Below are 144179 nucleotides of genomic sequence, written 5' to 3'. Positions count from 1 at the left end.
AACCCTTTAGGGGAGTCACAGAAATAAAAGCTAAGTGTATAAGAAGTTTTTAATTTCTGTGCAGAGATTTTATTGTAATCCAATATTTTTCATAATTATAAACCTATTACCAGAGAAATGCACCCCAATATTGATTGCTCCGTTTCTGCAGTTTATAGAAATACCCCATATGTGGCCCTATTGCGCTATTTGACGCAACCACAAGCCTCAGATATAAAGTAGTGCCTAGTGAATTTCAACGCCTCCGTTATATTTGGTCATTTTTTACCGTACCACTTCAGGTTGGCAGAGGCTCTGGGGTGCCAAAACCTAAAAAACACCCCTAAAGGGACACCATTTAGAAAACTACACCCCTCAAGGAATGTAACAAGGGGTGCGGTGAGCATCTGGATCCCACAGGTGCTTCACAGATTTTCTGAACAATATGGCGTGGAAAAAAAAAATAATAATTTTTTACACTAAAACGTTGTTCTAGCCTTAAATTTTTCATTTTCTTAAAGGGATAAGAGGAAAAAAAAGACAGAAAATGTGTAGCGCAGTTTCTCCCGAGTACGGAAATACGCGCAGGACGAGCCTCCAAAGGGAAGAAGCGCCAATTGGCTTTTGGAAGCTGAATTTCACTGGAAAGTATTTAAAGGGCCATGTCGCATTTACAGTGCCCTCGTGCTGCCAAGTCACTGGAAACCCCCCACAAGTGACCCCATTCTGGAAACTACACCCCTCAATGAATCTAACAAGTGGTTCAGTGAGCATATGGACCCCACTGGTGATGGGCACAAATGTGGAACAATGTGACGTGAAAGGGAATATTTTCATTTTTTCACTTTCATGGCACAAATGTGCCCGTCATCAAGGGGTCAATATCCTCACTGCACTCCTTGTTAGATTCCTTGAGTGGTGTAGTTTCCAGAATGGGGTCACTTGTGGGGGGTTTCGAGTGTTTTGGCCGCACGAGGGCTCTGTAAATGCGACATGGCCCTCATCATCCATACTAGCCAAATCCAACCTCCAAAATCCAAATGGCGCTCCTTCCCTTCGGAGGCTTGCCCTGCGCCCACGTGGCGCTTTATGTCCACATGTGGGGTATTTACGGACTCAGCGGGAATTGCTCTACACATTTTGTGTTTTTTTTCCTCTTTTAACCCCTTGTGAAAATGATAAATTCAAGGCTAAACCAACATTATAGTGTAAAAAATGTAATATTTCATTTTCACGCCACATTGTTCCACATTTGTGCCCGTCACCAGTGGGGTCCATATGCTTACTACACCCCTTGTTACATTCCATGAGGGGTGTAGTTTCCATAATGGTGTCACTTGTCGGGGGTTTCAACTGTCTTGGCAACACAGGGGCCTTTTGAATGCAACATGGCCCCTCGAAATCCATTCCATCCAAATCCAGCCTTCAAAAACCAAATTGCGCTCCTTCCCTTTGGAGGCTTACCCTGCACCCGCATGGCGCTTTTTGTCCACATGTGGGGTATTTCCGTACTCAGGGGAAATTGCGCTACACAATTAGTGTTTTTTTTTATCTTTTAAACCCTTTTAAAAATGAAAAAATCATGACAAGAATAATGATTTAGAGTAAAAATTTAAAAAAAATTACACTAAATGTTGTTGTAGCCTTGATTTTTTCCATTTCCACAAGGGGTTAAAAAAGAAAATGAACACAAAACGTGTAGGGTAGTTTCCCCTGAGTACGAAAATACCCCACATGTGGGCATATTGTGCCATTTGGGCACAGAACAAGCCACCAAAGGGACAGAGCGCCATTTAGAGGCTGGAATGGAGGATGGAGGCCATGTCGCAATTACAAAGCTCCTGTGCTGTCAGGACAGTAGAAACCCCCGACAAGTGACCCCATTCTGGAAACTACACCCCATAAGGAATCTAACAAGGGGTGCAGTGAGCATATGGAACCCACTGGTGACGGGCACTTACGTAGAACATGTGCCGAGAAAATAAAAAATAAATTTTTTTTTCATTTTCACGTCCCAAATGTGGCCGTCACCAGGGGGCCATATCCCCGCTGCCCCCCTTGTTAGATTCCTTATGGGGTGTAGTTTCCAGAATGGGGTCACTTGTGGGGGGTTTCTACTGTCCTGGCAGCACAGAGGCTTTGTAATTGCATCATGGTATCCTCTAATGGCAATGGCGGCCATACCTATTTAGCTGGAAAAAAGGGACAATTATTAATTTATTTGGGGGTATTAGGCCAATTATTGGTTTATAAGGTTGAAAATGACAGGTGTCCATCAAATTCAATCTGTGTTGATCCAGAGGAAGGCAAAAAATCCTCGTGAGGCAGACAACAGTAGCCTCATCACAGGGGAAAAATTCCTTCCCGACTCCATAATGGCGATCAGAATAATCCCTGGATCAACGTGACCCCTGAAATAGGAATAAGGGACAGAATTTAGAAAATGTAGAACTCCGATGACGTGTGGTGCGCCTTGAAGCGATCCAGTATGCAGAGGCCGGGGGGATCAGGACAGGTGTCACACTGGAAAATGGTGTCCTTCCTGATCCCCCTGTTATGCCACACTCTGCACTTCTTCTGGGGTCTCCCTTTCTCCAGTGTGGGGGACTTCACCTGGAAAATGTTGTCCTGGTGCGATACGGGGTCCTTTATATCCAGAAGCGCTGGGTCCGCTCCATGGCTGCTAAATATTAGGGCGCTATTACTACTTCTGATATGTTCGGATCGTGCCGCAAGCTACAGTAGCTCGGGCAGCGAGGGACCGGAAGAGGGGGTTCTGGTATAAAAGTTATCCCCGTACAGGTGGTAACCTTTATCCAGCAGTGGGAAGATCAGTTCCCGGACAATCTTCCCACTTGTTCCGAGGATGGGGGGGAGGGGGCATCTGGGGGCATCTGGGGCTGGATTCGGGTGTCCCTTCCTACATACACTCTAAGGGTACGTGCACACTGCGGAATCGCGACAGATAACCCTTGGTGCATTCCACAGCTGGCACCCACCGGCGGAGTGATGCAGGCGCATGTCTCCATCCGTGTCATAGACTCCATTCTATGCACGGGCGGATTCCGCTCTCCGTCCAACGTGTTCATTCTTTGGATGGACGATGGAATCCGGCATTAGTCCGCCGGCGGGTGCCAGCTGCGGAATGCACGAAGGGTTATCCTTCGCCATTCCGCAGTGTGCACGTACCCTAAATCTGTAAGTGTACCCTGAGGTACTCTCACAGAGTTTGGAGAATTTCATACCGTCATCTATTATTGGGACGGTACTGGCGGAAAAGACGTGTCTGGGGGCAGCGTACGCTACGCTACCCCCAGACACGTCACTGGATGATGAGGATGATGAAGATGAATGGAGGAAAGAAGGATCCCCCCATTCATCCTCACTGGCTGTTTCGGTGTCGGAGGCAATAATAACGTATGTGTCCGACGCCGAAAACACCCTGGGGGCCATCTTTATACGGGGATTGGTATATGGGGTATGTAGTGGTGTAGTGTCAAACTTTATTCAATGTAGTGTGGTGTAATGTTGTGTTTTTTACGTGTTTTTTTACAGTAAGTATAAAAAAAAAACCTACGCCAACAAAGGAGTTGCTGATAAATGCCACACTTATGCGCGGCACTTATCAGCAGACCGTGGCAGTAGAATATAGAAAAAAAACACCCTACGCCAAAAAGGAGGAGTTGCTGATTAGCTGATCAACACTCAGCGGCGATAGGGTGCGGAAAATAGAAAAAAAAAATTTGGAAAAAAAAAACTTTTTCTACATTCTGAACATCCCTGTAGCTGCTGATAAGTGTATTACACATATCAGCCGCTAGAGGGCAGCAGAGCGCAAAATCTGGAAAAAGACGAGGCTGGAGCCGAAAAAAGCCGATGGGGACCGCCGGGAATAGCCGAAGACCAGACTGAAAGACGGAGGACGCCACAAACCCGGAAGAAGTCGATCAGGACCCCGGGACAGGTGAGTAATGTACAAATACCTGCTCTGGACCCCTCAGCTACCTAGCTGAGGGGTCCAGAGCAGGTATTTACTATTTTTGTGGACTCTGATCGCCGTGCCACCGGCTCGATCGGCGTTCACGGCGATCGGGCCGGTGGCTCCGTGACCACCATTACTTTTTACAGTAATGGCGGTCGGTGCCGTCCTCGGACAGCACCGACCGCCATTTTTTCCGGGTCATCGGGTAACCGATGATCCAGAAAGGTTCCGATTGCTGCTATTGGCTGATCTGAATTGATCAGTCAATAGCGGCGATCGTAAGCACGGGGGGTGTTAACCACCCCCCGTGCCGAGAAGCTAAGATGGCCTGCTATGATTTATAGCAGGCCATCTTCCCCGATCGCTGTGTGCAAACACACAGCGATCGGGGAAACATCGGGCGTAAATTTACGCCCTGATGCGTTAAGTACCAGGGCGCGAGGGCGTAAATTTTTGCCCGATGTCGTTAAGGGGTTAAAGCGAGCATATCAATAGCGCGGGGAAGCCAGTGCCGCTGTCCTTTTATTTTGCTGTACCCACTAATGTTTTATCAAAAGAATGGAATGTGTAGACCACGCCAGTTGAAAGTTGTACCAAGATTTTTTCTTTTTTTAAAGGGAACCTGTCACCTCCCGTGCCGGGGTGACAGGCTCCCGACCCCCCGTTAGAGCCCCCTATACTCACTTAATCCCGCCAGGTCCCGCTTCTGGATCCGGTCAGGTGACGGAGATCTCAGCCGCTGCAGCCCGGCGCGCGCGCTGAGAGATGAGTCCAACACCCATAGAGAATGACAGGAGAGTCCAGCGCTCCGTCATTCTCTATGAGCGTTGGACTCATCTCTCAGTGCGCGCGGCTGAGATCTCTGTCACCCGACCGGATCCAGAAGCGGGACCCGGCGGGATTAGGTGAGTATAGGGGGCTCTAACGGGGGGTCGGGAGCCTGTCACCCCAGCACGGGGGGTGACAGGTTCCCTTTAAGATCTGGAGGTAGATCTTCACATTGTGTTTTATTTATTTATTTATTTATCATCATGTTCATGTTGTCCATATATTCAGGTACAGTTCTTATGTTTATTGTATAAAATTAACCCCATCATGACTATCTATGACTAATATGACCAATTAGAGGGCTGCATTGCTGGTTCATGCACTTATACAGTCCTTTAATTAACATCTTCAAAACGTTAAGTGTATGTTGTATGTACACTATTAATGAGATATATGTAAGATGTGAACATATGAGTTTGCTATTGATTTTTAAATGAAAAAAAAAAAAAGTTAAATTAAAGTACAGTGGTACCTTGGTTTTCAAACTGCTTGGAACTCAAACTGTATTTTCAAGGAAAGTTTGCTTTGGTTCTCCGACACTTTTCGGGCACCCATTCTCGAAGTACTCTGGACATTTTTGCGAGCGTGGATGGTGATTTATACCTGGTGAGTTTAGCACTGGGGAGGCTTCACATACAGTACAGTACTGGACAAGACTGCTGGAGTGCATATACAGTACAGTAGTAGTACAGTCAGTGCATCATCATCATCTCCCATCCTGTACTGTATAAGACTGGTGGAGTGTATATATAGTACAGTAGTAGAACAGTTTGTGCACCACCATCTCCCATACATTACAGTGCTGGGATGGGGGACTCTATACAGTAAAGGATAAGTGAGGATTTAGTGACTACTGTACTATAATTTCTGGTTTTGTTGTATCTTTCTTGTGTATAATGTCCTGTACTGTATATAGTGCTGTTCTGTAATGTACTGTACAGTATAGTGCTGTTCTGTACTGCACTGTAGAGATTACACTGGACACTTTTCAATGTAATAAATGAATATTTTAGGTTGTTATTGGTGGGTTCTGGAACCAATTAAACACATTTATATTATGTCCTATGATAAAACACTACTCGGTTCTCAGACTGCCTTCCGGAACCAATACAGTTTGAGAACCGAGGTACCACTGTAATTTAAGGGCTGTTATTCTATAATGACAGCTGTAAATAACGTTTATGATCATTATTAACTTGGCCATTATGAAAAAAAAAATCTTTTTTTACCTAAAAAAGACATTGTGGGAACATAGTGAGATTTTGCTCCGGTCATAAAAAAAAGGAAAAATATTGCAGTACCAGAGCAATGTATACAGGTTAAATGACTTTGGCCACTCTACCACCGTGAACAGTGTTCAAATTATTTAGAGTTTTCACTGAGAGGGGCACTGTATCTGAGTAATAAAATGTAACTTTTAATGCTACACATCTAAAATTGGGGTTTTCCTACATATAGAAAAGACAGAATAGGCTTAAAGGGAACTCCACATATGGAAAACTTGTTTTCTATTAAAAGTACATTAAAAGCTATAGCTATAGCTATAGCTATAGATGTGTCTATATAATGTATTACCACATCTGTGCAGTTCTGCCACACTGGTAGCTGATAGAAATCCAGGAAGTGAAGAAAAATGGCCTCTGTGCCAATCCACATTTTCTCCTGCTCCTACTGCTGTCCCACCTTAGGAGATTAAGATTCCATGCTTCTGTCTCACATTGTGTGTGTTTGCTGAGCACAGAATCATGCAAATAGGGGACAGGGTGTGCTTTCACCGGAGGCTTGGCTGGATCCCCCAATCCCCTGAGTGATTCACTATCTCTGACCAGCCAGAAGCAGGTGCTGCAACTTTACTGATTGTGCAAAACTCTGCAGTGAAATTAGGGCTATGTTCACACATGTCGGAGATTCATTGGAGTACTGCAGCATATTCACAAAAATTATGTAACACAATTTAACGATGCTAAATGGCAGAGAGGGTCAGAGTCGGCACTGCCAATTCCACCTGGAGAAAAAACAAGGCATAAACAGTATATCCCATGTAAGTGGGAACACAATGAAATAATAAAAGTACTGCAAATAATTCAGTAACACAGTAAAAACTGCAATGTGTAAACACAGCCTAGATGTTCTGCAACAGCTTTGGGAATGGGCAGGGTGGGGGACTGTGATAAACAGTAGAGGGAAAGCATTGCATTCTAGAACCTGTAGTACTATGTACAACTGCTCAACCAGGAAGTACAACCACACAATACAGAACAAACCCCCCCAAAGCAAATGGATTTTTGGTAGTTTCAAAACTGGGATAGATAGGTAAGTAATGCTATTTGCTTCTGGAGAAGGTTCATTCTTTTACCTCTACCTGGAGCTCCCCTTTAACCCCTAGATGACACTGGGCATACCTGTACGTCAAGGGCCGCCTACGGGGTTCAGAGCAGGGCCGCGCAGCGGCTGCGGTCCCGGGTGCCGCATGTAGCCCGGGACCGAGGCTATTAGCGGGCACAGTCCGATCGCTGTACCCACTAATTAAGTAATCAGATGCAGTTGTCAAAGTTGACAGCTGCAACTGATCACTTGTATGCAGCCATCAATGGTGTCTGCGCCGTAATGGCGTTGATCCTGGCTTGGCACTCGATTGCTTCCGGCTTCCGGAAGCAATCAAGTGCCTATCTCATTGATCTATGCTTATCTCATTGATCAGTCTGCTTATACTAGAAGTCCCCCAGGAGGGCTTCTAGTATAAGTGTAATTATTAATAAAAAAAAAAACCTCCCCTAATAAAAGTTTAAATCACCCCCCTTTTCCCATGTTATAACTAAAAATAAACAAATAAATAAACATGTTTGTTATCGCCGCATGCGTAATCACACGAACTATTAATTTATCACATTCCTGATCTTGCACAGTAAACGGTGTAGGCTCAAAAAAATGCCAAAGTGCAAAATTGCGCATTTTTGTTTGCATCAAATCCAGAAAAATTGTAATAAAGTGATCAAAAGTCGTATATGCGCAATCAAGGTACCGATAGAAAGAACACGTCATGGCGCAAAAAATTACACCTAACACAGCCCCATAAACTAAAGGATAACAGCACGATAAGCCTGGGAATGGAGCAATTTTAAGGAACATATATTTGTTAACAATGGTGTGAATTTTTTACAAGCCATCAAATAAAATAAAAGTTTTACATGTTAAATATTGTTGTTATCGTAACAACTTGAGGAACATATATAACAAGTCAGGTTAACCCCAGGGTGAGCGGCGTAAAAATTAAAAACCCCCAAATAAAAGAAATGCGTTTTTTTTCAATTTCACCACACATTGAATTTTTTTCTGGTTTTGCAGTGTACTTTATGCAAAAATTGCAAGTGCTATGGCCTTTAAAGCAGAAGGAGGAAAAAACGAAAATGCAAAAATTTAAATTGGCCAGATCCTCTAAGGGTTAAGAGGAAGGGGTAGTGCAATCTGTGCCCCCCCCTTGCTGTCCATGCCCAGCAAGGTGGTACCAACCACAAGGATGGCTCCTCCTCATTCGTAGGTAAAAGGTCGAAAATAATAAACAAATGGCATATTATAGGTAAAGGTCAATAAATATATTCAGGTAAAACACAGCAGAACTGATTTTTTGTGATGGCTATAATATATAGCCCAGAATCTAACAAAAGGGCAACATACAGGATATTTCTTAAAACATATTTAAAAAGATTGAGTTACACTTCATTGTTACCATTCACTGAATTACAGAAACAGCGGATTAACATATCAGCAAAAAAAAAAGTCAACGTTCTCCACTTTGCTTTGGTTTCTGTGAAACACCTAAAAGGTTAAAAAAAATTCCCAATTGGCATTTCAAATTCTTTGAGAGTTGTTGTTTTTAACATGGCATGATTTATAAAGGCTTTTAACATACAGGCCCCTCAAATCTATTTCAGAACTGAACTGTCCCATCGGTCTTCAGGTCATTGAACCAGGTCCTCCCATGTAGCTCTAGACTGATTTTTTATCCTTACCACATGAGGCAAGATCTTGCATGGAACCTCAGACCGAGAAAGATTAACAGTCATCATTTTCTAATAATTGCACCAGCAGTTGTTGCCCTTTCACCAAGCTCCTTGCTTATTGTCCTGTAGCACACCCCAGCCTTGTGCAGTTCTACAATTTTATCCCTTTGTCCTTAGACAGCTCTTTGATCTTGGCCATGGTGGAGAGGTTGGAGTGTGATTGATTGACTGTGTGGACAGGTATTTTTTTTTATACAGGTAACAAGTTCAAACAGGTACAGTTAATACAGGTAAGTAGGAGGAGCATCAAATATTTATTTCATGCAATAAAAACAAATTAATTATTTAAAAATCATATATAATTTTTAATAGATGTATTACAGTTGAGCTGAAGCTACGATAAAAAAATTACAAAAATGACCTGTCCATTCTTTGTAGGTGAGAAAACATGCACGTTTGCTACTGATAAAAACTACAGATTATGATACAAAAAATTTGCCCTCTAATAGCCACATGGACCAAAAAAATAAAAACATTATGAGGCTATGTTCACACAACGTCCAAAATAAAGAAAAGGGACGATTTTGATATTTAAAAAAAAAACGTCAGTTTTTGCCACGATTTAACTGACTGCAATGGCAATGCATTGAAGTCAATGGGAAGACGGACGTCCAATGCACACAATGCATTGAATAATAGACGTTTTTACTGCGGACGTCAAAATAATGAACATGATCATTATTATCGGACTTCTTTTGCAAACAGTGGACGTTTTTTACTTGTTGTTTACACACAGTTTTTCTATTTCCACCGTTCTTTCTCCGTTTTTACTATTGAATTCAGTGGACTTTTCAATTAAGCCGCACCCAAAGGGCAATTAATAACCCCAAACTAAAATAATGTACAAACACCAGTCACTGCAAGGGGAGGCAAGGCTGCTAAATCACGTCCGTTATTTTAGACTCAAAATAAAAGACGTCATTTTAAACTGAGCTGAAAAAACGTTGTGTGAACATAGCCTAAGGATCAGAATAGAGCAACTTTATACACATTTTTTTTCAATTGGTTTCATTTTCTTGTGTAGCTTTAAATGTTTGGTTATCAATGTATCAATGATCCTTTTTTTGTTATTTAACTGTTATTTGCAAGGGAAGGTCTGTTCTCTTTATTCACTCTCCAATTGTATTGGGCGGCAGACGGTCCACATAATCATTTACTACCATTGCCCCCATTCCGGCTAATCATGCACCTGAGACTTTAAGTGATAAAGGACAGAAATGACAAGTCTATTAAGTTGCTTCTTATAGGAGAGGTACTGTACTTAGATGCCACTTCTTATGTGGATGGCATTGCTGTAGTCTATGTAGTCTATGTTTTTGCCTGACTGGTATAACCATATTGTTCGTTATATGATGCCTGCTTGTATCAAATGCATATTATGTTGTGTTATTGTTTAATGATTTATATGTCCAAAATGCCAATAAAATCCATTGAAATATAAATGTTTTAATTTCTTAAAAGTTGTAAAATAAAATTAAAATGATATATATTGGGGGAGATTTATCAAACTGGTGTAAAGTAGAATTGTCCTAGTTGCCCCTAGCAACCAATCAGATTCCACCTTTCATTTAAAATAATCTGTGAGGAATGAAAGGTGGAATCTGATTGGTTGCTAGGGGCACTTAAGACAATTCTTCTTTACATTAGTTTGATAAATTTATATATATATTTTTCTTTGACCTCATAAATAAATTTTCTTCAGTTTCACAGTATATTTTATGGAAAAATTAAGTGTTTCATTACAATGTACAATTGGTATCACATAAAAAAAAACCTCAAGCTATAGCTTTTTAAACACGAGGAGGGAAAAAAGTGGAAAAAATGAAAATTGGCTTAGTCAATAAGGGGTTAATATTGGAACAAATGTGCTGACACCTTTCCCCATATTAGCATTTCCCTGTGTTATCACTGAGTAAACTCTAGTATATAATTCTAAGGTCACTTGACTTTGAACAGTAAGAATGTTAGCATTCTCCGCAGCCCTGGCAATCCTGCTATGTTCTCTCAAACAGCTGTAAGGTGAAATCATTGATGATTCCTGTGGTTATGGTAATTCAGTTTTGTAACTATTTGTAGCTAATGAAAAAGCCATTGTTCTTTGCTGTTGTGGAAATCCGGCCATGTGGTTTCTGGCAGCCAACAAAAAAAAACTACACATGTGAAAAAAATCATAAATATGATTTTTAATTCTTTTTAAACAGTTTTAATTAACCCATTCCCGACCATCTGAAATACGTTTTATGACCTATGTTTTCTTCCTCCTCGCTTTTTCAGACCCACAACATTTTTATTTTTCCCTGATGAAATTGTATGAGGTTTTATTTTTTGCAGGACAGGAACTTTTTTCTGGTACCCTTTATTTTCCCAATCCAAATTTTCACTGGACCCTTAGCTTTGTGCGACCACTGCAGTGTGCCCGCCATCAGACTGTCAGGGGGAAATCGCCATCAGGATGGGTAAGTTTTTTATCTACTAACCCATCCAAGCCGCCCCTATAGCGACCGACATCAGCTGGAAAGCAGCTTTTGGTTTACGACATTTGGTCCCTAAGGGGGTACAGAGAGAGGTCACACCATGACCCTGACCTGTACCACGCCATGACCTCTCACATCTTCCCCAACAGGTCCTCTTCCTCCCTCTTTCAGTGCAAGCAGTGTCAAAATCCTAGATCTCAGTGTGGTGTCCCTTCTAGCTGTGTTTGGATCTTAAAGATGTACAGATATCAGAAAGCTGTGCTTGCGTAGGCATCTAGGACATAAAGTTTAGATCTGTGGGTGGACCTCCATTCCTCTGTGTGTCCGATTGCTACGAAACATGGGAGTCATGGCCCTAAATGTCTACTAGGGGACCCGCCCCTGGTCATACTAGCCCAATTTCCTGTACAGGGACCACAAAAGAAGAAAAAATGCAATGAAGAACGAAAACAATAATAATCAAAAAAATACACAAATGATGATGGGCATCAACACACATGGAAAGCTTAATAAAGATGTAATGTGTATATTATATACCCCTTAGTGAACCAGTATATATACGAATTTACTGATACCTCTCAAGTAAAGTAACATGAATAAATTGTATAGTACCTTGATAGTAAACTTGATAGTAAAGTGCTTAGATACTGTAGAGAGAGTACGGCCCATATGAACATCTTCCTCTCTAGTGTCAGCAATATGTTCAGATATACTGTATGGCCTGTAATACACCCGGCATACTGCAGATGGCAGCCTGCCCATGAAATAGATCACATGGGTGGTATTAACATTTATATACCGTATAAGGTCACGTTTACACAACGTAAATGTTCTATTCATCGATTTGCAACAATGTCCATGATCGATAAAAAAGTTACGTTGCACTGCAGTCAGAGGGAATCCCGATCGGAGTGTATACACATAGTATACACTCCGTCCGGTATTCCTAGTGGCTGCAGGAAAAACAGACATGTCAGTCTTGTGCGGTTGCTATTCTTTGAATAGCAGCCGTACAACACTGACAGCTCACACTCTCCATTGTGTGCTGCGGTGAATTGGGATGCAGGCACACGCAGATGTGTCCGCATCCCAATTCAGCACAAATGAAGTTCCCCCCGGCTTGTTCTGAACCATGCAGCAATGCCTATCTGAAATATCGGCAGTTAGGTGTAGCCTTTTAAGCTTCTTTTCTAGGTTCAGTGGTGATTGCTAAACTTTCTTATCTATTGCAAAGCTGAAGAGAGCAAAGGGTTATTGTTCCGTATATATTATATATATTTTTTTTTTGTCTAATGGAGATACTCTTCTAAAGCTCAGTGAATATGCAAAAGAAGAGCCTGTGGAGCCTGATTGAAGAGTCTCGAAACACAGGACTAGCCAGATATCTTTCCAGGAAGGACCCAGCCAAGGGATAGCTCCTGGAAGTAAACCACTAAAACCACCATAAAAAGTGGCCCTATAAGTCAGTGTAATGACAAGGGAAAAACCAAGGCTAGGTATCCACCCAGAGGGATATCTGGCTAGTCCTGTGTTTCGAGACTCTTCAATGAGGCTCCATGGGTTCTTCTTTTGCATATTCATGTTTCTTAGGGGGCAATGCACATAGGATTTTACTGCATTGAGCGCTTTCACTCTTTCACTAGCAGCCAGCAGTGTTATAATTTGGCTGGTCTCCCTGAGATCAGCAATCTGTTTCTCTTATGGCTCTACTAGACATTGCTCCCACCTAGCCAGAATCCTGCTCCACACTGATGAGGGGAAACACCCCCGAAACAGCTGTATGTGGATGGATACCTGGTCTTTGTTTTTCCCTTGTCATTGCATTGGCTTATAGGGCCACTTAATATGGTGGTTTTGGTGGTTTCCTTACAGGAGCCACGCCTTAGCTGGGTGTTTCGAGACTCTTCAATGAGCCTCCACGCGCTCTTCATTTGCATATTCATGTTTTCCTAGGTTTGCATTGCATTGAGCGCTTTCACTAGCAGCCGACAGTGTTATCGTTTGGCTGGTCTCCCTGAGATCAGCGATCTGTTTCTCTTATGGCTCCGTTTGGTTAAAATTAAGCAAATTTAAAACATGACGAAGATCAAAAAAGTATGTATGCCACTGTGTGTTAAAGAGTCCTAAAATTTACATGATTTGTAAGTACATAGGCCAATTTTTTTCATAACATGACTTTTAATGGATAAATCTTTAGATAATTTTACAAAACTAGAATAAGAGAAAGTCGCGGAAACTTTTGTTTTAATAAGTAAAAAAAAAACAAACGTACAAGTTAATTACACCTGTTAGTAAGTCTTTGGATATTAACAAAGAGTAGAAAATAAACACAACCTAGGCAATAATAATAATGTCAAATATAAATCATCTAGAATTCCTAAATTAATACTGTGAGTTGAACCATTGAGAGACCATTTATTTAAGTGGTTAAACCTTTTTTTTTTTTTTTTTTTTTTTTACAATAAATCAGGTCAACTTGATTAAAGGGGTACTCCTAATATACTATATATATATATATATATATATATATATATATATATATATATATATATATATATATATATAATAAGTAATGTTTTACTAAAGTTATAATATTTTGAAATATAACTTTTTTCAATTTATACAAGATTTTACATTAAGTGGCACCAGTAAGGGGCTGATGCTGCAGGAATAGTAGGGCAGCCTAAGCCTGCCACCCCGCTGTCACCCAGAAAAGGGTCTCCCCTGTGTACTGTATATTCTTATTGGAATATACAATAAACAGGGCAAAGCTGCCTGTCACTATCGCTGTGTGCAGCAGCCACTGCGGAGCAAGTGGTGATAGTAACAGGTAGCCTCCCTCCTGTTAAAATATGCAGTACATGGTGGAAACCATGCTTTGTATCAATAGCGCTGTGATGCAGCACTGGATCAGAGCCGGGGAGTGGGAACTGCAGGGCTTAGACATTCCTGCAGTTCCCAACACAAATGTTGGTGACAGCAGGGGGACTGTTGAGTTAAAAAAAAAAAAACTAAATGTATTTATTTTTATTTTTTTAATAAATTTTATTTTTAATAACATATTACAATGTAACAAATACAGCACACCAAAGATAGAGATGATAAATAGATTTATGGCCACCCAATCTAGACCAAATTTTCCTTTGCCAGATGTTAAATTTACTTTTTTTGCGTGTGCTGGGCTTTTCTGTAAGAGGACCATCTTTCTAGAAGCCCATTTGAAATGTTCTTTCCCCATTGATGGATATGACATAGATCAGTTATTGTCATATATAAAACAAGTACAGGGTTGCACTCTAACCACTGCTTTATGAAAGAGAGTACATGTAGCCTTCGATTTGTAGACGTTAACCTTCTATAAGAAACAATTATTGGCAGAATTTAGACTAATCCTATATAATGCTGTCTAATAAGTTGTTAGTAGCATGTTGATCCTTTTATCAAGTTACAGAGGAGACTCAATCTCACTGTATAGTACATTTTGTCACTTTAAATATAAAATAAAAGGGTAGGAGCCTTTTTAGGTAAATTTAGACTGCTATAAAATCTCTGGTCTAATAAGTCCATTCAATGCTTTTCACATGTGAATGGATTTTAATCCCTTACACTTGTATGCTAAATTGGCCTAAATGTGCCGTGATAGCGACGTGAGTACCTTTGATGCGTCCTTGTAAAAAATATTTTAAACTGAAAGGTGCTAATTAAAACAAACTGACGGCCTGTTTCCAATATCTCGTGTGAAGTTTTATGTGAAACAGCTATTGTTTGGAGATCTGGTCTAACCGAAAGCTTTCTTTATGGAAGATTAAAGCATAGGAGAATCTATAGCAGTAAAATAGGACAATACCAGTGATTTGTTGAGCATAACAATTTACTGCATTTCCTCCTTTGAAATTGAACCATCAAAGTCAAGTTAGATAAATAAATCGGATTACTTCGATGTCTAAGGGCATCATTGTCTGAAAAATGTGATGACAATTTTAATAACCAGCATCTGTTCGTCCCCGAGCAAATCGTTTTCTGAATTAACTTCTTTCCTATTTATACGACATAACAAGGTGATAATAGGTCATGTATTATAACTCGGTTTTGGACATAATATTAAATGAGACAGATATTGGCATGGCTGATCACAACTAGAATTAGAGTCGGGATCTGCCAATTGAGCAGAGTGCTTCTTGTGTTTGCATCATGTAAACATTTGTTAACATTTAGTATGTGATAAACTGTAGTGTAAAGGCTTATACAATATTGAGTTCACACTGCATTTTTGCTGTCCGTTTAACGGATCCGTTTAATGGTAAAAATGGATGAAAAAACAGATGTATTTGTGTACATCCATTTTCCATTGACTCCCGATATAAAATATTGTATCAAACCAAATCCATTATTTTTGGCATGCGCAAAAATGTTGTTGACCACGTTTTTGTGTACGCTAAAAAAAGTCATAATGAAAAAAAGTTATAATAAAAAGTCAATGGAAAAATGAACCCAAATAGATGCACACAAATACATAGGGGGAGATTTATCAAAGGGTGTAAAATTTAGACTGGTGAACACCGCCCACAGCAACCAATCACAGCTCAGCTTTCAGCTCTGGTAACATGATAAGGAGCTGTGATTAGTTGCTGGGCCCAGTTTGCACCAGTTTAAATTTTACACCCTTTGATAAATCTCCCCCATAGTTTTCCCCCCAATTAAATGGGATCCATTAAACAAAGAGCAAAAATGCAGTGTGAACATTGACAGTCAATGTTATCAAAAAACGAAACAAATTGCTTTGTTTGATCTGCGCTCCATCCATCAGCGTTGTTCCGCTCCACGCCGGGTGCCTGGGAAAAGCTGGATGCAATCCTGGGAAACTGGGAGAAGTTTCCCAGGATTGGATCCAGCTTTTAACTGCATCCTGGGAGGAGTGGCAGGGAGTGGAACAACGCTGAAAGGCCAGCAGCTTGATGAGAAGAGCGCAGATCAAATGTAGCGCTTTACTTTGTTTAGATGAGCGATTTGCTCATCTCTATCATTAATGTTTCTATATATTTTTCGGTCTATAAGACACACTTTTTTTTTTTTTCAAAAAATATTGCTCTAAAAAGTCCTGGCCACCCTTATGGCTTCCCTATAACGTTTGGGCAAATTGCTTTTTCAGCCCTGTGTCTGACTCCTGAGTGATCTGTGCAGCTACTAATGGCTGCAGAGTCCTCTCCTTTCTCCCGCCGGGCACCAATCGGTGAGCTACTGTAGGAGCCAGGCAGGAAAGCAATCTGGAGGGGATGTGCATCACAGCCACATTTCCACATATGGAGACCCCATCTTAGAACATACTCAGAAGAGGAACTGAAGGACCTGCAGGACCTTCAGTGATGTCACAGTCATGTGATTAGTCACATGACTGGAAAGATTGCTCCCTGTAGATGCTCTAAGTAGGGACAGTCTATTTAAATTTGTGTGTATGTGTCTGTGTTTGTATGTAGCACAGTTGTCTGTGTATGGTGATGTAGCAGAGGTGTGTGTGTGTGTGTATATTGGTGTAGTAGCACTGTGCTTGTCTTTGAGTGTGTATGTGGTGTAGACCTAGTGGGCGCTTAGACTCCTGGTATGTAACGGGTTGAGTAGCATAGGGGGTCAACTCAAGACTACAGGGCAAGAATTGCTGTAGGAAATGAATATCTCTGCCTGGATGCCATACTCATATTTGTCCGAACCTAAACGCTCTGCATCTGCATAGAAGTTGGATACAGCCCTTAGGCTGACTGGAAAACATGGATACAGCCATAGGCCATAGGCTGTATACATGTTTTCTAGGACTCCCTAGGGCTGTATCCAACGTCTTTAGCCACCATATATACTATCTCAAGCAAACCCTATAAGCATAGTGCCAACTGACCATATATTGTATCAAATTTTCTAAAAGAATACTCAGGAAAATAATTTTCTAAATCAACTAGTGTCAGAAAGTTATATAGATTTGTAATTTACGTGTAGTAATTTACACATCTATATAACTTTCTGACACCAGTTGATGTGAAAGTAAACATTTTTTGCAGGAGTTCCCCTTAACATGCTGGACTAAACTGGCAAAAGTATGCTTACAAAAAGGCAAATGATCACCCATAATAATAGTATGTCGAAAAGTAATTTACTTTTTTTTTTACGGCATTTCCAATTCTGACAGCTGAAGCTCAGGATCTGTCTTCAAACTGCCACAGACAACACATAAGAACACATGATAAGAAAGTGTAATCAGATGCTTAGCTTCAACTATCAGAATTTTGACTGTCATATAGAAAACCTCAGCAAAATTGTGGCTGAACTTCAAAGTTTAATTCAGGCAAAAACAGAAACTTTGGGCTTTGACCAGGCTTATAGAGCTCTACTTGCTTGCAAAGATTTTGTAAACCCAGAGAGCTATACTATACAGTGTGTGCACTGCTGGACAATTTATCATTGAATTCAATGGAGAGTTTTTTCCGGGGGTTAAAGTCGGGGGTTGTCTTATATGCCGGGTATGGTTGCCCAATATGGTGAGGGGGCTCGAAAATTGCCCCATCCCCACTGTATGGGGCAACCACTACAAAAAAACAAACATTTAACTCACCTAGGGCCCGTTCCCGGCCTCCGTAGTATGATGCACACTACCTGTGCCGGAGACGGAAATCTCCGAACCTCTCCCTGGCAGGCGAGCGTCTCATGGGAGAAGCTCGGAGATGCTCGGCTGTCGGGAGAGCTTCGGGAGAAATAGGGAGGCGTCGGAAGATCCCGAAGCCTCTCTCATTCTGACGCTCAACTACCGGGGAGAGGTTCGGCGATCTCCGTCTCCGACGCAGGTAGTGTACGTCACACTGTCTGCGCCGGGAACGGTACCAGAGGCGTGCGGAGGCCCTAGGTGAGTTAAATGGGTTTTTTTTGTTTTGTTTTTTATTATTTAGTTAGCTGCAGTTAACCCCTGCCTGACTGCAGTAGGGCTGCAGTCAGACAGGAGTTAACATTTTCCGGCGTATAAGGCGAACCCCTGACAATCTGCTCAAATTGAATGGAAAATATAAAGAGAGGACTTGTATTTCTCTTTTTTGTTGGATCCTCTTCTGATTTTGCCACAAAAACTGCCATGTGTGAAACCAGCATTAGGCTATGTTCAATACAGATAAGTGAATTCTGCAAAAAGCTCGGTTCACCAGGCTTGGAATTTTTTGTGTAAAATTCACAGACTTACAAACCAAACCTTAACAAACTGCACTAAAACAGCTAAACAATTGTTTAGCCATTTTGGTGTAGTTTTGGTGCAATACATATCTGTCAATGATCCTCCTATCTCCTCTTCTACACGTCCGGTGTCCTCTTCTGAGACTGTAAATGACTGAGATGGGACAATGATTGGCTGTGCGGGCTGCCACTCTCCAGACAACCCGCTCAGCCAGTCCCCAGCCACAGCGCTGTCCTGTCTTCAATTCTCTCATCACTAATGTTCACACAATATTACCTTATTACCTAAGGCCATGTTCACATGCCGTAAGAAACCGGCCGTTCCGTGACCCAGCCATGAAGCGGCTGGTCTCTGAAAAGATCATCCCGGCCGGTACTGCAGTAGCGGCCCGATGATCTTTCGGCCCGCAGAGTTCTGATGCAAGCGCATCCGTGCGCGTCAACATCAGAACTCCCCACAGCATGAGCCACTCGCTTCATTGTGTGAACTGACAGAGTTTTCTGCTGACGCTATTCACTGAATGTCAGTTCTTTACATGTCAGTTCTTTAAGGTGCCGCGAGCAATCCCGGAGCGTATTCCATTATTCCATTCCATTATTATTATTATTATTCTATGTGTATATGCTCCCGCCAGGATCCCATAGAAGGCTAAGCAGTGTAGCTTTTCGTAAAAAGTATGGCCGTTGTTGGCGATTGCAATAACGGCCGTACTCTTACGAAAACTTACGTTGTGTGAACATAGCCATATTCTGCAAATTAATTAGAAGACTCCAGTGGTGTTTTCACTTCAAAATTTTTGTTGATCTAAGGCTATGTTCACACAACATCTTTTTTAGGCAAATACTACCATATTTTGATATATTTTTTACTGTGTATGAACCTAGCCTAATAAAGTGCAAGTGTAAAGAGTTTTCTCTGCAAATATGAGAACACAGCTTATATGTATAGAAATATAACAGTAATCAGATTGTTTACATTTGTGATGGTCTACACAGATCTGAGACGAGTCCCAACTTTATTCATTTTGCGTTCAAGCAGACCATGTTTTGTCAGCGAGACACAATTTAGGTTGGAATAAATTAGTTTTGCATTGGCTCAATCGCCATATTTACAAGTTTTCATTCGAAACAGAAGTGTATGAAGAGCCTGCCTTAGGTAATAAATAACTGGCAGTGATCACATGAGGTTTGCTTTGAGAACAATGAACGTTTATCCATACAAAACCATGCGTGATACCAATTCAAAATAAAAACAAAAATGGAAAAAAGAAAACATCAAATAAGTAAGTTATTACTTCCCCAAAATGTTATTTGGTTATTAGACACAGACTAGTTTCTCAGAAACATGAGATGCACAACTTGCTTCATCTTGTAGAAGATAAAATTTTATGACTCTTCTAACATTCATAAAATGTTTCTTAGAAAACGTTCTGTGCAATGAAACATTATCGGCCGTTTTTAATTGTTAAACAGTGCTATTGTTCATTTTATAATAAATAATTGGTTGTTACCATTACCAATATACATTTATATAAAAATATACATGTGTAAAAACTGTCAGCCACTGTCAATTTCATTTATTTATTATATAGTTTGTGGACATTTGGCATACTTTCACGCAAATAGAGGTCACATGAGCTTAAAGGGTTATTCCGCTCAGGTAAAATACATGTTGAATCTTCCCCCTCCCCCCTGGAGACTAACAATTCATTCCATACTTATTATTATCTTTTTAGTCTCCTTCCCCTAGATCCGAGCTGCTGCTTTCTACTGAAGACACAGAAAACTGTGTGTGAGCTGTTCTCTCTGTCTTTGCTCTAAACCCCTTATTCCCCCTCCCTTCTAACATGGCTCATTTAAACAGTGTCTCTGTGTGTCTGTCTCTTTGTTATGCCAGGAGGGTTAGTCTGAGGTCAAGTTGCTCCCAGCATTACAGAGTGCAGAGACACACCAGAGATAGCATACAGGAACAGGTTTTGACTGGAACACTCTGACTGAACAGCACTGACTAATAGAACTTACCATGCCACTCCCTACTTATAGACTTTAGGGGCTTTTTTTCTGTTGGTGGATAGAGGCCTGAGGTAACTTGAGGTCTTACTGGTTCAGGGAGAAGAAGGGACACTTGGCTCTGAGGTTCAGAAGAGGGAGTTGACCAGTCTTACTGTCTCTACAAGCAGGTGGCACAGTGATTCAGCAGAAATCCAGAAAAATACAGTTATCCTTGTATAGAAAACCTGTGTGCATGCTTGCTGTCAGTGAATAGAAATGACCTATGAACACATTGCACATCTAGACATCAATGAAGTGAGAGAATTGCCATCCTACACTATTAGTACACATCAGGAGTAGAAATATGTTTTTACTAGAGTTAGGCAAATTGAATCCAGCAAATCAAGATTCGCTGTAAATCAGGCCGTCAATTCACTTTGTTCTGCGGGGTGAATTCCCGCTGATTCATTAAGGAAATTTGCAAAAAACAAAAAACAAAATGGCATCCGCACATGCTGTCTTGAGCATCAGTGGGCAGGAGAAAGGGATTAACCATAATGCCTTGCGCCTGTCCAATCAGCTGCAGGCCCCTCTGTAATGTCAGCACCTCACCCTCTATATAAGGAGGTTTGTTACTGGAGGTTGCCAGTCGGCTGTGTGTGGAGGAAAGAGCAGGATGGCAGTTGGCAGTTAGAGCAGAGCAGGGAGAGACTAACAGAGTGATATAGGGACAGACAAGAGAGGAGAGAATAGGATAGGATAGCATAGGGGCTGATTGTGGGTGATGTCATCACCTCTTCCTCACCCATCTATATAAAATGGTTCGTTAATGGAGGTGGCCAGTTAGCTGTGTGTGGAGGTGAGAGCAGGATCACAGCATGATTTTGGGACAGAGCAGCGAACAGAGTGATTTAGGGACCGAGAGTAGAGGATAGAAGGGCTCATTGTGGGTGATTGTTTGTTGTAGCTGCCAACCAAGTGTCCAGGAATTCAATGGGACCAGTGGAGACACAGTCCATATTATTCACTCACTGGGCACTGTAAACTTCTGTAAACTCCTATAATAATAGTAATACCAATTTACTGGGATCAGTGAACTGAGTGTGCGCTTTACATAATCAGTGCTGGCACTCCACTCCTGTGTTATACAAGTTGGGTTTCATTAGATTGACTGATTGACATTTATTTTTAATTGTGATTTTTCAATGTTTAACACGTGTTAACAAATGTGTAATAGTCCCTTTACTGTAGTGACTATAGTTTGGATGTTTTATTAAAATTCATTAAGATTTGATTGGCAAATATTAATGCATTTGACCCAAAATTTGCAAAGCTCACAAAACAAATTTCCAGCTACCTTGCTCATCTCTAGTTTTTACTTCAGTGGGATCTGTCTGGTTTCCTGTATGATGTTCGTTGTTCTGACTGATTTGACCAGAGGAAAAAAGTACTGCATGCCGTGTTTTTTTTTTTTTTTTTTGCTCGGTTATTAACTTTAGATGGATTCTGCAATGGAAACCCTGAATCCAATCAATGATCAACTTAACAGTTAACAGCTTAACTCTTAAGAATATTATAGAATATATTGTCTTCACAACTGTTATGCAGCAAGTGTTCTATTTTCTTAATATTGTACTGTTAGTCAGGTAATGATCTATAATACAACCCTAATGCCAAAATAGTTAGAATGTTGTGTAAAATGAAAATAATGTAAATAAAACACCACACAATGATTTAGAAATATCTTTGACCCATTGTAAGGGCCCAGGGGGACAAAGGGGCAGGACCCTAAAGCTAGTGCCCCACACTGTCCCTTTCTACTTACAGAGCAAGTCCGAAAAAAGATAAGTGCTCTAAAATATGTGCAAGAAAAAAGTACAAGAGACAGATTTACAAAATACAGACAAAAGACAGGAAACAGAAAAGAAAGGGCAGACAGGCCAGAAACAAGGTTAGAAACAAGAATGCAGCAAAGTAAAAAAGAGAACAAGTAGTCAGAAACAGGCAAACGGAGGACAAAAGCCTGCAGTAAGGTAAATGGTGGACAGGGCAAAGTATCAACAAGGCAAGAATCAGACAGAGAATGGTAAACAAGCAAAAGGTCGGAATACCAGAAAACTCTGAATGCAGGACATAATGCTGGATCAAGCTAAGCAGAGCTATCAAGAGCTAGGACCGAAAGCAGGGAAATACCTATATGAGAAACCAAGTTTCGGACTGAAAGCTCAAAAGGTCCGGGCAGAGGAATGCAGACCAATGACCAGAAAAAAAACACTCAGAGGGAGAAAGACCAGTCCATCAAAGCACTACTGATACAATTAGTAACTGAGCAAAAAGACTCGGACTCGGAAGAGATTAGGGACAGAGCCGCTGCTGGTCAGGGAGAGCGTTAGGGAGGGAATTAGCAATCCAGTTGGCAGGGAATACTAGCAAAACAACCAAACAGCCCTTGTAAGGGCTTCAAATCGTTTTTAAATTGTATTACTACAGACTGCTGGCTGGGAATTGCAATGCAGATATCACGATTTCAGCAGCACAATGTAGTGATCGGCAGCTAGCAAAAAAGGGGACATTATGTGTTGCATACAGACCCCTATGAAGTGCTCAGTACTATTTTATGATTTTGTGGCTGGTGATGCTGCTGTAGTACATTGTATTGCTCTGATTTGTAGTACACCTGCATAGAACTTCACTGCTCATTGTAAGAGAGTGTCACAGAGTGTTTTGGTGCAGCCACCACCAGATTGTATCCCACAGCCCCCCAAAAACTAGTGGGACTACTAGTATATTTCCAGATTTCTGTCTTTCTTACTCAAGCCATATCTAAGTTCACTACTGCTTGCACAGTGTAAAAGGGGGTGTCACAGTAATGTATTTTCTTGGCTTGCTGTGATCTGTACTATCTGTACTATCTGTAGCTATCTCATTCTTGACTGTGCAGTGTCCATAAAATGGTGAAGCCCAGGGGTAAGCGATGCAGTGGGCCGAGGTTGTGATTCTGGGCAGGGTGACACAGCAGCACCCGTTGAGGAGGGAGCAGTGGCACACTGCAGACATTCAATACCTAGCTTCTTCTCACAACTTACAGGGTCTCAGGGTACACCACTATTGAAACCGCAGCAGCGTGAACAGGTGCTGACGTAGATGGCGGATAATGTGTTGAGTAACTTATCCACCACCCAGTCTTCCACGCAGTCCACCCAAGCTAGCCAAAGGAGTGGAACCCTTGCTCCAGAAGCTCAGCCTTCTTCCCCACAGCCTGGCCTCTCCAGGGAAAGAAGGGATTAAAAATTGGAGGAAGGGCTGGTAGTGGATGAGGACGAGGTGACTGACCCTAGCTGGGTGGATAAGTTTAGTGACAGTGCTTCCAAGGGGGAGTCACGTTCAGCCACAGGACAGGTTGGAAGAGGAAGAAAGGTGGGCAGAGGGAGAAGCAGGGCCAGAGCAAGTAGATCAGCAACTGTTTCAAGGAGTCAAACTTCCGTGGCCAGGGCTAGATGTTCGCAAGTCTGGAGGTTCTTTAAAGAAACTGCGGATGACTGACAGACTGTAGTGTGCAACCGGTGCCACACCAGGATAAGCAGGGGAGCCACCACTACCAGGCTAACCACTACCAGCATGCGTAGGCATATGAGTGCTTAACACCCCACTCAGTGCAAACAAGGCCGTTTACTTAGTTAGTGCTCCTTTCCCTGTGTCACGTGCTAGCTCTGTCAGTCCCCCAGGCCCCCGGCATGAGCGCCTCCCACCCTACACCCACCCCTTCACCTCCACTATGCTCAAAGTCAGACTCCAGACTGCTGGCTGGGACATGCAGTGCAGCTACCAAGATTTTAGCAGCACACTGTGGTGATCGGCTGCTGGCAGAAGCCGTTTTGAAGCTGTTTTGAAGGCAGGATTGACCAGGCCTTTCACCGGTAGCTTCTATCCTTTCTAGGATGTTGTTGAAGCCTTTTTGAAGGCAGGATTGACCAGGCCTTTCAACAGTACCTTCGACCTTCCTTGGATATTTAAGTCAATTTGAAGGCAGGATTGACCAGGCCTTTCACCAGTAGCTTCTATCCTTCCTTGGATGTTGTTGTAGCCTTTTTTAAGGCAGGATTGACATGTGACAGGATTAACAGTTCCCTCTACCAAACTTGGGTCCCGTGCAAAAATGCTCAAGTTTCCCATTGACTTCAATGGGGTTCGTTACGTGAAACGAGCACTTGAGTATCGGGAGATATTCGTCTCGAGTAACGAGCACCCGAGCATTTTAGTACTCGCTCATCACTACATACCGTTATATAACTATTATATTATTATTATTATTATTATTATTATTATTATTATTATTATTATTATTATTATTATATACAGTTATATTATTAGGATATAGTTATATGTTAAACCTATTATATTCTTTATAATAATAATATAAATAATAATAATAATAATAATAATAATAATAATAATAAATAGTTATATTATTAGCATACAGTTATATTATCAGTATATAGTTATGCTATAGACATGTTTCCATCAATCATTTCTGTAATATAATTGGAGAATAGTGCTTTTTTAGTCCATCAGTGTCAAAAAGTTGAATTAAGTTGTGCAGGATTCATTGCAGTGACATAATAAACTATAAAACCCTCAGTCGGTGTGTGAGCGCTTTTTGTAGATGCTAGGCTTCCTACTGTGAAGGGGTCTGTTAAAGTTATAGCAAACAGAAAGTTTTAAGAGCATGAGACTGAATTTTTATTGTTTATTTTGACCCTTTTAACTTATAGATCATAACTTAACTAAACTTCTGTGGGAACGCTGAGGACATTAGGCCAGTATTTGTATGATATTTGTTATTATTAACATGTTTTACAAACTATCCTTATGCCTATTTTCTCTCTAAGTGAGCTGGTCACTAACATGCAGAAACAATGCCATGAAAAGGCAGGTTCTGACCATTACTCTCTATATATTTTCATTTTTATGACTTAAATATAACCTTTCATTCCATTTTTTTTTTCATTTTTGTTTCATTTTTCACTTTTCATTTCATATTTCATATTTTTTTTTTTTTATTTCATATTCTTATTTCATTTATTTTTATTTATTTATTTTAATTTATGTATTTATTTTTCAGAGTAGATTGGTTAAATCAGTCATTCATCCCCCAGTAAGAGTGGTCACATTTTCATCAACACACATGGGGGGAACATATAAGCCTATGATCATACATAGCATTTACTTAGCATTAATTAGTGCTATTTTGCAGTGAATTTTAGCAATTTGCATTAAAATAATGGTAATTAAACGCTATGTGTGAACATAGCCTAAAGAAAAATCTTCTCTTACGTTTAAGTTTTCCGGCATACTGCAGCTGGTTTTTAACTTTATTTTATCAGCTTATTTTTAGTGCAAAGCTATCTATTTAGTAGTGATAGACATGTTAAAGTGAATGTACCAGCAGCACTATGGAAACATTTTTTTCAGTATCTTATCAGTGCTGGCCCAGGGATCCCTCTTGCAGTCCTCCTTTCAAAACACCACTCGGTTCCCACGCTCAGAGTGGACAATATAAAGGGGCTGTCAGGTTTCCCTTAAATGGTTTCCCTTATCTAGCATTAGAAAAACATGGGGGAGATTTATCAAACTTGGTGTAAAGTGAAACTGGCTCAGTTGCCCCTAGCAACCAATCAGATTCCACCTTTCCAAAGAGTCTGTGAGGAATAAAAGGTGGAATCTGATTGGTTGCTAGGGGCAACGGAGCCAGTTTCACTTTACACCATGTTTGATAAATCTCCCCCCATGCCCGCTTTCTTCCAGAGACAACTTGGTTCAATTGAAGTCAATAGAGCTTAATTGCAAACCACACCTGAACTGGAGATAAAAGTGGTGCTGTCTCTGGAAGAAAGTGGCCATGTTTTTGTAGCATTGGATAACCTCTTTAATCTCTACCTTCAACAGACCCAGCATTGGATTATACATTGTCTACAACCCATTTAGAAGCTATATTAATCAATTGTACATATGGCTTCTCCCATAAAGCTGAGACTTATAAAGCTTTAAGGAAACTATTGTTTTTCCAAAATTTACCCTGTTTTAGCTATTAAACTCTGTGCTTCCTATGGAGTTCAAAAACATTTGATGATGACTCATGGGAGGGAGGCACCTTTCCTATTTACTCTATATGTGGACAAATGACAAGGATAGAGATTATATACAGATTGGATATGGAATGTGTTTACCTGAAGAAATCCCTGGGTACTTCTGAGAGCAGGACAGGACAGTCGGTTCTCCATATTGAGAAAATTAAGTATTGTACCATAACTGAAAATATTGCCGGTTTTCCTTTTACAGTGAGTTCTGCTTATCTTTAAGTTTTTCACGAATGCCTGCTTTACTGTAAACCCGTAGTTTTATCAAGTCATATATCTACTCGGTATCACAGTGTTATCATTTTTTAGCATGTGGGAGAGATGTCATTGGAGGGCAAATTGATTGATGAGTTCATGAAAACAATTTACGTTGCTGCAGTGAACAGACAGCAATCGACATTCTTGCTCATTTTTTGCAGGTCATCAGGAATAACATTGTGTTAAATCACAGTTAAACTTTCTCAACTTACTTTTGAAATAGGTACATTACTTTTGCATAAAGTCTTAGTCATCTGTGAATAATCTAACGGAAAGGGGTAGAATCAGTCCCTTCCCCCATATGATTTAGTCTGCTTAATATAGTGCCTATCAGATGAATAACATGAATGCTTTCAAAGAAAAAAAAATATCATAAAATGTAACTATAGTACAGTGTTACAGAAAACATTAGGACCGGTATCACTAGTGAAAAAATCTGGGAACATTTAAAACAACAACAAAAAAACATGTAACATATGGGATACAGTAAAATGGAATTTTGCCAAATACATAAAAATATAAATATGTAGCACATGTGACAATAACAGACAAGGGTGCCAATGGCACACAAGTCAAATGTATGTTGTATATAGCAAGTTACTGGCACACTACTCTATAATACAGTGGTGCTACCATCATATCATTGATCACATTACCTTTATACTACAACTACTTTATACTACTCTTAAAATACTAGCTACAGTGCTCCCAAAATAGTAGTCACAGTGTTTTACCATAATATCAGTTACAGTAGTCCGTAACACCAGTTATATTAATCCCTAATACCAAGTGGAGCCTTTTTCATAAATCCATAGGAAGGTTGTTTAAAATCACAATAGAGCAGTAATAAAGCAGAGAGGTGCCCATATGGCTAAATAATTTGTGTCCCGGGCACCATCTGCATTATATACAGTAGAGGAGAATTTTCTCCAGCTGCTTATTTTCTTAACATATTTAGAAAAAAGAAGGGAGATCATTTAGCTTGAACTGTGTGGACAATATATATATATAACTAATTATAACCTCACTATGAATAATTGGAATAAATACATAAGTATGTATAAGTATACATAAATGCAGTGCCTGGTCTTTGTAATAAAGCTGCTGTATGTGGCATATATTATAGTGTGGTAATTGTACACCTTACTTAGGTCCTTATTATCAGGGCCAGTTCCAGGTTTTTGCAGGCCCCTGGGGCGACAGAACTTCAGAGGGCCCCTCATCCATCCATCCACTATGCACAATCACTTGAGACACCACTGACATACACAAACACACATTATTGATACTAACTGGCACACACACACTTACTGACACAGACATTACTGACACACTTACTAACACACACACTCATTACTGACATACACCTTACTGACTGACTGACACACACAGCACTTACGCTTCTCCCTCTTCCTCTCACTGTGTCAGTGGCTTGAGAGCAAGTAAGTCTGGTCACGACCCTCTTTTAAGCCTATCACAGTGCCCTAAGTGTCTTCTCCTGTCTCAGAGCCAATCAATGTCTAAGTTACCCTATGGCCTTTCTCCATAAATTAGAAGCATCCCTGGAGCATATATATGGTGGTCTGAGCTAGGTTGGAGAAAATCTTTCCAGGAGCCTGGCCCCTGGCTAGGGCTCATGTCAGTCAGTATTCTAGTCTGAAGTGTTCCTGCAAGCTATGCAGCTGTGTTGGCCTAAGTGTGACTACCAATGTAGTTATCAGTCCACTCTGCAAGAACCTATCATCTACTAATTTTCACGGTTTCGTCCAGGGTTGGAGAAATTGCATTCTTTATTTTGGGCCTCACAGTCGTGCTTCTGCATACGTCCCTTTGGGTATTGTGTGAGAAATTCAGCCGAGATCTCCCGTGAGTACGATTTTCTCTCTCATTTATCAAGACACAGAAAACTGTACATTGTCAGCAGAGTCTAATACTTGACTGAATACTCTTTTCTGTTTAAAATAATTTCTTTATAAAGTCCTTTCTCTCAAGTATAGTCTATGCCACTCAAATTCAGCACACGCTGAAGCTTAAAGGGTTTATTAGCTAAAAGGTGGAGAACTATCAGGTATATGGCACAAAAAAGTCAGCCTATCTGCCTAGAGAAATATCTGACTATTGCCCACAGGCAGACACTGACAGCACTAGGCCCCTGTGTAAATAAAGTATTGTATCTAGGCCACTTTCCTTCAAAGGCAAGGAGGCCACACAATTCATGCTATATACATGCCAGCTACAGTTCAGATAATTCACACACTAGACATATTGCAACTTTGTCACACACATAATCTACAGCTATACTACGCCCCCATCTGGCTATAAGGAAAAGTATAATAATTCCCAGTTGATCTTTATACTTAACAGCTTAGCAGTACCTCTGGGGATTATTATGATCAGTTATGGCTTTCTGGCTGACATGAGGGCCCCCTTGGGGCAGTAGCAAACTATAAAAGGTACGTTTCGGGCGGCAGCCCGGGGCCCTGAGCTCCTGGGGGGCCCATGGCCACCTAAACAGACTTATACTTTTAGTGGTGTATTGTCCATGGCTATAGCTTTGCCATGACTTGCAAACCATCGCTGCTTATTTACTTTGATTTTGCACAAATCAGGACATCATGTCACTATCTATCCTGTACTATTGTACTATGTACACCACGCTAGTGCTGCCATAGTTACAGTGTGGTGGGGGGGTCAGGCTTGATGAACAGCCTATGTTAAAGTTAATCCGCCCCTGCCTTTGGGGGGCTTTGGGGAGCTGAATTAGCAGTATGTCCGCCACTGCCACTACCAAAAGGTTCTACAGATTTGCCTATATGATAATGATATGGTTATAGTTGTGAAATAGCCTAGAAGTATTCTCCTACATGGAATGACTCAACATATATGGAGATTTCTTGGGTCTTCACATAAATTGTTAAATGGCTTATCTACTGTCTTTGTTAATAGGAATCCAGCAGGGGAGAGAATTTCTTTGACTTTAGATAGTTTCCTCATTCAAATACCTGGGTATAATCCCTAGGGACTCATCACTCTCCTATGATCTTAGCATTTAGCCACTGCTATCATATTTAAGATCGAAATTTACAACATGGAAATCTTTTCCATTATCAATGGCATGACGGATTAATTTGCTCAAGATGATCCTCTTGCCTCATCGTCTATATGCTGGAACATGCTGATATTTAAATCCCCCCAAAAAATTTTTTTAGCTACTTGGTTCACTTATTTAACCCTTTATGTAATGTCCGCGCCCATGCAAGCTAAGGATGCACTGTTCAATTTTATTGTTTGTGGTCTAAACACTGCCCTTTTCCTTCTCCCTTCCTTGCAGTGTTCATTGGATTGATTGGTGGGGACCTATCTGCTTGCTGACTTTGTACTGGGTTGTCAACCACCTGGGTCGTGTTCTTTCTTTTTAGGGTTTTAAAGTTCTTTCTGTTGTAATTTTAAAGTCTTAGTAAAAGCTTCTCTAATTAAGGGTGCCTTAACAGATACCGTATCGCTGCGTATTTCTCGCACAAAACTCGCATCAGACTCGCATGAAAATCAAAACTCTCATGTAAAAATTGCACCAAACACGCAGTGAGAATACACATACATTGGCTTGATAGTAATCAGTATCACTGCAGATTTATGTGCGAGAAACTCGCAGCGATAAATACACAGCAATACAGTACGTGTGAAGGCACCCTAAAGAGGAACTCCAGGTAGAGGTTAAAAAAATGAAACTTCTGCAGAAGCATATAGCATTCCTTACCTATCTATTCCAGTTTTGAAACTACCAAAAATCTATTTGTTTTGGGGGGTTTTGTTCTGTTTTGTGTTTCTGCACTTCCTGGTTTATCAGTTGTACACAGTACCAGAATGCAATGCTTTCCCTCTGTTGATCACAGTCCTCCACCCTGCCTATTCCCCGCCCAAAGCTGTTGCAGAACATCTAGGCTGTGTTCAGTTTGTTCCATTGTGTTACTGAATTATTTGCAGTAATTTATGATTTCATTGTGGTCCCACACATCACACGGTATTCTCTACCTTTAACACCACACAGCATGCTGTATTCTCTACCTGTAACACCACACAGCACGCTGTATTCTCTACCTGTAACACCACACAGCACGCTGTATTCTCTACCTGTAACATCCCACAGCACACTGTATTCTGTACCTGTAACACCACACAGCACACGGTATTCTCTACCTGTAATACCACACAGCATGCTGTATTCTCTACCTGTAACGCCACACAGCATGCTGTATTCTGTACCTGTAACACCACACAGCACACTGTATTCTCTACCTGTAACATCACACAGCACGCTGTATTCTCTACCTGTAACACCACACAGCACGCTGTATTCTGTACCTGGAACACCACACAGCACACGGTATTCTCTACCTGTAACACCACACAGCACGCTGTATTCTCTACCTGTAACACCACACAGCACGCTGTATTCTCTACCTGTAACACCACACAGCACGCTGTATTCTCTACCTGTAATACCACACAGCACGCTGTATTCTCTACCTGTAACACCACACAGCACACTGTATTCTCTACCTGTAACACCACCCAGCACGCTGTATTCTCTACCTGTAACACCACACAGCACACTGTATTCTCTACCTGTAACACCACACAGCACGCTGTATTCTCTACCTGTACCACCACACAGCACGCTGTATTCTCTACCTATAACACACAGTACACTGTATTCTCTACCTGTAACACCACACAGCACACTGTATTCTCTACCTCTAACACCACACAGCACGCTGTATTCTCTACCTGTAACACCACACAGCACACTGTATTCTCTACCTGTAACACCACACAGCACGCTGTATTCTCTACCTGTAACACCACACAGCACGCTGTATTCTCTATCTGTAACGCTGATATTGGAATAAAGTAAAGAACTTTTTGAATCTTTTTTTTTCTTTTCATCTCCACGCACATATTATGATCAAGCATCTTTTATCTTCGAAGTTGAGCCCCACAATAAGGCTCTGATCCTCTCTGCCGTTTATCATCATTTACTTGTGTCACTGCATCATTTTTGTGAATACGCTACAGTACTGCAATAACACTCCAACATGTATGAACACAGCCCTAATTTCACTGCACACTTCTGCACAATTAGATATATCAGTGCAACACCTGCTTCTGGCTGATCAGAGATGGTGAATCACTCAGGGGATTGGGGGATCCAGCCAAGCCTCCTGGGACATCACACCCTGCCCCCTCTCTGCATCATCGGCCTGATCTCAGCAAACACACACAACGTAAGACAGAGGCATGGAATATTTGTCTCCTAAGGAATAGCAGAAGGAGCAGGAGACAATGTGGATTTGCACAGATGCCATTTTTCTTCACTTCCTGGATTTCTATCAGCTACCAGTGTGGCAGAACAGATATGATACAGATACGGTAATACATTGTATAGACACATATATTTAACTTTTAATGTACTTTTAATAGAAACCTCCAAGTGGCCGTCATCTACCGACCACCAGGCTCTGCAATCACCTTCCTTGGCCAATTCAACACTTGGCTACTACATTTCCTCTCAACAGACATTCCCACTATAATCATGGGCGACTTCTATATCCCCATCGACGCATCCAAATCAGCCATCTCTAAACTACTATCTCTCGCCTCCTTCTTCGGCCTCACACAGTGGTCCTCCATGGCTACTCACAAAAAGGGTCACACACTGGACCTTATCTTTTCCCACCTCTGCCCTATATCTGACCTCACCAGCAGACCTCTCAACATCTCTGACCACAACCTCCTAACATTCTCTTCTCCTCATCTGCCCCCCAGTCCAGAACCTTGCCCACCCTCGCAGGAACCTTAGAAACCTTAACACCCAAACACTCTCTGACTCCCTCGCGCCACTCTCCACCATACACTCTCTGACGACACTGACACAGCCACAACCTTCTACAACTCCACAATAACCTCCGCTCTTGACTCTGTTGCCCCTCTTATGAAAAAGAGAACACGACGCATAAACAGACAGCCCTGGCACACCTACATAACCAAACAATTAAGGCGAGTATCCAGAGCTGCCGAGCGGCGCTGGAAGAAGTCCCACTCCGAAGAACACTTCCAGACATACAGGCAAGCACTCCTAGATTTCAAATCTGCTCTCACCTCTGCTAAACAGGACTACTTTACTTCCCTCATATCCTCCTTATCTCACAACCCTAGGCAACTGTTTAACACCTTCAACTCTCTTCTCCGCCCCCACTGCCACCCCCCACATCTGAGGACTTTGCTACATTCTTCAAGCAGAAAATCGATGTCATCAGAGTAAGCTTCACCTCACAGTCCCCTCAGCCCCCCTTCATGCCCATCCAGTGCTCTTCCTCACTAACGCACCTCTCCACCATCACGGAAGAACATCTCTCCAAACTACTCTCTACATCACATCTCACCACCTGCGCACTTGACCCAATACCATCCCACCTTATCCCCAACCTCTCCTCAACACTTGTCCCAGCACTAACACATCTCTTCAATCTATCACTAACTTCTGGAATCTTCCCATCTCCATATAAACATGCAACCATCACACCCATCCTTAAAAAGCCATCCCTTGACCCTACTTCCTTATCCAGCTACCGCCCCATCTCGCTTCTCCCTTTTGCCTCAAAACTCCTAGAACAGCATGTCTACCATGAACTATCCTCCCACTTTTCATCCAACTCACTTTTTGACTCCCTGCAATCTGGCTTCCGCCCCCACCACTCCACAGAAACTGCCTTAACCAAAGTTGCCAATGACCTGCTAATTGCCAAAACCTTACGCCAATATTCTGTTCTTCTTCTCCTTGACCTATATTCTGCCTTCGACACAGTCAACAATTCTCTCTTCTTACAAATTCTTTCATCCCTTGGCGTCACTTGCTCAGCCCTCTCCTGGATCTCCTCTTACCTCTCCAACCGCACTTTGTGTCTCCCATTCTCACACCACCTCCTCTCCTCATCCGCTCACAGTTGGTGTTCCCCAAGGATCTGTACTTGGACACAGCGTCAGCTACCACCTCTACGCCAATGACACCCAGATCTACCTCTCTGGTCCGCATGTCACCTCTTTGCTATGTAGGATTCCAGAGTGTCTGTCGGCCATATCTTCCTTCTTCTCTTCCCGCTTTCTAAAAATCAACATGCACTCTGTCCCCTGTCCCCCAAGTACGCTGCCTTGGGGTCACCTTTGACTCTGCCCTGTCTTTTAAACCACATATTCAGGCCCTGACCACCTCTTGCCGCTTTCACCTCAAAAACATTTCCAGAATCCGATCTTTTCTCACCCCTGACTCTACCAAACTGCTGGTACATGCTCTCATTATTTCCCGCTTGGACTACTGTAACATCCTCCTCTCTGGCCTTCCTTCTAACTCCCTTACTCCCCTCCAGTCTATCCTTAACTATGCTGCCCGACTAATCCACTTTTCCTCTCGCTTTGCCTCTGCCTTTCCCCTCTGCCAATCACTCCACTGGCTCCCCATTGCCCAACGTATTCACTTTAAATTATTGACCATGACTTACAAGGCCATCCACAGCCTGTCGCCTCCGTACATCTCCGACCTCATATTCCGCTACTGTCCCTCACGCAACCTTCGATCTTCCAGTGACCTCCGTCTGCGCTCCCCCCTTGTTCGTACCTCGCACAAACGCCTCCAAGACTTTGCCCGAGCCTCCCACATACTCTGGAACTCGCTACCCCGACACATCCGGCTATCATCCACCATCAAGTCGTTCAAAAGTAACCTGAAAACCCATCTCTTTAAACAAGGCTACAACCTACAATAACTCTGCATCACACTTGAATGGCTGCACTTTACCTCCTGTTTCTCTCCCAGTACCTTATAGATTGTAAGCCCTCGCGGGCAGGGTCCTCTTCCCCATGTATCAGTCTGCCATCTGCCTTCATGTAATGTGTTTTGATCTTGTAATGTTCTTGTTTGTTACCCTTGTCGCCTGTATAGTGCTCTGGAATTAAGTGCGCTTTATAAATAAATAATAATAATAATAATAACAAGTTTTCTTATCCGGAGTTCCCCTTTAAATTTGTAGAGTAACTTAATCTAAAAACTATAGTCCTCTATAAGTATAATTTTTTTCTGATACGATAAAACTGACTGTAAGGAATGGTCCTAATTCACTTTATGTAATGCCCACTTGTAAAATCTAAAAAAAACTTTAAAATCTTACTATTATCATTACTACTGAACAAATCTTGAAAAAAAAACAAAACAATATTTTTTAAATCAAGCAATGGAGAAAAATGCAACCCCCAGTCGTTAGAATTCAGATGGCCAATAAAAAATGGCAGATGCACGGTCGCCTCTCCATATGCTAAAAGTATTGTTAATATGACGCCTGTAATATACAATCTGTTCACCAGACTGCGGGACCCTGCTACATTTAGTGACTCGAACCACTGTTTTAAAGAATGTTCGGGGAAATTGTTAATTGTATACTATTTCGTTTGTGACAGTAGTAATACCATGCCAGTAGTGATTTGTACACGGCCATGTGCCCAAATATATTTAAGGAGTCATTTGTGCAATGATGTTTATGTTTAAGAAAGGACCCATTCTATCGTACAGACCAAAATGCATTGAAATTAATAAAGAACAGAGTGAGATAATATAACATAGTGTTCTGTTGCAATCAATAGTGCTATCCATAGAACTAGGCATGGTCCGAAACTGCTGAGGTTCGGGTTCGTATGAACCCGAACGCTCGGCATCAGATTCCCGCTGTCTGCCCGCTCCCTGCAGCGGGTGGATACAGCAGGAGGACCGCCTTGAAAACTGGGATACATCCTATGGCTATGGCTGTATCCCAGTTTTCCAGGTGGTCCTCCCGCTGTATCCACCCTCTCCACGGAGAGGGCAGACAGCGGGAATCATTGCCGAGAGTTCGGGTTCGTACGAACCTGAACCGAACCCGATTCGGACCATCCCTACATAGAACATTTCTCCCGGATATTTACAAGTCCCCCTGCGCTGATCCACAAAGGGGAAAGGTTGGTCCTTTGATCCTAGGCTGTTTCTACATTGTTACACTCCACACTGCTGTAATGGATCAGCTGCGGTGGCATATCTGTTATAAGTGCCTATTACCTAGCACAACTTGTCCAGGTGAGTATATCAGTTCTCACATCTTTGGCTATTCCTGTACTTTTTGAGATACCATCCTGTTGACAGAGTATATAGTAATAATACCCCCTGCTGTGCCCTTCATATAGTAATAATACGCCCTGCTGTGCCCTTCATATAGTAATAATACCCCCCTGATGTGCCCTCCATATAGTAATAATGCCCCCTGCCATGGCTCGGGGTGCTTAGGTTATATACAGCAGGTTCTGATGTTTTCACTGGGACACTTGTCACTGTGGACAGTAACAATGGTAATAGTTATAATGCCCTCTCCTGTGCCCTCCATATACTAACAATACCCCCAGCTGTGCCCTCCATATAGTAATAATGTCCCCCTGCTCTACTCCTGCCATAGCTTGGGGTGCTTAGGTTATATATAGCAGGTGGGCTCTGGTGTTTTCACTTGGGCACTTGTCACGGTGGCCAGTAATAATTGTAATAATGTCCCATGCTGTACCTCCAAATAGTAATAATGCCCCCTCCTGTGCCTTCCATCTACTAACAATAACCTCAGCTGTGCCCTCCATATAGTAATAATGCCTCCTGCTGTGCCCCTCCATATAGTAATAATGCCCTCTGCTGTTCCCTCCATATAGTAAACACCCCCCCCCCCCCATCCCAGAGCACCGATCTGGCCTGCTCCACTGATAATGATTAGAAGGAGTGGATTGGTGCTCTGAGGATGGTAGTTCTATCCCCAGTGTTCAAAACAGCTTGAAAGGATAAAGGTAAGTGCTAAGGATGAAGGTAAGAGACATACCTTCATCCTCAGCACCTGTGTGGAATAGGGGACTATCAGCAAGTTAGAGTCATCTAACCTGCTGATAGTTTCCCTTTAAGAATAAGCATTGCTTTATACAGATAACCAGACAGTGCTTTACTGTAGTCAAATGAAACAGGAGGAGGAAAGCAAGAGAATGAGTTTCTATAATGCATTGTTAGGGAAACAAAGCTTTTTTGTATCTAAACATGCCATTAAAATAGTGATAATGGCCATGAAATCACTAGCAGATTTTAGTTAATTTAAGAGTCCGTCTTGTCACTATAAATGATTCCATAAGGAGGGCTTTACAATGTTTATATGGAGATGAAAATATTGTATGTGACTAGAAATGAGCGAGGTGGCACCAGAGGGGCTTGTGTTGACGAGTGGTAAACAAAATAATGAAGTTGTATTACAGTAAGTAATGTATTATAAGTAATAATGTATATAACTTTATAAACCTTTATACTCAATGCTCGAGCAATAAGCCCCATTAAAGTTTCTAGAAACTTTAATTTAATTCTAGAAATAAGAGTGACAGCCCACTCAGTCAATCACTGGTGTCCTGTCCCAGTCAGCCAGTGATTGGCTGAGCAAGCTGTCACTCTTGCCTTTAGAGTGACAGCTCGCTCAGCCAATCACTGGCCGCAGCACTGTTCTTTCTCAGTAAGTGAATGGCTGAACGGGCAAGAGGCAGCTAAAGACACCGGAGGAGCACAGACAGGTGAGAAAACATTTTATTCAGATGTGTGGCTGCCACCTTCCTAAACTTGTTCCTAAGTTTGGTTCAACAGACAATTAAACTTTTTGCAAAGTTCAGAATGAATCTTGGTTGGGTTCAGTTCGCTCATGTCTAGTTGCCACCAAAAGAAAGTACACAGGTTTTTTATAGACTGATGGTAAGCCCTCAATAATTATAGTGCTTGAAAAAGCACTGTATTGTAATCCATATTCTTCTTCTTCTGCTCCTTGTTCCAGCCATTTTTCTGCGATTAATACAGCCCGAACCGCTTTGCGCACAGACTGCATTCAAACTGTGTTTCGAAACCCTCGGCAGTGACAGGTGTGCTATTTTTGGTTTGGTAAAGAAATTTACGTTTAAAGCCCCCTAATTTCCTACAGGAAATAATGGCCCATTGGAAATAATGGCCACACTGTAAACACTAACAGCCAATCACATACTGTATGCAAATAGCTGAAATATAGCAGCCAATAGAAATTCTAGAAGGTCTTGTCAGTCAATGCCTCACAACATCCACACAGTCACATGTCCACTATTGGCCAACAGAAGATTTAGAAGATGGAAGGTCCTTACGATTTGATCTCACTGACATGTGTAAGATTGTCATGTGATCTTTACCATTATAAGTAGCAGAGTTCAGTCAGTAAAGTAGCAAAGCTGAGCCAGCCATGTAGCAGAGCCGATACCCGCACTACGTAGCAAAGCTGAGGTAGCCATGTAGCAGAGTCGATACCCGCACTATGTAGCAGAGCTGAGCCAGGCATGTAGCAGAGCCTATACCCGCACTAGGTAGCAGAGCTTAGGCAACCATGTAGCAGAGCCTATACCAGCACTACTTAGCAGAGGTGAGGCAGCCATGTAGCAGAGCTGATACCCGCACTACATAGCAGAGCTGAGGCAGCCGTGTAGCAGAACCGATATCCACAATACGTAGCAGAGCTGAGGCAGCCGTGTAGCAGAGCCAATACCAGCACTACGTAGCAGAGCTGAGGCAGCCGTGTAGCAGAACCGATATCCACACTATGTAGCAGAGCTGAGGCAGCCGTGTAGCAGAGCCGATACCAGCACTACGTAGCAGAGCTGAGGCAGCCGTGTAGCAGAGCCGATACCCACATGATACAGCACAGCTGAGTCAGTGAAGTAGCAGACTTACCCAAGCCACTCTTAAAGGGACGGTACCCAAGTCGCTTTTAAAGGGACAGTACCCAAGTCGCTTTTAAAAGGGCATTACATAAGCCACTCTTAAAAGGACGGTACCCAAGGCGCTCTTAAAGGGACAGTACCCAAGCCGCTCTTAAAGGAACAGTTCCCAAGCCGCTGTTAAAGGGACGGTACCCAAGCCGCTCTTAAAGGTATGGTATTCAAGCAGCTCTTAAAGAGACAGTACTTAAGCTGGTCTTCAAAGGATGGTACCTAAGTCTCTTTTAAAGGGACAGTACCTAAGCTGGTCTTAAAAGGGACAGTATATAGGTCATTCAAAACATTGTCTCCTTAAGGGACTGTACCAAAGTTGCTCTTAAAGGGACTGTACCAAAGTTGCTCTTAAAGGGACTTTACCAAAGTCGCTTTTAAAAGGAGGGTATCAAGGGTCAAAGTTTCTCTTAAAAGGAAGTCACTATTAAAGGGGCGCTCTTTTCAAGCACTATGGGGAAGATTTATCAAACATGGTGTAAAGTGAAACTGGCTCAGTTCCCCCTAGCAAAAAATCAGATTCCACCTTTCATTCCTCACAGACTCTTTGGAAAATAAAAGGTGGAATCTGATTGGTTGCTAGGGGCAACTGAGACAGTTTCACTTTACACCATGTTTGATAAATCTCCCCCTATGTATTTCCCTGGAAATGCAAATCTAGTTTTCTCTTGTGGGCCCAAAGCACACTAATCTCACACTGGCTGTTACTTAAGTAAAACTTTTCCGACTTCATGAGCACTGTACATGGTCAAAATGTAAAACAGCTGCACGGGTAAACCCAGGATAAGCAGCAAAATCTGAGAGGAATTATGTAGCCCTTTAATAAACCAGTGATATAGGTATCAGATTTTAATGGTAATGGAAACAACACTTTCTATCTACATACTGTGTAATAGTTGTATATCAGAATATTAGCCTTGTTTTTGATTTGTCTTGAGATCTAGAAGAAAACTGCTGTAAAGCATGAGCTCCATTAAGCATCAACCTAGTTACTAAAATGTTATTGTGGTCTCAGTTAAGCAGTAAGAAGACTTTTAAGGAGCTCATTACTGAATATTTTAGAGTCCTAACTTCTACTTTAGAGGCAGACAACCTGTTTTAAAGCACATATACCGTACAAGTTAATTCTTCCCAGTGCCAGATGACCTCTTTTAAAAGAGATCCCCACGGAGATACAGAAGCTTTTCTTTGTTGTCAAGAGCACGCAGAATTAATTAATCAATAATTATACCAAAGCAAATCTTAATATATCCGGTGAACATCTGTACATTTAAATAGTGTTATAGTATGTAATGCACATACAATAATTCACAACTGTGTTGAATACTATTGGACTTGCTTCCTGTTCATTATTTATTATTGACTGTAGCAAACTATTAGCTCACGATATTGATGTACAATAACAGTACTTAAATTTCATGGGAGCCCATCAGTGTCTACATCAATAACCCTTTGTCATTAATGTAGCTTGGCTGGAGAATAAAACAACTTATTGTTGAGTCCTTCTGTTTTTCTTTCTTCTCAATACAATCAATGGAAACGTTAACTATTTGAAGAACCCAAATGTCTGCAAGTGACTTGTCTAAATCTTTTATCTGTCAGCGTGCCTTTACTCCATCTGGCATCCTGAAGGTGCCCTCCTCGTTCAACATTTTCAAAACTGCTATTATATAAACATATAATAAATCGTTTTGACTATTAGAGATGAGGGACAGGAGTGACAGCTTGCTCAACCAATCCCCGATTGACAGGACAGTTGTGCGGCCAGTGACTGGCTGAGCGGACTATTACTCTTGTCTCCAGAGTGACAGCTGGCTAAACCAATCACTGACTGAGATAGTGTCATAGCCTATGATTGGCTGAGTGGGCTGTCACACTCGTCTTGGGAGTGAGAGCCCATTCAGCCAATCACTGACCGCTGCACTGTCCTGTCTCAGACAGACAGTGATTGGCTGAGCAGGTTGACACTCACGAGACAAGGGGGACAACCTACTCAGCCAATCACTGACTGACTGAGATGCGACAGCATTGCAGCCAGTGATTGGCTGAGCGGGCTGCAACTCTCGTCTTAGTTAGGCAGTGGAGGCAGCTGTGATCAGGGGGGGACACCGGGTGAGTGCAGACAAATAAGTACTCATAAACAAACTTGCTGAACAGCACTAAAACAGCTAAACGCTAGAGATGATCGAACAGCGCTGATGTTCAGGTTCATACAAACTTGAACCATCGGTATTTCACTCCTGCAGTCTTCCCGTTCTGTGGGGAAAGTGGAGACAGCCCGAGTCCCGCCTGGAAAACAGGAATAAAGCCTGCGCCATATGTTGTATTCCTTTTTTCCAGGCGGTTCTCGGGCTGTCTCCACCTTCCCAACGGAACGGAAAGACTGCGGGAGTCAAATACTGATGGTTCGAGTTCGTACGAACCTGAACATCAGCGCTGTTTGATCATCTCTACTAAATGCCTGCAATCATTTAGCTGTTTTAGTGTGGTTCGATTAAGGTTCAGTTGGAAAAAATCCATACGTTGCTTCAGACTTCAGCTAAACAAAGTTTTGAAAAGTTTGTTCATCTCTTTTGACTATATTGCAATTATTGATGACCTATGGATTTTTTTTGCAAAGTTGGCTGAATAGAGCAAACTAACAGAGCATTTTTACTTCAGTTCTGTCTTTTCATGGATCTGAATATTTGGTAATGCAAGTCAACTCACTGTGTTAGTATACACTGTGGGGGATATTTACTAACAAATCTAAAAACACGATTTTGTCAAAGATGTTTTGGCATTATTTTAAATCTAATGTGTTTAGTCAAATTTATGTAAATTGTCTAATAGCATAGTAAATGTGTCTTAAAAATAATGGTCTTTTAATTAGTCTAATAAATTCACCTGGTTCGGAGCAGACGTAGCAATGCGCCAATATATGAGACTTTTTAAAAAATTGAGCAGTTAATAAATTTAGCTAAAAATGAATTCTGGCGCACTTTTGATCTAATTAACAACAAAAAAATCTAATTCAAAAAGTCGCATCTAATTTGGATAGTCTTGTCTAAAAAAAGCTTCATAAATTCATATTAGATTTATTTTGAGCGCAAACTAGATATATTAGACTAAAAACAGGCGCAATTAGTTTAATAAATGTCTCCCTGTGTGTTGATATGCTCACTGGCGCTGTATACAAAAATATAAATGCTGCTAGGTGTGTGGGGGACACCCTATATTCCCCCAATTATACAGATCATAAACTAAACATATACACCCAGCGCAGATTATTAGTGGGTCAGTCAGAATAAGGAGGGTCAAGGTTATATAGGTGACAAATACCTGTATAGAAATCCAGCTTGAAAGGTAACACTTGCACAGATGCCGATATCAATGGAGTTCAGACAAAGTCCACATCCAGCTTTTATGCAGGGTAGAGAAGTTGATCAACAGGAAGAAATCTTCAAAACTAGGCAGATGCTCCGGCAGGTAGCACTGCAAATAAGTTCACACAGTCCAGTGTTCCGTGGCAAAAGTGGGATCCTGAGTGACGTCATTCTCCTTTGGTATGGATCCTAGTGCAAGCCAGAAGTTATCCTATGCATTTCAGTGTACACGGACACCTTCATCAGGGATCTTTTCTACACTGCATAAAAGCTGGATGTGGACTTTGGCTGAACTCCATTGATATCGGCATCTGTGCTAGAGCTATATTAACCTTTCCAGGTGGATTTCTATACAGGTATTTGTCACCTATATAATCTTGACCCTCCTTATTCAGACTGACCTACTAATAATCTGCGCTGGGTGTATCTATATGTTTAGTTTATGATCTATTTATGGATCTATTTTCAAGCAAAGTCTATGCCAAAGAGACAGTTTGGTGCACTGGGGGCAGGACTACCAGCCTGTCTCTTGTAAGGAATATTGGGCGTCGCTCTGCAGTAAAGTTATTTATCATTGTAGAATATTCATTAGGAGGGGCGGGCAGGCGGGAATAGTGCTGCCCCCAGTGCACCAAACCACCTAATTAGAATATGGATTAAACTACAGACTACAAGAAAACTGCACAGAAGGGCAAGGTAAGAAACTTTTTATTTTATCCTCTTGCCTCATGCACTATAGGGATAGATGCTTCTACCCTGCTGATAGTTTCCCTTTTATTCTTTTTATGAACAATTTATCACTCTATAAACATTTACCACCAGTGACTTACCATAAAATATCTCCTTCTCTCCCTATAGCTTCATAGTCTCTGTTGATATTATATCTAATGAAACATTACATGGACACAATTATTTACTTTCCTTTATCACTTCTAGCGAAATTCTAGAAAATTATTTTTGAAAAAAGTACAAAGGAAGGCCAAGGGCCACACAACACTAAGCCTGTATTTAAGTGATTTGCATCATGTCTTTTTGGCAAGGGTTTACATGTACAGCTGAGTGCTATGACAATATGACACTATTGGCTAAGCAGATGAAAGGCAAATATTTTAATGAAAATAGGACTCCTAATATAAACCAGCCCTGTAGAGTTTGGTCTCCCTTTACTTTTAAATGTAGATGATCTCATTTATTCTTGTAGTTTATAATGATTATATAAAATGAAAAACAGTCATACTGTAGGTATTCAGGAATTACGAATAATAGTCAATTATGATATATAATCACTGAAACCCAGGCATTAGACTTTTCTCCAGTACACCTACGGATTAACCCATGACCTCTCCGTCACTTTAGATTAGAATGAGTCCCAGATTCCTTACCAGCTATAACTTCCAGGCATCAGTTGGATTATTGATCACTGTGAGTGCCAGATTCCTTACCAGCTACAACTGCCATGCATCAATTGGATTATTAGAGTAGAAATCCAGCGAATTCTAAAAGCAGGCAGCCTGGAGGGGGGGGGGGGGGAATTAATTTCAAGTAGGAACTTTCCTCTCACTGTGTCCTCGGTGGGCAGCTGGAGTGACCAAGGGACCCCTGTCAGAAGTTGTGATGTAACTCGGGGGAAAATGCCAGTCCCGGCTGATAGACTGGCCACTCAGCCAATTAGTGACTGGAGCGGCATCCTGCCCCGTCACTGACTGGTAAAGCCGGTACATCAGCCGAGTGGTGACATTGACACTCAGAGCCTGGCGGGGGTCCAGCGCTCCCTCCCCCACTTGCCCCCTCCCCTGCAGGCTGCCAGCTTTTAGGAATCACAAGACTTCTCATTTAATCAAAATAGATGCCAGATTCCTTACCAGCTACAATTGTCATGCATCAACTGGATTATTGATCACAGCGAGTGCCAAATTCCTTACCAGCTACAACTGCCATGCATAAAATTGATTATTTTGTCATTCATTTTCTACCCTTATTAGTCAGTCAACAGAATGATATATAACATATTGCACTAGGACAAACATGTTGAACAATAAAATGAGCAGGAAACAAATAGACAAACACTCTAAAATCTGTTACTGTTTAATTTTGCCCTTTTCTCCTACACTAGCCACATAATGACTTTAAGCCTTGCTTAAATAACAACATGCAGATATGATATAAAGGATAGGCCTTAATAATCCATGTCTGTATAGTTTCTAATTATGTAAAAAATTACATATTATTATTTTAAATTTTTTTGGACTGATCCTTTACAGGGAACCAGAAAGGCTTACAACATATCCCCCTACACTTAATTACTAACATGTTAATATGTGGAAAAATGACAACCGCAGGAATTTTCTAATGATAATAAATTATGAATGGTGCATTCAATATAACAGATCACAAGACTCTTGAAATAAATAGTTCTGAAGATGACAAGACCTCATTGAATGTTTGCTGTAATGTTTCTTTGTAAATGGGTGTTTGCTACATCCCGTTGACATTACTCATCAACTAACAGATGCTTTGTTCATAGAGGCCAATCCCAAAGGATACATTAGTTATTGACATCTTTCAGTCAGGAGTCAATACACAGTCATTCTTTCTTTGCTAGGACCAGACAGGTGGCTCTTCTTTTCTTTGACTACAGACACACACTTCCCCAAGGTCCGCTTACTGACAGCCCCAAGTTACCACTCCATTGCCTCTGTTGACAGGCATCTCACCATTTTACTAGACGACAGGTGCCTGTATGTGTGACCTAACAAATAGAAGAGGAAAACGCTTTGATAATAAAGGAAAACTATTTCTTCATGCTGACATGTTTAATTACAAGTAATACACCAAACATGTTGACGAAAATAATATTTTAAGAACTCAGTTGATGTATAGTAATAAGCAATCTTTTTTTCTTTTTTTCCCCCCAAAGAGTCTTCTTCTAAGGCATTATATGATTGCATGAATTTGGCTTTGTATTCTTTATAGTTTGATGTGTTTTGCATTTCTGTGTAGTTCCATTACCTAAGGAAGAGAATCTTTTGATACTGTGGGCAATAATATAACTGTAACTTATTAACCACTTCCTGACATATGACGTACCAGTATGTCATGAAAAGCAGTGAGTCCCTGCATCATGGATCAACGGTACGCAATAATGTCTAGGGGCTTTATGAAGAGAGCTCAGGAGCTGAGCTCGCTTCATAGAAAGTGAGGAACAGCTGCTATCAGAATACCAGTCCTCAGCGTTAATGATGGGGAACAGTGATCATGCGGCCACCTGCCATGAACCCCTAAATTCTACAATCATGCTAATGGAAAAGTCTGGCAGCCAGAAGGGGCAGAAGGAATTTGATCAGGTGTATGAACTTACCTCTCCCTTTGCAAGCAGTAAGTAGTGGGACTGGAACCCCCCGCCGGAAGGCATTTTCCCCCGAGTTGTGATGATGACATGACTCTTGGCAAAAGGCCTCTACCAGCTGATGGACTGGCTGCTCAGACAATCAGTGACTTAAGTGGCATACCGCCCCAGTCACTGACTGGCTGAGCGCCAGTCTATCAGCCAGGTCATGACGTGTCAGCTCCAGAGATTACAGAGCCTGGTGGGGGTCCCGAGACTGGTCCTGCCACTCACCGTGGGCATGGGGAGGGGTATGTATGTTCATCCTCCTGCCCCTGCTGGCTGCCAGAGTAAAAAAAAAATGTTGGGTACAGGTCATGGCACAATTTAAGAGCCCTCAAACAGCCACATGGATGGAAAAAATAAAAAGTTACAATTTTTGAACATTCTAATTTTGAAACACCCCCCCCCCCCCCCAAAAAAAAATGCTATGTAAACATGGCACAATGCTGACATTGCTGCAATCAGACTGACCTACAAAATCAAGAAAACATGTTAGTTTTACAGTAAAGTGCACTGTAAAGAAATGAAACCCCCCAAATATTTTATAATTATTCCGTTCTCTTTTTCAATTTCACCCAACAAATAAATATTTTTTTGTTCTGCTCTATGGGGGACATTTAGAAAGGTTACGACCAGGGTAATATGTCTGCTGTATCCCCTACTCGCCTGATAGGTGGTGGTGGTGGTGGGGGGGGGGGTGGACGTAAGGCGGATAGGAGGTGTGGCCTCCTCCCGCGCCACATTTATCATAATTTATCATGATCATTAATAATGATCTAAATCTAAACCTGCAAAAAATGAAAAATGGCTTCATCCCTATGGCAAAAATAGGCCGTGTCATGAAGGAGTTAAGAGAGAAGAGCATTAAAGGATCACCACTATGATGAGGGTGAACTGTATTATCATTAATTTATAATATAACCTATAACTAATTATATTATTTTAGAATTATACTATAAAGTGGATAAAACCATCCCCGGGTACTGGTGAGTGTGGGATAATGTGACCCCCACAACCAGGGTCTTGGATTACTTCAGTTAAGAAAAAAATACAAAAACAATTGTCAGATGTTATTAATATATACTTAAAGGCATGTAGTGGTTCCCATAAGTGTCCCCTTCCTTAAGCATTCTTCTCCAATAAACATAGTTATCTGTCCTATTAAAACAAACAATATTTCATCAAGATTACTTCCCTTGGATTGCTGACATTGTGATTATTGTTGTCAACCTTTCATCATCACTGGTGATAAAGCCTCTTTAACCTAAAAGAGTAAATTAAGTGGGGATTAGGGCTGTCTGGCGTTCCCTTGAGTCCCCAGACACTTCACTTTAAGTTTTACTCTTTGTACATTCATACGCTTCCTACATCTGCCCTGTTCTTGTATGGTTTATTAAAGGTAAGTGTGCTCTAATGCATTCCCAGATTTTGTCATTTATCAAAACATTGGTAATTGGAGAAAAAGCTAGCAATACTAGATGACCAGATTTGCCTGGTGTACGGTATTACTTTTCTCCAGATGTGGTTGATCCCATGCTTTGTTTTACACATTGTCATCATACAGAAGAACTGGGGTTGGGCTGAGATAATATTTACTAATTAATTTTGACACCGAGATAACAAATCGACTTTTCTCATCTTAGCCATACAGATTTCTTCAGTTTAATCTTTAAAATGACAAGCTATAATGTCAGATGTCAAAACCAACCAAATAAATGGAGCTCTCAGTTTTAAAAGCTTAAAGTTTAAATGAGCAGGTGTGTCAATTTACGTGTTAAAAAAAGAAAGAAAGAAAGAAAGAAAGAAAAGAACTTTCACTTCTCAAAGTGATTTCAAATGACATATACAACATGTCTGCTATATGAAGGCATGAATTGGTAAATGTCCTACAAGGTTTCACAATTTTGGATACCAACCTCTTAGCAGTTTTGCCCAAGTCAAACTTAAATTGAATGGCTGTTACAATTTTGCCCAAACAGGACTTGGGCGGATCACAGGGGGCCCTGCTACTGAACCCCTTAATCAATCAGCAGGAGCCAGACTGACCCATTCTTTACATGCCACGGTCCATTGAGACCATGCTATTTAATGAGAATGACAGGGGGAGGGAGCTTCCTCTGTTGGTCTGCAGCACTAGAACAGCAGCATTCCAGCTGTAATACAAAGCCTCCCGGATGCCTTCCCGGTCCGTGGGGAAGGAGGAGACAGCCCGCTTACCGCCTGGAATTCCGGGATTCAGCCTAAGTAATAGGCTGAATCCCGGAATTTCAGGCTGTACCCGGGCTGTCTCCTCCTTTCCCAGGGACCAGGAAGGCATCCAGAATCAAATGCAGAAGGTTTGACAAGGTTCGAGTTCTATTGAACCTAAGATTTTCTGCTGTTCGATCATCTCTACTTGCCAATGGAGGTGAATCCGTTCCCAGCAGTAAACTCTTCACGTGCTGGGTGGTCAGTAACAACCGCCAGACAAGTGAAGGCTCTAAGAGAGGGAGAGACCTCCCCCTGTCACCATGCGCGCACACAGTTACTACTGCCAGGAACGGAGGTGAGTCTGTTCCCGGCAGTTAACCTTTCACATGCAGTATGATAGCAGTTGCTGTGTGCTGATAGTTGCCATGGCAGCCAAGAGCCTCACAAACACTCTCAAGGTTGCCATGGCTATAACATGTATTAGGCTGGGCTAGAGGCATAGCTTAATACAGCATATTTCCTGTCAGGGTAAGGCTATGTTCACACAACATCAAAAAAAGAAAAAAACGTGTCTGCCTTTTCTATTTAAAAATACGTCCGTTATTGCCACGATTTTATTGACTTCAGTGCAATGCACTGACGGCAATGGGATGACGGACGTCAAATGCACAAATGCAGTGTTTAAAATAACGGACGATGTCTGGGCAGACACCAAAATAGTGATCATGACAATTATTTTCAGACTGTCTATTGCAAACAGCGGAAATTATTTTTTGTTGTTGTTCACACACAGTATTTCTTTTTTTACTGTCCTTTTACCGTTTAAACTTTTAAGACCAATGGACTTTTCAATTAAAGACACAGCCAAAGGGCAATTAGTAACCCGAAGTAGAATAATATACCAACAGCCGTCACTGCAAGGGAAGGCTGCTAAATAACGTCCATCATTTTAGACTTAAAATGACGGACGTCATTTAAAAAAGAGAGAAAAAGAATGTTGTGTGAACATAGCCTAACAGCGACTGCCAATAAAAATACTTAGGTATATTCAGTATGCCAATGCATTATATAAAAGTCGTAAAAAGTGTAAAAAAAAATTTAAAATAAAAGTAAAAAAATAAAAAATTTTTTTTTTAATCATAACTTTTGGATTTTGTAAAAATAAAAAAACAAAAACAACAAAAAAATGTGTTTGGTTGGACAATTCATATAGTCACAATTGTAACAATTTGAGTAGTATAACAAACATATGAGTTAACCATGTTTCTATGGAAAGCAATACATTTTGATCACATCTAGGAAAAAAAAGTCACATATATGCAAAATTGGTATGAATGAGCACTCAGCGCCACAAACTGAAAGATAAGAAAAAAAGTTATAGGAGTCATGATAGAGCAATTTTAAGCACTTTCTTTTTTTATTATTTTTTGAAAGTAGTAAAATAATATAAAAGTTACATAACTTGGGAATTGTTGTAATTGTACTGACATGAAGAATATACATAAAAAGACTGTTTTACCACATGGTGTATGATACAAAAAATTCTAATTTATAATTTTTTTTATTTTCAATGTCACCTCAACTCATATTCATTTTTAAGATTCTCAGCATGTTTTATTTAAAAAAATAATAATCTAGAGTGTTTTTATAAAGTACAAGCGGTCCTATAAAAAAATAAGCCCTGATGTGGCTTTTTAAAGGTAACAAGGAAAAAACTAAAACCCAAAAATGAAAAACCCTAGACCAGACTGCCTTAAGTAATGCAAACTGCAGCCCAGCTTTAAAAATACAGACCCAAGAGATACCTAAACTAATACAGACCCCAGACTAGACCTACTGACCCTTGAACACAGAATACACCCATTAACAAATGCATACCCCAGACCATAGCGCCAATCTAAAACAAAAAAACAAACAAACAAACAACAAAAACACAGATCCTGTGATCCTTATGTCAGCACAGTCACCAATAAACTGTAATGATGGTGACATTGCCACCCTTAATATCTATTTCCCTTCCTTATATATATGACTCACATTGGTGTTTCCTGCATTCATTGGAGCTGGCAATAACCCACTCTATAATATCCTATATTTAGCAGGAGGTCTTTTTATTGTCAAACACACTATAATTCTGCACTCCAAATCCAGGATGTACAATTAAACTTGCAAAAGCAATTCTCAGAGCATAGCTCACTAAGTGAGCATTACTCTATCAAATTTAGCTTTTACAGACCTACAACATATGGGAAAACACCACAAGAGACAGGCCAGAAGAAGAACAAATAATCATCAACAAAGAAAAGAAGATACAGATAAAGTTTAAGTGGGGAAAGCAGGGACAACAATGGTAGCGCTGACATAATTTATTGGAGCAGTACCAACTTAATAGGTTTCTACTAGAGATGGGCAAACTGAACTTCACAGTCTGAGATTTGTTACAACCTTTGCAAAAAGTTCAGTTGATATGGCCCAGAACCCATGTTCCACGAATTAGTTCCTTCTTTAGTTCAGTCTGTCCATGAAAGATATTTTTGTATGGGTTGCCTTTGTACTCTTGTATTATATTTCAGTAGATGTCTTACCACTGTTTGGCCACAAGATGCTGCCACTGAGTTTTATCTTATCTTTCTCCAGCACATTGAAATCAATAGGGGTTTATGGATTTTTCTGTTATGTGTTACTCTGAAGTGCAGAGTGTAATGGCCTTGCCCCTGTGGCCTGGTCCTGCTCCTGCAAGAGACTGATGCTTTCCTTTCAAGCTCTAGCCTACCAGATGATGTCTTGCTAAAACCCTAAGAGAGGAAACTACCAACAAAGGGACCTAACTTGTCTAAGTCTGAAATGATCAAGTTCTACAAAAGTATTTTTTAGGAACTCCTTCTGCTGTCCAGACTTTCCCCCGTGGTGGCAAAGAGCAGATAAAGTCGACGTACCCCACTAATTGCTAGATCTCCTCTGGTAATCTTGAGGGATTAAAGTGAATGTACCATCAGGCCCGGGCTGAAGCAATGGAGGTGGGCCGACCCACTCCCAGTGGGAGGTAACCCCTAGCCCTCTATGATACGGCTTCATTGATTCTAATGGAGCAGCATCATAAAGGGGGGGGATACCTCCTACTGGGGGTGGGTCAGCCTGCCTCCAGTGCTTCAGCCCGGGCCTGATGGTACATTAACTTTAAGTACACCAAGTTGTTTAATCCAGGGGCCTATGTTCCTGGAACTGGCACTCTGTGAGCTCTTCTGGCATGAGGCTGTATTCTCTAAGTACAGGTTTCTTGTATCAAGTCTTAAGTATTAAGGTCACCCTGACAGAATTCTGCACTGTATAGACAGGTCCCCCAGTAGCTCCCTATTAATGATAAAAGTTTTTTTTTAATGAAAAGCCTACTAAAAATACTGTCCTGGTTCACTTATTTAAAACTATTGCCTAAGTATTCCTAAGGGAACAAAAGCCATAACACTTGTGCAAAGTATTAAGCTGCACTGTCACTGTTTTCTAGTAAAGCATTCAGGTGGTTAGGTTTATCCTGGACTTTGTGTTTCCTATACACTGCATACTACGCTACAGGGACTACACCTACAACCTTTCAATGAGCGTGTGTTGGTGTATCCAGGGGTGGGCACATACCACTCCTGGCCACAGTGACAAGTGCCGCAGTGCTACTGCAACACCTGACTTTACCAGTTCCACTTAGAAACCCCCAGTTATCATACAATTTGTTACAGAACTGAACTTTTTGCCAAGTTCATAACAAGTTTTTAAAGATGGCAGCTCCACATTTTAATACACATAGAAAACAAACAAACAAAAAGCTTACAGTGTTCCCCGTTACCACCTCCAGCCTGCTCAAGCCAGTGAAAGCCTGGTCAGGCTGTCACTCGAAACAGTGACCAAAAAAGAACAAATACTGATTTTACGTAGCAAAACAATCTTTATTAAATACACATTTAAAACAATTCATATATATTTATAAAAAAGAGAGATAACCAAACATTAAAAAAGAGAACGGCGGCTGTCCTGGAGGTGTTACTATTATAACCACATCACATGTGCTGGGATCCCTTGACCTACAACTTGCATCACAAACCAGGGGGATAAATTCTGAAATCTCCTACAGTAGGGTATTATATTACTTGTATTGCAAAATAAAGTGCCAGTGCATTCAATTCATAAACAAACCTACAGCTAGTTAGTTAATCTCTTATCCACGCTTCACCTAAATATTACCACCCCATCGTATCCAGGGGTCCAGCCAGTCAGATACCTTTCACAGTGTATTATCGTATAAATCCTCCAGGACGCCACCACCCCGACGCGTGTTTCGTTGCCTTCGTCTGGGGGTCAAGGCAACGAAAGGCAACGAAACGGGTGTCGGGGTGGTGGCGTCCTGGAGGATTTATACGATAATACACTGTGAAAGGTATCTGACTGGCTGGACCCCTGGATACGATGGGGTGGTAATATTTAGGTGAAGCGTGGATAAGAGATTAACTAACTAGCTGTAGGTTTGTTTATGAATTGAATGCACTGGCACTTTATTTTGCAATACAAGTAATATTATACCCTACTGTAGGAGATTTCAGAATTTATCCCCCTGGTTTGTGATGCAAGTTGTAGGTCAAGGGATCCCAGCACATGTGATGTGGTTATAATAGTAACACCTCCAGGACAGCCGCCGTTCTCTTTTTTAATGTTTGGTTATCTCTCTTTTTTATAAATATATATGAATTGTTTTAAATGTGTATTTAATAAAGATTGTTTTGCTACGTAAAATCAGTATTTGTTCTTTTTTGGTCATAGTTTGTAATAACTGTAGTAGCAGTTTAATGACTTTCTGCATTAGACCCAGATTGACTAGCACACTCACCGTACTATATTATAGGTATTGCAGATAGACAAAACCGCGAACTGTCACTCTAAACAGGAAAGACATGATCAGCGGAGGACACTGGGGGAGCGTGGACAGTTACAAGCGAAATTGCCGAACTGCACTAAAACAGTTAAACACCTCCAATCATTCGGCTGTTTTAGTGCAGTTGGTTTAAGGTTCACTTTTACATAGTTACATAGTTAATACGGTTGAAAAAAGACACATGTCCATCAAGTTCAACCAAGGAGGGGATGGATACAGGGAAGGGGGAGGGGTGATAGGTTCTATACATATACATTTATATTATTTTGCTCTAAGAACTTGTCTAGCCCTGTTTTGAAGCCCTCCACTGTTGTTGCTGTGACCAGATCCTGTGGTAGACTGTTCCACAGATTCACAGTTCTCATGGTAAAGAAGGCTTGTCGCTCCGGAGATTGAACCTTTTTTTCTCCAGGCGGAGGCAATGCCCTCTTGTCCTTTGAGGGGGTTTTACCTGGAACATCTTTTCCTCATATTTCTTGTAGGGGTCATTTATATATTTAAAGTGTCACTGTCGTGAATTTTTTTTTTTGCAGAAATCAATAGTCCAGGCGATTTTAAGAAACTTTGTAATTGGGTTTATTATCCGAAAAATGCATTTTTATCATGAAAAAGCAGTTTGAAGCTCTCCCCCCTGTCTTCATTGTTCTCCTATGGAGAGAGCTAAAGAAAAGACCAAAACAGGACAACAAAGAGTTAATCTACAAATCCCTCACGGGATATCTCCTGTGACAGTCACCAGTGACCTGTCTGAGCTCGGATTACAGCTGTCACCCAGCTCCGTGCCTGTAATCCTCTGTTATCTGCTTTCTGCTGCCGGTTAACTCCCTCCTTCCTCCTCCCCCCTCCCCTCTCCCTAGAGCAGACAGGGTACGACTCATGCAACAAGTCACAATTTTCAGATTTTTCAGAGTGGATGAAAAAGAGGAAGGAGGGGGGGACCTGGGAAAAGGCTTTTTACATGCAGATAATGGCAGATTTGGCTAATAAACCCAATTACAAAGTTTCTTAAAATCGCCTGGACTATTGATTTCTGCAACAAAAAAAAAATACGACAGTGACTCTTTAAATAAGTTAATCATATCTAACCTTAAACGTCTCTTCTCCAGACTAAACAAATGTAATTCTTTTAATCTCTCCTCATAACTAAGATGCTCCATTCCCCTTATTAGTTTAGTTGCCCGTCTTTGTACCCTCTCGAGCTCTAGAACATCCTTTTTATGAATCGGGTTCCAAAACTGGACGACATACTCCAGATGAGGCCGCACCAAAGCTTTATAAAGCGGTAATATTATATCCCTGTCCCGAGAGTCCAGGCCTGTTTTAATGCATGACAATATCCTGCTGGCCTTAGAAGCAGCTGACTGACATTGTGTACTGTTCTGTAGTCTATTATCTACAAGTACACCCAGATCCTTCTCCATCAGTGACTCTCCCAGAGTAACTCCCCCCAGGACATATGATGCATGCGGGTTATTAGTACCCAGGTGCATAACTTTACATTTATCCACATTGAACCTCATTTGCCAAGTGGACGCCCAAACACTCAGTGTGTCTAAGTCATCCTGTACCATCTGCACATCTTCCATAGACTGTACTGTACTACAAAGCTTGGTGTCATCTGCAAAGATAGAAACATTGCTGTTAATTCCATTCTCAATATCATTAATAAACAAGTTAAACAGAAGAGGGCCCAGTACTGACCCATCGGGGACACCACTTATTACCGGGGACCATTCGGAGTAGGAATCATTGACCACCACTCTCTGGGTACGATTTTTAAGCCAGTTTTCAATCCAGTTACACATTAAATTTTCCAAACCGATAGACTTTAACTTACCCATCAGACGTCCATGAGGAACTGTGTCAAACGCTTTTGCAAAATCCAGGTACACGATATCCACAGCCGTGCTGCCATCCAGGCTTCTGCTTACCTCTTCATAGAAACATATTAGGTTGGTTTGAGAGCTTCTGTCCTTAGTAAAACCATGCTGGTTATCACTTATACTACTATTAGCCACTACATATTCCTGGATGTAGTCCCTTATAAGACCCTCAAATAGTTTCCCCACAATGGACGTTAAGCTTACAGGTCTATAGTTACCTGGGGAAGTTCGAGAGCCCTTTTTGAAGATCGGCACTACATTTGCCTTACGCCAGTCCCTCGGCACAATACCAGTAAGTAAAGAATCACTGAATATTTCATACAAGGGTAGAGAAATTACAGAGCTGAGTTCCCTAAGAACTCTGGGGTGTAATCCATCAGGCCCTGGAGCTTTGGCTACATTGAGTTTACTTAATTTATCTTGGACCATATCTATAGTAAACCAGTTCAGTACATTACATGTGTTAGCAGCACTGGCCCCACCCACCTCAGTACAGGCCACACCCACAACAGCTCCATCCTCTTCTTTTGTATATACAGAACTGAAGAAGCCATTAAGTAACTCAGCTTTCTCCTGATCCCCAGTTATTAATTCCCCGTCGCCATTATTTAAGGGTCCTACATGCTCTGACCTTGTTTTTTTTGCATTAATATATTTGAAGAATTTTTGGGGGGTTTCTATCTATGGCTACCTGCCTTTCATTGTGAATTTTTGCTGCTTTTATTACATTTTTACAGGTTTTGTTGACTTCTTTGTAATGTTTAAAGGCTAAAGCTGACCCCTCTGATTTGTATTTTTTGAATGCCCTTTTAACCTCGTTGTAAGCCATGTGGGATTGGATTTTAACCGTTTATATTTATTACCCATAGGAATATATTTGGCAGTACAGTTATTTAATGTGGATTTGAACATTTCCCATTTATTAGCTGCATCAGTATGTGACAGTAGCCGCTCCCAGTCCATGCCCTGAAGTTCAGCCCTTAAAGGGGTATTCCCCCCAAAATTATTTTTGCATTAATATGCTGCCCACCCGTACCTTTTCATCTTTCCAATATATAGTTATTATGGATTCTGCACAGTCTTGCTGTTATACAGCTGCATTCACCCCCATGGATTGCATAGAATCATCAGACCTCAGTCCAACCCGACACGCTCCCTGCTCCTGGCCCCCACCCTCCGTGTCGGCATCACGTGTCCTCAGTCCCAGCACAGTGAAGTGACTGAGAACACTGATGGGGTGGCTGCTGTTAGAGAGGGAGACAGTGATCAGCGCAGCTGTGACTGCATCCCTCTCTAACAGCAGCCACCCGGTCACCCCCAGCCCAGAGCTCACCCCCTGTGTCCTGAATATTGACAGCCCAGTCATGTGAGGAGTCCAGCCATGTCTCAGTCACACCAACCACATCAATGGACTCCTCCAGAACCAAGGCCTCCAGCTCCCCCATCTTGCTGGCTAGACTTCTGGCATTAGTAACCATACACTTTATATTACCATTGTGTTTAACCGCTTCATTATAAGAAATAGGATTTATTACTGTGCTGTGGCTGCAATCATCCTCAATGTTCATCCGCAACATATGGATCTCCCTATGCACTGCTCTTATCCTCCCCCCACAGGACCCTTCTCCTCCCACCTCATTGTTCTGTCCCCTCTCTAACCTATCTGCCACTACATTACATACTACATTGTCCTCCCTCCACATCCCTAGTTTAAAAACCTCTCCACCCCTTCTAGGATTCTCTCCCCCAACACAGCTGACCCCCTTCCATTAAGGTGCAAATTATCTGCGGAAAACAGTTTGTACCCCAATGAAAATTCAGCCCAGTGCTCTAAAAAACCGAAACCCTTCTTCTCTACACCACGACTTGAGCCATGCATTTAACTCCCTAAGCTCCCGCTGTCATTCCTGCGATGCGCATGGCACAGGCAGTTTTCCAGAGAATACCACCTTGGAGGTCCTTCCCTTCAACTTAGCACCTAGTTCTCTAAAATTATTTTTAATAGACCTCCACCTACCTTGTATCCTGTCATTGGTTCCCACATGGACCACGACAGCTGGGTCATCCCCAGCCCCCCCCCCCCCCAAGTAATTTATCCACCCTTTTCACCACATGCCGAACCCTGGCACCAGGGAGACAGCAAACCATTCGTTTGAGGCGGTCTTGGCGACAAATTATTCTATCCGTCTTCCTGATTAAAGAATCCCCTACAACCACTAACTGTCTAGGCCTACCTACAATACCATCCCGCCCACTACTAGTTGGACTGTTCCCCCGGCTGTTAGGGAGAACAGGTTCCACTAGAGCTGCCATTTCTGACACGGATGCCCTTGCATCATCACCTAACTTGGCAATTTTGCTTGGGTATACAGTAGGAGAAGTGGCCTTCCTTTTCTTGGATCCCTTACTGGTCCCTCTAACTACATTAACCCAGCTACTTACTTGGGCCTCCTGATCTATATCACCACCCTCCATCACTACGCCACTACCTTCCTGCTCAGTGAGCGGAAGTTCCCTCTCAAGGTGGCCAAGTTCCCTCAGTGTTGCAATATGCTTTTCCAGATCTCTAACTCGAGCTTCTAGATGGGCAACATGCTCACATCTGTCACAGCGGTACTCACCCTGGAACTCCTGCTCCAGTTGTGCGTACATGCGGCAGACTGCGCACTGAATGAATCCTTCCATCTCGCTAGCCATCATCCTCAGTGCAAAAAAAAAACTGTGAAAAAGAAAGAGATTTAGCACTTACCAGAACTTGTAACTCCTTCGTTTAACTCCTTTTTTCAACTCCACCTATTCAGACCACTTGTCAGCAAACCACAGCAGTGAGCAAGCACACACAGTGAGTGCTGAGCCTTGATTTAAGCACCTGAGATCAATTAACCCCACCCCCAGGTGCAGAGTTTGGTGAACTCTGTTGCACCGAAATTTTGAAGGGATAATATTCTTTTGAGTTTGAACAGCACCATGTACCATCATGATATTTTCTAATTTGTTTCTTAACATTGACATTAAATGAATAACAATTACCCATAATGCACAGCACTGCAGAGAAGTCCCTTCTACTGACACCTGCTAACTGCCATAGGAAGTAATAAAGGAGTGCCAAAGAGTTCCCCTCTTCCTTTTTTCTTTGCTTGTCAGCAGTGAGGAAAAGTCATTCAGGGCCCAGCACCTGTGGTATTTCATAGAGGCACCATGACTATTGGACGCTGCCATTTACTGGACAGAATAATTATGTCTCCTATAAAACAGACGAGACATAATTATTACTATAATTACCGATCTTCCCCTGGGCCTGTGTGCATCTGAAACTGCTGCACAGACAATATATTCGCTCCTGCTAAGCATAAAACACCCTCTAAAGTTAATGGCCATTTATTTTTTATTTATTTAAGCCTGAGACTGTGATAGAAAAAAACAACACTCACACGAGTTATACTTACTGTAACTTTCCGTATCTCCCTGCCACTGCCATTCCAATGTCATCCAACAATGTCTCCTTCTACTCGAAATGGGGTGCTCTGTAGTAGTCAATCACTGTATGCAGTGGAAAAGAACTACAACTTTTATTGCCCATGTGAACCAGAACCCAGCTCCACACTGATGAGGGGCAAATACCCCAAGACAGCTGTCTGTAGATGGATGCCTGGCTTTTGTAAAACCCTTGTCATGTCGCAATACTCGCAACAGAATTAGACTTTGAGGCAAAAGGGGCCACCCTGGTATTTCCCTATTTGTGGCCCAATACTTGCAACCAAGTGGGACATAAGGGGCTACGTATCAGGGTGGTTTGGTCATCTCCCCACTGGGAGGCACCCCCTGGCAATGATTTTCCTTCCCTCAAGGCGATAGTCCCATTGCATTAAAGGGGTCTGTGGAGCCTCAGTTGGGGTCTCAAAGCATGGGAATAGCTAGATATTAGCTATTCCCATGCTTTGAGACCACAACTGAGGCTCCACAGACCCCTTTAATGCAATTTTTTTTATTATTTAATGCTGGGACTTTCATAGAAAAAACAACGCTCACAAGATTTATAGTTACTGTACCTTACCCTATCTTCCTGCCACTGCTATTCCAATGTCACCCAACAATAACTGCTTCTACTCAAAATGGGGCGTGCTGTAGTAGCCAATCACTGTACGCAGTGGCAATGAACTAAAGCCATGAGATTGTCAGTAGGGGGGATGCCAGTAAGATCTTTTGATTTTAATTTTCAAGCAAAAAAAAAAAAAAAAAATTGCAAGGCAACTCGATTTCAAAAATTAGGTTTTTCAAGGGGTACTCTGGCAAGAAAAAAAAATCTTCGAAGTCAACTGGTGTCAGAAAGTTATTCATATTTGTAATTCACTTCTATTTAAAAATCTTAAGCCTTCCAGTATTTATCAGCTGCTGTGTGTCCTACAGAAAGTGGTGTATATTCTTTCCAGTCTGAAACAGTGCTCTCTGCTGCCACTTCTGTCCATGCCAAAACAGGAGAGGATTTTTATTGGGATTTGCTACTGCTGTTGAAAGTTCCTGTCATGGACAGAGGTGACAGCAGAGAGCACTGTGTCAGACTGGAAATAATACACCACTTCCTGTAGGACACACAGCCGCTGATAAGTACTGGAGGACTGGAGAATTTTAAGTAGAACTACTATATATATATATGAAACTAGCTGGTTTTTATAGAAAAAGATCCCCAGAATTTCCCTTTAACTTGCTGTTGATTATTAAGATTATTACGGGTTATTTTAGTTAAAATTATTTTATTTTAATAACTTTGCTGGTATGTGGATGTGGATATTGCTGTTAGAAACGTAAAGCTGGTGCTCAGAATTATTTCCTCTGGTAGGCCCAAATTGCTTTATGTTGACTAGTAATATTAATATCTATACAAGGTTTACATTGCTTGATATTATATTATATGATACAGTTTTGCACTACTGTATATGGATAATCACTGAGCTAAACCTTAATTATAGGTGCCTGTAATAACAATTTCACTTGGTTCCTTTGCCCTAGTTATTACCAAATGCAATAAATGAAAGTGCTTTTAAGTACTTATTCCAACACATTAAAGAATAGCGACGTACAGGTAATAAAAAGCGAAGACATCTCCACCACCGCAGGTCAATGAATAAGGAAGTTACATAATTATCAGTGTCTAATCACCAGCCATCACATACAGCAAGTCTATCAGGAAATCTAAATTGTTTCACAAAAGTCAAAATCCAAATATATATACAGTCATTTCCAAAAGTTTTGAGAATGATACAAATATTAATTTTTACAAAGTCTACTGCTTCAGTTTTTAAAATGGCAATTTGCATATACCCCAGAATGTTCAAAAGAGTGATCAGCTTAACAGCAATTACAAACTCAATATTTGCCTAGAAAATTATCTTTATCCCCCAAAACACATTTCAACATCATTGCAGCCCTGCCTTAAAAGGACCAGCTAACATCGTTTCAGTGATTGTTCCATTAACACAGGTGTGGGTGTTGATGAGGGCTGGAGATCAATCTGTCATGATTAAGTAAGTATGACACCACTGGACACTTTAAAAGGAGGCTGGTGCTTGGCATCATTGTTTCTCTTCTGTTAATCATGGTTATCTCTAAAGAAACACGTGCAGTCATCATTGCACTGCACAAAAATGGCCTAACAGGGAAGAGTATCGCAGCTAGAAAGATTGCACCTCAGTCAACAATCTATTGCATCATCAAGAACTTCAAGGAGAGAGGTTCCATTGTTGCCAAAAAGGCTCCAGGGCGCCCAAGAAAGACCAGCAAGCACCAGGACCGCCTCTTAAAAGTGTTCCAGCTGCAGGATTGGGCTACCAGCAGTGCAGAGCTTGCTCAGGAATGGCAGCAGGCAGGTGTGAGTTCATCTGCACACACTGTGAGGCGGAGACTCTTGGAGAAAGGCCTGGTCTCAAGGAGGGCAGCAAAGAAGCCACTTCTCTCCAGAAAAAACATCAGGGACAGACTGATATTCTGCAAAAGGTACAGGGAGTGAACTGCTGTGGACTGGGGTAAAGTCATTTTCTTTTATGAATCCCCTTTCCGATTGTTTGGGACATCTGGAAAACAGCTTATTCGGAGAAGACGAGGTGAGCGCTACCACCAGTCTTGTCTCATGCCAACTGTAAAGCATCCTTAAACCATTCATGTGTGGGGTTGCTTCTCAGCCAAGGGAATTGGCTCTCTCACAGTCTTGCCTAAAAACACAGCCGTAAATAAACAATGGTACCAGAATGTCCTCCAAGAGCAACTTCTCCCAACCGTCCAAGAGCAGTTTGGCGATCAACAATGCCTTTTCCAGCATGATGGAGCACCTTGACATAAAGCAAGGTGATAACTAAATCAAGAGACGGGTGGACAAACAAAAAACAACAAATTCTGACAAAATGCATTGATTGTGCAAGAATAGAGTGCTATCAGTCAGGATTTGGTCCAGAAGTTGATTGAGAGCAGCCAGGGAGAATTGCAGAAGAAGGGTCAACACTGCAAATATTGACTTGCTGCATTAACTCATTTTAACTGTCAATATAAGCTTTTGTTACTCATAATATGATTGCAATTATATTTCTTTATGTGATAAAAACATCTGACAAACACACATAAAAACCAGGGCAGCAGATCACGTGCAAAAATAATATTTGTGTATATATATATATATATATATATATATATATATATATGTATATATATGTTAAGGGAGGAACTCTGAAGGAAATTAATGTTTTCGAATCAACTGGTGTCAGAAAAATATGCAGATTTAAGAATTAGTTATACTTAAAAAATCTCAAGTCTTCCAGTATCAGCTGCTGTGTGTCTTGCAGGAAGTGGTGTATTCTTTCCAGTCTGACACATTACTCTCTGCTGCCACCTCTGTCTGTGTCATGAACTGTCCAGAATAGGAGAGGTTTTCCAAGGGGATTTGCTACTGCTCTGGACAGTTCCTTTCATGGACAGTGGTGGCAGCAGAGAGCTCTGTGTCAGACTGGAAAGAATACACCACTTCCTGCAGGACACACAGCAGCTAATAAGTACTGGAAGGCTTGAGTTTTTAAATAGAAGTCATTTACAAATAGGTGTAAGTTTCTGAAACTAGTTGATTTTAAAACAAGTACATGCAGGGTGGAGACAGACTGAATGGAGGAAGGGAGGTGTGGGTAGCAGCTTCAGGCTGCATTCCCACGTTCCGTGATCCTGAAGGATCACGGACGTGGAATGCATGTACTGGAGCCCCCCCGCGCCCGGACAGCATCTGTAATTAGATGCTGGGAGCGGGGGAGACTGTATTCATAAGCGCCGCGCTGTAGTAACAGCACCGCGTGGCTGATTCATTACAGCGCGGCGCTTATGAATACAGTCTTCCTCGCTCCCAGCATCTAATTACAGATGCTGTCCGGGCGCGGGGGGGCTCCAGTACATGCATTCCACGTCCGTGATCCGTCAGGATCACGGAACGTGGGAATGCAGCCTTAGTCTGCGTTCACTGACAGTCTGGGATGCTGCTGAATGATACACGCTAGCTTTCAGCAATGTTCTGATGCCAAATCTGACAGGTTTGAAAGGCTCATATGCTCTCCGCCTGCAGCATATACCCCCTGTGGTCTGTGTAACACGTTAGAGAAGCACTCTTCTAGAACATACCGTATACCCAGATATTCACAAACAACGTTGCTCCTCGGTTTCTGCAGCAACAATGACTGATGCGTCACTTCTTTGTGGCAGTTGTTGAACAGAAGGAATATACCTACTGAGAAAAGTGATAAAATATATATGAAAGGGAGCATGGTACCTGAAAAGGGCTGAAAAGGTGCCTTCCACATGTGTCTTTACACCTGTGTAAAGTAAATCTTTCAGATTCACACCAAAGGGGATGAAGGAGAGTGTGTTAAGTGTTTTCGCCACTAGGTGTCGCTGTAGTATTTATTCTCTGTATTATGTCAAGCACAGCTGAAGGTCTCATGGGTTAACTGTGTTATGTCACACATTGTTCTTTATCCTATTACAGGTGCATGTTCTCTTCCTTAATTTTTCCCTTCTATACTGCCTCTTCTTTTTTCTTCACACACAGCCCCACCAATCACAAACTAGCTAAGGTACACCTATAAAAGGAGCTAAATCCTGGTGGGAGTTTTTTTTTGGTGTCAGTAGAAGTGGAGAAGCACAGAGAGCGCAGTTCCTGCTGTAGTGGAGCCAGGGCCTGGCTTAGGCCAGGACCCTTGTCAGGGACAAAGAAATAGACATTTCTTTGATGTTGGAGACTACAGTCACTATGCAGTGCTAGAAACCTTTTTATGGAGTAACGTCCCCAGAGGAAAACCTTGTCCACACCAGGGAAACCTTCAACAAGACACAACAAGTAACCCTGAAGCTAGGTACTGACCCCAGTAGGACAAATAGTGTTCTTTAAGCTGAAGTATCCTACTGTAATGCACGGCTATTCTTGGAAGGCTCGGAAATAGAGATGAGCGAAAATCGAGCCCGAGCATTCGGCAATTGATTAGTGGTGGCTGCTGAAGCTAGATAAAGCCCTAAGGCTATCTGAGAAACATGAATATAGTCATAGGCTGTATCCATAGTTTCCAAACAACCTTAGGGCTTTATTCAACTTCAGCAGCCACCAATAATCAAATGCCGAACGCTCAGGTTCGGACGAACTCGGGCAGGCTCAATATTCGCTTATCTCTACTCGGAAAGTCTACTCAACTCAGTTGCAGAATCCTGGAACCTTGTACTACCCTACTAGGATGGGAATCTGATGCTATATAGCAAAAGGCAGTCAGATCAGAGTATCTATATGTGAGTATGAGTATCTTCTTCTTCTGTTCCCCTCTACACTATCCCGACAGAGTTCACTACTACCTGGACAGGGCCCTTAAGTCCTCTACTCTGCCCTGCAGCACAACTCTCTTCTACTACCTCTTGCCTGCACCTTCTTTCCACAGAGTATTTGACTTGTATTGCACTGAAGTTCTTACAAGTAAACCAAGTTATCCTGGTCCTGGACTTTGGTCTCTTTACAGTGAGTAAAAGTGGTTAAATTTCGCAGCGGAAAGTTCTTTGCGCGGAGAGCAGCTAGAGTGGAGGCGTGTGAGTACTCTCATAGACAGGCTATGGCACAATGAGGCAGCCTGTACTCACATAATTACAGAAGTGTGGTCTGTCTCACGGGCTGCAGTCACATTATTAAAAATACAAGGTCTGTCTCACAGGCTCCAGTCACATTATTGGAGGTGTGTGGCCTGTCTCACAGACTTCAGTAACATTATTAGAGATGCAGGGTCTGACTCACAGACTGCAATCACATTATTAGAGATGCAGGGTCTGACTCACAGACTGCAATCACATTATTAGAGATGCAGGGTATGCCTTACAGGCTGCAGTGACATTATGAGAAGTGCATGGTCTGTCCCATAGGCTGCAGTCACAATATTAGAAGTGTAAGGTCTGTCTCACAGGCTGCAGTCACAATATTAAAGGTACAGGGTCTGCCTCACAGTCTTCAGTCACATTATTAGAGATGCAGGGTCTTTCTCATAGGCTGCAGTCACAATATTAAAGTTGTACAGTCCATTTCACAGGCTGCAGTCACATATTTTTAGTCACAGTACATAAGATACTCTAAGAGCTGACCGCTCTTAGAATACAGCTGTTTGTGCAGGGCCTAAAATCTTTTAGTTTTTATTCTTTCTGTCACATTCACAATAGTTTACTCTCCTTAAATCCAGGGCTTGAGAGGGAGTTGTATCTAGCATGGCCCTTTCCAGACACCGTGCTTGTTTTCTTTCAATAAAAGAAGCTCTGCAGTTATGCAGTTTTCTACCCTGTGCCTTTGGATCCTCAGTCCCCATACTAGCTCAAATTATAGCAACACACTGTACCCCTAAATATAATTCTGCCACACACTGTGTACCTGCATGGAATACGGCAACATAGTATACCCTTAGTATAAGCATACCTCTCAACCGTCATGGATTCCGCGGGACGGTCCTGATTTTGGGGTGATGTCCCGCGGTCCCGGAACGCCCCCCCCCCCCCTGTGTCCCGCCGCCCCCCTCATGGCCTTACTGAAGCCATCTGACAGTGTGAGCGGCTTCTGCAGCTGCTGACAGTGTCAGATGGCTTCAGGGACGCTGTTTTCACATGCAGGGAGCTTCTGGAGCAGCTGGCCTCACATACAGCTCAGCTGCTGCCCCGGAAGCTCTCAGCTCCAGCCCCGCACGGTACCTGCACTCTGTCTCCTCTCTCCTGTCTGTCCCCTACACGCTGCTGCCGATGACGTCAGAGGTCAGGGACAGCCGGAGAGAAGATGAAGCAGATACCGCGGGGCTGGAGCTTTGAGCTGTGGGGGCAGGGGCTGAGCTGTGTGTTGGGCTGTCTGCTCTCTCCTGCTCTGTCCCTGACCTGTGACCTCAGCAGCAGCGGGAGAAGCTCTGTGACTGATCCCTGACTAGGTGAGTATATATCTTTATTATTTTCTGTCAGGGATGGATCTGTCTGGAGGAGAGGGGGGTACTACAGTGGGACCTACAGTACTATAGGGGGTGGGGGGTACTACAGTGGGATCTACAGTACTATAGGGGGTGGGGGGTACTACAGTGGGACCTACAGTACTATAGGGGGTGGGGGTACTACAGTGGGACCTACAGTACTATAGGAGGTAGGGGTGGGGGGTACTACAGTGGGACCTACAGTACTATAGGGGGGTTACTACAGTGTGTTCTATGGGGAGATGGGGGTTACTACAGTATGTTCTATGGGGAGATGGGGGTTACTAAAGTGAGATTAACTAGGGGGAGGGGGGTTACTACAATGTGTCCTATAGGGAGATGGGGGTTACTACAGTATGTTCTATAGGGATATGGGGGTTACTACAGTGGGATATGGAGGCACAGAGGGGTCTGTACCATATGGGGCACAGAGAGTTACTGTGAAGCAGATGAGGATGATACTGGAGACAGGAGCCTAAAATGTTTGTCTCGCAGATGGCCGGAGAGGTTTTCAAGATGACCGTGCATGATGGCGAAGAAACACAAAAGTGATCAACAAGAGAAGACGTCTCCTGTGAGTCGCTGAATAACTGCAATACAATCACCTATAAGGTCTGCAGAACCTGTGTACAGCCTAATCTACTGCTATATGGTGACCGCTGAGGGAGAGTACTGCTCTGTGTATAGTGGATGGTATGTAGTAATGGTATAAGGGGGGAGGATAAGTCACTACACGGTAAAGATCTTGTGATATTATTTGTTTCCTATATAATGGTAATAGGTGATGTAGATATGGGTGTGTGGCTATAGGGGTGTGGCTATGGGGGCATGGCTATGGGGCGTGGCACATTGCCGTGACTGTCCCTCTTTCCTCCCAGCAAAAGTTGGGAGGTATGGTATAAGACTATTGTATCAACTGAATATCAACAGGGATAATCAGGGCTGTAGGGAGGGGGGGCAGCTGCCCCGCGCGCAGAGACAGGGGGGGGGGGCATCACAGGGAGCAGAGAGAGAGGCATCACAGTGGATGAGGCAGCCTGGAAGCCTTCTGCTCTCTGTCATTGTGGGGAGACAGGAGACAATTTTAACTTGATCCGCAGAGGTATTTCCCATACTGTACTGTCTCCTGGCTGCTGTTTAACTATAAATCGCTGCGTTTTTACCATGATTTTGCGCAAATCAGGGCTAAACAGCAGCCAGGAGACAGTACAGTACAGTTACTGTGTAGATGGCGAAGGACCTTGACATGTGACTATGATGTCACCGCAGGTCCTGTACTGCACTGCACTATGAAGGAGAAGGAAAGAAAATACAGGTGTGTGTGAAGGGAAGGACAATCAGGGGTGCACAGTCTGGAGTGGGGGGGGGGGGGGCAGGGGGGTACAGGGTGACACCAGTCTGGGATGGGGGGAGACACACAAGAGAGTGTCCAGTGTCTATTTAGGGGTCTGGTCTGGTTGTACATTATTAGATACTTAACCCCTTAATGACTGCCCTCTCAAAATATATATATATATATCACATTTATAGAAACCTTACCTTACCTACTATTTTCAGAGGTAGGGAACCCTGGCTCTCCAGTTGTTGCAGAACTACAACTTCCATCATGTCTGGACAGCCAAAGTTTTAGCTTTGACTGTCCATGTATGATGGGAGTTGTAGTTTTGCAACAGCTGGAGAGCCAAGGTTTCCTACGCCAATCTATAAAGCACCTGTATCTGTATACACAGCGACCATGATACAAGAGTCATTTTTCTAAATTATTTCTATTTTGAATTTGGTGATGGAGTACCTTACTGGAGGTGTTATTGCTGCTATTGTCTCCGCTGCTGAGTGGAGTTGATAGAACCTCGGGAAATCCTAGGTTCTATCAAACTCGAACATTCACAAACCGCATTAAATTGCTAATGCCTGCCTGGTCCGTGGGGAAGGAGGAGAGAGTGGGGAAGGAGGAGGAGGAGGAGGAGAGAGTGGGGAAGGAGGAGAGTGCCCGAGTACCGCCTGGAATTCTGGGATTTAGCCTAGGTAATAGGCTGAATCCTGGAATGCCAGGCTGTATCCGGGCACTCTCCTCTTTCCCCACGGACTGGTAAGGCATCAGCAAGGTTCGTCAATGTTTGAGTTCGATCAAGCCTAGGATTTACTGAGGTTCGATCAACTCTACTGCTGAGCGTACCGGTGCATTAGGAGACGCACCATAGAACCACATTACACTGGGTGTCACACTGGAGATAGATCAGGAAGCTTGACCTCCTAATTCACAGGTACAGACAGCAGGAAGCAGAGACAACAGTGCCTCCTCAGGTACAGACAGCAGGGAGCAGAGACAACGACGCCTCCTCAGGTACAGACAGCAGGGAGCGGAGACAACTGCACCTCCTCAGGTACAGACAGCAGGGAGCGGAGACAACGACGCCTCCTCAGGTACAGACAGCAGGGAGCGGAGACAACGATGCCTCCTCAGGTACAGACAGCAGGGAGCGGAGACAACGGCGCCTCCGTTAAGGTACTTAGGGACTAAATTTTAAATGGGAAAAAATGGAAGTACTTTAAAAAATGCTGATTGAGCCCAGAGCTCTGCCTGATAATCATTCCTCATAAAAACATTCCAGGTACACAGTAAATATGACATTATGTATCCCATATTGTGAACACCACACTAGTGCTGCCAGTAGAGATAAGCGAATTGCTCATCTGAACAATCGTTTATCTAAACTTCCTTAAAAAAAAAATATATATATGTATGTTATATTCCAGCAGAGTGAAAGGAACAACATGGGGCTTACTGCGCACACCGGGGGGGGGGGGGGGGGGGGGATTACATAAATATGTTTACAATGTAGCTCAGATACCAATCACTAATTTACTATTCTTTTGGGAAAGAAGCCCTCCATCTTGGAACCCATTGTTAAGTTATCCCAGATATTACCCTATCCCATACCCATCCCCCCAAACACCCCCACCCATCCTAACCTTACTTGAGGACCCATGCAGGGAGGAATACAAGAGGGGAAAAAATGGCATGGCACTTTGCTTTTTGGTGGTGGAATGGCTCTCTTCTAAATCCTAGTCACCTAGTAACCTTTGCCCTTTGCTAGGTTTACACTTTTGCAGTCTAACTCCCATTTACATTAAAGGGGTTATCCAGCACTACAAAAACAAGGCCACTTTTCCCCCCTCTCTTGTCTCCAGTTCAGGTGCGGTTTGCAATTAAGCTCCATTTGCTTCTATGGAAATGAGTTTCAAAACGCTGTCCAAACTGGAGATAACAATAGGGGGAAAGTGATCATGTTTTTGTAGCACTGCATAACCTCTTTATTGAGGATTTATGCACTATCAATATGGCTGCCACTTAGTGGCCATTTTGTATCATAATCAGAACAAGTGAATAAAAGAACCAGCTAGACAGTGGGATGGAAGGCCCTGGAAGGTTAGAAGTGGTTGATCAATGGCTTAGGGAGGCAGTCAGATTTGGAGTGTAGTGCAGTGTGTGGAGGTGAGAGGGTGGAGAAAGAAACATTGGAATCTCTGAAGCCCTTGGATGGGACTTCCTGTTCCTGTGGCACCACAAGGCCCAGCCTACCTGTAAGTACCATTTTCTCAAACTGGCATTCTATCTGGGCTGTAACATAAGGTTTGCTTCAAGTGTGTCTGTGCTCTCTGTCTAGTTTTGTTTGGAGTCAGTATATGGAGTTTGTCATCTTGCAAGTACTACAATTCCTATTCATTGCAATCATCCTCAGTGAGTAGTGGTTCATTCATCCTGCAAGGACTCCTATCTGCTGCAATATTCCTGGTAAGTAGTTACTCATTATTCCTGACTTTGATGCAAGCTTGTATTTATTTCTTATGTGATATCTGATGAGTCTTCCTATTTGTCCCTATTGTAAGTACTGACGCAGCTGAGTATAAAGAGCAAATAATAGGTCCCCAGAAAAGTGATTGCTATTGGTGAAGCTTGGTTTAGCAACCCACCAGCATCATTACAATAACTGCCATATGCTGCATCCCTAATATAATGATACTACTATTTAGGTAGTATGTCAAGAGCCCTGTCTAATGCTACATTTACACAAAACGATAATTTGACCGATCGTACGATTAACGATGTCGAAGTAACAATGTGTTTTTCATAACGATCAGCGTTTAGACGGTACGATATATCGTACGGAAAATTCGTTTTGCGATCGCTTAAGCCTATCTCACACATTGGTTAAATCGGAGAACGACTGTTCACACGGAACAATCTGCGAATTTTTTGCAAACAATCAACGATGGTTTGAGAAGTTGTTGAAAAATGACGATTTGAGAAGTTGATCAAAATTAACGATTTCTCGCTTGTCGTTTGATCGTTCGCTGCGTTTACACGTACGATTATCGTTCGAATTCGATCGTTATCGTGCGGATTCGCATGATAATCGTTTCGTGTAAATGAGATATTTCAGTCTGATTTAAAAAATGCAGAGTTGGAAGTTTTTGTAAAGGCTGATACTGTTGCGGTTAGGCTTTCTTTCATGACCTATTTATACTAGGCTGTTTTCTCAGCATATTAGTATATAAGGGGCAGAAAAAAATCTAATCAGCTAGTGTAAAGTTATATACATTTATAATTTACTTTTATTTCAAATCTCCAGTCTTCCAGTACTTATCAGCTGCTGTATGTCCTGAAGGAAGTGGTGTATTCTTTCCAGTCTGACAAAGTGCTCTCTGCTGCCACCTTTGTCCATGTCAGGAACTGCCTAGAGCAGTGCTTCTCAAATCCAGTCCTCAGGCCTCACCAACAGGTCATGTTTTGAGGATTTCCCATACAAAGAAAACCTGATGCACTGAATACCTGATGCACTTGATGCAGTATAATTATATCACCTGTGAAATACTAAGGAAATCCTCAAAACATGACCTGTTGGTGAGGCCTGAGAACTGGAATTGAGAAGCACTGGTCTAGAGCAGTAGCAAATCACCATAGAAAACCTCTCCTGTTCTGGACAGTTCCTGTCATGGGCAGAGGTGGCAGCAGAGAGCACTGTGTCAGACTGGAAAGAATACAGCACCTGAGAAGTACAGGAAGACTTGATATTTTTTTAGATAGAAGTAATTTCTACAAATATATAACTATAACTATATAACATTTTTTGACACCAGTTGATTTGAAAGAAATTTTTTCCCCTTTACAGAATACACCATATTTTTTGAGAGAATACTTTTTTTTAAACAATAGTTCTGCAAACTGCTTGATCAGTGGCAAGAATAAAGTAATTGACAAAATAATTGAAAGATTTACACTGATATATTAAAAAATATATTTTTATGGAATATCCTTTTAAGTAATATTCCCACTTAAACATTACATTACTTAAATAATGCAATTTAATATATTTTGCAGTGTTGAGATCTAATAAACAAATTATGTTTCCAGGAATATCCATTTAAGCAATATTTTTTAGAGGGAACACTCCTCCAAGCAATTGCTTGAACAACCATAAAAGTAAAGTCATTAAATAAATATTTTAAAGATGTAGAAAGTCCTGTGAAAAGATATGTTTTTAGGGAATAGCCCTTTAAGGAACATTTCTGTGATCACAAGAATGGATGTAGCTTATTATACTAAGAATTAGATATTTTCTTACTTTTATGTTTTTTATACAAATAGATTGTTTTGTCAAGTATATACAGTATAATACATTTGAAATAAAATCCATGACTAACTTTTTTTTTTTTTTTTTTCATTGAAAGAATTCTTCTTTTGGTGCTAAATGACAGATTGATTTTTTTTGGAGAGAAGAGGATTCTTTACTCTCAGGTTTCTTAAGGATGAGTCCAGTGTGATTTGTCATCAATCATTCATCGTGGTCCTTCACATGGCTCACAATCTGCTCCGAGAAAAGGCTGCACCTCATTTGTTCTGCACATTACAAGGATGATCAGAGACCTGGGATGTTTCTACACAGATGAGTGGACGATGAATGGTGACACAGACACAGTGATATGCAGGTATACTGTATGAGCAGCCTATAGTACACATATACAGTATATATATATATATATATATATATATATATATATATGCAGAAGTGGCAATAATATCAGCTGCTACATAACCTGCATAATACAAGGGAAAATAATATTATAAATGTTTGTTGTTCCTAAAAGCTAAAAGATGACGGACAGTTCTGTGAAATATCAGATAACAAATAAGGACGGCATGAACAGTATATGAAGCCTCTTCGGGGCACTTAATAGAACGTTTGGATATTGGCTCGCCCCCATTGATCACTAAAGGTATGGTAATGCACAATGGAGAGCAGCGCCCTCCCCTGGGATCCTGCAGGAAACCACCACTTCTGCTGTGGATTTTGGATTCGCCTGCATTTTCATTCTGGTGAGATGGAAGACATCTGTGTCCAGCTGGGATCCCCCACACATGTGATCTATGGACTTTCTCCAATCCCCCAGGGGTGGCACTGTACCCACCATAGTACTGCTAACAGATCCAACTTGAAGGAGACTTTTTCCTTCTTAGGAGACCTCTACCTAGAGAGCATGAGAGCAGCATTGCCTTCCTGATCTGGTGTGTGCTGCAGGCAGGCATCCTTGCTGTGAGATCACCAGTGTTATAAATATCTCTAGCAGTGCCAGTGCTCAGGTTAGCAGTGAGCCATGCCTACCATCTCCCATACACGCAAACACCAGGCTACAGCCACTGACTGACACATTGGCAGCTGCTGCAGAAGCCACTGGGGCAGCAAAATGCACTTGGGATATTTCCTATTGAAAGAATGAGATTGCCTTCACTGTGTTTTGTCACATTATTCTTCCTCTCCACATCCCACCTCTGGACAGCAGTGTCTGCAGCTTCCAAGCAGAAAAAAGCCAAGGTACAGCTCCTGAAAGGCTCCAATAATCATATAACAAGTGCCATAGCCTCCTCTGCTTCTTTACCATCCTTGGGATCAGAGATCAGTGGGTCCCAGTGGAGCACAGCCGGGCGCAGGACTGGCAGCTTGTACTGCAGAGTGGGCATTGGATTCCACCTCCAGATCCACCCGGATGGCAAAGTCAACGGTTCACATGAGGCGAATCATTTAAGTAAGTTGGTTTTATTCATTATATTTCCTATCATGTAGAAGCGAAATGTTAGCACAGATGTGCTTTCCTCCAGCACAAGTAACAAGCACTGAACCATGCTGCTCTGTTTATCCGTCCTGCCTCTCTGGCAGTGCCACCTTTCCTTATACTGGAATATACTAATACTATATTACATGCAACTTAAACAGGTAAACAGTATGGTAGATATATGTATGGAACTAGTGACTATTGTATATCATTTATAGAAAATGAACTCTGTTTCTCTTGCTTTGTACCCTGAACACACACACACTACTGCTCAATAGAATGAATCCAAGCATATAACATTGCACAGTATATATCATTCAATACAAAATGGTTAAGAGGTTGAATGTCTTAATAGGTAACAGAGAGTGAACATTGTTAAAATTATATGAGCAGGAGTAATTTTGATATGGTTTCCGTATGATACATGTTTCTCAATCAATACTATGTATTAATATAACTAGATAATATTTATTATTATTATTATTATTATTATTATTATTATTATTATTATTATTATTATCATCATTATTATTAGTATTGATAATAATAATAGTATTATTTCTAAGAATCAAAAACTTTTAAGTGAAGAATAAATATAAGCATGAAGTGTTCCTCCTTGTATAGAATATAGTAGACATAATATATAGTATAAGATCTCCATGTGTAGAATATAGTAGGTATAATATATACGGTAGTATAAGATCTCCCTGTGTACAATATAGTAGGTATAATATATACGGTAGTATAAGATCTCCATGTGTAGAATATAGTAGGTATAATATATACGGTAGTATAAGATCTCCCTGTGTACAATATAATAGGTATAATATATACGGTAGTATAAGATCTCCATGTGTACAATATAGTAGGTATAATATATACGGTAGTATAAGATCTCCCTGTGTACAATATAGTAGGTATAATATATACGGTAGTATAAGATCTCCATGTGTAGAATATAGTAGGTATAATATATATGGTAGTATAAGATCTCCCTGTGTAGAATATAGTAGGTATAGTATATACGGTAGTATAAGATCTCCCTGTGTAGAATATAGTAGGTATAATATATATGGTAGTATAAGATCTCCCTTTCTAGAATATAGTAGGTATAATATATACGGTAGTATAAGATCTCCCTGTGTAGAATATAGTAGGTATAATATATACGGTAGTATAAGATCTCCCTGTGTAGAATATAGTAGACATAAAGTTTAAAAGCCTCTTATTAATTATTAAAAGCCGGTTTCCTTACAAACATAATCATCTAACACAGCAGACAATGCACATTATATCCTTCATTGCACTTGTGAGGTTCTTAAGAGACTGACCTGAGCCATCATAATACCTATGTATAGTATACACACAGGTCCTGTCTCTCCTTCTCTATTTCTCTTCTCCTTCTTCCTACTCTATCAGCCTGTGTATAAAATAGGATCCATAAAGTGTAACCTTCCTAAATGTAATGCCTTTTGAGGTTTACCTAAGTCAGCTAAATATGCCGTATATCAATTATTATTTTACATCAGCACTAGAGACTTTATCAGAGCCCATATAATCTGTCCACACTTCAGTAAGTAGCTCAGCATGATGGATTCCACCTTGTGAGACTTGAAATGAAGGATTTTTTTTTTTTTTTTGGAATGGATTATAAGCCTTTTGAAACTTATGTTTTATTCAGTCCAAATAAAAAGGAATTATCCAGTTGTCAGGACAATCTAAAATGAGTTTTACTGAAGAACTAGAAGTATTTTAATCTAGGCGTTTAAAGAAGGTAGTGTAATGGATAAATCTGTATTCAGGAAATATTGCTCTACTCAAAGCCTGTGCTTTGGAAAGAAATGACATAGAATATAAGTGTATCTTATTCTTCACTGATGTTTTCATGTTGATATAAAAGGTTAAAAAAGTTTTTAAAAAGCAAAGCGAAGAAAAGTAGTAAAAAAGTACAGAAGCTAGAAATCCAGTTATGTAGCAAAATTTTACAGTCAGCAATATTGTAGTATTGAAACCACACAGACCTATGCTTAAGCGATAGATAAATAGATAGATAGATAGATAGATAGACAGACAGACAGACAGATAGATAGATAAAATCAATGATTAGTAAAGCCAAAGCCAGGAATGGATTTGAAAAGAGGAGAAATCTCAGTCTTTCCTTTATGACCTGATCTCTGTTTATAGTCTGTTCCTGGCTTTGTTTTAAAAAATCTGTCAGATAAATCTTTCTGTGTAAACGCATCATTCAGATAGATAGATAGATAGATAGATAAATAGATAATAAATAGATAGAATAAATTAGATAGATAGATAGATAGATAGAAGATATAATAAATTAGATAGATGGATAGATAGATAGATAGATAGATAGATAGATAGATAGATAGATAGATAGATAGAGTAAATAATATAATAAAACATTATGCGTCTACCCTATGGTTTATATTTCTAACATACCAAAAGAGATTCATGATACAGAGGAAGATAAATGAGCATCAGTCAAACCTGAATAGAAGATCGCACATTACTTTGACATTAAACATGACCTTGTTTGAAAAGCGAGCTCATGACCTTCAATATTTTACCGTAAAGCTGTGGCAGAACTATTAACTGTGAGTTTTAGATGACATTGCTATATTGACTGTTAGATGTTACCAGATAGCACAACATAGGAATCTCTCTCATACATGCAAAGGATATGTGTCCAGAGTTGCACACTGGAATAAGATGCCTTTCTTTTGGGCGCCATACACACTGACATGTTTTAGCAGTATGTTTTTGTTTTTAGTTTTTTTTTCTGGTGGATCATTCATCAGATCCTATTTATTTCTATGGGAGAAACGACTGTCCGAGTGCATCTGCTACTAGTAGTCAAAAGCCAGTTTGTTAGAAGTTTAGAAAGTAACACATGTCCTGCTTCTTGTAACCTGTGAAGAACACCCTGACACAAACTGAAGAATATTCTGTTACATATAATAGCATATGAAACATATATAATATTTTGTTGAACTTGATAGACTCTTTTCAACCATATTACCTATGTAAATCTTTATAAAAGTTTAAGACGCGTTATTGTCCCACTGACCCAATTGCAGACAAAGAACATGGTAAATACGATGCATATTTGACAGTAAATGCTATTTTCATTGATTTTGAAAACTGATTTGAAAAGTGGTAAAACACGTCTCCAAAATGATTTTAATTTGCTTGTTTATGTTGTTTCTTCTTTTGGGGAAACCTAGTACCCCTGAATGCTGTCTATTGTTGCCTGCAAGCATCTATTTCTCAGCGTTAAGCTGAGAGATTGTAGCGTTCAATGAGAATAATGTCTAGAAAAATAATCCCTACTTTTTATATCCAGCATCTCTAGAACTATGCAAAAAGAGTAGATTTATGAGGTCTGAGCTTTTTCACAAACGTTAACATATATACACTGGTAATGGGAAGATCTTTTTGATGCTTTACTTTATGTTTAATTGTTATTAATATTATTGTTACTTTCAGATACGCTATGGCCTTATTTGACTAGTAAAAACTTTCGCTATTGACAGTAGATAGGGACAGCATTATTTTGGATATAAGTAGTGACTGACATGTTTGACAGGACTCTGAAACATGGGGACTTGTGTTTATGTCAGTGAAACAATGCTGGGAATTTAGGACCTCTGCGTAACAGGTGCATTTCACAAAATTACATATACTGCACAGAGACGGGGCCACACGGTAGGCTTTGTCTGGGGAGAGAAATCTATATTCCAGCAAGAACACACAGGGAGAGGAAGTAAACATAGTGTAGGGCGACAGTACAGAATTAGAGCATGATAACCCCGGTGTCCAGCCTTAACAAATGGGAAGTCAGCAGACACAGCGATGGCCAGACACTAATCTTGTGCTACTAGAAGACATGGTAACATTGCCAATTTCCCTATTACATAGTTAGCAAGGTAAAAAAAAAACAACAAAAAAAACACGTCTATCAAGTTCAACCAAGAAGGGGATGGATGATGGGAAGGATATGGATGATGGGTAGACATTCTCTTAGGATATATCTTAATTACAGGAATAGCTGATGCTACAGCGCTATTCTTACTGTTAAAAGTGCGAAAACCCCAATTAAACTTGATAGACCCCATCAGAAGGGAACACAGTTTTTCAGGGTCTGTATAATAAAATCCTTTATAGCTGTTATGCCTCCATTATAAGCAGAAGCAATGATGCTAGTGTGAACAGAGCCTTCTTGTGGTCTCCTATTCGAGTCCTAGGCAATTTTCGAGACATGGAAGTGCTCCACCGGAATATTTACAGATAATTTTAAAAAACGATGTGAATATCATAATTAATGCTTGAACTTTATGTATTTTAGTTACTTTATGGTATTCCAAATAGCAAATGTAAAATATCTAGTGTTTCCTTTGACAATAATAGTAAAATTATGAAGTCATTACGGCCTGATAGTAGGAATGAAAGACACATGTTGAAGTCATCTTACTTTTATTGTCTGCAACTTGCCAACCCTTGACTCCTGATAGATTCTCTAGGAGAGACTTGCAGGAAGCCAGCAGTATCTGTGTATAAATGTTGATTGTTAAAACACATAATAGACAAGCGGAGGATCTGTGCATCTGTCCTGCATGGTCTTATTTGTGTTTTGTATAATAAACAATAATTAAACAAGTTCCCATGGTGCCTTTTGGCGAGGGATGAGCATTTAATATAGTGTGCACTCAGCTAATAGCTCAACTTGGCCTTCACTCTGGATTGTCAGCACGCACTATACCCATTCCCAAGGTTAGCTGTTTCTTTTCCACAGCTCTTCACTTCTGGATTCTTTAGGAAGAGTAAACAGCAAATTATAAAAAAGTGTCTCTCGGGTGATGGATCTGAACTCCCTCTAGTTATTACATCGATCATGTTCATTACACCATAATAATGAAGTAGTTACATGGAACAGGCAATGTAACTACTAACACAAATACATAGCAGTTTTAGTCAAATAATAAATTATTATAATAATAAAAAATAAATAAATAAATATATTTTTTTTATACTCTAAGGCTAGGTTCACACTAGCGTTTTACCCTCTGCCACAATTCCTCTTTTCTATTTTGATAATAGAAAAACAGAACTTAGTGGATCTGTCATACTCCCCATTAATTTCAATGGCTTTTTTGTGCTCCATTTGCATCAGTTTTGCTCTGTTTTCAGCAAATCCTTCAGTGTTCCGTTTTTTTGGACAGACATAAAATTAGTTCATGAGCAAATTTTTTGTTAGTCTCAAAAACAGGAACGGAAAGTGTACATCCATTTTTTTACATTATAGTCAATGATGACAGATCCAAAGAAGGTATTTCCTTTCACGTCCATTTGAAAGGTATCCATCATGATGTGTTTTTTTTTACTGACCATGCGCAGAAGAAGTGAAAAGCCAGGAAGGAATATAAATTTAAACCGACTGAAAAAAATGGATAGACAAAAGTTTTCTAAAGCCAAAATTAGACGGACCATTTAAAAAACCTGATAATATTGCAATTAGTTTGCTCATCAGTATGTGCTTATTTCTACATTAAGGCTATGTTCACACTGCGTATGATTCCGTCCGTAGATCGTACGCCGCCGTACATGTGCGGCTGAAACTACGGGCGTGGGAAAAATAGACATGCGGCCGGATGCGTACGAACCGTGAACATACGCCCGTAGTACAGTTATGCTTCCCTAGCTTGTTTCGAAGCGATCTGAGGCAGGTCATTTACTTGGAAATCTTCGCCCAGCCCCGTAAACCACACAGAACCTTTTGGATCAAAAAATCAAGTTCAATTTGGCTGAAATAAGTACTTCATAAGGAACCGCATGGAAATCCACAGCTGTGAGTTTCAACATTTCCGTCCTCAAACAATGGTCTTGATCAATTTTCATGGCACCGTATACGATCTGGCCGTAAGCTCATACGTAGTGTGCACTGTGCGGGCGTATATCGTATACTTTCAAGCGAATGCATCAACCTCAAAACTAAATGCGCATATTCGCGGTTCGCACTACAGACGGAATCATACGCAGTGTGAACATAGCCTAAATATGGATGCATCTGCTCAAGAATAGGACAAACACTGGTGTGAACTTACCCTTATAGAGAGATAAATAGATTACACATTTATCTTCTTAGCAAAAAATGTTGAAATTTAAATGATTTTATTCACATTTACTTTTTTGAAGATCCGCATGGGCCTATGGAACTTAATAGAATTAGGTTAAAAATACATGTTTTCCCGAACTCTTTAGGACTGCATCCAGCTTCTTCAGCCATGTGTGTATGTGTTATTTTTTTTTTTATTACATCCGTATTTCAGCATCATAAGTTAACAAAGAACAGAATTAAATAAAAACTGACAATTTATGAAATACAAGAAACAATGGATACAGTATGAAACAAATAAAAAAACAGAACAAATTCTAAAAGTTAATGACTAGTGATGAGCAAACCAACCTATGGCTGTTCTCCCAGACTCCCTAGGACTCCATCCAACTTCTTCAGCCAACGGTATTAAAATGCTGAATGATCGAATGAGCATGCCTGAGTTGCCCTCATCTCTAATGACCCATATTGCAAACTCATATATAAAGGGGCAGTAACAGTGATTATTTATTAGATTTTTGCCTCTGAGGTGTGCACTTTTTATGATACTGGGCACTGCAGCTGTTCAATAACTTTTTGTTAAAGCAGATCTGTCAAATTAACCTTCTGGCCTATGTAAGGGTATCATATTATAGCTAAAAGTCCATATTCCTAGTAGCCAGTAGAAGCGCTGAAAGAATATAGCAGGCTCACATGAGTCAGCTGTATGTACCGCTGTCTATGGTGACTGACAGGTTGCTCTGTATACTTGTATGAGTCAGTCAAAGAACAGAACTGCGTAGGAAAGCTCCTAGGGGCTCAGTCTCACAATCCCGAAACAAGAGGCGAGCCATGTACAGTACATAGTAATAGTAGGAAGCAGCACTTCAAACATGTCCAAAGAAAACATCTAGGCTTTACTCACCCATATACTCACCCAAGCAGGGGCGGATTAACTTTACCATAGGCCCCGGGCTGTTCACCAGGCCGGGGCCCCCCACCCAACTGTAACTATGGCAGGACTAGCATGGTGTTCATAGTACAGGCTAAATAATGTCATGATGTCCTAATTTGTGCCATGGGCCCCCCAGGAGCTCAGGGCCCCGGGCTACCGCCCAAAACGGACCTATTATAATCCGCTACTGCACCCAAGAGCCTCATTTGAGATGTAAATGGCTGAAAAAAATGACTAAAAGCAAAACATGGCTGAAAAAAACAGCATAAGGCAAACATCTTTTTTTTTTTCCTTTTGATGTTTTTTTTTATGGATGTCATTTTGTGCCCAAATAACTGCCATTCTTACAAAAATAACGACCGTTATTTGTCCACGAAATGATGGACTATCCAAAATCTGACCATCAAACAGCCAAAAACAAACAGTTGGCCTGAACAAAAAAACTGCTAAAAACAAGACTCCAATACTGTGTGTGACCAAAGCCTCACGCTTGAAAAAGACTCCTTAGAAGACTTAAACTTTGCCTGAGCAAATGGGTAAATAAAGCCTACAAATTGTCTTTAGTGTCATCTACATGTAGTCAGCTATAATCTCTCAGTGCTCCTATTTGCAAAAAAAAAAAGCTTAACATCCATTTATATGAATTTGGCTATGTTCCCACAACATCTTTTTAAGTGAAATTATGAGGTATAAATTATTTTATATTGGCGACCATAAATAATTATCAAGTTTCTTACTGTCATTCTCAGCGCTGTTTTAACTCTAATAGGAGTTTAATCATTGTCCTAATTAGACAATCTTTTGGTGCACTGGGAATGGGACTACTACCCCCAGTGCACCGATCTGGCCTGCTCCCAGTTGCACCGCCCCCTGGCCAGCCTCCGCTGATGTTCTTTAGTAGAGTGTGATGGCCGGAGGTAGATTGCTGCACTGGGGGGAGTATTCCTGTCCTCCTGCCTAATTAGCTAAAGGATTAAACTCCTAATAGCATAGAAATTGCACCAAGGATGAAGGTAAGAAACTTACCTTCATCCTCAGAGCCCCATGTGCTATAGGGAGATATCAGCAGATAAGGTTCTCGATTAGTCTCTATTATACACATAGGAAACTGCCTTGTGCAGATCCTTGCTCTGGTATAAAGGGAGCTTGTCAATCCCTACAGCAGTCCAATAAATCAAACGGATACCAGAAATTGCCAAAATAGCTGTTTTTACTTTTCCAAACGCAAATGGTACAAATTTTTTGACTGTAACGTATCGTCTGAACATGCACTGGTGGTGAAAAGTTTGTACCATTTGTGTATGCAAAAGTAAAAACAGCTATTTTGGCAATTTCTGGTATCCGTTTGATTTATTGGACCTTCTTTATAGTGCCTGAGGGTCGGTGCGGTTTCTAGTGTCTATTAGCAAACGTTCTGTTTTCTGTTGCTGACCAAGATTATTGACTCTGAACCTGTGCAGCATTCCTCACATACTAAGCTTACTTGCCTGAACCCTAAGTGTTACACACTGGTTCTATCTGTTCTGCTGTACTGTTACCCACACTGGGACCACTCTTGTGGAGCAACCTGATAGCCTTTAGTACCAAACGTCTGGCCCCCTCATCTTGGAATGAGATAAACAGTGGAGACTAGAGATGAGGGTACTACAAGTTTAAGTTTGGGTGCAGCAACTTCTTTTACCCAAACTCTCACCCTCAACACTCAACTCTGGAAAAGTTAATTGCCCTCCTAGGCCTGCCAGAAAAACAGGGATATAGCCTATGGCTGTATCCATGTTTTCCAGGACTCCCAAAGATTGCAACTAACTTCTCCAGATGCAGGGAATGAAATGCAGAGTGTCCACGTCAGAGAAGTTGGCTCATCTCTAGTGAAGGCTTTGAGACTACTTAAATCCCACTCCAGGGTGTGGTCCAAAGTCAAGCCAGTTTGGTGGTACAGCCAGTCTACACCTGTTGCCCATTACATAAGCAGTATAATTTTAACATTAGATTTATTAGTAGCAGATTTTATGGAGTGCTTCTGGTCATATGAATCTATCAAGGTCTCCCAAGAGCTTCAAAAAAGACACTGTCTTTATTCATTTTATTGCCTCCATTAAATTCAGACATATTATCTGTGTTCTTTGTTCAGCTTAAGAATTTGACTGTATAGAATAATGCTGTCACCTGCCTAGAACATAATGTTCTCAATGGAAAGACAGCAGGAATAAAAATGAAAGTATTTCTTCAATGAAACCATATATCTTCATTTCACAGTTCAAGAATTGTCCAAAGCTCACTTAATACTAAGTGCTGATTCATACCTTTTATATACATAAAGCATGAATAATAGAGAAAAGACAATCACATTTCTAATATTTTCTCAATGGGACAGAAAAGATCCGAGAAAGGATTCTTAAGAGAGCAAGTATAAATGAAAAGATAACGGTGTGTTCGCACAGGGGAAAAAAGTGCAGATTTTTCCGCAGTAGAATAGCGGCTGCAGAAAACCTGTCAGTGCACACCATGGAGCATGCGGCTCCGGCCACATGCTCTATTGTGTGCAGTGGCGAATTGCTATTCAGTAGCAGTGAAGATCATCCGGACCAGTACCAGCTGAGATGATCTTCTCTGACACCGGCCGTTCCGTGACCCGGACGGTGTTTTACAACGTAGGAGCATGGCCCTAGACTGTATAGTCTATTTTTGTGGCAACTAGTAGTTAGTGTACTTTAGGCAAATTTATGCCAAGTTTTGGTGTATTTTGTGGTGGCTGGCTCTTCTAGCAAATTATCATTCTGTAATAAATCAGCTGCTGCCATGTCATTACAGTATCATTAAAGTGCCATGAAGATTCAAACACTTTCCCTACTCCCAGCAACATGTTAATAATACATGATGCTGGGCAAGGAAAGAATCCACTACAGGGCTTCCCCACTCGTAGGTTCCATGTTGAACGGAATGTGGGAATTAGCCTTTAGGGCTGCATACAACTTCTGCAGCCACCGTAATCAAATGCCAACTCTCGGGTTCGGATGAGTGCTCTAAGTTTGCTCAACTCTGCAACTAATGATAGCTTCTAAAAGTTCCCTGGGGAGAATGTTTTTAAAAATATATAAAAAAAACTCTGCCAATAAAAGACGTAATCACCAAAATATACCAGGTATACCTTGTCAGGGGGAACAAAACTCAACTGCCAAAAGTGCTAATTTTTGGTCAAATTTTTTAAAAGTCCTATGTTAACCAAAGTGGTAACAATAAAAACCAAAATCCTTTACACAGCCCTATAGATAGACAGGTACTAAAAATAATTTTTTAAAGATTTTTTAATAATCCCCTTTCCCCCCAAAAATAGCAAAACCATTATTGTCCAGTTGATTTCAAAGTAGCTCTTTATCGACTTTTGAGGGAACAGTGCACTGAAAACTTGCTGAAAACACTATGCATCAAAACCTGCGGCAGAAAAGCATGGTAAACACCAATAGGGAGCTGCGTCCCAGGGTTTCTGCCACCAAAGGAACTGCGGCTTTGTCCCTGTGTTTGTGACTCTAAGGAGTTATGGCTCTGTCCCTGTGTTTCTGCCCTAAGGAGCTGTGGCTCTGTCCAAGTGTTTCCACCCCTGTATGAAAGTGAAAGTAGACTCATGGAGTATGGTGAGTGGTGTGTAGCGTGGTGTAGGTCATCTCACCTTCTGATTTTGTGGCAGTCCCCAAGTCAGAAGACTCACTTTCACCTTCTCCTGTAGTGGCAGTAATTCCCCCAGGACCAGATGGGGTATCTTACACCATATTGGCTGATTTTTGTAAAGCTACAGGCTTCTAACAGTATGTGCCCTCAGGAGTGAGAGGATGCTAATTAGAGATGAGCGTACCTCGAGCATGCTCAAGTTTATCCGAACCCGACATTTAATTAGCGGTGGCTGTTGAAGTTGGATAAAGCCCTAAAGCTATGTGAAAAACATAGATATAGTCATTGGCTGTATCCATGTTTTCCAGACAACCTTAGAGCTTTATCCAACTTCAGCAGCCCCAGCTAATCAAATACCGAACGTTCGGGTTCGGAAAAACTTGAGCAAGTTCGAGGTTCGGTCATCTCTAATGCTCATATATCGCAGAGGCCAGAGGTCTTTCGACCGACTTTCACTGACTTTCCAAGTAGGAAAAGTTACAGAACCTCTCTTTTATACACTTTTTTGGCGGTTCTTCACTTATATAGGCCAAAGTTTTTAAGTTGTGCCATGATGGAAATATTTAACATTAAAGAAATGTGCTTGGTTTTCAGAAAAAGAAAAGTTATTCTTGAGTTCCTGTGAGGTGAAAAAACGCATTACTATTGTGATTACCACTGCTGTGTTTTATAAAGAATGATATTTGGTAACTACTTGTGCGCATGGCAGTAAAGCTGGCAGGACCTGCACATAGGACTTTCCAGAGCAGGTGTAGATTTTTGCATGGTTTACTCCTGCTTCCAGGCATAAACCATAATAACAGGTGTAGGAGGAGCCAATGCTTTTTTTCCCGCATTGCCACACACGCCTGTCCGCCCATCAGGGGTGTATATCGCCAGGGGCTCATAATGATAAATGTGCCCCAAAAATACTAACAAAACTGTTAGGAATAACACAAGCTAGGAAATATTAGAGGTTATTTCAAATGACAGTAACCATTCAACTTATTTGGACCTTTCTTCTGATATATATTTCCATATTTTATCATGCCATCAAACATTACGATAAAGCCATAGCCAGTCCAGGTATTTGCAGTGTTTCATTTCAAACATACCTGATGTGTCTTATGTCATTTTCATTAATAATTTAAAAAAAAAGCATTTTTAAAGTAAGTATTGTGGTGCTAACTTCATAGTGCAAATGCAAATGATAGTTTGGTGTATAGTAATGATTTAGATTTCATCCAAAAATGTGAAACTTTGTGTATTAGCCCCTTCATGTATAAATGTACGTCCATTTTAATAGGCTGTTCTCACAAATGGGAATAAAGTTATATCCATGGGATGGCACAGGCTTAAGAGCAGTGCCCATGCATCCGCAGTAGGACCCACATCTCACACTTGGCTGAGCCTCCTCCCCAACTGTCAGGATCAGAGCTATGCTCTGATCCTGACAGTTAACCCATTAGATGTTGTGGTCAGTATGATAGGGTCCCCTCTGTCCTCCATCAACGCCCGGAAAAGTGATTGTGGGGTGCCTATGGTAGTCATGGCAACCAGGGACCCCAGTACAGTAGTTTCCAGTCTGCTGGCAATGAAACCCAATCAGCCTCTGTCCCGAGACAGAGTTTAATCTGCTATGCTTGTAAATGTAACACTGATAGGTATATTACACTGCAGTACAGATCTGTACTGCAGTGTATTATTCTTTTGATGAGAAGATTGCAGAGTCAAGTCCCCTGGTAAGACAAAAAAAACTGTGAAAATAAAGTTAAGTTAAAGTAAAAAAAAAAAAAAAAGGAAAGGTAAAAGGAAAACAATAAAAAAAAGTACAGTTCTCATTTATCCAAATGTAAATGGTGTTAAATAAATATAGTTGAAACTAGGTCTTGGTCCTTAAAGGACAACTCCAGAATTTTACTTTTTTCCTTAATTAAAACACATTAAAAGTTATATAACCTTTTAATGTGTGTTAATTAGCTATGTGGCCCCTTTATTGATCTCTGCAAAATTGGTCCTGAAGGGGTTAATAGTTTTACCTTTGAAATAAGAATTGCAAGTAAAACTTTTATGGAATATTGTATGCAGTTATAGTTGGTACTTGCAGTAGATAGATACTTGAATTTTGGGTTATTTAGTGTGCCAAGTTACATTTTTATTTTGAAAACTTAGGAGGCATTGGTTATATCTAGAGGAAAGAAAGCTTCTCCGCTGTAATTGCAGTGAGACAGGGAGAATCTCCAACTCTCTTTCACAGGCTCTTGTAATTAATTGAAAAAGTATGCAAGAGGCCTAGATACCGGTGTATTAAATTGTGCATCTACCATCTTAGACAGGGTTTGTTATGAACTTTTTGTAAAGTTCATTACGAATCTTGGTTTGTGACGTTCAATTGACTTATCTCTAGTTTAAACTTGTTTAAATCTACATTATTGGTAGGTTGTTGATCCAGAGATTCATTCTGACCAACATATTTAATGTCAGGAAGAAAAAGAATGATTTCTGCTTTATAGCATTGTTTCCTTCTTTCTAAATGATTTCTGCAGGACAATAAGTTTAATTGTTAAACATATGTCTTTTTTCAGAATCATGAGGTTTATGAGGATGTTTGAGGCTTTAGAAGCGGGATTTGGGAGGTTAGGTATACTTTCTCATTGTAAATTATATAAAAAAACATGGAACTCACTTAAAAAAATTTGTGGCGTTAAAGGGTGTTTAGAGTTCTCTCTGCTATGGATTAACATGCGCTTAGAGGAGTTTGAGAAGATTCAGGATCCTACTTATATTTGACAAGTAGTTAAAAATGAGGAACTTCTTTAGTTCACTGAGATTAATAATAGATTTGGGGTTGGGAAATCACAAAAACTGTGATATTGGTAGTTAGCACATGCATTTAGAGCTACGAAGAATGAAGGATATTGGAGGGTGCACACATATGATATTATTGACTATTTGCAACCACCCCTACAGGGGAAATGTCTGTCTGATGTTTATAATCTATTGGTAAGGGAGAGGTAGGAGGTGTTTGTCAAAAAGCACGAGAGAAATGAGAACTAAGGATTCGGGATATTACAGATGAAATATGGGCTGGGGCCTTGGGAAATATTCGTTTTCTTTCTCTTAACCCCTTCAGGACCAGGCTAATTTTCATTTTTGCATTTTCATTTTTTCCTCCTCGTGCTTTTAAGCCATGGCACTTGCATTTTTACACCTACAGACCCGCATGAGCCCTTATTTTTTGCGCCACTAATTGTACTTTGCTATGACAGGCTGAATTTTTGCATAAAATATGCTGCAAAACCAGAAAAAAATTATATGTGCAGTGAAATTGAAAAAAAAAACCCACAATTCTCTTTCTTTGGGGGGGGGGGGGGGGGGGGGGGGCGGGGGTTCGTTTTTACGCTGTGTGTCCTATGGAAAAACTGACATGTTATATATGTTCCTCAAGTCATTACGATTACAACGATATGTAACGTATGACTTTTATATTATCTGATGGCCTGTAAAAAATTCAAACCATTGTTACCGAATATATGTTTCTTAAAATCGCTCCATTCCCAGGCTTATAGCGCTTTTATCCTTTGGTCTATGGGGCTGTGTGAGGTGTTATTTTTTGCGCCATGATGTGTTCTTTCTATCGGTACCTTGATTCTTGATTGCGCATATGCGACTTTTTGATTGCTTTTTATTACAATTTTTCTGGATTTGATGCGACCAAAAATGCCCAATTTTGCACTTTGGGATTTTTTTGCGCATACGCCGTTTACCGTGCGAGATCAGGAATGTGATAAATTAATAGTTTGGGCGATTACGTACGCGGCCATACCAAACATGTTTGTTTATTTATTTATTTTTATTTATAACATGGGAAAAGGGGGGTGATTCAAACTTTTATTAGGGGAGGGGGCTTTTTATATGCAGCCGAAAACAAATGAGTGCCGAGCCGGGGACGGCGCCATCTTGGAGCGGTCCCCGGCCGGCAGCAGTAATGGAGATCGCCACTAGACACCAGGGAAGTGCTGCATCCGGTAATTGGATGCAGCTGTCATCTTTGACAGCTGCATCTGATTACCTTATTAGCGGGCACGGCGATCGGACCGTGCCCTCTAATAGCCGCAACCCCGGGCTACATGAGGCACCCGGAACCACGGTGGTTCAGAGCGGGGTCACCGCGCGGCCCCGCTCTGAACACCCGCACCCACACGAGGACGTACATTTACATCCTCGTGCTGGAAAGGGTTAACCCTGAGCATAGGCTTATACACCTCAAGATATTATATAGTCTTTAAGGGGTTGTAGAAATACCTCAAGCTGTCTGAAATGTAGTACTGTACGGATGGGGCGGGCTTTCTTCACTTGATATGAGACTTGATATGGAGTTTTGGCCCAAAATTAGGACATCTCTACATAGAGTGAAAAAAGTTGTGACTAATAACGAATTCTACTGGGTGGCTATGATCATGACGGGAGTATTGGTTCCTTAAAAAATAAGTTATCTCTGATAGCAAAGGTACAGATGGTAAGGAAATGGTTTGGGGATAAAGCTCCAACTCTGGGTGAATGGATACTCTTAGCGAATAAGAGCAAAACCTATAAAGAATTTATTGCAAAAAGGGCCCACTTGAGGATGCTCAGCAGGCATCGGAGAATATGGCAGTTACGGGGGACTGAGTCAAATTATTCAACTGAGGTAACTGACTTAATTGAGAACAGTAGGTAATTTAGTTTGTACCCCCCCCCCCTTTCTTTCTCCTGGGGTGTGTGTGTGTGTGGGGCACAGGAATTGGATAAAGAGAGGTGAATGTGTTAAATGAGTGTGCTGGAGGGTGGGGCGGGGGCAGGGGGGAGATAATATTTTGTATTTGCCTCTTCTTCTTTTTCTCTAAAATAATGTTATATTTTAATAGATCGGACAATTACGCACGCTACACTATGTAATATGTTTGTTTATTTATTTATATATTTGTAATGGGCATGGGAGTCTTTTAAACTTTTATTGGGGGTTAAAAGGGTTTTTTTAATACATTTAAAACACTTTTCATTACACTTTTTTTTAACATTTTTATTTACTGTAAAAGATGCAATCATTAGATTGCATATACTGATCTATGCTATGCCATAGCATAGCATACATCAGTGTTATCAGCGATCTATGTATAGAGCCTGCCTTAGAGCAGACTCTACACATAGATCGCAGATCTGACAGGACGGAGGTAAGGAGCTTACCCCGCCTGTCGGCACATGTGATCGGGACCCCCGCAACACTGAGTGTATCGACCAAAGTATACCACAAACATAAAGAGGAATATGTCACAAAAAATCAATCTCAGAATAACTGCAATAGTTAAAAGCATCACAGAGTAATAACTATATAAAGAGAGACAGGTCAGTTTTGAAAAATAGGCCCTGGGCATTAAGGCCAAAACAGGCTTCAGAGCCAAGGGGTTAAACATCTATTTAATGGACAAAATATACCAAAATTAGAATAAAAAAATTGAATGGGTTACTGTGGTGGGCTGTTCGGCCCTCAGTTATTAAAGAAGTATAGCCACTTTTACCCAACCACCACAAGATGCTTGGTCAAGCTTTGAGTTTGATTGAGCACCCTGATGCACCCCAAGCACTATGCTTGACCATGCTATTTGTACATTACAAGCCAGTGCTCTAATGTTCAAGGAGACCTACAGGCCAAACAGTGGCTGCAGGTCTGATTGAGTAGCCAATTTCTTCTGCTAACCCCAACCATGGAACTGCTGCACAGCGGCTCAGTGAGAACAGCAGAAGGGAACAGGGGAAGGTAGTTATAGATTTTTTTTTTTTGTATGTTTTACATTTGCCTGAGCACAATTATAAAGAAAAAAATTGCTCCCAGAATACCCCTTTAAGTCTTAAATACAGTAAATTCTGCACCCTGATGAGTTAACAGCACCTACAAAGTTTCCCAACAGTACTGTATCCCATTTTGTTACACAAATGTTCGTAAAGTGCCTAGATATGATGCATAATTTTTTTTTTTCATTTATAAGATTTATAAGAGATGAAGTTGGGATTTACAATGCTGAGAAAATCATCAGCATGGATTCTTTGGAGTGAGCCATTTTAGAAGCATTATAGCTAGTGGGCACTGAATTCCGGGAGCTCTAGACATCATCCACTTGGTTTGGACATTTCAACAAATGGCAGGGACTTAGTATCTCCAGTCGATGCCTCTGAGAAAGCTCCCAGGCATATCCCCCGACATCTGAGCAGTCTTCAGTTTCAAGTGAGTGCTAATAAAATGGGTGATGGATTTACACAGGCTTCATGAAAGATAGATACACACAGCTATTGAAAACGAGAGCTGTTATTCTTATCCCTTCCTCTCTTTCCAAGAGCCATGAGCAATGCTTTATTTTGGGATTTCTGTCATTCTAGGTATTTTGGAAATATTTGCTGTGTCTCAAGGGATTGTGGGAATAAGAGGAGTTTTCAGCAACTCATTTCTTGCCATGTCAAAAAAGGGAAAACTTCATGCAACTGTAAGTAATAACATACTAATTGAAAATATCAGTTTATTTGTGTAAGTGGCATAAATGATAGAAATATTTATGCTCAATTATTTTTGTAATTTTCCCACACAGTTGTCTACATATGGTTCACACCATACCTATTTTATAACTGTAACAAAGGATTTTAAAGACAGGTAGTATATCCAAAATTCCAGGGACATTGTAAAGAGAAATTAGTTATTTGTGCTGGCCCTATGTATTATGAAAATCCACATGAATACATATAATCTTATTTCCCAGATATAAATACAAGTTTAAAGTGACTGTCCAGTAATCGAAGAAGGGTACATATGACGTGTAAAGTCACCACTGGGCTTTTTGACCTGGTGTCAATTTACTTAAAGGGGTATCCCCATCTGTACAAGGCATGCCCTATCCACAGTATTCACTAAGAGATCACAGGGGTCTGAACGCTGATCCCCCCCCCCCCCCCCCCCCCCCCCCCCGATCCCCCGATCTTCAGACACCAGTATTCAAATTCCAAATGATTATACTCCAGCATGCTTGAGTTGTGCTCATCACTAGGAACTACCATTTTACATTACTCAAGGTCAGGGCTTGTCAAACCTTTTGTACATGGACCTTATCAGGCAATCCATGTTGATGCTGGGGCCTCACTGACTAACACCCTCTAAATACCGCCACATGGCACACATAATATTTCCTAGTAGTGCCAAACCAGCACGATAGTGCAGCAATAAATACTTCCCTACCAGTGTTTAACCAGAACCGCACTGTGGCAATAAATACTGCTCCACCTGTAGTAAACCAACACCACTTTGCAGAAATAAATCTTGTTCCAGTTGTAGTAAACCAACATGACAGTGTAAAAATACAGGTACATACTGCTTCAACTGTAGTAACTAACACTGCAGTACAGAAGTACATACTGCTTCGCTGGTAGTAAACCAAGACAGCAGTGAATATATACTACTCCACCTGTAGTTAACAAGGTCCTTGACCTAATGTAAGTATGGAGCCTGCACTAGTAATGCAGGGCTGCCGTTATTAGTGTAATCTCTCCCCGGAGACCCTGCTTTGTGCAGATTTCATCCAATGAAATAAAACTTACTAATATAGTGTTATCACTAATAATATTAGCTTTTACGTGCTACACTATTACCAAAAATTGAAAAACAGAAGAACTACTAAATTTGTATTGTCTCCAGCACCTCTTGCTCCACCCTTTGCTCGATAAAGTCTCTGAGCTCTAGCCCCACCCTGCTGAGTGAAAGTCACCAACCCTTACAGCCTACATCACCATCTTCTTTTATACACAGATACACATATATCTTGGGACATTTAGGGAGAGCAAGATGTGTTTAGGGCATGCTGCCTGTTGATAAATTACACTGCAGACAGGGAATAAATGCAGCAGGTGCTGCTAACTGTAAGTACAGCTGCAAAATAAAGAACTAAGACCCCCAAAACAATATTGTCTCACAATATATTGATTAGGTAACATGAATTGGTACTATAGCCATGTGCATGGAGCAATATATATTTAATACAAGAACCTGTTTAATTCTTAACTGATTTCTATTTTAAGTATGAATCCTTCAGATTATTTATTGTATAAACAATGCATATATCTTAATTATATTCAAGTTATAAAGCATTCAGTGAGTGTAATATGGCAAATGCACCCGGCACCATGATGATCTGCAGCATCAATTCATGTTTCCTATGAAGACCTGTATCTCTTTGTAGTAATGATGTCATGTCCAATTAATTAGACATACTGTTGCCGCTTGCACTGTGATCAAAGAATAATTAAAAGGCTCATATCACATGTTGTGTCTTCCACTGCCTTCATTTCACAACATAAGGCAGGCAGTAAATATTGCTGCTTCTCATCATTTTACTGTGAACGTGTAACCCTCATGGGTAGGATTAGTAATGGACAGGTGGCTACCGAATCTGCAGAAGGAAACTCGCTGCATGACAGTTGCCTTAAGAAAACAAATATATGATTTATAGTGACAAAAAGTGATACAGAATATATGGAGGATTTAACTAGTAGAAAATCAGCAAAAGCCTAAATGTTTTTCCTGCTGTTAATAGAGTACTCTGCAAAATTCTTGATCCTACTGTAAACATTGCTTAGCATTGCTTAGCTTCATCATAAATCTACTGTTTCAGATTCTGCACTATGCTGAAAAAACGATGGTTTCAGAAATGCTAAGTTCGATAAAATATGAAGAGAATAACAGTATCTGGTTTATGTAGTAAGATGCTTCGTATCTCTTCTGTCCCCCACTGATCGTACCCATCTACAGCCCACTTAGACAATCACTGACTGAGATAGGACAGTGCTATGGCCAGTGATTGGCTGAGCAGGCTGTCAGTCTAGTCTCAAATATGACAGCCTTTTCAGCCAATCATTGGCCACAGGTCGTCACTCCCAAGACTAGAGTAACAGCCTAATCTCCACTGACATGTGACAGCACCACAGTCACTGTTGAGACAAAAGTGAAAGCCCACTTGGCCAATTAATGGCTGCAGCACTGTCCTGTCTCAGCCAATCACTGACTGAGAGAAAATAGTCCAACAGCCAGTGATTGGTTGATCAGGCTGTCACTCTTGAGAGTGGTGGCGGCCCTGGTTTCTCTCAGCCAGTGATTGACTGAGAGGGCTTTTTGCAGCTTTGGCGGAGACCAGAGAAGATGGACTATGGGGGAGCACAGATAGGTAAGTAAAGATGAGCAAACGTTGTGAACTGCACTAAAACTGCTAAACGACTGCAATCGTTTAGCTGTTTTAGTGCGGTTCATTTATGGTTCACACGAACCTAAACTTTTTTTAAAAGCTCGGGAAACCTGCTGAACCGAACTTTTGAAGAGTTCACTCATCGTTATAATTCTCCAACTGACATTGCTTTATAGTATACAGTGCCATATAGAATGCAAATAACAGTGCCATACAGACTGCTCATTATTGTGCTAGACAGATGAAACATAGTAGAGCTGGAATACAGTGCACAAACTAACAGGTTCATGCAGAGAGCAAATATCAGTACCAAACTATGTTAGCGTAATAGGGTCATATGGGTAAAAAAAAAAATGGCAGCAGCAGTTACAGGGTAAAGAGAGAGGGTTGCTGGCACAATGGAAATGTGAGAAAGAGACTAGAAGTGGATCCTGTTAGGGGGCAGCTAAGATGGACGGTGACCATCCATGTGTAATAGGGCACTCAGACCTAGTCTTTTCCAGAGCCCCCCACAGACACATTGGTATCTGTTTGGACAGAAAGTTGAAATTTGTATTCATTTTCTGTTCTTATAGGCAATGTCCAGAGATCCTATAGAAAATGGATGGCGCACAGACCATACATATGCATTACCGCTCGATTAGTTCCAGGGACAAGTGTCCTCCATCCTGAAGATTAGGAAATGATGAATTAATCATCCTCTATCCTATAGATAAGACATAATTTAGCATCTTGAGATAACCCTATTAACAGATTATTCGTGGGTATATCCAATTAATAGATGATAAATCTTACATCCTAAGTTTCTGTTGCCGCTTGTTACATTGTGTCACCGATCAGTTAGCACTGACACAAGCCAAAAAGGCTTTGCATTGGCTTCCTGGTGCACTATTTGAATCCCCTGTGTCTTCTCTCTTATGCCTATAACTGGTCTTTGTACCTTACTAGCGTTCTTTTGTGTGCTCAGTTTTCCTGGAACCTTGAACCCTGTTAGGCTATATTAACACTAAGCAAAAAAAAAAAAAAGCAAAAAGACGTCCGTTATTGTCCCATTTTAATTGACCTCAGTCGAATGCATTGAAGTCAAGACAATGACATACGTCCAATGCAAAACAGTGTATGAAATGACAGACATAATAATCAAGATAATAATCATGACAATTTTTGGATTTCTCTTGAAAGCAACGGACGTTATTTTTAGCTGTTCACATGCAGATGTTCTTTTTTTATCATCTTTTCAATGTCTTTACTTTTAAATTCAATGGACTTTTCAATGAAAGACACACCCAAATGGCAATCAGTCCACAAAAACTAGAATTATGTACCAACAATTTAAAAAAAATTCTCACTCTTTTTCTTCCTCCTGTGGAGTGGAGGGTGGGAGGGTTTAGGGCAAAATAAAAATGTTTTGTAATTGTAAATTGATTAAATGTGAAATACCGGTGCATATGTTTATAATACAATGTTAATTTGTATAAAGAATCGACTTATAAAAAAGAAAAGTTTAAAATAAAAAAATAATAATAAACTGACAGGAAAAGAAAACATGGGAACATAGCTTTGGGGTGACAGAAAGATTGGAACAGGGAAAAGTTTTGTTTTTTTTGTTGTTATTATTATTCCAGCCTGGACACATTTAACCACAAGAAGGATACCCTGGGAATCCATTATGGACTCAGCAAACATTTTTATTGCAAACTACACAATAAAAATGTGTACAGAAAATATTGACCCATTTTGAGTCTAAACCTATAGTCATAGTCATACTGTATATTTTAAAATAGCTTACTAAGTTGTAGTATAAGAATGCCCCCTTTATATCCTGTTTGGTATTTGCATCCTTTAAGTCTGGAACGTGCAGCATGAGCCATTAAATCGGGAAATCTAAACATGGCACAAAACATTTAGTGAAGCATATGTGGTATCATATGTAATGTTATAGTGATTTCTCAATTGACATAACTTTACAACGTGGCTGGATATAGAAAAAGTGTCCACAATGACAATGCAAATGCTGATGTGGAATACCTGGAAATTGAAATTAAATATAACTTAAACACTGCCAGTAATGTTTTTATTCGGCTATGTTCATACTAAGGTATCCAATTGTTATATTGTTCTATTTAAAAAGACGTCCGTTTTTCCGGCCATTTCATTGACTTCATTGCAATGCAATGAAGTCAATTGAAAGAAGGACGTCCAATGCACACAGTGTATTAAATAACAGACTTTGTCTGCGGACATCAAAATAATGATCATGACAATTATTTTCGGATGTCTTTTGCAAACACCAGACGTTATCCTATAGTTCACACACAGTTTCACCGTCCTTTCACTGTTTTTACTATTAAATTCAATGGACTTTTCAATTAACCCCTTCCCCCAATATGACGTCCAGGGACGTCATGAAAAGCAGTGGCAGATTGCATTATGACGTCCCTGAACGTCATGGTTTTCCTGCCTCCCCCCGCTGTCCCTATCTGAGATCGGTCAGCAGGAGGAGGCTGTGTGACACAGCCTCCCCGGGCTGCCACTGCCCGGAGGGGAGCCGAGCTCCCCCCATGGACAGTTAACCCCATAAATGCCGCGGTTATTGCGACTGCAGCGTCTATGGTGATATTCTGTGCAGCAGGTTGATCGGGCGGCAGGAGGAGGCAGCAGCATGTTGCATCCTCCTGCCGACACTGCTGTAATCCTCCCCCCTGTAATGTCCGGGCTCCCCCCGCCCCGATCCAGCTCCCCCCAGTGTTCCCCAATTCTCCTCTCCCTCCCTCCCCTTGTCCCTCTCCCCTCCGGATTTGGCTCCCCCCCCGCCGTGCTTGTGCTTACCTCTGTGCCCCCCCCCCCCCGTGCTCGTGCTCACCTCTGTGCCCCCCTCCGTGCTCGTGCTCACCTCTGTGCTCTCCACCTCTTTGCTCGTGCTCACCTGTGTGCTCTCCCTCCCGTGCTCGTGCTCAGTGTGCTTTCCCCCCCTGTGCTCGTGCTCACCTGTGTGCTCTCCCCCACCCCCGTGCTCGTGCTCACCTGTGTGCTCTCCCCCGCCCCTGTGCTCGTGCTCACCTCTGAGCTCCCCCCTGTGCTCGTGCTCACCTCTGTGCTCTCCCCCCTCCCCTGTGCTCGTACTCACCTCTGTGCTCTCCCCCCCCCCCCCTGTGTTTGTGCTCACCTCTGTGGTCCAGTCCCTCTCCCTCCACTTGTCCCCCGCCCCCCCTCCGGATACGGCTACATAAATAAATAAATTTAAATAAATATACACATTCCCCATCCCTCTTTATAAATGATCCCCTATATATAAGATACACATATTTGGTATCGCCACGTCCATAATGAGCCCGTCTACTAACCTGTTACATTAATTATGCCATCCAATTAACGCAATTCAAAAAATAGATAAAAAACTAACAAAATGCCCATTTTTTGTTAATCCCGCCCCCTAAAAAATAAAGGTGCACCACTAAAAACATCAGCTTATGCCACAAAAAAATCCCTCTATTGGCAAAAAAATAAAAATATTGCTGCTCTTACAATATGCAAGACACAAACAGTATGTATAGTATAAATGCCATGAACTATAACAAAAGCTATAAAAAATGGATATCACTTTAATCATACCGACCTGATGAATAACGATAACATATCATATGTGACGTATAGTCAACGGTATACAAAAAAATGGTAAAAAACTCCTGCTAAATTGTGTTTTTTATTCGTACCAACTTATAATTTTTTTTTTTATAAAAAATGATTAGGGTGTCACATGTCCCTCAGAATCGTACCGATGGAAACGTCAACTTGTCGTACACAAATATTTTGGCACCGCAAGCCTCTGTGACATGATATAATGGCTATAAAAAAACCTGAAATAAGAAAAGACCCCAAAAATTCACCAGGTCTCTGTTATGTCTGCGGCCTGTGGTTGAGTCAGGTGACACACTGCGGCCACATTTGGGGGATTTCTAGAAACATTGGAATAAGGAGAATAAATAGTGAGTTCCATTTCTCAGTTAGTATTTGCTGTGTTAGAGGAAAAAAATAATTAAAATGGAATATCTGCCAAAAAAATGAAAAATTTTAATTTCCCCTCCAACTTTAATTTAAATTTCTGAGAAACACCTAAAGGGTTAATAAACTTATGAAATGTTACTTTGAATACTTTGAGGGGTGCAGTTTTTACAGTGGAGGGATTTATATGGGTAACTAACATACAGGCCCCACTAATGCACTTCAGAACTGAACTGGTCCCTAATAAAATCAGAGCTGAAATTTTCATGAAAATTTTAAAAATCACTGCAGAATTTCAAAGTCCTCTAACATCCTAAAAAGTAAAAGGACGTTCACCAAATGACGTCACCATAAAGCAGACATGTTGTAGATGTTGCATTAATAATAAGTTCATGTGGCATGACTATCTTTCTAAGGAAAAGAGAATTTTGAATATAAAGAAACGTAAATTTGTGCGCAAATGTGTTTTCAACCAAAGTGTATCAACCAAAGTATACCACTATCATAAAGAGGAATATGTCACAAAAAAAAACAATATCAGAATAACCGCGATAGTTAAAAGCATCACAGAGTTATAACTACATAAAGAGAGACAGGTCAGATTTGAAAAATAGGCCCTGCGCATTAAGGCTAAAACAGGCTGCGGAGGCAAGGGGTTAAAGACAACCCCCAAAGGGTAATTAGTCCGCCTGAACTAGAATAATGTACCAACAGCCGTTGTTGCACTGACTGGCGGCCAATCAATGAAATGACGGACATCATTTTGAACTCAAAATGATGGATGCTATTTTTTCTTTTAAAAAACAGAGAGAAAAAACTGTAGTGGAAACATAGCCTTTCCATAATTTTCATATCTTTGCACATATAGAAAAGCTAACTGACACCTATAAAGACTGATACTTATTGTATATTTTTATTCTTTTTCCTTATATTTTTAAATATAAGGAATACAATTTTAGCAAATTGTTGGTCATTTTACTAAATGTGTTAACACACGTGTCTAAAAGTCACCCCAAGAGTAATTGGGATATGTGTTCCTTAAATACAGGTCATAAATTTACTATGGCTGTTGCTCATTGATCTATGGGCTGTGCCAGTGATCATAGCAACTTAAAATATCTTCTCATATAGAAGGTGATAACCCACCCATCGACAGGGGTAGGACATGTTTTTCTTGGTGCCAATGTGTACTCCTTCTATAACTGTTCCCCCATACTGTCAGTCACATTGACCTATAACAAGGACAGTCTCAGCTCTCTTATCAACACCAAAGTTCTCACAATGGTTTTCCACCAAAATTCCTTCATTAGTGTTTGAAAACCTGAGGGATGGCACGGAATAATGGCAGACTGACATGTGTTATAAAATGACTCAACTAAAACCTTTAACTGTACACCCACAATTAAAGGTATATTTACAGTGGCTATACACAAAATGGCACCTCTACTTGAACATTACAGTCCCAACAGGTCAACAGACCCATAGGCCACCATGGTTACACAGGAAAAGGCCATACCTAATGGCAAGGAGCTTACATTTTTACATTCTGTAATGACAAAGGGGCCCTTCCTAAAGGAATTATGTTAAGGCCTCAAGGTCAATCTGGTTCATATTGCTTAATTGATGCTTTCTCTCTACTGACCTTTAGAAACAAACCCTCCAATGGCAGAGCCACAGGTCCAGAACACAGCCTAGCACCACTCCACCCAGTAGTTCCTAGTTTTTTTCTACTGCAGCTTTAAGCATCACAGTCCATGTTTCTGGTCCTGTGAAGTCATTGTCCCAGTCATTGATCCTACATTAGTCTCCCTCAAATCTTGTCTCATCTTCCCTGGTAGGAAGGCACACTCAGTTTCCCCCCATACACTCATTTAGCGGGCCTCACTGCATCCATCACATCCGCAGCTGTCGTTTTCAACAGTTATCCTAAGTCTCTTATTAGCAAGAGAAGGATTCCCTCATCTCCCAAAGTTTTTACCTAGTGCCGATATCATGGCAATGAATTACTGTTCCTGTTCCCTTTTCCTATTGCACTAAACGAAACGACTAAGCCAGAGAACCTCTAAAATGTTAGTTCTTGTCGCAGGTATGCGAGTAGCAAAGGCTAGCCTATCTGGCCCAACACAGATGAGCTACTGTGATCTACTCAACCATGCTGACCATGATAGGGGTCAGTGTGCATAGTGTATTGTACTTTGCTACATATTAAGTTGTGCAGGCACAGAGTGGTCAGAGTGCCAAACCTTGTCCACTGCCAAAAGTGCCTACAATGGGCACACAAGCATCAGAACTGGACAGTAGTCTAATGGAAGAAAGTGTTCTGGTCAGATAAATTCCTCATGCATTTTATATGTGTCCAGACATAGCACCAGGATGCACTAAAGAAAGGCAGCAATCTAATTAAAGGGGCACTCCACTTAAAGATTTTATCCTGTTTAAGCTACACCCATAATCTAAGCTTGCTTGTAAGATGTTTCTACTACATGACTTGGTCCATTTGTCTGTACTACATCCTGACTCTGAAGCTGCTGAAAACTCTTACTTCCTGGTCCACTCTGTCTCAGCTCCTCTGTCCTCCTCCACCCTTCTGAGATCAAAATCACATAACCCCATTTGATTTTCTTGCTCTTGGGTGGAATATCCCTTTAAAGGTAGCGTGCTGCTGTGGAGAGAGGTCTGTTGGGAAACTTCAGTTTGTTTTAATTTTGTGGACTTTTTTTTTTTAATGCGTACTTACTACCAACTTAAACCTTGAAGACAAAAAATTCATAAATGGCAGTGACCTCTTTCAGCAGGATAATGCACCTTCCCACACTGCAAAAATTGTTCAGGAATGATGTGGAGAACATATCAAAAAGTTTGAGATGTTAACTTGGCCTCCAGAGTCCCCTGAACTCAATCAGAATGAGTATCTTTGGAATGTGCTAGAAAAACAAGCCTCATTCATGGAGGTCCCACCTGGCTACTTACAGGACTTCAAGTAGCAATCCAGGATTTTTTTTTCTGTTGCTTTTATAGTGCAGCATAGGATATTATTACAGAATAATGTAAAGCAGAGCTGGAGGGGTCTAAAAATCAGCCCTGACATTCAAAACCCACCAGTAATATATAGTATGACCCCCACACAGTAAAAGAGCAAAGCCCAATTCATGCTATAGCAAATTTTGATTTACTTTGTCATGTCCCTCGCCTCTCACTTCAATATGTGAGCCACACTTTTCTCTTCAATTTGGAGGCTCATGTGTTAAACCTTCTCAAATAAAAGTCACCCTTTTTTCCCTTTTCTTCCCCACAAGGGCCAGACCACTATTATGACTTTTTTCAATCACTGTAGAGTTCACTGCTAAAATATAGGTGGCCTCTTACTTCTGTAGCCCTTCTTTACAACAACACAAATACAGTTAAACCCTGAGGCTATGTTCACACTAAGTAAAAAAAATATATATATATGTCCGCTTTCTTATCTGTTTATTTTTCTTTCTTTTTGTCTTATCTGTTCATTATCAAGGCTACATTACATTACAGAGAAGCAGGGTGAAGATGAGTTTTCTGTGTCCAGGAAGAGGCCAGCCCTGCAGTTTGGAGGCTGTCTGGCCACAGAAAACGCTAGATTTACAAGTCAAACTGCTCAGTGTTGGTCTTGGAACTTGGTGAGGTAAGATTGCAGGAAGTTTTGCTGTGCTGGCTCTTATACTGCAAACTGCCGGGGCTGGTTCTCTCCTTTTTCAGCTTATTCATCCCCCTCGGCCCCTCTCCCCTCTATAGACCATAATGGACGCAGTAAACCTGTCTTCACTTTGCTTTTCTGCAACAGATAAGAAGTGTGTGTGGGGGTGGGGGGGAGGCTGGAAAACAGCCTTGTCAGTACAGAAGGAAACTCATTAGCCTAATAAAACCTATTACAGAGTTTCCTATATTTGCTTGTACTATAGATTTCTGCAAAGTTGTTAAAAATAATATTTACACTTCAAGTATTTTGCTAAACAAGACCAAAGTTCCTACCTCAGACTACAGCAGATATTTCACATCAGAAGCTAAAATGGTTAATGACAGAAAGCAATATATTGTATTAATATGTCCTACTGTCAGCCTCCTCCCAGCCTGAAATAGACGATAACCAGGTACAACATACTTTTACCTATTCTACAATCACCATGTGCTGCTTGCATTGGGATACTTTAGAAGTAAGCAAAGAGCTTATGATTTCCTTCAATATGTAATTACACAGGGAGGATACCGCTATGGCTGTATCCATATTTTCTAGATGGTCCCCGGGCAGTACCCTTCCTCTGCTCGGAGTGGCCAGCCTGAGGGAGATGAGCACAGAATGAAGCTAAACAAATCTATAATCAATAAGTCTATTATTTTATATGGTGTGTGCACTGCCTCCCAATTTCCCATTGACTTCAATGGACTGCATTATTATATTGAAAATATGCCTGTATTCTGGTATTATTTTACTGTGTGTGAACAAAACCTAATACTTCTGGAAGGGGAAGCTTTGAGACAGGGAAAAGTTTTCAATGTACCAAATTAATGTTAGCGTGTATCGCATTAAAAAAAATCAAGCTGCCAGGAACAGCTGGAAACACAGACAGACTTTACGAGACTTTACATTTAGATACACCATATACCAGCAAAAAGAGTGTCTTAAAGTCTGTAATACAGACCCATAGGGACTCTGTGTACTGCTGTACTGGGTCTGCTCCTGCTGCTGCTTTGTCATGTGCATAAACTTCAGATGAGTCAAACTATTTTTATTCTCCTTAGAGAAGGTTCCAGTCTCGTTTCTATGAATCTGCTGAAATGACTGCTTCTGTGCTCGTCTGAATGTAATTTTACATTTCTGAGTAAAGACGATGCTGCTGTAAAATGTAGGAAAACAATGCAGCCCTAAACAGATTTTCCAATAGAGGAAGAAGAGCTTTGCACATTGCTTTTTTAAAGAAGTGAAAACTGCATTATACTAACAAATGATACCTCTCTAATTTTCTAGTGATCTACAGTGGGTCCATTTACAGACTTAATTATTCCTTTTGCAGAATGATTTATGTCAAGGACACTAAGTAAAATTAAATTAAACCATCCACCTTCTGGTTAATTATCACAGGGAGCAGAATGCTGGACGGAGATTCCAATTAGACAGGTTACACTCCAAGGTTAAGAAGTGCAATTCCTCAGCTCATCGGAAACAACACAAATAATGGAGAAACTTGACCCAAATGTTTAATGATTGTAGGACCAAACAATAAGATAAAGCAAAAATGACATCTGTTCTTTCTTCTGGTTTGGCAGCAAGTTTCATTTCATGGTCTAATTATTTCTAAACAGCTAAGTGCTTTATAAAAGCTCGTCGCAGGAGTATTGTGCAGCTGCGCATTAGTGCTGAATTTTAATAGCAATATATAAACTCTATTTATAAACAAGCTTTAGGCTATGTTCCCAATATGGGAACGGGCTGTTATTTAGCGTCAAAAAGCTGTTGCTTATTGATCATGACGGACACAAATAATGTTCATGATTGTGGCTGTCATCAATAGGCGGCCATTATTTTGCAATAAAATTCTGACATGGAAATATAGCCTTATATTGTTCTAGTAGCACATTGAAGATGGAATACACTATACCAGTGATTGTTAACCTTGACACCCCAGCTGTTGCAAAACTACAATTCTCATCATACCTGGACAGCCAAAGCCATATCTTTGGTTGTTCAGGCATGATATGAATTGTAGTTTTGCAACAGCTTGGGTGTCAAGGTTAGCCATCACTGCACTAATAAACATAGAGCATTGGAAAAATATAGCAAGGGGACATTGGTTAACCCTATCCAGTAAATGCTGACAGAATGGTCCCTACATGCAATTGTAATTTGTGATCCATAACTGTTAGTAAGTCTGTGGGCCAATGCACCTAATCATGGATGCCATGGTGCATGGTCTGTGATTGCAGGCAGGTCGCAGAGTGTGTGCAGGGAGCCTATCAAACAGTGCAGGGACACACCGCCTTGATACATTTCAGTTGATTGAATGTGTTTCACAAGTATTGTGAGAAATGACCAGATGCTAATTATTGTTGATCGCATCTTTTATATCTTGAGAGTTGAGCAAACTTTAAGCATGCGGCATTTGATTAGCCGTAGCTGCTGAAGATGCATGCAGTCCTAGAGTGTTTAAGAAAACTTGGACACAGCCATTGGCCATAGCCTGTACCTATGTTTTCCCAGACTCCCGAGAGCTGTATCCAACTTCTGCAGCCACTGCTAATCAAATGCTGCACACTCAAAGTTTGCTTAAAGGGAACCAATCACGCTAAAATTGGCCATAAAGCTAAGGAAACGTGCTGGTACATCACCCAGCGCGCTTCCCAAACATAGCCCTGTAGCCTGCGTCCCCTGTACATATAGACCGCAAAGTTAGTTTAACAATCTCCCGCGCTGTAGGTAAATTATACAAGCAAAGTAGTCACGGTGGGCGTGTGGCTGGTCTTCTAGTCATGGTCCTGGGCGGGTTCCAGCGCTGTAATCAAGACCCTCTGGGCGTGTTGGAAAGCACCGCATGCTGACGTCACCCGGGGGGGGGGGCGGCATTGCACGTCTGCGACACCGACGTCTTTACTATGCTGCGTATGCTCAGTGCAGCATGGCGTAGTACCGCAGTGGCTTCTACCGCTGTACCACGCATGCACAGCATAGTAAAGACGGTGTTGCAGACGCGCAACGCCGGCCCCCGGGTGACGTCAGCATGCGGTGCTTTCCAACACGCCCAGAGGGGCGTGATTACAGTGACTTAACCCGCCCAGGACAATGACTAGAAGACCAGCCACACGCCCACCGTGACTACTTAGCTGGTAATTTACATACAGCGTGGGAGATTGTTAAACTTACTTTGCAGTCTATATGTACAGGGGACGCAGGCACTGGCGGAACTACCGCCGTAGCGGCCGCTACGGGGCCCATGGCATGCGGGGGCCCAAGGCCTTGGCCCCCGAAGCTGACCGCCTGCAGCACCCGGTGGCCGAGCGGGCCTCCCGGGTGTTAAGTGTTCTAATTGACAGCGCGAGAAGCCATAGGCTTCCCGCCCTGTCAATCACTCTTGTGACCGCAAGCAGCGTGTCGGCCCCCGCCGGATGAGCAGCTCCCTGGTCGAGTCCCACGCAGCGTCATCAGTAAGCTTAGTGTGCACCGCCGCGGCTGGGACTTCCGGGTACAGAGAGCCTGTCACTCTTCTCTGTACCGGAAGTCCCAGCCACCGCGGCGCACACTGAGCTCAGTGATGGAGCTATGTGGGACTCGACCAGGGAGCTGCTCATCCGGCGGGGAAGAGAGAAGAAGAGACCAGCGACCGACGGGGGAGCGTGTGGTTTGGTGAGTTCTCTTTTGTTTTTTTCTTTTTATCAGAGGGGAACACTGGGGGCTATATGGGGGAGCCCAACAACAGTGGGGGCTATATGGGGGAAGGACAACAACAGTGGGGGCTATATGGGGGAAGGACAACAACAGTGGGGGCTATATGGGGGAGGACAACAACAGTGGGGGCTATATGGGGAGGACAACAACACTGGGGGCTATATGGGGGAAGAACAACAACAGTTGAGGCTATATGGTGGAGGAACAACAACAGTGGGGGCTATATGGGGGAGGACAACAAGAGTGGGGACTATATGGGGGAGGACAACAACAGTGGGGGCTATATGGGGGAGGGCAACAACAACAGTGGGGGCTATATGGGGGCGGAACAACAACAGTGGGGGTTATATGGGGGAGGACAACAACAGTGGGGACTATATGGGTGAGGACAACAACAGTGGGGGCTATATGGGGAGGAACAACAACAGTGGGGGCTATATGGGGGAGGACAACAGTGGGGGCTATATGGGGAGGAAAAACAACAGTGGGGGCTATATGGGGAAGGACAACAGTGGGGGCTATATGGGGGAAGGACAACAACACTGGGGGCTATATGGGGGAAGGACAACAACACTGGGGGCTATATGGGGGAGGACAACAACACTGGGGGCTATATGGGGGAGGACAACAACACTGGGGGCTATATTGGGGAGGACAACAACAGTGGGGGCTATATGGGGGAGGACACCAACAGTGGGGGCTATATGGGGAGGACAACAACAGTGGGGGCTATATGGGGGAGGACAACAACAGTGGGGGCTGTATGGGGGAGGACAACAACAGTGGAGGCTATATGGGGGAGGACAAAAACAGTGGGGAATATATGGGGGAGGAACAACAACACTGGGGGCTATATTTGGGAGGAACCACAACACTGGGGGCTATATGGGGAGGAACAACGCTGGGGGCTTTATGGGGGAGGAACAACACTGGGGGCTCTATGGGGGAGAAACAACACGGGGCTATACAGGTCTGGGGATGCACAAGACTGGGGGCTGCCTATAGGGGGATGCACAAGACTGGGGGATGCCTATAGGGGGATGGACAACACTGGGGCTGCCTATAGGGGGTGGACAACACTGGGGCTGCCTATAGGGGATGCACAAAACTCTGGGCTACCTATAGGGGGATGCACAACACTGGGATATCTATATGGGGGATGGACAACACTGGGGGATACCTATAGGGGGATGCACACACAGAGGTAGCCATATACTATCAAGCAAGGATAGTGAACCTTGGCTCTCCAGCTATTGCAAAACGACGGCTTTAGCTTTGACTGTCCACACATGATGGGAGTTGTAGTTTTGCAACAGCTGGAGGGCCAAGGTTCCCTACCCCTGGTATAGGGGATGCACAGAGGTTGTCATCTACTATAAAGGGACACAGAAAGGGAGGCTCCCTACTATAGGAGATGCACAAAAGACCATCTACAGTATATGGAGGACTGAACAAGGGACCATCTATAAGGTGTCTATACAGAGCGGGGCATATTAGGGATATATATATATATATATATATATACATATATATATATATATATATATATATATATATATATATATACACACACACACACATACACTACAAAGAGTCAGGGTTACCCACTAAATGAGGGCTTAAAGGGGTCAATACAGATGTACAGTTAGTTGAGAGATGAGGATTGTGACAGAGTAAGGAGCCTAATATGTTTCTCTGGCAGATTCTGTGGATTCGTGGCTCGGAGAAGTTCTCATAATGGCTCAGGGCAGATGGAGAAAAAGATGAAAAGGAAGAACTCTGATCAGAGAAGACGTCCCCTGTGAGTCACCTGATGTAGCTGCACTGTAATTTGTATGGTGTACAGAGCCTGTGTAGAGCTGGTTGTGTTGATGGTGTAGTGGTCGGTCAGAGGAGGGGGGCCCCAATCAAAAGTTTGCTATGGGGCCCAGTCATTTCTAGTTACGCCCCTGGACGCAGGCTACAGGGGTATGTTTGGGAAGCTTGCTGGGTGATGTACCAGTACGTTTCCTTAGCTTTATGGCCAATTTTAGCGTGATTGGTTCCCTTTAACTCTAATCATCATTTGTTGCTGGTACATCTTCCCCTGTAAATAGAAAATGTGTATAATGGAACTTATTGGCTACAGAAATTAGCTTATGTTTGTGTGGCCACTTACTGTTGACAATTGGGCTGTATAAACGGTCCTATGAATAAGCACCCCATGCCTTGCATCTATATACTCATATCTCAGATGGTTTGTGAGATTACCAGCATTTCAAAACAACATTATTGTGTGACACTTTGTCATGAGAGGTATATGTTGTATCTGTCTATGTGTGGACAGTGATAGACATGTAAATGAAGCCCCCTGAGTGTTATGATAGCATGCCGTGATATTGTGTTGAATTGTTTTAATGAAAAAAATGATGTTTTTAACCAAATTTTACCAAAACAATAAAGGAAGGAAAATAGTAAGCACAGGGAAAGATGATAATCCGCTGGTGTAAAAGGACCTCTTAAAGGAGAAGTCCAGCGAAAAATGTTATTAAAGTATTGTGTTGTCACCCAAAAGTTACACAAATTAACAATATACACTTATTACGGGAAATGCTTATGAAGTGCTTTTTTCCCTGCACTTACTACTGCATCAAGGCTTCACTTCCTGGATTAAATGGTGATGTCACGACCAGACTCCCAGAGCTGTGCGAGCTGTGGCTGCTGAAGAGGATGAAGGCAGGGGCACACTGAGGGACACATGGCACTGGAGAGACACTGAGCATCCCTCTGCCATCATCCTCTCCAGCAGCCACAGATCGCACAGCTCTGGGAGTTGGGTCGTGACATCACCATTTTATCTAGGAAGAGAAGCCTTGATGCAGCAGTAAGTGCAGGAAAAAAAGCACTTTATAAGCATTTCCCATAACAAGCGTATATTGGTGATTTGTATAACTTTTGGGGGGCAATACAATATGTTAATAATTTTTTTTTGCCAAACTCCTTTAAAGAATAGCACAAAGTAGATTTCTAGGTGATTCAAAAATATTTTAATAAAGAATACAAATACTTACTAAAACAGACAAGTCATGAGAAGTGAAGGGTTCTCTTTAAATAGTGATAAATATATAGTATTTAGAAGGGGCCTCGTCACTTTGCAGTTGGTTATAACTAGAGGGGGAAAAAACTCAGTTCACCAGATTTGCTAAATTTTGGAGTAACATTTGTGAACTTTCAAAATGAACCTTAACCAGCCACTACACTAAAACAGCTAAACAATTTAGGGCTGTTTGGGAGAGCGCAGCATTCAGTGATTGGCTGAGTGGGCTGTCAATCTTGTCTGGAAAGTGACAGCCTGCTCCGCCAATCACTGGCCTCTGCTGTCTTGTCTCAGTCAGTAATTGGCTAAGCATGTAGGAGGCGGCACAGAAGAGGACACTGGGGGAGCGCAGACAGTCTAGCATATTTTATTTCAGCATATCATTTTAAAATAAAGTGTACAAAGAGTGAGGTTATAATAACCCCTCACTAGCGCTGCACTGTATTGCTGCTCACTGTCAGAAAGCAAATACCCGTAGGTTCACTGGGGGGTAATATATGTATAAAATAATTGTATTGAAATATAGCGCAATGTATTGGCAATCCTATGTATAATATTGTTAATACAAGAAAAATGAATAGTGGTTTTTACAAGTAAATAAATGGTTGTTTTTACCTTGTAGTTGATTGCTTTGCCGTAGTTCTCGATATGCGTCGTTAAATAGTTAATGTTTTGCAGATGTTTAGTGCTTGGTAACGTATATTGGCAATAAGATGGTGGTTGTAACCTCCGCTGGAGGCGCCCCGGCCGGCGGCACTACTCCGCGGTGGGTTACGCTGACGTTAGCGGTTCAAAAAATTCCCGGGAAGGCTGAGTGACGTCACTACTAGTACGGGAGCTCGGAGAAGCCAAAAGAGTAATCAACGCGTTTCAGCAACAATAGCGGTTGCCCTCGTCAGGATTAGTTTGTTGCTGAAACGCGTTGATTACTCTTTTGGCTTCTCCGAGCTCCCGTACTAGTAGTGACGTCACTCAGCCTTCCCGGGAATTTTTTGAACCGCTAACGTCAGCGTAACCCACCGCGGAGTAGTGCCGCCTGCCGGGGCGCCTCCAGCGGAGGTTACAACCACCATCTTATTGCCAATATACGTTACCAAGCACTAAACATCTGCAAAACATCAACTATTTAATGACGCATATAGAGAACTACGGCAAAGCAATCAACTACAAGGTAAAAACAACCATTTATTTACTTGTAAAAACCACTATTCATTTTTCTTGTATTAACAATATTATACAATTGTCAATACAATTATTTTAAAATAAAGTGTGCAGAAAATTGCTTTGCTAACTAAGGGAATTTTTTGCAAACTTTGATGGATTTGCTTTGCTCATTGTTAGTTATAACCCTGGAAATTTCATTTTTCCTCCTTTTTTTCTAGGAGCCATAACTCCTTTATTTTTCCATTTACAGAGTCCTTATACCATGTACCATGTTTATGTAGATAGTACTTTTTGATCATGTTTGTGGTTTAGGAGTTTTTGTGTGCTGAACTTCTTTTTCCTCTGCCATCACATGACATAGTTGCTGAACTACAAAAGCACCGAAGTGACAAAAACACCAGAAAAAAACACATCATATGCACTGCAATTGTGTTTTTGAGACAACAGGAACAAACCCATTAAAGTCTATAGTAGAAAAAATGCCACAGTTTGCAAAAAAAAATAAAAAATCCACATCCTCAGCATGCTGCATTAAAAAAAAAAAAACTGCCAGGGAGACTAAATAAACACCCCCCCCCCCCCCCCCCAAAAAAAAAAAAAAAACCTGTGTGTAAGGCATGACATCATTGTCCATTGACCCCAAGCTAACATCTGGCTGCTCTGGTTTTTGCAAAAAAAAAAAAAAGCCCCCCCCCCCCCCCAAATATTATAGGCACAGCTTTATGACAGCTATTAGAAACAGCCCCAGTTACTTAAAAACAGCCAGGAGTCGCTGAATATGGAGCAAGTTCAAGTCCCGATCCCTGTCTATACCCCCTTGAATGGCCCCAGGGAAAAAAAAATCTTGGGTCGTTAAAGGGTTAAAAGGCATGACATGGGAGGCCATATAACTTGCTTATTATTATTCATTTGGTCCTGATTCCACATGGTATACAAACATGACTGCTATTTCCACGTCTGTGTCCTCAGCTGTGGGAACATTTTAGATGTTATAAACTGTTTTCTGGGCACTTTTACCAGACATGTACAGTTCAGCACCTGTGACAGCACCAGAGACAGTGAACTTACTGTATATTACATGACCTCTTCTCCTTGGACATGACATCTCTGCGTTGGTTCTATTAGTGACAGTCCTTTTTTTTAGAAGATCTGGGGCAAATAATAAAATAGTAACTGACATACAGTAACTTTCCATCTTTTGCAAATACATTGAAAGCATAAAGTGTATGCATTAATTGCAGTCACCTATCTAGTAAAACCTCCCCTACTCAAAAAGCACATCACCAGGTAGCAGCAATAGCATCGCTGTCTATGGAGCTCTCTATGGAATTCTCTATAGAGCTGGCCGAAAAAGCCGAGCGCTGTACTCAACTGTGTCAGATGGCCGTACCTGCGTATCCACGGTCGGCTGTATTCTAAACAAAGAAGCTGGGGGCGATCTGGAGATCATCGGGGGGTATGGAAGTTGGAGCTCTTGTGGATAGCAGAAGCACAGGGGGCCATCTATTATTTTAGGCAAAAGAACAGAGGGCCATCTACCTATACAGGGGCAGCACAGGGGGGCATTGCCGCTCTAGGGCTTCCCTGGGGAGGGGGCTGGGGGGGGGCAGGTTGGATGAACAGCCCAGGGCAGAAATGGTGACTCTCCACAATGGTTCATTCTGTCCCCGTAGGAACCCAAGTGATATAGGAGCAGGCCTGTCATGAACCACTATAATACCAAATTCTCAGAAACTCAAACTTCTGCAAAAAGGAAAAAAAAAATTATCGCTCATAAATATCCAGACAAGTATTCTGGTGTTTGCAGACTATTTGATGCTTTCTGTCTGATAAAACTTATTAAAAGGATGTTTTATAGACTATGAAATAACCTCACCACCACTAATCCTAATATTTACTGGTGCTAGAGTAGAAGTTATGACTTAAGTTAAGTTAAGTTAAGACAGGTGTGGACAGGTATTTTAGGCTTTTCTATGTCTAGTATGATTGTTGCCATCTAAAGACTGAAGAAAAAAAAAAGAACTAGGACTGTACATTATTCCATTAGATAGACACGGTGAGGTCTTTATTAAAAGTTGTAATAATTCAGCCTGGTTAAAGCCATAGAAATGTTTTAATTTCAGCTACCACAGCATTCTCCAGTTTATACACTTTACTATTTATTGGATGTGCTCGGTTTTGTACTGTTCTATACTGTACCTGCCAATTTGAAGGAACAGTTCCTATAGACTCCCTCAGTCCCATTCACAATGTTTTGGGTTATACTTCCAAAAGTGTCACTTTGCTTCTAGCATTTCAAGTTAGAATTCCTCTGACATATTAGAACCATCAGCAACCCCCTAATATGCATCTATCACATGTTCTTTACAAGCAGTTCTAATTAATAAAATTACCAGCTCCCCTGGGCACTCTCACCAGTTCTATGGATTGTACAGAGTGTCTCTTAGATGGCCATCTGCACAGTCCCATAACCACATGGTCTATTGCCATACAGTAATACCAGTGAATATAAATTGCCTACTGTTATATTTCACATCAGCCTAATTTCCCCTAATTTTCCTGCCTGCCTTCACCCTGATCAGCCTCTGATCCAGTGTCACCACTATGTCGTAAATGTATGGCACTAAAGCTCACTTGCCCACGACACACATACATCATGATATAGGAAAGGGTTAAAATTTAGCTTGACCTCAGGCAATAACTAACAAACAAAAGGGTGTGTGAGGGCACCATTGGTTACATTCACCACTTTAAGATCAAAAGTGGAAGTCCTCTTCGCTGCCTTCTTCTGGAGTTTTTTGGAATGCCAATATTAATATCTGGTGGCATGAAGCATTTCTTCCCTTCTTTTCTCTTCCCTTATTCCCTTATTGGTTTTGTTTGTTAGTCTTGTTTTGTCGATCTAGTTTATTCTCTTGCCTGTTCTTTATTCCTGTAAGTGCTGGAGACGTGGTTTATGTTTTATCAAGCATAAAGAGTATACACATTAAAGGCTTTTTAAAGGTAATGGTGCAAATAACAAACACCTTTCGGGTCATGACCCCGGTAGTAGAAATACGTCATACTAGTAAACAAAAACATGTAAAATATGAAACACATATATAGAGCAATGGCCCCCTAATAATAAAGTGGCATGTGCTTGCAATAAATAAATGGATGAAAATAAATAATTAGGTAAATTCATAGGATCATAGGAATGTGCACATTCAGTATAGTATAAAGTTCATAGGTTGGTAGCGGCAACAGAGTCCCAGCGCTATTGTAATGTCGACTATAAGTCATTTAAAGTTCCGTGCATATCATTCATAAAGTGCATTAGCGTATAAACATGTTTATTTTGTCTTAAAAGTACATAGATTATGGATGGAGGGTGCGTATTCACAGTATCCATGTGTGTGGGTGGGATCCCCATCATGGCCTGTGATGTGTGAATTTACCTGATTATTTATTTTTTATGTATTTATTTATTGCAAGCACATGCCACTTTATTATTAGGGGGCCATTGCTCTATATATGTGTTTTATATTTTACATGTATTTGTTTACTAGTATGACGTATTTCTATTTCCGGGGTCATGACCCAGAAGGGGTTTGTCGTTTGAACCTTCCTATAATCTGGCATTACCTTTAAAAAGACTTTGATGTGTATACTCTTTATGCTTGACAAAGGTCTGTGATTTAATAGACAGACTGAAACGTGTTGCGCAATAAAACAGAACAATTGAGTCACATCTTTGTGTGATGCTCCAATGGTGATTTTGTTGGTCTCCTGGATGTCCACCTGTGCTGAACCTCCTACGGGTTCTCCTTTGGTTCCTGTGATCTCTTTTGGGACACACTTCTGCATGCTTATACCCTCCGCTGGTGCTTGCAACCCGAGGGATAGCTGCAATCTTTGGCCGAGTGACATCATATGCCTACAGTAGAGTTGTGCCTATTGCTTACACAACTCCATAAGGTGAGTGCGGCCATCTACTACTGGAATAGACACACTAGCCTACAAAGTTATTGCACCAGGAGGCGCCCCTCTACTTTTTTTAATCTTATATAGACACTGGCGGCTTCAGGTCTTTCATGTGGTCTTTCAGCATGCTAAGGTCCTGATTTTGTCAGCGAGGGTCTGCGGCACGTCACTTTGAGTAATGGGAGTGGCGGCAGCAGACCTCAGGCCTCTGACTTCAATGGACTGTCCGAACAATCTAAGGATCATTTAGGCAGCCCATCTCGCTCCTTCGGGCGGCCCCTTCCGGTCGCTGTCTGTGTGTGTAAAAGCACAGGAAGCCAGTTGGGAACAAGTGGGGAGCGAGTGCTGAGCTGACAGCCTTAGGTCTGTCTTAAGTCTATCGTACCAAAGTTTACTGTAACTGCAAAGTATCATTAGGTAGTCTTATGATGGTTAGTTGATGTACTACATGAGAACAAACTGTTTAAACCAGCGAAAAAAGAGAGATAACGGAGTGGCAGAGATTAGGGTTGGTTTGCCCATCACTCATGAGGATGCTCAGTGGAAGACAGGGTAAGTTAGAGCAAAGCGTTACCCACAATCTCACGATTTAGAGACCGGGTTGGTTGCTTGAAAGTCCATCTCATTTGTGTCAGAACTCTGATTGCTAGCATGGTAATCAATCTGCATTTGAATACTGGTGGCTGAAGAAGCCGGATGCAGCCCTAGGAGTCCGAAAAAACATAAATACAGCCAGTGGCATAGCTATAGGGGTCGCAGCGGTCGCCATGGCGACCGGGCCCCTACGCTAGGGGGGCCCGCACGGCCCCCCTTGCCACTTGTCTCTTTAAGCATCCCGAGAAGCTGCGGCCGCGCAGCTTCTCGGGATGCACAGAACACTTTGATGTTCCGCCCCCACAGTGAGCGGGCGGAACATTAAAGCGAGCAGAATGCAGGAGCAGGACCTGTCAGCGTCCTGCATTCCCTCCCATAGGCTGCCGGCACTTCATACCAGCAGCCTATGGGACGCCGGGACGTGACCTCTCCGGCAGGCGTGATGATGTGACGTCATCACGCCTGCCGGAAGTCCCGTCCCTGCGGCTCGCAAGATGGAGCCAGAAGAGGAAGGAGAGCTGCTGCCTGCAGCCACACAGCGCGGATTAGGTGAGTAGGATGTTTGTTTTTAGGGGAACCTCTGGGGGCATTATTAGTTCATGGGGACACCTCTGGAGGCATTATAGTTCATGGGGGCACCTCTGGGGGCATTATTAGCTCATGTGGGCACATCTGGGGGCATTATTAGCTCATGGGGGCCACCTCTGGGGGCATTATAAGTTCATGGGGGCACCTCTGGGGGCATTATTAGTTCATAGGGGCACCTCTGGGGCCATTATTAGCTCATGGGGGCACCTCTGGGGATATTATTAGTTCATAGGGGCAACTTTGGGGCATTATTAGTTCATGGGGGCACCTCTGGGGGCATTATAAGTTCATGGGGGCACCTCTGGGGGCATTATTAGTTCATGGGGCACCTCTGGGGGCATTATTAGTTCATGGGGACACCTCTGGGGGCATTATTAGTTCATGGGGGCACCTCTGGGGGCATTATTAGCTCATGGGGGCACCTCTGGGGGCATTATTTGTAAATGGGGCACCTCTGGGGGCATTATTAGCTCATGGGGGCACCTCTGGAGGCATTATTAGTTCATGGGGGCACCTCTGGGGGCATTATTAGCTCATGGGGGCACCTCTGGGGGCATTATTAGCTCATGGGGGCACCTCTGGGGGCATTATTAGCTCATAGGGGCACCTCTGGGGGCATTATTAGCTCACGGGGGCACCTCTGGGGACATTATTAGTTCATAGAGGCAACTCTGGGGGCATTATTAGTTCATGGGGGCACCTCTGGGGGCATTATTAGCTCACGGGGGCACCTCTGGGGGCATTATTAGTTCATGGGGCACCTCTGGGGGCATTATTAATTCATGGGGACACCTCTGGAGGCATTATTAGTTCATGGGGGCACCTCTCGTGGCATTATTAGCTCATGTGGGCACATCTGGGGGCATTATTAGCTCATGGGGGCCACCTCTGGGGGCATTATAAGTTCATGGGGGCACCTCTGGGGGCATTATTAGTTCATAGGGGCACCTCTGGGGGCATTATTAGCTCATGGGGCCACCTCTGGGGACATTATTAGTTCATAGGGGCAACTCTGGGGCATTATTAGTTCATGGGGGCACCTCTGGGGGCATTATAAGTTCATGGGGGCACTTCTGGCGGCATTATTAGCTCAAGGGGGCACCTCTGGGGGCATTATTTGTATATGGGGCTCCTCTGGGGGCATTATTAGCTCATGGGGGCACCTCTGGAGGCATTATTAGTTCATGGGGGCACCTCTGGGGGCATTATTAGTTCATAGGGGCACCTCTGGGGGCATTATTAGCTCACGGGGGCACCTCTGGGGACATTTTTAGTTCATAGAGGCAACTCTGGGGGCATTATCAGTTCATGGGGGCACCTCTGGGGAGCATTATTAGTTCATGGGGGCACCTCTGGGGCATTATTAGTTCATGTGGGCACATCTGGGGGCATTATTAGCTCATGGGGGCCACCTCTGGGGGCATTATAAGTTCATGGGGGCACCTCTGGGGGCATTATTAGTTCATAGGGGCACCTCTGGGGCCATTATTAGCTCATGGGGGCACCTCTGGGGATATTATTAGTTCATAGGGGCAACTTTGGGGCATTATTAGTTCATGGGGGCACCTCTGGGGGCATTATAAGTTCATGGGGGCACCTCTGGGGGCATTATTAGTTCATGGGGCACCTCTGGGGGCATTATTAGTTCATGGGGACACCTCTGGGGGCATTATTAGTTCATGGGGGCACCTCTGGGGGCATTATTAGCTCATGGGGGCACCTCTGGGGGCATTATTTGTAAATGGGGCACCTCTGGGGGCATTATTAGCTCATGGGGGCACCTCTGGAGGCATTATTAGTTCATGGGGGCACCTCTGGGGGCATTATTAGCTCATGGGGGCACCTCTGGGGGCATTATTAGCTCATGGGGGCCACCTCTGGGGGCATTATAAGTTCATGGGGGCACCTCTGGGGGCATTATTAGCTCATAGGGGCACCTCTGGGGGCATTATTAGCTCACGGGGGCACCTCTGGGGACATTATTAGTTCATAGAGGCAACTCTGGGGGCATTATTAGTTCATGGGGGCACCTCTGGGGGCATTATTAGCTCACGGGGGCACCTCTGGGGGCATTATTAGTTCATGGGGCACCTCTGGGGGCATTATTAATTCATGGGGACACCTCTGGAGGCATTATTAGTTCATGGGGGCACCTCTCGGGGCATTATTAGCTCATGTGGGCACATCTGGGGGCATTATTAGCTCATGGGGGCCACCTCTGGGGGCATTATAAGTTCATGGGGGCACCTCTGGGGGCATTATTAGTTCATAGGGGCACCTCTGGGGGCATTATTAGCTCATGGGGCCACCTCTGGGGACATTATTAGTTCATAGGGGCAACTCTGGGGCATTATTAGTTCATGGGGGCACCTCTGGGGGCATTATAAGTTCATGGGGGCACTTCTGGGGGCATTATTAGCTCAAGGGGGCACCTCTGGGGGCATTATTTGTATATGGGGCACCTCTGGGGGCATTATTAGCTCATGGGGGCACCTCTGGAGGCATTATTAGTTCATGGGGGCACCTCTGGGGGCATTATTAGTTCATAGGGGCACCTCTGGGGGCATTATTAGCTCACGGGGGCACCTCTGGGGACATTTTTAGTTCATAGAGGCAACTCTGGGGGCATTATCAGTTCATGGGGGCACCTCTGGGAGCATTATTAGTTCATGGGGGCACCTCTGGGGCATTATTAGTTCATGGGGCACCTCTGGGGGCATTATTAGTTCATGGGGACACCTCTGGGGGCATTATTAGTTCATGGGGGCACCTCTGGGGGCATTATTAGCTCATGGGGGCACCTCTGGAGGCATTATTAGCCCATGGGGGCCACCTCTGGGGGCATTATTAGTTCATGGGGGCATTATTAGTTCATAGGGGCACCTCTGGGGTCATTATTAGCTCATGTGGGCACCTCTGGGGACATTATTAGTTCATAGGGGCAACTCTGGGGGCATTATTAGTTCATGGGGGTACCTCTGGGGGCATTATAAGTTCATGGGGGTACCTCTGGGGGCATTATTAGTTCATGGGGCACCTCTGGGGGCATTATTCGCTCATGGGGGCACATCTGGGGGTATTATTAGTTCATGGGGGCACTTCTGGGGGCATTATTAGTTCATGGGGGCACATCTTGGGGCATTATTAGCTTATGGGGGCCACCTCTGGGGGCATTATTAGCTCATGGGGGCCACCTCTGGGGGCATTATTAGTTCATGTGGGCACCTCTGGGGGCATTATTACTTTATGGGGGCACCTCTGGGGGCATTATTAGTTCATAGGGGCAACTCTGGGGGCATTATTAGTTCATGGGGCACCTCTGGGGGCATTATTAGTTCATGGGGGCCACCTTTGGGGGCATTATTAGTTCATGGGGGCACCTCTGGGAGCATTATAAGTTCATGGGGGAACCTCTGGGGGCATTATTAGTTCATGGGGGCACCTCTGGGGCATTATTAGTTCATGGGGACACAGCAGGGGACATTATTAGCTCATGGGGACCATCTCTGGGGGCATTATTAGCTCATGGGGGCAACCTCTGGGGGCATTAGCTCATGGGGGCACAGCAGGGGGCATTATTAGCTCATGGAGGCACCTCTGGGGGCATTATTAGCTCATGGGGGCACCTCTAGGGGCATTATTAGTTCATGGGGGCCACCTCTGGGGGCATTATTAGCTCATGGGGGCACAGCAGGGGATCCTACATACAGGGGGCATCCCACATTCCTAGTTGCTTTACTGCACATAACACCAAACAGCGCAGTTTCTTAGGGAGCCTACAGGAGGGAGAAAGGAAAGGAAGTTTCTAGAAATGTGCGGAGCCTAAATTGTTTGTCTCGCAGGTTCTGAAAAGATGAAACGTATCTGGAAGGAATCATCATGGAGGACTGGACTGGATGGAGAGGAAAAGGGAAAGTGACGCCTCAGATCAAAGAAGACGTCACCTGTGAGTCCCTGTATGACCGTTTTCCTATTTTGTAGAACATTATTTAGTAGGGAGGCCCCGAGCTAATTTTTTTTTCCAAGGGGTGCCCCGAGGTGGAAAAGGTCGGGAAGCACTGCACTAATCTGTCCCGCTGCGCCCACTGGCACATGCTGTCATCTGATTGGGCCTCTTACTTAATCAGATGACAGCAAGTACCAGCGTCCCCTCCTCCAGACATCTGCGTTGGCGGCCCAAGCTGTGTCCTATGGCCGTACCTTTACCACGTTGAGCTCCAGCTTGTGCTGCAATCCACCTCTCCTCAGCGTTGAGGCCCCTCCTTCAGGTCAGATGACATCACTGTACAGCCGGCAAGTAACATCAGAGAGTACAGTAATGTTGTGATCTGGTGGGGGAGGAGCCTCAACCCTGCGAGAACCACTTACACCACTGAGGAGAGGAGAAGTAGACTGCAGGTGACTACTACATTATCTGAACTCAGAGATATCACTGTGTTATCTATGCTGTTACATAGGACTGCAGGTGACATCTACATTATCTGTACTCAGAGATATCACTGTGTTATCTATGCTGTTACATAGGACTGCAGGTGACATCTACTACATTATCTGTACTCAAAGATATCACTGTGTTATCTGTGGTGTTACATAGGACTGCAGGTGACATCTACATTATCTGTACTCAGAGATATCACTGTGTTATTTGTGGTACATAGGACTGCAGGGGACATCTACTACATTATCTGTACTCAGAGATATCACTGTGTTATCTGTGGTGTTACATAGGACTGTTGGGGACATCTACTACATTATCTGTACTCAGAGATATCACTGCGTTATCTGTGCTGTTACATAGGACTGCAGTTGACATCTACATTATCTGTACTTAGAGATATCACTGTATTATCTGTAGTGTTACATAGGACTGCAGGTGACAGCTACTACGTTATCTGTACTTAGATATATCAATGTGTTATCTGTGGTGTTACATAGGACTGCAGGTGACATCTACTACATTATCTGTACTCAGAGATACCACTGTGTTATCTGTGGTGTTACATAGGACTGCAGGTGACTACTACAATATCTGTAATCAGAGGGATATCACTGTTATCTGTGGCATTAAATAGGACTGCAGGTGACATCAGGTGACTTATCCAGGTTGCAGAAGTTCAAACTTCATCGTGCCCTGCTGACAGTTTATTATGGGAGTTGTAGTTTTGCAGCATGTGGCTCTTCAGGTTGCAGCACTACAACCCCCATTGTTTCCAACTGGCAGTTCATGATGAGAGTTATAGTTTTTCAGCTGGAGAGTCAAAGATTGGAATACAATGATTAGACAATGACACAGTACAGTCCATTAATTATAGGTGGCAGTAGTGCAGTAGATGAGGTGGAGGCAGTGACAGTGCATTAGAACATGGTGGCACATTAGAGTAATTGGATATAACGTTAGATATGACTTTGCCTGATCGGGTGAGATGGGGGGCCCCAAGCTAAAATTTTGCATCAGGGTCCATCAGCCTTTAGCTACTCCCCTGGATGCAGCCTATGACCTATGGCTATATCCATGTTTTCCAGAACTCTCTAGGGCTGCATCCAACTTTTTCAGCCATCAGTTATCAAATGTTGACTCAGACTCCAGCATGCTCCAGTTGTGCTCATCTCCATTCCCCGTCTTTCTCCTCACTGCACGAAGGGATTTTTCTTTTTCTCCAATTAACGGATGCAAACGAGCACTTCTGAAAATGACCTGAAATTTTTTACCATTATCTACGGAACTACAGCTGTTAGCTGTTACGATCATTGGAATGATTGTAATAATGAACAAACAATGTGCACATACATTTGCAAATGATTCGTGAATGATTAACAATGTTTATATGGTCAGCTCAAAAGATGCGATCAACGACAATTATAGGGACCAAAATAAACCATGTCCTGAAAAGGGTTAAATGTAGCTTTGTTGTCAAGGGGTTAAATGTAACTTTAGAAACTTCCAGAAAAAGTGTCAGAATGACAGGAACAGGAGTCCTTACTTTTGTTAATAGCTTTCTATAAAACCAGGCTGGATGTCTGTACAGGCAAGTAAATCTTATACATAGTATGAACTAGTATAGTCTTGGTAAATAAAAAATCTACACCCTCTTTGAATGAGATAAATTATTTCCAAAATTCATAGAGTACTATGACACATTTTTTAAAGTTAGCGCTGATGATGCATAAAATATTTTACATGCACATGATTTTTTAGATGAATAGCAGATGTATTGTGTTGCAATGACTTCTGTATACCCGTGTAAAACAATTACTAAACATGAAGAATTTTTTTTTTTTTGAACATCTGATGTAATCTATGATTAGCAAAGGGATCAGCACAGAAATGCAATGCTAAGCCGTTCTGCAAAACAAATAGGTTTATACTTTTGATCATTGAACTCTGTATCTTCTTAAACAACATCACATTTCTCCAATTCAAAGGATCTTTCCGGTTTTCTATTCTCAGGTTACAGAGCCTCTTTTCTGAGGTCATAATGTCTAATCCAGACAAGTATTCTGATATTTGCCGACTATTTGATGCTTTCTGTCTGATAAAACTATTAAGCAGAAGTTTATGGACTATAAAATAACTTCACTGCTGTTAATCCTAAAATCTACTGCTGCTACAGTGAAAAGTATGACTTGAGACAGGTGTGGGTTTACAGTATAATGGGCTTTCTTATGTCTAGTTTAGTTGTCATCTAAAGATTGGGTAAAAAAATAAATAAATAAAATAAAATAGGACTTTATTAACCTCTTGAGGACACAGTGGTTTGTTGCCTTAAAGTGTCACTGTTGTTATAACTTTCATTAATTTTTTTTTTTTAATTATCATGGAAAACACAGAACTTCCTGTTTTCTGACTCTTTTTTTCTCAAAAAACAGGAAACAGCCAGAAAACAGGAAGTCTTGTGTATCCCAGGCCATCTGAGCACAGCCATGTGACTGATGGATACATTGAGCTGTGACTCTCTGTTCTGGGTGGAATTCCTGTGGTTAGTTTGCTTTTTTCTACCAGCACAAGTCAGAAAATCTGCCTTTAGGAGACTGGACCTGGATTTCTGGTAAGTTCAGCTTTGTTTTACAGCATGATAACAAAAAATAATTAATGTATATTGCAAACTTGCTTTATATCACATCTACTGTTGATTTAGATTTTGAAAGTTAGAACGACAGCGACACTTTAACCTTTTGAGGACCAGGCCCAAAATGACCCAGTGGACCGCGCAAATTTTGATCTTAGTGTTTTCGTTTTTTCCTCCTCCCCTTCTAAGAGCTCTAGCACTTTCAGTTTTCTATCTACAGGCTGTGTAAGGGCTTGTTTTTTGCAGGAATAGTTGTACTATGTAATAGTGTCTTTCATTCCACCATATTATGTATGACAGAATCCCATAATTATTATTTATGATCATATAAATTGTTGAAATCGTAAAAATAATGCAATATGGTAACGTTTGGGGGGTTCCTGTGTCTACGTAATGCACTATATGGTAAAAGCGACATGATACCATTATTCTATAGGTCAGCCCAAACAGGGTTTACACAGATTCTCTAATGTTATATATATTTTTTTATGAAATCCTTTTTTTGGCAATTAATTATTAATAAAATGGGCCTATTGTGACGCTTATAAAGGTTTTATTTTTTTCACCTACAGGGCTGTATGAGATGTATTTTTATCCGCCATAATCTCTAGTTTTTATTAATGCCATATTTGTGAAGATCAGACGTTTTGATCACTTAATAATTAAAAAAAAACATAATGTAACATCAAATCGGTAATCCGCGCACTTTTTTCCCTGTTTTTGTGTACGCAGTTCGCCGCTTGCAATGACACTTGTTATATTTTATTAGATCGGACAATTACGCACGCTACGGAATATATGTTTATTCATTTATTTTTATATGTTTTATTTACATAATGGGAAAGGGGGGTGATTTAAACTTTTATTGGGGGATGGCCTTTGGGGTAGTGCAATAGTGATTTTTACTTTTTTTTTTTACACATTTGAAGTCCCTTTGGGGGACTTTTACATATATTTGTGTGATTATTCACACTGATCACTGCTATGCCATAGGCATAGCATTGATCAGTGTGATAGGCGATCTGCTTATTGAGCCTGCCTGTGCAGGCTCAGTGAGCAGATCGCCGATCGGACCGCACGGAGGCACAATCGCTGCAGCCTGTCATCAACGGTGAGGTGACGGCTGCTCAATGCAGCCGGCCCCCAGCTCCTATGAAGCGTGCTCCGGAGCGCGCTTCATAGCAGGAGAAGCACCCTGACGTACAGTTATGCCCAGGGTCTTCTGGTGACAGACTTCCACGGCGTAACTGTACGTCCAGGCTGATTTTTGTTTTTTTTTCTTCGCCTTCTAAGAGCCATAACTCTTTTATTTTTCCAACTATGGGTCTTTTTGATTGCATTTTATACATTTTTTTTTCTGATAAATAATGTAATTAAAAAATCACTTTTTTCCCTCTAATCATTTACCTGTTTACCGTTCTCAAACAATAATGTTATATTTTAAATCCTTAACCCCTTAAGGACCCATGACGTACATGTACGTCATGGGAGCCTGTGACTTAAGGACCCATGATGCACATGTATGTCAAAGCCCAATGGCTCTATGAAGTGAGTATAGGAGCTGAGCTCGCTTGATAGAGGGTGATGCTGTTGATGACAGCATCAGCAAATGTGCTGCTGCCCACCAGGGGCGGATTAACATTACCATTGGTCCCCGGCTGTTTAACAAGGCTGGTCCCGCCACCCCCACCATTGTAACTATGGTAGCACTAGCGTGGTGCTCATAGTACAGGATAGAAAATGTAACAATGCCCTGATGTTTGCAAAATTAAAGATGAAAAACAAGCGTTTTTTTTTGCAAATCATGGCAGAACTGTACAAAGGAGATAATACACCACTAAAAGTATGTCTTTTTGGGTGGCCATGGGCCCCCCTGGAGCTCTGGGCCCCAGGCTACCGCCCGAAACAGACCTATTGTAATCCACCTTTGCTGCCCACCATTAATCCCTTAAACGCAACCATCACGGCATTTAAGTGCCCGTGACAGGAGTGGCCTCTGTCACTGTCCAATCTGGACTCCTGCAGTGTGACTGGGGGGTCCCAATCGTTTTCCCTAACTGCTGGAAGTAAAATACTTATTTCTGTGCAACATTGATCTTCTCATAGAGTCTGCCTCAGGCAATGGCATAGCCTTTACCAGTGTAAGCAATCTTATGAACGTGTAAACAAAAATGCATAATTTAAAAAAGAATATATCTAAACCTTTCCCCCCCAAAAAAGTTTAAATCACCCCCCTTTCCCATGTTACCAATAAAACATTTAAATAAATAAATAAACATGTTCAGTGTCGTAGCTGGTGCAATTGTGTGATTTTTTAAAGGGCCAAAATAACAGTATGGGATATAAATTATACTAGTAGACACAATGAGGTTTTTAGTTAAACATGTAATATACTCATATAATGTAATACATGTAATACACAGAAAAAATAATTTGCATAGTTAGAAATGTTGGATTGCTGTTATGTTTCAGGCAGATATATAAATTATTATAGGTGTGGTCTGATTGGACACTGGGCTTTCCCTTATGCCGTACTAAAAGGCTCTAAGAGGCTACTTTTGGGTTGTGTAACACTTGGTAAAAGCAGGGAAGCATTGAATACTACAATTTACTAAAAAACATTTTCCCATTGACAGACTTTAAACCGAGGCACATTGCTGGACTCAGAGAAGCAGGGTGGCCGTTCCAACCAAACTGTTAGAGGGTATAGGAGAAGTGCTGTAGTTACACGAGGGCATGCTCACATGACATACTGACTCTAGACATCTCAGAAAGACTACTTGTTCAAGCACAAACAGCTCCCAGTTTCCTTGTCCACCATCCAGACTCAGGTGCCACCTTCATTTCACACTTGTTTTACAGCCTGGCAGATTCCCTGTAACATATGTTCAATTCCACTACATATTATGCATCTAGGAGAACTACCTAGACCTTGTATTAAAGAGGTAGTGCGGTCTAAAACATTTTTTCACTAAACACACATTACAAAGTTATACAACATCTTGGGATGATCACGTAATCTTCAGGAGGCCGGCCTGACTGCTCCAGCCCTCCCTCATGCCGGTCCACCTCCAGGGTGCCATCAACTGCTCAGCAGCCATCGGCTGAGCATAACAGTGCTAATAATGAGCCCCAAGCAGCCCTGTAGGTGAAAAATAAAAGCTTTATGGCTCTTAGAAAGCGAGAAGGAAAAGGAGAAAACGGACTATGTTCCCACAAAGTTTTTTCTACTCCATTTATAATGTTTTTAAAAAATAACGTCCATTATTTTATGGTACTTGTATTATTCTACTTCAGGTGGCCTGATTGGCCTTTGGGTGTGTCTTTATTTGAAAAGTCCTTTGAATTTAATTGTAAAGACGGTAAAAGGACGATGAAAAAAGATGAACTGAGTGTGAACAACTAAAAAATAACATCCGTTGTTTGCAAAAGACATCTGTCACTTAATACACTGTGTGCAAATGACTTTGGTTATTTCATAGACTTCAATTCAAGATTGCTATATGAACATTGTAATTGCAAAATATACATAACAAGATTTTATCAGTTTCTGGATTTCTTTAACCCTTTCACGTTCACAATACGGCTGTAAATATTCCTGCTGCTGATGCCCCGTGCATACATAAAAGGCTGCGATCTATAGCGATCATAGTGATCTCCTTACTTCCAGCCTATTGGATCAATGATCTTTGGAGTCTGCTTTCAGGCAGGCTGTATGAGAAGATCGCCGATAGCACTGATCGATGCTATGCTATAGCATTAATGAGTTTATGCAATGCAATGATTGCATATTTAACCGTTTAAAAAAAGTGTAAAAAATGTTTTAAAATATTTTTTAAAAACCTTTTTAAATTACCTCCTCTCCCATTATACAAATATGTAAAAAGATATGAATAAATAGACATATTATATATCATAGCTATTAGAAAATAGCAATATTGTTCCCGCACGGTGAACGGCATAAACGAAAAGAGGGAAAAAACACCAGGATTATATAATATTATATATCAGTAAAAATTTTTTATAAAAAGCGTTAAAAATTTTTCTTGTTCACCAATATGATACAATAAAAGCTAGAGATCATGGCGCAAAAAAAAATGACGACCCAACCAGCCCTGTAGGTGGAAAAATAAAAGCATTATGGCTGTTAGAAGGCGAGGGGGAGAACACTACCTCATTGTGACCTGGACATCCGTGCATCAATGACCTTCGACCATGAAGGGGTCAAGGTATTTATGTTTTGCACTGCATTTCAGGAATTATAATGAGACTTCTAGAGTTTTCTGAATTATTCTTTTGTTATTATTTGCTCTAAAACTGACATCATATGCTTTTCATTGTTCCTCGCTTACATCTAGTATATGTGTTTGTTTATAAATATTAGTTTTATCCTCTAGAATGGAGGCACAAAACATCCTCGTTATTGGATCCTAGAAGGGCCCTCAGGACACATGATGAAATAAAGCAAAGCGTTCCATGTTATGGGAATAATATATTTACTTATGTGTTGGCAGAATGAAATCGATATGTGCCAGGTCGCATCTATTTATGTTACTTGCCTTGCACCTGTCTAGACTGCTTAACAGTTTGTAACATCATTATTTCCTAAACCAAATGGTAACTGGTTACGGAGGGAATAGCTTACATTGTGAACGACTGAGCACAGTCTAGATGCCATCAATATTTTACACATATAAGTTAAGATGTAATTTCTAATTATTCTAAGAGCTCTTATAAATACAGTTTATTGTCATTTTATATATTACAGTGGTACCTTGGTTTAAGAGTAACTTGGTTTAAGAGCGTTTTGGTTTAAGAGCTCACAGTTTTTCAAAATTGTGACTTGGTTTAAGAGCATTGCTTTGGTTTAAGAGCTCCCAGGACTGGGTGGGAACGCGAGTGGAGGAGGGGCATGGTCTGTATAGCGGGATCTACAGCACTGTACTCTGTCCCAGGAAGTCTCTCTCACCTTCCAAATCATAGCTGATCCACTTCAGGCTGGGGCTTGCACCAGGGGACAGGACTGTGGAGGTAATCTCTTCATAGCTGTAACCCCTCTCTCCCCGGACAGAGAGTGCTGCATGTATGTGCCCACATATGTCCTGCTCATTCCTTCATGCTCCCTGCGTCTCTGTCAGTCCTTGTGCTTCCCATCCTCTCCATTACTGTACAGTAACTTATAATATCACATATTCTGCTGTTTCTGAATGTTTGTTTCATCTGTTTTACATGTTATTCAGAATAATAAATCATTATTTTTGGGATGTGGAACCAATTGTCTGCATTTCTATGATTTCTTATGGGAAAATTTGCTTTGGTTTAAGAGTGGATTTGGATTACAAGCACGGCCCCGGAACGAATTATGCTCGTAATCCAAGGCACCACTGTACTTTTATATTACTTTGGAATTTTACGCACTAACAGTAGAAGAAGAAATGGAAGGAATTTGTTTGCCATTCTTTATGTTTTCATCCCCACCTCCCCAATTTCTTTGTAATGCTTCACTTTATCATTATATATCATTTCAAACAAAAACAACAAAATACGTGGATAAAATTAAAAAAGCAAATGGAGTATAATTTTTTATGCTGTAAAATAACATTTTTATTCTGAAGGTCAGTATGATTGTTAAGGACTGGTAGCTATCTCCCTGATCCATGAAAGAAATGTCTGTGATTGCATCCATTTTTTGTACGCATCCCTTCCCCCTAGTATGTATTCCATCATGTGTAGACATCCCATCACGCCCAGTATATTGGTTACATGTATACACCCCACGTGGCATCACCCAGTAGATTGTACCCCCAAAATGGCCCCTATCACTTAGCTAATACAGCACACCCTACCCTTCCTCTTCTCATTGTGTCCAGTGGTCTGCCCAACCTCCCTACACCCCTATAAACAACTTACCTCCGTAAAGAAAAAACGCCATACTCACCTACTGCGCAGCACTGTAGGCTTCAGGAGTAAACTCCTGGGAGCATAACCCCCCCCCCATCCCTTACCCACCTAATTTCACTACTGGTGCCATCACATCAGTGTTTTTCATGGATTCTTCAGATGTGGCATCCATGGAATCTGTGAAAAACACTGATCCAATAGACTTCTATTTGGGAATCCGTGGCACGGATCATCTGAGGGGACAGATACAATTCAATGGGCCCTAAAATTGCATTCAAAGATAACTTCACGTTACATAAGGCTTAATGCTCTAGTATGAGCTCTATAACTTTTCTTAAATTTTATTAATGAAGCTGTGTGAGGGCTTCTAGTTTTTGTTGTGATCTGTAGTCTTTATTGATTTCATTTCGGGATGGATGGGCCCCTCTCAGACAACGTCCTCAATGCTGCAGGTGCTTTTGATTGTGGCATTTAGGGGTTAAATGAATAGCATCAGCATGATTGCTCATGTCAAATCACATTACTGTGACCACCAGCTAATATCCTGCTGTGTGCAGTCCAGACAACAGCTGTAATTGCTCATGTTGAAAGGCAACGATTGGCTGTATTTCAGCATGTTCTAAAATTCATCTTATGTGTGATAGGCTTATATGTCTTCCATTACTGCACTAACCAACACCAAGGTCGTCATTGTACTTAAGTGATCCACCACTGTCCACAGCTCTCCTGGGTGAATGTAACTCAGAGAGTCACCTGTCAGGTGGCCTGTTCTAAAACCATGTTTGGTAGCAGCATAAATGTTATTGACAATGACATTTATGCTGCTGCCAGACACAGTTTTAGTAAACTGATGGGTGATTCACTGGATTAACCTGGATTAACCTAACCCAGGAGAGCTGTGGACAGTGTGTACACAAAAAGAGATAAGACAGCAACCATTATACAGCTACACAGCTTACAGTACTTTTATACCCCTCTGTAAAACCCTCTCTAAGCCTGCCTCTAGCTGTCTCCAAGCAGTGCAAATGCATGTCTACAGAAGCAGATAGATAGATAGATAGATAGATAGATAGATAGATCGATCGATAGATAGATAGAAGAAGAAAGTGTGACGTTGCAAAGGGGGTGATTATAAATAACCCCATACACCCATGCTTTTGCTGTAATATAATGCTCTATGTATGGCCACCATTTTGGACTAACCTTTGTGTAAACTTTTGAAAAATTTGGTTTGTTCCTAAATCAAATTATTAATCAAATTAAGTTCAGAATGAATCTCGATTTAGGAAGTTCGGTATGCTAATCTTTAGTGATAACCACTTAACTCATGAACAAAAAAAGCAGAACTGATATAAATGTGCAAACATTTTAGTAAGAGATTACTAAACGGGTTTTGTGCAAAACTAAATTCTTGCCAGACACATTCATGCCAGATAGAAAATAATTGGATCCATAAGGGGAGTACTACTTTAGATTTTTTTTTTTAAGCATTTTGTCATAATTTAGAATTAGTGGTCAGCTTTATGTAGCATCTTTTATTTGATGTGCAACTGTATTGAAATGAATAAAGATAAAGTTCTTCTGGATATATATATATATATATATATATATATATATATATATATATATATGGATTTGCTGTATAAACTGCCAGACATAGGAGAACATATCTACAGTGAAGATTTTTACTGGCTTTCCTAGCTTACTGTTTATTTATTTATTTTTTTCACAATATCGCAATCGACTTTTAAACCTGTTAGCTTTACTATAATTATGAATCATTATTATTATTATTATTTTCAACAAATGTCGAGTATGAAATGATCTCTTTATTTGACATGGTTTACAATGATCAAACTGAAGGTCATCACTTGCTAACATTATCATTGTTCAAAAACTGGAAGGCAGATGTCTTTTGGCCACAAGCCACAGAATGCACAAAGATGCAACCTGATACAGACGAGTCTGCAAAGCGCACTCTATTTTCTCGTTTAATGAACACAAATTAGGGAAAGTATCCCCTTACACATCAGACAATGTGAGAGCCTTGGTATTTTCAATAAAAACAATGTAATGCTAGTGTGAATATCTGTGCATTTAGCACCCCATACATAATCATGGTATATTAAGCAGAAATAACTTATTGGGCAACACCATTAATAATATGGCATGCAAATAGATGTATGTTAGAATCAGTACATAGATAGAAAGAGTCGGCACTACTACGGCTTCTATCACATTAATAGCCTCATCAGCTGCGTGTAATAGCAAATGTTCACTCATACATCCACCATCTCGTGTGGTGCAACAATCAGACAAAGTTCAGTGATAACTCATGTAGTACTTGGCAGAGAAAAGGAAAAAATCCGAGTGCACTCACCGGTGGGTAAAGAAAATGTTTTCTTTATTCGTGCATATTAGCGCGGTGCAGGTTCATGGGGAGAGGGACGCCAACACCTTCCACCAGGGTGGAAGGTGTTGGCGTCCCTCTCCCCATGAACCTGCACCGCGCTAATATGCACGAATAAAGAAAACATTTTCTTTACCCACCGGTGAGTGCACTCGGATTTTTTCCTTTTCTCTGCCAAGTACTAGATGTATGTTAGTCTTCAAATAAAAAATACATGATTACTATAAAATAAATGGGTAGTATTGATAAGACCGAAACTGAAATTGATAGGTGTTTACACCAGATTCTAACTAGAGATGAGCGCAACTCGAGTATGTTCAAGATTAATTGTGCAGTCCTAATAAGTCCAAGAAAACATGAATATAGCCTATGGCCTGTGGCTGTATCCATGTTTTCCAGGACTCCCTAGGACTGCATCCAATTGCTGTAGCCACTGGTAATCAAATGCCGAATGCTCAAACTCGAGCATGCTCAAGTTGTGCTCATCTCTAGGCCTATAGATAACATCGATCTTAATAACAGATCCCTGCTGAATTACAACTATGCTTAAAGGGGTTATCCAGCGCTACAAAAACGTGGCCACTTTTCCCCCTACTGTTGTCTCCAGTTCAGATGCGGTTTGCAATTAAGCTCCATTTACTTCAATGGAACTGAGTTTCAAAACCCCACCCAAACTGGAGACAACAGTAGGGGGAAAGTGGCCATGTTTTTGTAGCGCTGGATAACCCCTTAAAAGGAGGTGACCATTTTATAGTAAAATAGTACAGTGAACTAGTTAGTGTACTGACTGCATATACTAACAGCATATTCCTGTGTACCTCATAGAGCTAACATCAAACTCCCCTCCTCACGGCTGTGCTGCCCTGCTCTGTATGCTCCTCCATAGGTATATACTGTGGTGGACACTGGGAATGAGGCATGATCACATGCTCCTCCATGTCGACCATCTTACAGACAGGATCACCACAGGGCAGGACAGCCCAGCCTGGAGGAGGGGAGTTTGATTTTAGCTCCACAGGGAGCTGCTGTCAGTAAGTGCAATGACTATACTTACTGATAATGTACACTAAACAATTTTACTATGTGCCTAACCCCTTTAACATAAATGGGTACCCCTCATCCCCTTAAATCTGTCAAGACAAATTATATAAGTAGGTAAAATAGCACTTGTTATACTTGTTATGGAGATGTTATAGGTAGTGATTTGACAGGGTCACATCATAGCTGCCTGGTATTTAAAGGGGTGTAGTATAAGTAAGTGTATTCACTTGTTTACTGACAGCAGCTCCCTGTGTACCTCACAGAGCTAAAATCAGGCTTCCTTCCTCCAGGCTGTGCTGCCCTGCTCTGTGGGGATTCTGTCCATAAGATGGCCGACATGGGGATGTGACCATGCCCCACCCCCAGTGTCCACCACTGTGCCTATATATACCTATGGTGGACACTGGGAGCAGGGCATGGTCACTACTCATCCATGTTGGGAATCTTATGGACAGACTCACTATAGAGCAGGAAAGCCCAGCCTGGAGAAGAGGAGTCTGATTTTAGCTTCATAAGGCACACAGGAAGCTGCTGTCAGTATATACAGTGAGTACCCTAACTAATACTGTACATTGAACAATTTTACTATAAAGTGGCCAACTACTTTAATGCATTTTTTCTTGCTAAAAAATGTATCTATTTGAACATTTAATTTTATTTGTAATTGTTTCATTTTGTTTTCTTTTACAGCCTAAATTTACAGATGATTGTAAATTTATGGAGAGGTATCAGGAAAACAGCTACAACACTTATGCCTCAGCTACTTACAGAACTGAAAAGACTGGAAGAAGATGGTACGTGGCATTGAATAAAAGAGGCAAAGCCAAAAAAGGTTCCAGCCCTCGAGTGAAACCACAACACATATCAACGCACTTCCTTCCTAGGATCAAACATGTGGACCCACCCGAGTTTTCATTTACTGTTGCACATCCTGAAAAGAAAAAGACTCCTCATGTACCTGCCAAACCCAAGCCTGTGGTGCCACCTCCAAAGAAGAAGAGCAGCCCTGTCCGATATAGGCTAAAGTTCAGATTTGGATAACTTGTGCTACTCTCACGATAGAGAGGAGATATCTGGCTAAGTAACACACCACTACACAAGGTTGTGTTCTGCACCTGATTTCTTTGAAAAGTGAAAAGGTCCACTTTAAACTGCTGATATTAAAGGTGGCTTTATTACAATGATGAGATATTCGGAGTTGGGGTTGAGCACTATGGTTTTATAAGGCGTAAGCCAGTACATATTCAATAATTTAAGGTAATATTTATCACAACAATGCAAAGGAAGTACTTGGACTATGACAGTCCATATAAATAACAGACAGATTTAATGCCAAGTACACACTTACTTTATATGCAGCACACTTGGAAATAAACAATAAGTAAACTATTTGGTAAATATACATATATAATGGCTTTCTTTTTACTTGCTTTTTTTTTTAGTTGTGTTTATGATTCTTAGAGCTAACTTAAAAATAAAAAGAAGACATAAACACTTATGTGCAGATTCCAGGTTATCCAAATGACAGGGAAGGGAAGAAACTCGCTCACCTGGAGGTGTTGTATACCGGGCACAATACCTACAACAGCATAACGTGAAAACCTCCTATTTAGAGGGAGTGTCTGTTCCTTCAGCCCGGGATCCTACTTGCTGGTTGAAGATCCTATTGGTCCATGGTGCGAAGGATTTCATTGACAGGAATGTGCCATAAAAAACAATCCACAGAATAGGTGCTGAGGTCAGGACTTCCTCAGGCACAGCCCGTCCTTTAAGCTAAAGGGGTACTCCGGCTAAATGTTTTATATATATATATATATATATATATATATATAAAGTCTTCCAGTACTTATCAGCTGTTGCATGTCTTGCAAGAAGTAGTGTATTCTTTCCAGTGTGACACAGCGCTCTCTGCTGCCACCTCTGTCTGAGACAGGAACTGTCTAGAGCAGGAGAGGTTTTGCTATTGATCAGGACAGTCCCTGACATGGACAGAGGTGTCAGCAGAGAGCACTGTGTCAAACTGGAAAGAATACACCACTTCCTGCAGGACATACAGCAGCTGATAAGTACTGGAACACTTTATATTTTTAAATAGAAGTAAACTACAAATCTGTATAACGACATATGGTAAAAGAAGCAACGTGGTGCACTCACCGTTTTGCAGAATGTGTAGCTTTTATTGAGGATTAAGGTATACCCATAGTTTAATCCATGCGGGTAATGTGGACGCCAACACCCTCCACTGAGACTCAGTGGAGGGTGTTGGCGTCCACATTACCTGCATGGATTAAACTATGGATATACCTTAATCCTCAATAAAAGCTACACATTCTGCAAAACGGTGAGTGCACCACGTTGCTTCTTTTACCATATGTCGCTATTGAAATGAACTTGCTTTCTGCAATTGCATGGTGGCACCACATATGCAGGTTTCTCTAGAGCTACCTTCCTTTTGGCTTATACAGTCTTGACTAGTAGTGCCGACCTCTACTCTCTTACAAATCTGTATAAGTTTCTGACACCAGCTCATTTGAAAAAAAAAAAAACATTGCCAGAGTTCCTCTTTAACTTTGTTATATGATACAACTCATGAGGGTCCTATGATGTTTTTTTTTCCAACAGGACTGCTGGTGAATCTGATAACAATTAGTGTAAAACATGATCTATCTATAACACAATATTGTTCCATTTGAAAGTTTGGACCTGATCTCCCAGCAAAAATGAAAAAAAAAAATCCTTTCGAGATCTACCTTTTGTTCTGCTCCTTTTGTGGTTCTGTTTTGCAGGAAAATCCCTTAAAAAACAGTTGAGAGGCAGATGACATACTGTATTATTACCTGCAAAGTATCAATTGAAGCCTGTGTTGGCCATAAAAGCATGACAATAGAGCAGTGCTGGTATTAGAGAATGAAAGCCCTTGCAAAAATGAAAAAAATAAAATAAAAATGTTCTTTTGATAACTGACTGAGGTGGGACACTGCTGCGGCCTGTGATTGGCTGAGCAGGCAGTGTCTGCTGTGATGCCTTTATGATGCACAGGTAATGACATCACACAGTAAGCTGTGGGAGATCGGAGTAAGTGACCTTTTTCTATTTTTGTTGCACCCTGGGAAAATTTATAAAAAAAAAATTGTGCACAGATAACCTCTTTAACTGTGTGACTGGCAGTGTAGATTTCTATTACTGTCTGCCAGGTAAACTTATGTCAGCGCACCTTGGTTGTCACACAGCTAGAAAAGGCTTCAACTGTGTTATAGTAGATTATAGTCTTAACCTTTTGGAGAGATTTTTGGCTTGGCATACTTCCTTAGTCATTGTTCTAAAAGTCCTAGATAGAGTAAAACACTGACTTGAAGAGACATCGCTTAAGTGCTGTGGGAGCTATTTTGCATATCCTTTCTTCCCAGTAACTTTCAGTTAAGCAAAACCTTTTGGGAAATGTTATGTTATATGAGCATAGCCTAATGTTGGATTTTTATTCAGAGATTCTCCTTAAAAGGAACCCATCACCATGAAAATGCTACCAAAACTATCAGCATCCTCTTATAGAGCAGAAGGAGCTGAGCAGATTGATATATATCTTTATGGGAAAAGATTCAGTATAACTTGTAATTTCTTGATTGAAATCTTTTATGGTTCTAGAATAAAGAGTCCAGTCCATTGACTGACACCGCCCACTGGACTCCTTAGCAAGGAATGAGCAGGGATTTCAATCAACATATTACTAGTTGCACTGAATCTTTTCCCACAAAGATGTATATCAATCCGCTCAGTTCTTCTTGCTCAATAACATATGAGAGTGATAGATTAGATTGCATTGTCTAGGTGACAGGTTCCCTTTAAATACATTTTTATTCAGAGGTTTATGTTTAAAGGGAATCTGTCAGCACCTGGGCTTGCCCCAAGGTGCTGACATTGTAGTGAAGGTGTTTGTCCCTTTGTTGTGTGTGGTATCTTTCTTTTAGCTAGCGGTGCAGTAGATTTTTCTTATTCTTGCCCGTAACTTGTAGATGTGAGGTGTTTGTGCCGCGCTTAGGCACGCCTCACCACCACTTCCTCCTCCCTGTTTGCTGCCCGGCCCTCCCTGTTTGATTGCGGCCCGGACTCCTGCTTCCTGATGACGTTGCTGGCAAGGGCCGCGCGCCAACTTGCCAGTATGCGCATGCGCCCTAGGTCTGTCGGCTATTGCGCCGTAGTGCAGATGAGCGGCGTGCCTCCATGCTACAGAACATGCGCGATTCAGGATGCAGGAGCTCGCAATACCTGACAGACCCAGGGGGCGCATGCGCATACTGCCTAAGTGCAGCACGAACACCTACCCACTACAAGTTACGGGCAAGAATAAGAAAAATTTACTGCACCGCTGGCTAAAAGAAAGATACCACACACAACAAGGGACATACACCTACACCACACTGTCAGCACTTGGGACCAGCCCAGGTGCTGACAGATTCCCTTTAAATTCTTGAAAATATAAATAATGAGGTTTGAAATAAATAAGAAATGAAGACCCTACATGTCTATACCAGAATGTTGGACCAGATCATCTTAAAGGCATACTGTATATAGTAAATATAAACTATCATTTGTGGAGCCGATTTGCTCGGTAATGTCTCATGCTGACTGGTTGTTTAATGGCTGAAGAAGTTGGATGCAGCCTCAGGCTATGTTCACACAATGTAAGTAAATTATTAATCATGGCCGTTGTTGCCATGGCCGTGATTAATACTTCACATACACTGTGCTGCAGGCCAAGGGAATCCCGGACTGATTGTATACACATAGGGGGACATGTATCAAGCAGCAAAATGTGTTTTTTGGCAGAAAGTGGCCATTTGCAAATGATTTTATTTGCAAATGGCCGATTTGCGAATAAAATATTCGCGAATGGGCAGTATCCGCCGGGTATGCTGGGGGGGGGGGGGGGGGAAGGGAGGGGGTGTGGAGGGGGCGAAAAGGGGGGGGGGGGCGGACTCACGCGATTCATTATTGTTTTCTCTTAAAGATATGAAGAAAGCCTACTCCAGCTCTCAGCTGGCGTAGGTTTCCTGCTGTGCGCACCGACGCGCACGGGATTTGTGTAGAGGCAGTCCGCCTCTACATAAATCTCCGTAGTGCCGGAGCTGCCGGGACATTTTTAAGGGCCGTATCTTTATTCTTTTGGGATTACCATTACTGATATATGCAGAGCACCACGGATAGCAAGGAGCTGCATTGCTGAAGTAGCTGACCTGGACTGCTGTCTAGCACCTGCACAGTGGACCTCACAGTTTGTACCAATACACATAGGGGGACATTTACTATCATTGTGCCCCAGGTGTACTCCAACATTATGTATGCTGTCAGTTTTTATTTTAATTTTGTAGCTCCAGCGGCCTGTTTAGTTGCCATTGTGCTGCTCATGCTTCTGCATTACACTCTGAGCTGGTGGGGGGCAGACATCAGTTATATTACTCAGCTGCAGCAGTGCACAGGGGCATGTACAGGGGGCGTGTATAGGGATGTGCATGGCTGCTGGCCAATCAGCATTCATCCTCACTGGGCCAGTCTGTGCAGAGGAGAGGGACAACTGACATCACTTTCTGCATTTGGTCTCTTTTTTTTTCGCTGTAAGGCTGGGCTCACACTACGTTTTTGCAATCCGTTTTATGGATGGAAAAAACGTATACTTTTGTGTGCATCCTTTTTTATCTTTTTTTTTTATAATGGAAGTCAATAGAACAACGGATCAAAACGGATGCACACAAAGGCAGAAAAACGTAGTGTGAACCCAGCCTTACTAAACACCAGATGGTCTTAGTGTTAGAGCCTTGACTGCAGTTTTCCAGTAAATGAGACACCTAGCGGCTGATTTTGTAGCATTGCATTTCATATAGAAAACAGGCAAAAAAATATTGTATAAATTGCAAAGATGTAGTATATCACTTCTGCCCATTTAAATATGATGTGTTATATTTTCAATGCACAATATCACTGTGTACTGTATGAGTGTGTAAGTGCTGTATGTCTTTACAAAAAGCTGCTGACAGGTCCACTTTACAAGGTATTGACACTATGTTATTCTGAAGCTACATGCCGTTCAGTCTGATGGCAAATTATTCGGTGAACACCTCCAGCATGCATATGAACTGGCAAAGAAGAAGAGAGATGAAACATTTCCAGCACCTCACATCTAAGGCTATTCAACTCATTCATATTCAGTAGTTTGTAATAAACAAACAGCAACCTTTCCTCCTTTCCTCTCCCAAATAACTGACCATGTGGACCAATATGGCTACACCATTGTATAATATAGTGCCATGCTCCGAAGTAGGGATGGTCCGAACCTGCCGAGGTTCGGGTTCGCATGAACCCAAACGCTCGGCAGCAGATTCACGCTGTCTGTCCGCTCCGTGGAGCGGGCGGATCAAGCGGGAGTAGCACCTGGAAAACTGGGATACAGCCTATGGCTATGGCTGTATCCCAGTTTTCCAGGCGGTCCTCCCGCAGGATCCGCCTGCTCCACGGAGCGGGCAGACAGCGGGAATCATTACCGAGGGTTCGGGTTCCCTACTCCGAAGTACACTCCCAGAAGGCAAATTCTTTCCAGGTCATCCCAGCAAGAGGACACTGAGTAAATGCCTTAATGCCATCCCAGTTATCCATGTCAATACAATAGTACATTATATTTTGCTGTATACTACATTATCTAGGCTATGTAAAAAGTAAAAATCACAATAAAACTTGGTTTTCGTTAAAAAGAAAAAATGATGCCTCATATAAAAATCTCCTTAGCCTGGGTTCACACTACGTTTTTGCAATCTGTTTTTTTCATCCTTTTTTTTGCAAAAGACGGATGAAAAAAAAAGATGCAATTGTATGCATCCTTTTTTGATCCATTTTTCCATTGACTTCTTTAAAAAAAAAAAATTGGATCAAAACAGATCCGTTTTTTTTAACGTACACAAAAATGAGGTCGACTATGTTTTTGTGTATGTTAAAAAAAACTGATCTGTTTTTTTTTATAATGGAAGTCAAAGGAAAAACGGATCAAAATGGATGCACACAATTGCATTCCTTTTTTCATCCGTTTTTTGCAAGAACGTAGTGTGAACCCAGCCTTACACCATGGTTTCGCCCCCGGATGCATGGTTTGGGCCCTGTTAGTCTCTCAACGAAAATTTATAATTCCAACACTGTCTTACAGGGGTACTTTGGCAAAAAAAATAGTATTCAAATCAACTGGTAACAAAAAGTTAAATAGATTTGTAATTTACTTCTATTAAAAACTCTCAAGTCTTCCAGTCCTGCAGGTAGTGGTGTATTTTCTCCAGTATGACACAGTGCTCTCTGCTGCCACCTTTGTCCATGCCAGGAACTGTCCAGAGCAAAGGCAGATCCTCATAGAAGATCTCTCCTGTTCTCCAGACAGGAGAGAATACACCACTTCCTGGAGGACATCCATCAGTTGATAAGTACTGGAACACTTGAGATTTTAGTAAATGTCAGCAACTGTGGGAGTAGGGGTGCATTTTTTAAAAACATTGGCTGCCCAAAGACCCAACTGTTTATACAATTCAATAATCATTCTTGTAGGTGTTTTTTTTTTTCCACTTTTTTTTTTTCCTTTTTTTTAACCCATTTAGGACTTTAGCCTTAAAGGGGTAGTGCACAAAAAAAAAATTTCTTTCAAATCAACTGCTACCATGAAGTGCCAGAGATTTGTAATTTACTTCTATTAAAAAATCTCAAGCCTTCCAGTACTTATCAGCTGCTGTATGCCCAGCAGGAAGTGGTGTTTTCTTTCCTGTCTGATACAGTGCTCTCTGTTGCCTCCTCTGTCCATGTCAGGAACTGTCCAGAGAAGGAGCAAATCCCCATAGAAAACCTCTCCTGCTGTCCAGACTGGAAATCATACAACTTCCTGCTGGGCATACAGCAGCTGATAAGTACTGGAAGGCTTGAGATTTTTTAATAGAAGTAAATTACAAATCTCTGGCACTTCATGGCAGCAGTTGATTTGAAGGAAAAATTTTTTTGGTGCACTACCCCTTTAAGGACCAGCCCATTCTTCAAATCTGACCTGTCTCACTTTATGTGGTGATAGATCCGTGATCTCTTAATATATCCCAGCAACAAGTAAATTTTGTCCGTTATCCTTAACACCGACAATTAATTAGAAGAATGGCAAAATTTCTATTTTTCTAACTTTGAATTTTCTGCGGTCACTGCTCGGGTTTCATTATGTTCTAATTTTACTGTCAGTGTTATTAATTATGCAACCATACTTTAACTTTTACATGGTATTTTACTATTCCACTAGGGGACTTGACTGTGTGATTTATCTGATCACTCATTGATACACTGTAGTGCCTATCTGCCTACCTGCTGCTGATGGCACGGCCACAGCTTTTGTGCCTGTTTGATCCATGGACTTGCTGGCATGTCTATATGCAGGAACAAAGGGTTAAAATGGATGTGTTGGCACATCTAAGGAAGGGGTTAAAGCAAATGTGCCATCAGGTACATTCGCTTTAAAGGACAACTCCAGAGAAAAGTTTTTTTTCCCAGTAATTGAAACACATTACAAAGTTATATAACTTTGTAATATGCTTCAATCACCTATCTGCCCCCCTTCCCTATCTTTTCCCCCCTCAACCCCCCACCAGGAGGTGAAGTAAACTCATTCTTACCTAATGACTGTTGACCCCAGGCTTTTCTGTGGCAGCCATTTCGTGACAATGATATAATCAAAAGGGAAACTTGTATAAGCCCTGATAGTTCAGCCTCCCTTAGTCAGATGACTCAGGTTGCTCAGTTCTGATTGGCTGAACAAGCTGTAAGCCATCTAACAGTTCTACAGAATCAGTTAGACATCACAGGAGACATAGTGCATCATGTCAAAGCCCAAACCAGGAAGTGAAGAAAAAATGAAAACACCAACTGGAGCTTCAGTTCATTTTTTTTTAAATCAGTGCCAGAGTTTTCCTTTAAGTGTTTCATATGGATAGAACGATGCTACTGACTTTTTTTGAACTGTGGCCATGTTCACTCATACAGCTCCATTCTATTCCCAGGCACGGGCCCAGGGCTGAGGCACTGGAGGTTGACCGACCCGCCCCAATGGTAGGAAACCCAGGCCCTTTACCCAGGAAAAGAATGGCGCCATTTTAGGGAAACGGGCTGCGGTTCAAAAAAGGACTGCGACACAGGCTTCCTTGCACTTATCCATATGAAAGCACCTGATGGTACATTCGCTTAAAGCATATAAATATCGATATATTGCAGCGTATAATAACTCTTATGATAACGTTAGTTTAATGGGAAAGGATAACAACATTTGTGTTAAAATTGAGAGATAGATGGCATGTACCACTGGTTAGCTTTTCTAATACTTTCCTTGTAACTTAGATTTATTGTGTCAGAGAACTGAACCTGAAAGACGGCTAGAAAGCGAATCGATTCCTGTGATATATCACGTAACATTCATCATTGTCATAGCCAATTAACAAGCATTTCCACACATCTGCCCAGGAAACGTGTCTCTCGGGATAGTGTGCAGGACGTAATGCACTGACATACCTCCGTTAAATATTGCAAATGATTGTCAGGAACATGCTGCCTGCTGAAAGAATATGTGATAATTGGAAACTGTACAGATATCCCAACTTTCAACAACTCCTTGCTGTGTACTTTATAATGGACTATGTGGCTCCTAAAATAGTTTGCACACAAGGAATGTATGTTATGACTTCCATAGAGCAAGATCATATCCTGTCTATAAATATTCATTCATAATTTATCTTATACCGCATGCATACAGTGCCAAAAAAGCCATAATATTAAAACCCTCTTCTTAATCTTATGTAGGTCTTATTCAGGCTTCCAAAACAGCTGTAGCCCAGCTCAGATATTAGCCCAGCCAAGATATTAGCCTTTTTGTTATTACGTGAATGAGACTAAAGTGGCCAGGGGGCATTGTGCAGGACATCAAGAGTCCAGGGATGTCCAGCCTATATCTCTTTTCTTTTTTATCTAGTGACTGTCAGTCAAATGGGTTAGGCAGATGCGAATGCAGATTATCATGCCAAATAAGACCATTGTCCATTCTCGTAAGTAGAGATCAGTGAACTGAACTTTCCTAATTCATAATTTTTATTGAAAGTTTTTTAAAGTAATATAGATAATAAATAATAATGATAATGATGATATTACAAACTTAGAAACGTGATAAAATATTCACGTTATGAGGTATAATAAGTATACCTGAGATCATTTGAGGTCTGAACCAAGATTACAATTTGGTTCGGCACCGAATCTAACTTTTTGAAAAGTCTTCAGCCAATTACAGGGTGGGACAGTGCCATGGCCAGTGATTGGCTGAGCGGGCTGTCACTCTTGTCTTGAGTCAGTCAGTAATTTAGCGGCCTGTCACTCTCAAGACAAGAGTGACAGCCCTCTTAGCCAATCAATGGTCGCAGCCCTGTTCCATCTCAGTTAGTGATTGGTTGAATGGGATTTTGGCAGCTGCAGGGAACACTGGAGAAGAAGGACACAGAGGGAGTGCGTACAGGTAAGTATAGATCAGCAAACTTTTGGAACCGCACTGAAACAGCTAAAACCCTGCAATAGTTTAGCTGTTTTTGGCGATTCATTAAAGGTTCAGTTGGGACAAACCCAAATTTTATGTTAAAGTTCGGTGAACCTGCTGAACTTTTGAAAAGTTTTTCTACTCGTCAGTCAGTATAAGAACACATAATAATTTATTTGAATTTTCTAGAAAAAATTATCAATGGCCTGTCCTTAGTGTAAGTCAATAATGTGTGATCAGTGGGGGGTCTAAATTCCAAGACCCTCATTTTCAGCGTAATGAAGAGACTACAATTACGGACTGTTTAATGTTGTTCCAGACACAGCAGGACAGTCGCACAGATGACAATGCCTGTAACTGCAGCTCAGCCCTTTTTTTTTATTTTCGCAAACAATGCTGTGACCAGATGTTTGCTGAAAGCCGATATTAAATATAACATTCACTACAAGCAATGCTGTAGTCATTATTGCTGCTTTTTTTTTTTTTTTAAAGCGTCATACTCTAGGTGTGGTATTTTTGTGCAGAAGTTTTTGTATAGTCTTTTCTATAGGAATTCGAACACTAGATGTATGTATGTTAACCCCTTCACTTCAGCCATATGTTTTTATATGTTCCTACTGCTGATGCCCTGTGCAGTAGCAACGTGTGTAAACATTCCTGACATGAAGGGGTTTTAATGTGTGCAATGCACATTCAGTGTGATCAGACCCACACACATTGATATGCTAGGAAGCAGTGATCATGCCTGTCATTTATATTTTACTATTAGTTTTCAGAAAACATCTGGTCACAGCATTGTTTGCAAAAGTTTAAACAAAAAAAAAAAGGGTGAGCTGCACTAACAGGCATTGCCTGCCATTAACCCCTTAAATGTCACAATCTATAGCGATTGTGGTTTAATACTTACCACCGTGAGGGGGACTTAAGCCCCTATTACACTGGGCTGTCAGCGCTCGTTTGCTCCTCGTTCCCTGCTCGCTGCTGCCACTGTTAGACGCGGGGGGGGGGGGGGAGCTGCAGCGGGGGCTGCTCAGGTAATTGCTAGATCATCCAGGCAGCCTATAATAGATAGCAGTGGTCTGCTGCCGCCGCTCCTGTTCCACGTGTTGAAAGACAACGGCAGACAACGATCCGCCGACATTGTTCTTCCATTTGCTGATCGTTGTCTTCCATTACACAAAAGGATTATCAGCCACAACGGCCGATATCGGCCGAATACAGTTTTTAAAATATTTAAAAAGAACCCTCCCCCTGTAAAAGTTTAACTCACCCCTTTTCATATTATACAAATAAAAATATGTGAAAATATAAAATATTAAACATATTTGGTATGGTGGGGTGTGCAGAACTGTCCACTCTATTAAAATATTACAACATATTTCTTGTGCAGTGAATGCCGTAAAAAAAAAACAAAAAAAAACAACTAACTTTTTTACATCAGAATTCTTTTGCTTTTTTTTCCCCAAAAATTATCTTTTACACCATTATGATACCAATAAAAACTATAGATCATGGAGTAAAAAATGTCTCTTAGAAGGCGAGGAGGAACATTGCTGCAATATGGCTTAAAATCTGTGCATTAATAAAGAGGTTAAAAAAGTATACGCGTATATATATATATATATATATATATATATATATATATATATATACGTACCGTATTTTCTGGCGTATAAGACGACTTTTTAACCCTGACTCGGGTTTAAGTCGGGAGTCATCTTATACGCTGGGTATGGTCGCCCTATAGGGTGGGGGAAAAATGGCCCCATTCCCACCGTATGGGGCGACGACTACAAAAAAACCAAACCTTTAACTCACCTAGGGCCCATTCACCGGCCTCCGCGCGCCTCCCGTACCGTTCCCGGCGCAGGCAGTGGGACGTTCACTACCTGCGCAGGGGACGGAGATCGCCGAACCTCTCCCGGGCAGCCGAGCGCCTCATCAGAGAGGCTCGGCTGCCGTGAGAGCTTCGGGAGAATGAGAGAGGCGCCGGAAGTTCCCAGAAGCCTCTCTCATTCTCCCGAAGCTCTCCCGACAGCCAAGCGTCTCCGAGCCTCTCCGATGAGACGCTCAGCTGCCCGGGAGAGATTTGGCGATCTCCATCCCCGACGCAGGTAGTGTACGTCACACTGCCTGCGTGGGGAACGGTACGGGAGGAGCGCAGAGGCTGGGAACGGGCCCTAGGTGAGTTAAAGGTTTTTTTAATTTTTTAAATTTAGCTGCGGTTAACCCTTTCTATATGCCGGGAATTATGATATGTATATATATCACCATCAAAACTCGGAAAATGGTTAAAAATTATATTATTTTTAGAAGAAGAAAAATAGCATAAAAGAGGCCTTGTGGTTCCTTCCACGGAGCAGAATCTAGCCAAATCTAGAAGTTAAAATCCAGAGAAAATATATCACTTTTTTTTTTACAACAGTTCTGTTTTTGTCGACTTTCACTTGACTTTGGTCTACTACAATTTTTTTTATGTTAATGCAGCTTTGTATATTAAAGTCAGATTTTTTTTTAACTAATTAACATAGTGTCAAAGTAAAATGTATTCTTGACAGAATTCATTATTGGCTATAAGTAGATGGACATTTGATTGAAATTGTGTAATGAGTCTGTATGAATATGTCTGGTTTACCTCTAGGATATGTTCACATAAGATATTTTCCCCAAGAGTAAAGTAAAATACATTGCAGAAGGATAGCCTCAGAGTTCGGCATATTTTGACACTGTGCATATGAGGCCCATTTCATTGGGTAATTTCTGTCCTGCATTACACTAGCAGTAAGTGACATGTCACCGATTCTGAAATGTGGTCTCCAAATATTATGTACTACACTGTCATCTGCAGAGCATATTCCCATTTTAAACAATGAGGCATGCACTGAATTTATTTTTTAGTGCACATTTTGGCATGCGATGCACCAAAGTCTAAATTGTTTTGTTTTCTTGATAAATAAATCTCCAAACTTGCAGATGTCTTGCAGGCCGAAGATGTTCTTGTTCTATGTTTCTACAATCAATTTACCCTACATTCCTGTGTCCCTGAGAATTTCGAGAGCTTGATGCGTCCACCCCTATACTGTACTGGCTTTTATCTCCCCTAACCCTACCCCCCCCCCCCATGGTTAACCCTTATAGGACGGGGCTGATTTTAACCTTAAAGCAAATTCACCAGTAGTACATCGCATAGTGTTTTTTTTTTATGAATAGACCGACGGAAAATCAAGCTCCTTAAAGGAAGCCTGTCACCCCGCTGCAGCCCCTTATACTTACCCATTCCTCAAAGTTCCGTACCCCGTTGGAAGCAATGCGCACGCTTACCAGAGATGAGTCCGACACCCATAGAGAATGACTGCTCAAGTATGTCAAAGTCAGCGCCCTCAACCCCCGCAGGCCCTTGTACAAACTTTACCGGGTCCCCGCTCCAACTGGCTTCGGGGGTTCCTGGCATCTCCCGGCGCTCAGCCAATCAGTGTGCTGCAGTGGGGCAGCACACTGATTGGCTGAGCCCCGGGAGGCACAAGGAGACCCTGAAGCAAGCTGGAGCAGGGACCCAGTAAAGTATGTACCAGGGCCACGAGGGTTAAGGGCGCCGACTTTGAGATACTCGCAGCAGGATGACAATCCCTCTGCGGGTATGTCATCCCAATTAAGTGAATGAGCAAATATCCACAGCGGATTTAGCTGCGAACTCGCTGTGCAAAATCCGCTGCGGATACGGTACGTGTGAATGTTCCCTTAAAGAAAAAGTCAACTTAGATCTATGGCGTTCTAAAACTGCAAAAGCAAAAACTAAAAAATCTTAATCTAGTTTGTTAGATCTTAGGCATTAGCTTTATAAAAAATATATATATATGTATTCTTTTAGCTTTGGAAATTTCTTTTCTAAAATATTGTGGAAGCTAAATGCCTTAAAAGGAGCATGCTAGAAAGTAGAAGCTATATATGTGTTCATAGTGTATACTGTATGTAACACAACCTACCTGCAATATCCTTGGCAGAAAATCAAGCTCCTTAAGGATAATAAGGATCAATTGTTGGTGCTTTTCATTCCTAAGAGAGCCATACAATCTTTTATCATGGCATGAATAGCGATATAACATGGGTCAATGTTTTGAATTTCCTTAATATTCCTTTTTTTGCAGCTAACGTTATAAAATCTATTACAGCTGCATTCAGTAACTGCGCTAACATAAAATCATGGTGGAAATGCAGCACAGATGTTTCCAAAATTTATGTCTTCGAGGTATTTATTGGAAAAGTAATGTGCTAAAGGTCGGCGGTGAATACATAACAC

General features: G+C 41.6%; 1 protein-coding gene across 2 annotated transcripts; it reads left to right on the top strand.

The window, feature by feature from the left end:
• Positions 1-68307: 68307 nt before the first annotated feature.
• FGF5 (fibroblast growth factor 5) lies at positions 68308-130675 on the top strand. 2 transcript variants are annotated; one of them, XM_069976702.1, is made up of 6 exons: positions 68308-68604; positions 68688-68815; positions 70753-71010; positions 71170-72105; positions 89256-89359; positions 130003-130675. In XM_069976702.1, the coding sequence occupies exons 4-6, from the start codon at positions 71796-71798 to the stop codon at positions 130351-130353; spliced, it is 765 nt and encodes a 254-aa protein (XP_069832803.1). In that variant the 5' UTR covers positions 68308-68604; positions 68688-68815; positions 70753-71010; positions 71170-71795; the 3' UTR covers positions 130354-130675. The 2 variants fall into 2 exon arrangements, with proteins under 2 accessions (XP_069832803.1, XP_069832800.1); XM_069976699.1 differs by having other exon boundaries at positions 70753-72105.
• The last annotated feature ends 13504 nt before the right edge of the window (positions 130676-144179 follow it).

Source organism: Dendropsophus ebraccatus, chromosome 7 (genome assembly GCF_027789765.1).
Source record: "Dendropsophus ebraccatus isolate aDenEbr1 chromosome 7, aDenEbr1.pat, whole genome shotgun sequence".
Taxonomy (NCBI): domain Eukaryota; kingdom Metazoa; phylum Chordata; class Amphibia; order Anura; family Hylidae; genus Dendropsophus; species Dendropsophus ebraccatus.
Note: the sequence above shows the minus strand (reverse complement) of the source record. Positions and strands in the feature narration are given on the sequence as shown.

Coding starts and splice junctions, on each gene's coding strand:
- FGF5 (XM_069976702.1), top strand. CDS start 71,796: ATGAGATTGCCTTCACTGTGTTTTGTCACATTATTCTTCCTCTCCACA. Junction 72,106..89,255: donor ACATGAGGCGAATCATTTAA/GTAAGTTGGTTT, acceptor CTGTCATTCTAG/GTATTTTGGAAATATTTGCT. Junction 89,360..130,002: donor AGGGAAAACTTCATGCAACT/GTAAGTAATAAC, acceptor TTTCTTTTACAG/CCTAAATTTACAGATGATTG.